Source organism: Trichomycterus rosablanca, chromosome 12 (genome assembly GCF_030014385.1).
Source record: "Trichomycterus rosablanca isolate fTriRos1 chromosome 12, fTriRos1.hap1, whole genome shotgun sequence".
NCBI lineage: Eukaryota > Metazoa > Chordata > Actinopteri > Siluriformes > Trichomycteridae > Trichomycterus > Trichomycterus rosablanca.
In genome coordinates this window covers 37,863,006-37,987,088 of record NC_085999.1, presented here as the reverse complement: position 1 = coordinate 37,987,088, position 124,083 = coordinate 37,863,006, and the positions used below count along the sequence as shown (strand labels likewise).

Here is a 124,083-nt window from a genome sequence, read left to right as displayed (position 1 = left end):
TCTATAAACGTTACGTGACCTTGATAAATATTCTGTTCAATGTGTAACGTTATATGAACGTTCTTTTAACGTTTTTGTTTAAACAAAAATTTAAATGAATATGTGTGTGTATATATATATATAAAGTATATATATATCATATATGATATATATGGGTATGTGGTCATAAGATGCACCACTGTAAGACTGAATTCATTGCTTCCTACTGAACAGTTTTGCTTGATATAATATTTGCTTTAATAATATATTTTAGATAAATCATTATTTCTCCAAAATGTCCTCATTGGATTTCATAAAAACTGCATTAAAAAACTGCGGTCATCAAAACCCATCCAAACAGGACAAATAATACATGACATATCATTCAGTTAAATGACTTTATAGCCTTTTATTATGTCTATTCTGCACAAAGCTCTCTTCTTTACACAGCACGTCAGTCTCCATCTGCGGACAGACACCTCGTTCTGCACATGCGCACTTGACTTGAGACCGTTATTTTAACCAACCGTCTCTGCCTCCACACAGAACTTTAGGCGAAATACAAATGTCGTGTTTTCAGTTCTTTATTTCTTTATTCATAACTTCATTAGCATTTAAAGTATTCGGCATATTATTAACCTATTATTAACCTATTATTAATATACAAGGCATATTATTAACAAGTTGTATTTTATCAAGTGTAACCCACATTACATACTACAACTCTTATACTGACACTTTTACCCTTTATTACATAATAAAAACAGATTTTTATTCATAACTTCAATAGCATTTAAAGTATTCAGCATACCAATAACTTCAATAGCTTTTAAAGTATTCAGCATATTAATAACCTCAATAGCTTTTAAAATATTCATGAAATTGCTCAAAAACAAGTTGTATTTTATCAAGTGTAACCTACATTACATACTACAACTCTTACACTGACACTTTTACCTGGTGGACCAAAAAGTTTTTTCACTAAATTAGTTTGTTTTTCCACCGTGTCAAATAATTTAGGTCTTTCACCATCTACTGTACATAATAGTGTTAAAAGATTCAAGGTATCTTGCAAGATTTCAGTCTGTGAAGGGCAAGACCAGAAAACCACCAAAAAAGTGACCTTCTAGCCCTCAGAGGGCACTGCATGAGAAATCGTCATGCTACTGACACATAGGTTGAGTATTTCAAAAAAACGTTGTCACTTAACACAGTCCATCACTATACCTAGAAATCCAAGCTAAAACTCAAAAAGACTTTGCCACCGAGATCTCTAGGCCCAAGCTCATTTTAGATGTGCAGATGAGCTGTGGTCAGTTTCGTCTATGTTTCAGCACATTTTGGTTAAATACATGAGTAGGACCAGCCAGACTGTTATCAGCAAAAGGTGCAAACGGCAACATCTGAAATGGTATGGGGAAATTTCCGAAACATGTGATTTTGATCATTACACAAACCTTCCTGTCTTGTTTCCCTGGTATGTTATACTGATATCAAATTAGGAACTTGCATATACTCACAAAAATGAATAAAGATAAAAATAAAATAAATACAGATTTCTGTTGTTATTTGCATTCATCTAGTGTCCAAACTTTTTCTGAATTGGGTTTTCTTTAACCAGTTAACATTGCTTACACCTTGTTTGCTGTAAAATAACACCTTTACTTACACAAATTACAGACCCACAATTTTAATGCACACAATTTTCTTCTTGTGTAAAATGGTCCACCAGGTACAACAGCCTTAAGAGAAAGTTGTAACCCATGAAATAAACTGGCATAATACCTAATGATCCATCATCTGGGTGGGGAAAAAAACCCAGTTTAAACCCAGAGTGTAACCAAAAGCTCAAGCCTAGTACCCAAACACACATATACGTTTAGCAGCACAGAAAAGACTGTTCCAGTGTAACAATAACCCCTCCTGCCTCTACCCTGACTCCTATCATTTTTTTTACATCAGATTTCAGACATGGTGTGCCTTTACAGGGACAAACGTTTATAAAAACAAAACAGATGTTTTTCACTGTACTTTTAGACATGCACTGTACTCTTGTGCCACGGATCATTAATAACAATGTCTTTTATATATTATACTGAATATACAGTGCTGCGATATGACCTTTCTGATTACAGGCACAGCAAGTGAAGCCCCTCAGCTGCAAGATTATAAGAAATTAACCCAACTGCAGGATACCGTTGATAAAGAGGCAAAAAACAAAAGCAAAAACAATAACTACAATAATAAGTGGCCAAACCAAAACAATTAAAACAAAAGAGAACCTAACCAAAATCCTTAGCCCAAAGATAAGATAGAATAGGGAATCGAGCATGTAAGTCGGAGTAGGGGACACCACACTCCACGCACTAACCCAGGAAGAACGTGGTCATGCACTTATCCCACAAGAGCATAATCAGCACAGCTTACCAACAATACCAGCTACTCAATCCACTCGCCAGTGGCAACCCAAGCGCCCAAGGAAGAACAAAGGCACAGAACCTTGATAAAACCGCTTTTGCCATTTACATTTTTCAATACAGAATACAGTGAAACTAGTAGTGTTATATCAGATTTATATTTTATATATACTGTATATATCACTAAATGGAATAGAAAAGAACACTTTTATTTGTCATATTTAAATATACACGTGTACAGTACAATTAAATTCTTTGTTTGGAAGCTCAGTTAAAGCTTGTTTGGAAGTAGGGGTCAGAGCGCAGGGTCAGACACCCCAGGAGCTGAGAGTTAAGGGGCGTTGCTCAAGGGCCCAACAATTCGGGATTCAGAATCGGAATCAGTTTTATTCACCAAGTATGTTCACACACAAAGTGACTTACAGTACTGTGACAGTATACTGTGTAAGCAGTTGAGAGTTAAGGGCCTTGATCAAGGGCCCAACAGTGACAACCGGGCAGTCATTTTGATTACTAGTCCAGTACCACTAGGCTAGAACTGCCCAACAGAAATAAACAAAGGTTATAGTGCCTCAGATTCAGATATCACACCATGGTTTGTTTGTGCTAACAGCCACTGGTATAGAGATACAGAAGTAAAGATAATACTGACAATGTGTATGAACCAACCAGCCAGAGTTTTATACACAGACGTAAATCGTCTATCTGTGCTGCATGTGTCCTAAATGTACCCAAGAGCAGAGCAATGAGTATCAAGAGGGAATCAGAAACGGGTGAGACGGTATATAAGGAAAGATAAAGAAAAGAACACAGACAGATTACTCGTTATATCAGGAAATTACAGGAACCTTTTAAGAAGGGTTGTGAATATGGCACGGTGGCTCACCCGGACACTACATGGGATTTTATGGAACTGATGCTGCTGTCATGTATTTACACATGATATTTGTGTGTTTACTCATGCTGATCTGTGTGAGGTGTGAAGATTCGGATACAGACGATGACCAAGCAAGCCGATTCTCGTGGCTGCTGTCAATGAAAGAATCGAAGCTGGAAGAAAAAGGTTCGATTAATTTCAATTAAACTGAAATATATATTGTTCCTCAGCACTTTTGATGATGTTAGTTGTCAGGGTCCGGACCAAGAGGTCAGAAAAACTGTAGATTAATCATTAAGGTTTCAAGTAATTAAACAACACCACAATTTCTTTGGCACCTTGTTAGAACAATAAAAAAAATAAATGCCTTACTTAAAAATAGACAATATTTGGCTACACATCAAGGAATTTAATGTTTATTTATTAGGATTTTACCGTCAATTTTGTATCTCCAGTTCACCTCACTTGCATGTTTTTTGGACTGTGGAAGGAAACCCACACAGTAGGGGGAGAACATGCAAACCCCACACAGAAAGGACCCGGGCCACCCCACCTGGGGATCGAACCCAGGACCTTCTTGCTGTGAGGCGATAGTGCTACCCACTTAGCTATCGTTTTCGAAGATGTAACCAGAGCTTTAATTTTCTGGTAAACAGTGAACCAATAAAGAACCAGACGTGGAATCTCAGTTCTGATAAACATTCAATGTTCTCAGCTTCTACAAAGCCAATAGCAGCAAAAATACCAGATAAATGGATAAAGATTACTGTCCTCTTTCTGATTGCTTCCGTTTTTGCATTTTGATCACAATCATTGATTTTAGCTCATAACAAAAAAACAAAATATAACAAAAAGAGAAATTGAGAAACAAAACTACAACACACTTTCATTTATTCACTGTCTGTTTGAAGACCACTTTGTCCTATTTGTCCAGGAAACATTAGATATGAGTATTGTGCACCACAGTGAAGGACTTTAGACCATCTTTTTTGTAAAACTAATTGAAATAAAACACACCTCTAGGTTTTTAGCCATATTCAGGTCCTACAACATCATATCTATTTAGTAGTTCTATTGTTTTGTAAGTAGGTGTCATGATTTCAGCCTTTATGTGCTTCTGGCAGTAGTGGAAAAATCTTTGGAGACTATTTTGAATTTTGATTTCCTGTGATTTGACTTTTCTATTGTATTGTCTTTTATTGTCATTAAATGTTTGTTTGAAATATCTCTGCATGTGTGTCTGCCCCCTCCTGTCTGTCATAGCCCATATAACGTTACAGTAAGATGGCATGTATATGACATTTTTGTCTAACTTTTAAGCATTTTGTCTTAAAAAATCAAGGATAAGTTCAAGGATAATATGGAACATATTTATCTTTTGCATACAAGGTGTTTGGAAAATGCAAACTTTCAGCTAGGGCAAGTGAAATATATAACACTATAATTCTCCTTTATATAAGAACAAAGTCTTTACATTTTTAATATTGCTTTCTCAACAGATGCACTACATGCTCATCTATTTAAAAAGGCCAGCGCCCACCAGCTTCTCTACTGTCCTGTTGGGATTGGTTACCATCTAGAGATCTTGAGCAATGGAAGTGTGCAGGGTGTGCACGAGCCAACCGAGCACAGTAAGTCTGAAAGAGTTCAAACAGTATGTGCAGGTTTATATGAAAGATAAACACTTAAATTTTAATTTTAATCTCTCTCAGGTCAGGTGAGAGTGTTTGCAATGAAGCCTGGCGTAGTGGGCATTCAAGGAGTAAAGAGCGGACTGTCTTTATGTATGAATAAAGAAGGAATTACACGAGGAATGGTGAGACATGTTCAGCTGTTTGCTTGCCACAGATCGCCTGTATATTAGTGTATTAGGCATAACATTATGACCACCTCCTTGTTTCTACACTCACTGTCCATTTTATTAGCTTCACTTACCATATAGAAGCACTTTGTAGTTCTACAATTACTGACTGTAGTCCATCTGTTTCTTTACATGCTTTGTTAACCCCTTTCACCCTGTTCTTCAATGGTCAGGACCACCACAGGACCCCCACAGAGCAGGTATTATTTAGGTGGTGGATCATTCTCAGCACTGCAGTGACACTGACATGGTGGTGGTGTGTTAGTGTGTGTTGTGCTGGTATGAGTGGATCAGACACAGCAGCGCTGCTGGAGTTTTAAAATACCGTGTCCACTCACTGTCCACTCTATTAGACACTTTTACCTAGTCGGTCCACCTTGTAGATGTAAAGTCAGAGACGATCGCTCATCTATTGATGCTGTTTGAGTCGGTCATCTTCTAGACCTTCATCAGTGGTCACAGGACGCTTCCCACGGGGCGCTGTTGGCTGGATATTTTTGGTTGGTGGACTATTCTCAAAAATCTCCAGCAGCGCTGCTGTGTCTGATCCACTCATACCAGCACAACACACACTAACACACCACCACCATGTCAGTGTCACTGCAGTGCTGAGAATGATCCACCACCTAAATAATACCTGCTCTGTGGTGGTCCTGTGAGGGTCCTGTGGGGGTCCTGACCATTGAAGAACAGCATGAAAGGAGGTAACAAAGCATGTAGAGAAACAGATGGACTACAGTCAGTAATTGTAGAACTACAAAGTGCTTCTATATGGTAAGTGGAGCTGATAAAATGGACAGTGAGTGTAGAAACAAGGAGGTGGTTTTAATGTTATACTGGCTGAATGATGTTTTGAAATAAGACAACGATAAAACGTTTGTTTTTTACACACAGAAGCAGTTTTCTCCGGACTGTCTGTTTAAAGAGAACCTGGAGGAGAACCACTACACAACATACTCGTCCGCAGATCATCCAGGCCTGTACCTGGCCCTTTCGCACCGAGGACAGCTTAAGAGAGGAAACACGACAGGACCGCATGATATCAGCACACACTTCTTACCTCGAAGCGTCTCAGGGAACTAAACAAAGACGAGGGGGGAAATGCAGTCTTTAATGGTTGGTGCCCTTTTTTAGGGCAGGGACACTTGGTGCACCTCTGTATGGTGTCTCGTTGTGTGATGTGTGTGTGACCAATGTACAAGAAACAATCCTGCTAGTCCTGCTCCTGAGTACCAGTAGATCCTGTTTGTGCACAAATAGACCAGAAACTTTAGCACTGGACCGTTTATGACTGGAATAAGCAGTTTAAAGTTTACGTTGTTAGGCAACATTTCCAATGTGCTGTGAAATAAGAGCCCATGTTTACTGATGGACAGCTGACGTCCTTGGTCTACACCACCATTTAAGGCTGTATCAGTATTTTGTACTTTATTTATTTGGAGATATTGTGCTTTATCACTGTGCATAGCAGTGCTATTTAACTTGAATATTTATGTATTTAACATTTATTTTTGTACATAATTAAAATTTGATAAATTTTATTGTACATATTTTTATATCAAATGTTTCAGGCTCCGTTTGTGGAATTACTCGAATACAGTAAATATTCTATAAATAAATGCACTCGTTTGACCTAAATGAGACGCGATAGCCAGACGGGGTGCAGACAGACATTTTAACCACCCACCATCTCTCCTGTGACTGGGGCTCAAATGACACGACCAATCAAATGATCTTCCCCAGTTAGCTACCAGTACCAGATATTCTATTATAACCTTCCTGGAAAAGTGGGCAGATTAACATTAAAACATCCAGGACGAGGTGTTGGTTTATCTCTGGACATTTTGTCTTTTGATTTTGCATCACATCAGAGTTGATAGTCTTCATCCTTCACTTAATATATTTTGGTCTGTCTGTCTATCTATCATAAGTCTGTCTGTCTGTCTGTCTATCTATCTATTTATCTATCTCTCTATCTGCCAGTCTGTCAGTCTGTCTATTTATCTATCTATAGCTATCTTTCTGTCTGTCATTCCGTCCGTCCGTCAATCCGTCTGTCTATCTTTCTATCCATCTATCAATTTGTCTGTCTGTCTGTCCTTTTGTCCGTCCGTCTATCTATCTGTTTATCTATCTGTCTGTCTGTCTGTCTATCTATCCATCTATATCTATCTTTCTGTCTGTCTGTCTGTCTGTCTGTCTGTCTATCCATCTATCTATATCTTCTTATCTATCTCTCTGTCTGTTTGTCTATCTGTTTGTCTGTCTGTCTGTCTGTCTATCTATCTATCTATCTATCTATCTGTCTATCTATCTGTCGGTCTGTCTGTCTATCAATCTGTCCATTTATCTGCCTGTCTGTCTGTCTGTCTGCCTGCCTGTCCATCTATATTTCTGTATGTATGTCTGTCTATCCATCCATCTATCCAGATTATTTCTAGTTTACATAGTCTGATGCTGTCTACACTATATTGCCAAAAGTATGTGGACACCTCTTCTAATGATTAAGTTGGGTGTTTCACACATATCGCTAACAGTAACAGTACAAAATAAAATATGTAACAATATTTCACGTTTCAACATGTCTGTGACAAAGCAAGATCTATAAAGACATGGGTTTAATTTTTTGGGATACACTTAAAGCCAGACCTCACAAGTTCCTGACCTTACAAGTCCTGTTTTACAGAAATGTGCACACATTTTTACAGACACGACCTGACATAGAAAGCCATGGAATTGGAGACTGTTATAGCTGAAAAGAAGGGCAGGGTAACACATACTGATGGTGCACACATATTTTTGTCCATATGGTCTGTAATCATTTTGTCTCAACACTTATCACAACTTTTTAGTGAGATAAATTAAGAGTATTCAGCTCCATCTGTAACTTGACCAGCGTCCAGGTAGATGATGAGGTCACCTGATCCTCTCTTAGCGTAACACACCTGCTCAGGTATCCCCCTACACCTCCGAGAGAGAAGCAAACATAGACATGTACACTTATTTCCAAAAATGAAAAATGGAGAACCTGTAGTCTCTGCATTTGTGGATAAACATGAGGATGCCGTGACACATCGGGGTAAGTAAGAAATCCAACACAGTCGGACGATCCTAATTTATTCTATTCATCATGTTTTATTTAAGTTAGTGCAATATAAAAGTGCCTGCTTAATACAAGCTTAGATTCACAATGAACATAGCAGTTTTAGGCATTATGAGTATGTATGTGATAACATCTGCTGTTATTTTAAGAGGAACAGTCACGTGACTCCCAGAGCTTAACCGTAACCAGACCAGTTTAAACCAGACCAGTAGGGTGAAAAGTATGACGTACAGCATCCTCGTCTCTGTTTGGTACTCTCTTAATGTTTTCACATGGTTTCCCTCTGGGTGATCTGAGTTCTCCCACCTCTTAAAACATACATAAAATGAACTGGCTACTCAACCGAATTTCAACCAGGATATCCAAACTACCTTTAAATATTCATACATTGCCTAGGGCATAACCTAATGCTAATGTTTATTCTGCGTGCTACATCATCTACTAAATAAGCAATTTGTTGAGAACCTAGTTACTGAAATGGATTTTTTTATACACAGTGCTGGCAAAAATGTGAATCTAAATTATTTTGGTAATGTATTAAAACATTTATTAATGGAATATTATGAACCTCAGCTTCAATTCATGGACAAATGATCTTATGTAAAACATTTTCTAATAGTAGGTGCTCGGGTGGCCCATCAGTGCTGAGATCTCGAGCTCTCAATAAATCAGAGACCTTTAATCTCAGCTTGGCTATCAGCCGACCAAGCACCTACACAGACACGAGAGTGGCTGTGAGTCCGTACTGGGCAGTTATGACCTCTACTGACCGATCAAGACGGCTGATCATGGATGGCAGCGTGTGGTAATACTGTGATCTGTAAGACCCCGCCCCTGGCAGGTGAATAGAAGTGATCTGTGCACATGTGACAGCCTCAGTTCTCCTCGATCGGGTTGGTTGGGGTGGCGCCAGCGACGAGAGAGATAAGGTCCAATTGGTCAATTACCTAACATTTCAATTTAGATTATTCTGTTGATAGAACTTTACCCCCAAAAGATTCGGCTATCTAGATATTTTATTCAACAAATGCCACGCCAGTGCTGAAGTTTCTGTTGGTTTGTAGTGGTTACTGTGTACTGTGGAGTCCCTTGGCCTTAGCTACAACTAGAAACATCTGTATTTTATTGTTTATCTAGCATCTTTGTGACTTTATTAGAGAAATATTAGCAGTGCAACCGTTTCTGGGTAGAGTCATTACTGTTCCAAGTTTTCTCCATTTGGAGACAGCGGTTCTCATTGTGGTTCACTGGAGTCCTGAAGCTAATGGAATTTCTTTGTAACCCTTCTCAGGGTAATGCAAGTATATTCCAAGAACTTCGATCCTAGCTACTCTAAATTGTCTTTACATTTTGGCATTGTGAACTTTAAAAATGTAGGGTAAGTACATGGGGTTAAAGAGGGTGAGATGTTTATTCTACTGGGCTGAATCCTAGCCTGACTGTGTTTAATTAGCTAAATTGTTTTACCAGTGACATTTGGTGAACTGGTTTACTAAATAACCAAGAAAGCAATTACTTGTTTTGAAAAGAGGTGTTAGAATTTTGTTTTATATCATGTTTTATATCCTCTGTAGAATCTATTCGGTCTTATATTGTGCAATAACAATCAAACAATAACAAATGCAATCGAATAGGGGTTAATTACCTCTTCCCAAACATGTAATTATTTATCTTCCTGCCTCTGTTTTAATTACAATTATATCTAATAACTCTATTCATTTAGTAAGCTCTAGGTAAATGCCCATTGGATCATACTGTATGTAATACATGGGACGCTCCTATGGCTGACCCAGAGGTGGATCCTGAAGCCAGTGCTGTGGAGGCTCCACTAGCAAACGGAGAAAATACAGTCCCACATGAAACGGTAAAAATAATTAATTATATATTAATGCTAGCTCAATTACATGTGCACACTATGGCCAAAAGTATGTGGACACCTAACCATAAGGTTGCTGAATAGTATAGAGCTTACACCCACTTTGCAGCTGTAATAGACTTCTGGAAAGGCTTTATGCATGATATTGGAGAGTGTATGTGGGAATTTGAGCCCATTCCATTTCAAACAAGCATATAAAACCATATGTTTTTATACAACTAACACAACAAATACAACATACAACACCAAAAGACAGTAGTTAAGAGAGGCGTCCACATACTTTTGGTCATGTAGTGTATATTCCACACAAGTATTTAACGTCATCATTTTCTTCCAATATTCTCCCATCAGGCTGAAGACGCTGAACAAACAGACAATGCAAAAATCGAGGAGCTTCCTTTCACAGATCAGAATCATTTATCATCCACTCCCAGCACCCTGGAGAACCATGAGGGCAGCATGTCTGTGGAAAACACCAATAAACCCGGGTGTACGAGCACTGACGGGATATCAGGTCAACCAGCACAACCATGTTCAGCAGTGCCCATCACTAAGGTCCAGCCTTTTCTGTCAGGTAGGACAAAGATTACGACATAATATACAAAGCACAGTGGTAAATCACACTAGCCCACTAGGTCGTGGTCAGTGATTGGCTTATCCTAATAAATCCTAATGAATCAAGAAATGAATAAACATCTAGGCCAACCATGGAAGGCGGAGGTCCCTGATGATTCTGGGTTCTCTCAAGGCATCTTCCTTATAATATGTAGGGAGTTTCATCTTGCCGCTATCGTCCTCGGCTTGTTCGATGGAGGATTTTGGTCCTGGAATCTGTAAATGTACTTTAAGACCATGTGTATTAGTCAAAGTCAAAAGTCAAAGACAAAGTGAACTTTAATGTCATTCAGACTATACAACTAGGAGCGCACAGCTGAATGAGATTGCGTTTCTCAAGCTCCAATGTGCAAATATAACAGTTTGTTTGTTTTGTTTATTAGGATTTTAACGTCATGTTTTACACTTTGGTTACATTCATGACAGGAACGGTAGTTACTCATTACACAAGATTCATCAGGTCACAAGGTCACATCGAACACAGTCATGGACAATTTAGTGTCTCCAATTCACCTCACTTGCACGTCTTTGGACTGTGGGAGGAAACCGTAGCAACTTCAGAAAACTCACGCAGACATGGGGAGAACATGCAAACTCCACACAGAAAGGACCCGGACCGCCCCACCTGGGGATTGAACCCAGGACCTTCTTGCTGTGAGGCAAATATAACAAGAGCATATACAAGACAACAGATAGACATACTAGACATCGTAGAAAGACATAAAATACACGTTAAATAAAAAATATATACACGTTGAGTAAAAAAAAAAGCTTTATTTGAAGATGGGACTGCTTAATGAAACCTATGCTAATGTTGTAACTGGGTAACTGGAAAATACCAGGGATCTTCAAAAAGTTTCCACACTTTTATATTGTGGTTGTAAGAGGTGAGGGTGGGAGGAGGAATCGGTCGTGTCTGAGAGACTGAGAGACGCTTATAGTCCGGATTTAGCTCCATCTGATTTCCACCTTTTTGGACGCTCAGAGTTGGCATTTAAAAGTTGATACAACGCTGGAAAAATGCATCAGAAGGGTGATTGTGTAGAAAAGTGATGGAGTTTGTTTTTGAAATTGTTAATAAATAGAGTTTTAAAAGTGCGAAAACTTTTTGAAGAACCCTCGTAGATGAAACCTACATTTTTGGAGATGACACCACAATTTGTGCTCACATTTAAGAACATTTTGTCATATCTACCACATGGTCAAAAGCAAAATAAAGAATTAAACGTGGACTGTGTGTGATTTTGCTTGATATTGCTTGATTTTGCTAATATAATTTGATGTCTAATCCAGCTTTGTGTTCCTAGTAAGTGAAATTGCTCAAAATAGTAAGTTTTTTTGTAAACTTTTTTTTGTTTGTTTGTTTGTTTGTTTGTTTGTTATATATTCCCCCGTTATAGGCGGTCTGGCCGATGAAAAGACACTCAGAGGATGTTTGTTTGCTCGGAGAATGGAAATATTAATCGGCGCCTGTGTGTTGCTCGCCATCATCTTCGTGCTGGCCGTCGGTCTGGGAGGTAAGTGGGTGACACGCTGACCGTAGTGAGCGGTGACCCGGTCCTGCAGCACCTACCGCCTGCAACCGCCTTAAATAATTAACGTCCGTGATTATATTGCACAGTGTGAGGATCAAAGAGCCAAAACTTGGAGATGTCTGTATTTTTATTCGTCAAGTCCCCTTATAGCTATGGATGACGATTAATGATTTTAATGATTGTGTTTAGTATACTTTGTGTATTAGACAAGTATTTTTAGACATAAAGACACACACTATATGGACAAAAGTATTGGGACACCCCATCTAACTATTAAATTCATGTGTTTCAGCCACAACAATCGCTAACAGGTGTAATAAATCATTTATATAAAGGAAAATACATGCTTCCAACTTTGTAGCAATAGTTTAGGATAGGCTGTTTCCTATTCCAGCATGACTGTGTCCCTGTGCACAATGCAAGCTCTATAAAGACATAACTCAACAGCTCTGGAATGAACTGGAACATCAACTGAAGCTTGCTTGACCATCAGAAGGTCCTGAGTTTGAATCCCAGGTGGGGTGGTCCGGGTCATTCCTGTGTGGAGTTTGCATGTTCTCCCCGTGTCTGTGTGGGTTTCCTTTTGGAGCTTTGGTTTCCTCCCACAGTCCAAAGACGTGCAAGTTAGGTGAACTGGAGATACAAAATTGTCCACAACTGAAAACTTGAATCCTAATAAGTGAATAAATATAAAATAAAAGTCAGTATTATTCTCCTGTGCTAGTGGGTCTGAGCTGCAGGGGGAAGTTCCGGTGCAGCTCATCAGTGTGTGTCAGCATCTCCGCACAGTGTGATGGACACGTGGACTGTGAACATGGTGAAGATGAGCTCAGCTGTGGTATGTTTCCTCTTACTGTCGCTGATTTAACCCTCATGTAGGCGCCCAGCCTGCCGGACAGCAGAATGCTATAACATTTTTAATTCATCCCCAGTTCAGTCATTTCCAATTTCACCCAACACATGCTTGCTGAGAAAGCACAGCTCACTACAGAGCAGCACTGATATTTTCATTTTCATGTTTTACCACCGCTCTGTCCTGGTCAGGTCTGGTTTTCCTGGCTGCAGTAATGCAATGCAGTAAAACTTTGAACAGGACGCCAATCCATTACAGATCTGTATATATGTATGTACACCTGACTGGCCAATAGCATTACAGGGGATTATAACCCTGGATCCCAGCAGTAGTGAATTTCCATTCCTTTTTAAATGGGAAACAATCATTCGGTCTTTTCAAACTAAAAAAAATGTAAGTGTATTTATAATATATATTTCATTCATAGTTTCTACACTGCTGACTGTCAAATTATTATTTTTATGTAAGATGTTCACTAATTTGTGAAAACAATTAAGATGAGCATGCAGTCAGGTCAACTAGAGCTACAAAAATCATGTGTGTGCCCTGTGATAGACTAGCGACCTCTCTGGGGTATTTCCTACCTTTCGCCCAGTGAATCAGACCCACCGTGACCCTAACCAGGACAAAACAGTGGTAAAACAGACAATGAATAAATGAATGAATGACAAGCTGGGCGGCACGGTGGCTAAGTGGGTGGCACTGGCACCTCATAGCAAGAAGGTCCTGGGTTCGATCCTCAGGTGGGTCGGTACGGGTCCTTTCTGTGTGGACGTTGCATGTTCTCCCATGTGTGGGTTTCCTCTGGGGGCTCCGGTTTCCTCCCACAGTCCAAAGACGTGCAAGTGAGGTGAATTGGAGATACTAAATTGTCCATGACTGTGTTCGATATAAACTTGTGAACTGATGTCCCTGTTATGAATGTAAACAAAGTGAAAAATATGATGTTAAAATCCTAATAAACAAACAAACAAACGAATGACAAGCTTGGCTTAACCTCTCTAACATTAAAGTGTTTTGTCTGTTCTGTAGTGCGTGTGAGTGGGAAGAGTTCAGTGCTGCAGATTCTGACTGGAGGGGTCTGGAGTACCGTGTGCTCTGACCTCTGGGACCCTGACCTGGGATTCTCTGCCTGCAAACAGCTGGGTTACTCCAGGTAAAAAAGCTCTACACACAGTTCTGGATAACGTCTCAGACAAGATTATGTAAGATTACATGTTGTAGTAACAGGTTTGTTTACATTATGTATGGTCAGGGTCGCGGTGTGTCTGTTTTATTGGGCAAAAGGTAGGAAACACTCCGGACAGGTTTCCAGTCCATTACAGGGCACACACACACACACACACACACTTAGGGCAGTTTCTTGTAGCTCCAGTTGGCCTGACTGCATGTTTGGACTGTGGAAGGAAACCGGAGCACCCGGAGGAAATCCACACAGACACAGGGACCCTTGTCTTGCTTTCTTTGAACATTTCTGATCTGCAGCTGTGAAATCCCCCATGTCCACCCGGAAGGTTCCACCTAGAAAGACTCGTCTGATCCCTGTTTTGTTTTTATTCCTTATAAAAATATTTTCAGAGCAGGCTAACACGCTGTGTCTTCCTGCGCTTTCCAGTCACGTGGAGTCCGGTTCCCTTCCTCTTTCCACAATCGAACAAGACCTTCGCATTAACCTGGTGTCCATTAACCTGAGCCTGTCGAGTCCACTACATGCCATCAAGATACACAATGCATCCAATCTGAGGTAAAAAACACCTCGGATACTCTAATTTACCTTGTTGTGTGATGCTAAATACAGTATAAAAATATATTTATTTGTATTTCCAGTCAAACTAAATGCAGTTCAGGAAGAATCGTAACTCTAAAGTGCATAAGTAAGTATATAAATAGAAAACTGCTATATTACTAATACAAAAATACAATAATTATTTTATTTTGTTTACATATTACATATACGTTGCTACCTAGATATTTAAATGTCAGTATCATATTGTGGCGAGCGGCTTACCATCATAGAAAGTCAGGGTTAAAGGACGTTCCCCAAACCTATGTCATCCCAGGATGCCGTGTGCCCACGGCCGAGACTTTAATAAGGGGTTAAAAGGATGGAGGGGGAGGGTGTCCATGTGGCACACCAGCTCCGATATTCTGAACTTCTCAGTTCGAAACTCATTTTGCCACCGGTCGGCTTGGCGCCATCTGGCGGGCATAATTGGCCACCTTTTCTTCTAGGGCGGGATGACCGGACTATGTGGGTGGGGTCTTCAAACGCTGTGCAAGGACCCTGATTAGCAGATAGAGGTGTCTGTGCAGAGCGCATGGGCAAAAAGAAGGGGTCAGCTAGGACTGCGCACGGGTCGGAAGAGGCGTGAGCAGCAATATACCCTCCTCGAATGCAGTCAATGCCTCCAGCAGCAGAAGACAGATTGACTACACTAAATCGGGAGAAATAATGGGAGAAAATGCATAAATGAATAGAAAAAATATATATGGGGGCAGGGTAAAGGTTTTAATTATTTTGGGAGCGTTTATGTAAATTGTTGTGTTTGTTATGATGTGACTTATGGTGCATTTTGTGTTCGTGTTTATGCTAAATTTGTTAGTTACCATTTTTCATAAGTGTGTCGTGTTCGGTGACTTGTTTGTTGTGTTCAATTCAGCATATTTTAAATCTGGTCTCTTTTCCATGCCCTTGTGAATTATAATTATATAATTAGTATATGTAAGCAGAAAATGTTTCCTTACACCTCACCGATGCCACAATATGAATTTATGCTCTAAAAGCCCTTTTCATTCCTTAGATGATTATTATTTGCTTTTACACCGAAATGATGCATATCTGCACAATGACCTTTAATACAAAGCGTTGCCAAATATTCTAGCTCACTGAACGCATCTTTGTTAAGATGTTCAAAAAGATTCTCCTATTTATGTAGTGTTAATGTTATTTCTGTTATTTTGTCCACCACATGGACATTACCAGGTAATACTCCGTGTGTGTGTGTGTGTGTGTGTAAGCAGAATGTGGATCCAGACCTCAGTACAGTGCACGTATAGTGGGGGGTAACCTCTCACGAGAGGGTCAGTTTCCCTGGCAGGTGAGTCTTCACTTTCAGAGAGAGCATCTATGTGGAGGCTCGATAGTAGAAGCACAGTGGATATTAACAGCCGCACACTGTGTTTATGGGTAAGTGCAATGTACAAGGACACAGATGTAGTATATAGTGTACAATATAGTGTAGTATATGATGTAGTATATAGTGTAGTACATAGTTTAGTATATAGTGTAGTATATAGTGTAGTATATGGTTTAGTGTATGGTTTGGTATATTGAGTAGTATATAGTGTAGTTCATTTTACATTTACATTTTCAGCATTTAGCAGACGCTTTTATCCAAAGCGACTTACACAATGAGCTGAACACGATGAGCAATTGAGGGTTAAGGGCCTTGCTCAGGGACCCAACAGTGGCAACTTGGTGGTGGTGAGGCTTGAACCGGCTTGCCTTGCCTTGCCTATAGTTTTCGTATATAGTGTAGTTTATGATGTAGAATTTATTGTAGTATATGGTGTAGTGTATAATGTAGCATATGCTGTAGTATATAATGTAGTATATGGTGTAGTATATAGTGTAGTGTATAATGTAGTATATAGTGTAGTGTATAATGTAGTATATGGTGTAGTATATAGTGTAGTGTATAATGTAGTATATGGTGTAGTATATAGTGTAGTGTATAATGTAGTATATGGTGTAGTATATAGTGTAGTGTATAATGTAGTATATGCTGTAGTATATGGTGTAGTATATGGTGTAGTGTATAATGTAGTATATGCTGTAGTATATGGTGTAGTGTATAATGTAGTGTATGGTGTAGTATATAATGTAGTATATGCTGTAGTATATAGTGTAGTATATGGTGTAGTATATAGTGTAGTATATGGTGTAGTGTATAATGTACTGTAGTATATAGTGTAGTATATGGTGTAGTGTATAATGTAGTATATGCTGTAGTATATAGTGTAGTATATGGTGTAGTATATAATGTAGTATATGGCATAGTATATAGTGTAGTATATGGTGTAGTGTATAATGTAGTATATGCTGTAGTATATAGTGTAGTATATGGTGTAGTATATAGTGTAGTATATGGTGTAGTGTATAATGTAGTGTATAATGTAGTATATGGTGTAGTATATAATGTAGTATATGGTGTAGTATATGGTGTAGTGTATAATGTAGTATATGCTGTAGTATATGGTGTAGTATATGGTGTAGTATATAGTGTAGTGTATAATGTAGTATATGGTGTAGTATATGGTGTAGTATGAAGTGTAGTATATAGTGTAGTATATAGTGTAGTATATAGTGTAGTATATGGTGTGGTATGAAGTGTAGTATATAGTGTAGTGTATAGTGTAGTATATGGTGTAGTATGAAGTGTAGTATATAGTGTAGTATATGGTGTGGTATATGATGTAGTTTGGTCTGTAGTGTAGTATATGATGTACTATATACTGTGGGCCCCACATTTTTGGGAGGTAGTTATAATGTGTTGGCTCATCAGTATAGTCTATCCTATACGTTACCGTGGCTCAGGTGTCGTCATGTGTGCATTTTTATCTGGATAAGCTCTATTCAGATATAATACTGATACAGATACATACTTATGTGATGTAATTATTAAATATAATGGTAACAGAAAACCCTGACACAGAAACACGGTACCACTGCGGTGCATACAAAACTCTCCCTGTGCTGTTTTAGCTTTGCGTACCCCCAGTTGTGGTCAGTGCTCGCTGGACTAACAGAGCAGCCGGTCAGCAGTGGCAGTTATCTCACAGTGGAGAAGATTATTTATCACAGACGTTACAGACCTAAAGGCCTGGACCACGACATCGCTCTGCTGAAACTCTCACAGCGGCTGAACTTCAACGGTAACGCTCACATCCTGCCGTACTACTCTGGAACTGTTTATTTAATTTTATAAATAAATGATCACTTTATTAACATTTTTTTCTCCCGCTCAGGTTTCATCGAGCCCATCTGCCTGCCAAGCTTTTTCGAGGAGTTTGAGGATGGGAAGATGTGCTGGATCTCAGGATGGGGAGCCACCGAGGACGGAGGTGAGTCTGTGAAGCCAGAAGAGTTTTTGTATTAGCCCAAAATTTATAAGAACAGACAGGGCCTGGTACCTGATGATGTGAACCTGTAATACAGAAGATATCTGTCCTTTCTCCAGGTGAAGCCAGCGTGTCTCTGCATTCTGCCAGGGTGCCGCTGATCTCCACGAAGGCCTGCAGCCAGCCTGAAGTCTACCAAGGCTACATCTCCCCCGGAATGATCTGTGCTGGATACCTGGACGGAGGAACGGACTCCTGTCAGGTACCGTCATCAGAAATTCAGACATGGTTTTATATTTGTACAAGATATAGTTTTATAGTAATATAAAATATACCAAATTTATCAAGTTAAAACCAAAGACTATTTAAAGACTCCCAAACATACACAATATTTAATGTGAAGCTCATCATAAATCCATTGTTCTACATTTAGTATATACAGTACATTCATTTCTTTTTAATTTGTAGGCAATACTTTTATTTATTCCTGTCTGATAAGGACTTTATCCTGTTTCGGATCACAAGCCTACCTGGAAACATTCCAGATCCCCAGATCTTTAACAGGCGCCCAGGTGGCGCGGCGGGATATTCCACTAGCACACCAACGCCGAGATATGAGTGAATCAGACACAGCAGCGCTGCTGGAGTTTTTAAGTACAGTGTCCACTCACTGTCCACTCTATTACACACTCCTACCTAGTTGCTCCACCTTGTAGATGTAAAGTCAGAGACGATCGCTCATCTATTGCTGCTGTTTGAGTCGGTCATCTTCTAGACCTTCATCAGTGGTCACAGGACGCTGCCCACGGGGCGCTGTTGGCTGGATATTTTTGGTTGGTGGACTATTCTCAGTCCAGCAGGGACAGTGAGGTTTTTAAAAACTCCAGAAGCGCTGCTGTGTCTGATCCACTCATACCAGTACAACACACACTAACACACCACCACCATGTCAGTGACACTGCAGTGCTGAGAATGATCCACCACCTAAATAATACCTGCTCTGTGGTGGTCCTGTGGGGGTCCTGACCATTGAAGAACAGGGTGAAAGGGGGGTAACAAAGCATGTAGAGAAACAGATGGACTACAGTCAGTAATTGTAGAACTACAAAGTGCTTCTATATGGTAAGTGGAGCTGATAAAATGGACAGTGAGTGTAGAAACAAGGAGGTGGTTATGGTTATATTATGGTTTCAGAGTATAAAAGAAAATATATTGTTTGATGAGGTACAGTATGTCTATAATATATTATAATTATAACAATATAATATAATAGAGTTAGTGCTTATTTAAAATAAGTATATAATTAAGATCAGTAGTTTTTAAAACTAAAAACCACAATTTTAAATAGTCAGTTGTTTACTAAGCTATTGTTTGATTGTTTGTTTTGCTAAATAGGGGGACAGTGGTGGTCCTCTGGCCTGTGAGGACTCTGTGTGGAAGCTGGTGGGGACGACAAGCTGGGGTCAGGGCTGTGCCGAGAGAAACAAACCTGGAGTTTATACACGGATCACACAAGCTCTCACCTGGATCCACCAGCAGATGGAGGTCAGAAACCATAAAGGACGTTAAATCAAGAAGGTGTTTAGGTGGTGAAGCGACGCAGAAAATAGAAGATGTTACAAACATTGCAGAACTTTATGGACTATCAGCTTTAAAGTGTAAACATCTCATGTACGACTTTAACCCAGGACCTTCTTGCTGTGAGGCGTCAGTGCTACCCACTTAGCCACCGTGCCGTCCAGGAAAAACATGTAAAACCTTTCACAGTGACTGGACAACCCGCTGACCCACCAGCGCTAAGATCTGGGGATTCAGGGTTCACATCTCAGTGGTACCGTTGGGCGTTGACAGGACTGGCCAAAGCCAATTGGAGGTGCACTTATCAGTGCGCTCATAGTGCCTGTCCTCAAGCTCAAATACAAATAGGAGGATTGTGTCAGGAAGGGCATCAGGCGTAAAAACTGTGCCAAGGTGGTGGCACAACAGTAAAAACATGCTAGCACACTAGAGCTGACAATTTAAACTCATCGGTTCGAAACTCAGATCTGCCATCCGGCTGGGCTGGGTGCCTACAAAAACAACGATTGGCTGTTGTTTATACAGGGTGGGAAGTGCCGGACATGGATCCTCAAAACTGAGCGAATCACGACCTCTGCTGGCTGATTGATGGCGTCTGCACAGAGTCGAGGAACGATGCTGATCAGAGTGTGTCACTCCTTACACAAAGCTGATCTGCATATGAACTCGCCTCGTGCAGGTGAAAAGACGCAGTCGGTACTGCTCACGTGTCGGAGGGGGCGTGTGTCAGTTCGCTCTCCTCAATCAGAAGCGGGGGTCAGCAACAGTAGGTAGTAAGCGAAACTCAATTGGCTAAAATTGGATGCACTAAAACAGGAGAAATGCATCTCATGTCCATGTGGGTTTTATATCACCTACCAAAACATGAATGCTTGGTAGCTTGACCCGACACCCTGTCCAAGATGTTTCAAGGTGGTGCCAAAACCACAGTGTTCCTTTTTAGCATAAAGTTGCTGTTAAAGATGAATTAAGTATAAGTGGATGCTAGTGCTCAGTTGTAAACATCATGTTATATTTGCAGTTATTTTAATGATGTATAAAACTCGTTCGTCTTCATTTTTCTGCAGAGAGAAGAAACACTGAACCCGTCGCCTATCAGTTCAGACAACTCAGACAGCAGCCAGCCAAATCTGACTCTTCCAAGATGAAATTGATCTGTCTAGATCTGCATCAGCTCTCTACTAAAATTAGTTTCAAAATAAAAACATTTTATTGCTCTTTGTTTTTAACATTCATTTAACACTTTTTTTTTTTTCTTTGAACTTTATTAAACTACAATTGTACAAAAATGGTTTGGTGTTTAACCTAGGTAACTTTTACGGTTGCAATATGTTCCACAATTGGGTAAAAAGGCCACTTCTTTTAAAAAATAACTAATAATCACTTGCAAACTCAAGGCACCAATTGATCCCATATTATAAGCAAAATATCCAAACTTTACATTGTGATGTGCCAGGTTTTAATAGGTGAAAGATCTGCTCATTGTTTTTTATTTATTCTGAGTGAAGAAAAGCTCTAAAGGAGCTTTATTGCACAATAAAGCACAAACCTATAGACAAACTATTGTAGATGATGAATGCTAGTGTACTGAATACTGACCGACTGCGGGAACGAGACTGAGAAAAGTAAAAATGTAAAGCCTAAAACCATGTACATAAAACATTCAAAATCCTTTTTTATTAGTAAATGTTAGCAAGCATTAAAACCCAGACCGTAATGCTACCATGAGTGTTTCTACATAAATATTCAATATAAAACAACGATAAAAACACTTCATTTTTTTAATATATATAAAAATAGTTCATCATTGTCGCTTGGACTTCTTCGAAATCTGATTGTGAGAAATGCAGAGACATGAGAGACAAAAATCACACATTATAGGAAAAAAAGCAAGTTCATACCAAAAAAGTGCACTCCTCTCCACTTCTATACATCAAAACAAGCACGTCTCAGGTTAAACACTGGGGTGTGTGAATAAAGGTGCATGATTTTATGCAGCAAAGTTTATCTGACGTCCTCCTTCAGCATCGTCTCTCACTAGTGCAGGGACGTCCACAATGGCATGAAACCCGACGCTAGTACTGGTATGAGTTCATCATAGTTTATCACGTGTGTATAATTGTGTGTGTGTGTGTGTGTGTGTGTGTCAGGTCCGGGCACTCAGGCCCAGCTCTGTGACGTCGTCTTCACTGTAGTCGGTTTCCTCCTCACTCTGATTACCCATCATGACCTGCTGCACAGCGAGCGTAGCGCCATCCGACGAGAGGGCGTTGAAGCCGTCTTCACCCATCCTGACTGTAACCGGGTTATAAGCGCACAGAGAAGCAGCCGTGTTACAAACACAGTCAGTTCCAATCCAGTTCAGCATTTAACCTTTTAATGGTTTCACTACGAACTTACATTTCTTAGTTTCAACCAATCAGTAGATACGGCCCAAACAAGAGTAACCCTAACCCTGTTTTATTTGTGCATTTTCTCCCAATTCAGTTTGTCTTCCGCTGCTGGTGGATCCCAGATTGCAGTCGAGGTGGGTATATTTCTACTCACACCTCCTCCGACCTGCGCACAGCCCTTTCTGCACAGACGCCTCTCTATCTGCCAATCAGGGTCCTTACACAGCGTTTTGAAGACCCCACCCACATAGTCCGGCCATCCCGCCCTAGCAGAAATGTCTGCTGCAGGCACTGCCAATTATGCCCCGCTAAATGGCGCCCAGCCGACCGGTGGCATCGCCGAGTTTCCAACCAGGGAGTTCAGAATCTCGGCGCTGGTGCGCTAGCGGAACATCCCGCTGCGCCACCTACAAAACCTGAGTCACTTTAATCATTCCTATTGCGTGCATGTATTAACCTGCTTTGCAATTTGTGCAACAGCTGCAATTAAAGCGTCATTAAGCAATTAAATTTGTTCACAGCCGGCCTTGTGCCTGGGTCATAACGTTACAGTTACAACTTTTACAGTTGTGATGTTCGTATTAGCATTGTAATGGTAGAAGATACTGGAACCGAAGACAAATAATGCTGGTGTGAATTGAGGAATGGAGAAACAGCTCCAGTTCCAGAGTGCAGTTCACCTCTTAGCCGGACAATGACCTGAAGCATACAGCTAAAACCACACAAAGTGGCTTTGGGAGCCGGTCTCAGATCGTCATTGAGTGGCCCAGCCTAGGCCCAGACATAAAACCCATCAAATCGGTGTTAAAACCAGGAGATACCAGTTTACAGGCGTGTGCCCTCCAATCTGACGTTGTTTGAGAGGATTTGCAATAAGGATAAGCTGCCAAAATCCAGGTAGAGATTGATAGGCTTCTAAAAAGAACCAAATAAAGGATCTGAATGTTTTTGTAAATAGGGGATTTCAGTTTTTGATGATTATGAGTAATTATGTGTAAATCGATGGCTAAAAATGGCAATTACACACAATATGGGCACTGAAGAAGGTCATGGGGTTTGAATACTTTCCAAATATACGGGATATTTAAATATTGTTATCAGGAAATATGTACAATGGACTAGAAATGTTAGTAAATCACAGGACTAACCATGTTATCAGGTACATCTAGCGTATAGTGAGAATTTCTAGTTATACAGTGGGTTTATTAAGACTGTATGTTGCTCTGCACATCTTGCCAGCTCCATTCTTCTATCACTCAAGCATAAAGGTGTAAAAGAGACCAATAATATAAAAGACTGACTACGGTGTTACTAGAATCCGATATTGATTTGGGACGGTACCATCCTCCATGACGAGCTGTTCCTGGGTCGCAGACGAGGCAGCCGGGTCGACCCAGAGGCGCTGTTGAGGGCGATCCGGTGGCATCTGTGGGGTTTTCTTCTTGGTTTTGTTCGTCTCCGTGTAGCTCAGCATGGGAAGAATCCGCCTCCGTGCGTTAATGAACCTGAGATCGGTGGGCAAAGAGGAATTTCAACCGATGAGATACGAGGAAGCAAACTGAATAAAAAAATGCAACAACGGGCTATTATACACCAGCTAGTATCCAGAGTAACACTGGCTGGGTGTGACTCAATAAGGTCCTGGTAGGTCGTCACAGGTCTCTGGAGCCGAGTCATGCTGTTTTTCAATGGTCAGGACCCCCACAGAGCAGGTATTATTTAGGTGGTGGATGATTCTCAGCACTGCAGTGACACTGACATGGTGGTGGTGCGTTAGTGTGTGCTGTGCTGGTATGAGTGGATCAGACACAGCAGCGCTCCTGGAGGTTTTAAACACCGCGTCCACTCACTGTCCACTCTATTAGACACTCCTACCTAGTCGGTCCACCTTGTAGATGTAAAGTCAGAGACGATCGCTCATCTATTGCTGCTGTTTGAGTCGCTCATCTTCTAGACCTTCATCAGTGGTCACAGGACGCCGCCCACGGGGCGCTGTTGGCTGGATATTTTTGGTTGGTGGACTATTCTCAGTCCAGCAGTGACAGTGAGTGGAATTTAAAAACTCCAGCAGAGCAGCAGAGTGTCACTGCAGTGCTGAGAATGATCCACCACCTAAATAATACCTGCTCTGTGGTGGTCCTGTGGGGGTCCTGACCATTGAAGAACAGCATGAAAGGGGGTAACAAAGCATTTAGAGAAACAGATGGACTACAGTCAGTAATTGTAGAACTACAAAGTGCTTCTATATGGTAAGTGGAGCTGATTAAATGGACAGTGAGTGTAGAAACAAGGAGGTGGTTTTAATGTTATGGCTGACCGGTGTATGTTCGTATTTGTCCGCATGTGTGGATTTTGTAGATTAATGTGACATCGTTCATAAGTGAGAGCGTACCAGTTATTGATCTGTAGCAGAGTTAGATTGGTTTGAGACGCGATCTGCTTCTTCTCGTCTTCAGTAGGATAAGGGTGCTGTGGGAAAAATAAATTCAGTTAATATAGAACTAAAAAGCATTAAACAATAAACACTGTATTGACAAAAGCATACATCTGTCCAAAATGTCTTGGTAAGGTTTTCCTTCAATGGAACTAAGGAGCCTAAACCAATCCTATAGCATTATGCCTCCTCCACCACACTTTACAGGTGGCACAATGCAGTCAGACAGGTATTGTTTTCCTGGCATTTGCCAAGCCCAGATTCGTCTATCAGAGAAGTGTGATTTCGCTGCTCCAGAGTCCAGCGGTGGTGTGCTTTACACCACTCCAGCCGCCGCTTGGCATTGTGCTTGCGATGTAAGACGTGCACGCAGCTGCTCGGTCATAGAAAACCCATTCCAAGACGTTTTTGTGCTGATGTTAATGCCAGAGATGGTTCGGAACTCTGTAGTTATTAAGTCAGAAGAGTGTTGCAGACTTTTACGCACTCAGCGACCCCGGCCTCTAACTTCACGTGGTTCATTTTATACACTTGTGGCAAAGGGACTAAATGGAACAACCTGAATTTATTAAGTCAGTGGTGTGTCCTAATACTTTTGACCGTACATGGTAGAATAAATTACATCAATGACTGAGAGAGTTTGTCTGATAAGTAGCCTCACCGTGATGTGCTGGAACAGCCAGGAACGCATGACTTTGGTGGCTTGCTTGGAAAAGACGCCGCGCTTTCTTTTAGAGCTTCTGTCTGTGCTGTCGTTCCTGCAAACCCCATTCAGCTGCAAATGCTTAAATAAAAAAAAAGCACTTTTAAGTCAGTGTTTGAGTTTGTTATGGTGTTTGTGTGCATATACAGCGAGCCGGTTCCACACCTGAGAGGGATGAACGTGCATTCCGCTGTTGGAGATGGCCAGAGTCACTTCATATCCATTAGATGGGACTTCTGTGACTGACTGATAATCTTGAGCACCTTGAGAATCACAAAACAAACACAAGAAATAACAAAGCTTAGCTAGAAAAAAAATCACGCACCAGAAATAAGAAAGCAAAATGCAACTCCAGTGCCAAAAACACTGGTACAGTAATCAATCGTGCTGCCTAACAAATGCCTAATGTGTTTATATCTCAGACAGCCGACATTTACAACATGTGGCGGATGCTTTTATCTGATTATATGTTTATCCAAAACACAGCATATGCAGCTGAATGATAAGAGTCCTGCTTATGGGCCCACATATCAACTTAATGGAGATGGGGCTTGAACCAGAAACCACCTGCTCAATAGTCTGGTGCTTTAACACTTCAGTGTGTTAAAAATGATGTAAAAATGTATACCATGTGTGTGTGGGTTAGAGTGAATTACCTGAAACAACCTGTGGCTGATTGGCCGTCGTTCTAGTGAAGCTGCCCTGCTGTAGGTCAGAGGTAGAAAAACTGCCCTCATCACCATGTGATTGTAGTGTCTGAGGAAAAAAAAAATGCATCTGGCTTTATTGAATCCTACAACACACCAGTGATATTAAAATACGTAGAATTGATATAATAAAACAGTATAATAAAATGCCTGGCTGAGTAATAGAAGAAGCAACAGACTATCCAGTACTAACCTGGTTCTGTAGGGGAGAGAAGGAATTGTCTGAATCATCACTCAGCAGAGTTTCATGGTTTATCTTGATGACACAGGAGATGTAGCGGTTGCAGAAGTCCTCACACAGGTCGCTAACCTTCTCCAGCTCGAGCAGGTGAATCCGCAGCACTTGGATAGCCTTTAACATCTAATCACATGGACATCACAGATTTACAGCTTTACTATCACTTTAGATTTCTTCACTGAGAGTACGTTCAGCTCTAAGAAAAAGAACACGTCTCCTTCCTGAACCGTGTAATGAATTTTTGGTCTTATGCTGTTTAAACTTGCACATTATTGTTCGAACAGATTACCATGGTACCTTTAGACATTTCGAAATTGCTCCCAAGGGTGTACCAAACTTGTGGAGGTCCACAAATCTCTTTTTGATAGCTTAATTCTTTTGATTTTCCTATAAAGGTAGGCCTTAAATACTGCCCCAAGAATACCTTACTGTATTTATACTAGAGAGATACCATCAGCCGGAACCAAATTCCTTGTGTGTATCCACATACTTGGCCACTAAATCTGATTCTGATTAAATGAAATACGATCAGACGCTTCTAAAAAGTCATGTTATTATTTTCTAGAATACTATTTATTTAAAGGCACAGTCAGCTTGGTGTATGTTAACTTCTGACCCACTGGAATTTTAATATAGTGAATTATAAATAAAAACGATTATAGCAGGACCACGCTTGAATGCTTGACAGCAGATTTTCTTCAAATAACATCTAAATTGCATCTAAAGTTTGTCACAGAAAAATGAGTAGTTGCTGGATTCATTCAAATCCAAAGACAGAAATGAAATGTCTGTGTTGTAGATGTACATGCATAAAATGTATGGAAATGTCTAGCTTTACCTAAAAATATATGTGAAAATATTAAACGTGAGCATGTTAAGTAGAATCATCCGGCAATATAATGAGAGCAGCACTTCTGGGAACTAACAGCTGTGGCATTATTACAGTTTCAACTTAAAGTATTTTAAACTATATTGTTTCTTACCAGATGGTCCAGCTCAGGGTCTTCACCCAGCAAAGCCTTGTCCTCTGTCTTGAAGTTCTTGACAAAGTTTGCGATATCGATGTCAAAGCTCCCGGCCGATACACATTTTGAGCTCTGAGTTGACTGCTCGCACTTCTCAAGCAGAGAGACTAGAAGTGGAAATAGCTGATGCCTGCATTTACATAAAAAGGTGTACATTAGTGTATATTAGTGATGGACAAATGCAGTAGAACTCATAGGCCACAGTCAGAAACGATGAATGAAATGACAGCGTAAACCAAATCCTGGTACATATTAAATCAATCAGAGAGATAAGTTACCTGTATATGGAGGCTTTGTACATTTCCATCTGATGCTCAGACAGAACAGTGTAGTAGATTTCTTCAATATATGGGTCTTCATATTTAAGGTCTGAATTTATGTTTATATCCATTACTTCCTCCATCTACAAAAAAAATAGACAAATGTGAAAACTAAACTATAGTTTAAAGATGTGAATTCAGTTCAAAATTCAAAATTATTACTTAATTAGAGCAAAACACACTACATGGCCACCACAGAGCAGGTATTATTTAGGTGGTGGATCATTCTCAGCACTGCAGTGACACTGACATGGTGGTGGTGTGTTATTAAATAGCAAGGAAATAACATAGAACAAGATATAAGTGATTATAGGGTATAGCTTCTAAATACTATTTAAGGCCTTTTAGCACCTTACAATTGTGAGAGAATACAATGCAAACAATTGTTGGTTAAGGGCCTTCCACAGGGGCCAAACAGTGGCAACAGTTGATAGTAGTGGGGCCTTTTATTTACTTATAATTTTATTTATTATATGTGAAACATATTATATTATATATTTGAAACACGTCATTCCTTTTTTACAGAAAATAAACAAGATCTGCTGTAAACGTTGGAGAAGCTTTAGCAATGTTGGTCTGAACAGGACACGATAGCATTTCTGTTTACACTCCAAATGCGTTATTAATAATATCGGTACTAATTTGACTACTTATAAGGTTCATTGTATCTGTTTATTGGGTTTAAACGCTGAACCAATGTACTATTATATCCCTAATAAAACACACAAGGCCTGAATCATACACCAACCCATATTCAACAAATACTGATGTTTACTTAATGTATAGGAACTCAGGTTTTGCTGAGTGCTCCCATAAACGATTACAAACTGTATTATGTTGGAACGAAACAATAAACTAGTTTCTTGTACTGTATTAACTCTTAATTTGAGTTAAATGCTAGCATTATCGGCGCACTATTTTTACAGTTTTGTGTGAGAGGTTCGGTTAGAAAGTGTTGTGGATTTGCATGATAAACCTTTTTTGTTGTTATTTTGGTGTCATTGTCGTGTTAACACTTCAAAAAAGTGAAATAATGGGTTTGAAGCTATAAAAAGCTTCCTCGTGTGTTACAAATAGCATGTGCTAAAGTTGCTAAGCTACACGGCTAACGTGCGTGCTAATGGGATGTCTGTTTTGAACGGGAGCGTGTGTGTTTTTTATGTTTATGACAAATAAACTGTACTAATACTAAAAAGTTAAAACAACACATAAAGAGTAAGATGTTTTAAAATCGAAATATGTGAATATTTGTGAAAATAAATAAAAACAATACAGTTCGTGTTCTCAAAATGAGTGTTTGTTATGCGGGGTCACGTCTCAATTCGCATACTACGCACTAAATAGGGCGCCTAAATAGACACCAGGGATTAGACTAATGTGACAATATTTAATAAGGCACAATGCGATTGCGATTTAAGACGCAGCCCCTGTATTAATGAATACATTACATGATTTATTAATAAATGTTAGATGTAATTTACTATAATTATGAATTATAATGTATATATGGTTATAATTCACACATATATATATATATATATATAATATAAACATTTATTTATACATTTTTTAGCGAAAACATTAAACTCTTCCATAAAGGTAGCCATAGCCTAACATAAGCCGTTAATGTAGTGAGTATAAGGCTGTAGTATGTTAGTATGCAATCCGGCTGCCCTAATTACAAGCTTTTAAATAAAACAGCGGAGTTTGAGTGACAGCTTACCTGAGTGCCAATCTTCATCACACTGACATGCGGCTGCAGCAATCCGGAGCCACTCTTGTCCCAGTGCGTCATCACGTAATTTTACGCAACATGTCACATGAATATTCATGAGGTGGGCGGGGACATGAGCGGGTTAAACTGAATAGACAATAGGTGTGTATCAGTGACGCAACGCGTAAATATGAATATTCATGAGGTGGGAGGAGCTTAGAGTGCCTGTCGTTTACCCTAGTAAACGTCCATTCCGAAAAAAACTGGGGTTTGTCATTAAGACCACACTTTTAAGACAAGACTTTATTGATCCCCCTTTGGGGAAATAACTATTGCTATTGAGCATATTGGGTATGGCCAGGTTGCAGCGCATTCATAAGGTAGGATAAGATTCCTGTATTGATCCCCATGTGGGAAATTCGAGTGTTACAGCAGCTCCAGTACAGTGTAAGTACAGTAAATGAAGTAAATAAAAAGGGTAGAATATATATATATATATATATATATATGTATATGGAATTACTATTAAAAAGCAGTGTGACAATTACAACTATATGATACAACACTATATATTCTGTATGTAAATATATACATATGTGTGTATATATTCATGGTACTTTAACATTTAAGGCATTTACATGGGATGCTCTTATCCAGAGCGGCCTACAATTGTGATCAAATGCAGTGTAAGCAATTGAGGGTTAAGTGTTTTAAACACGGGTAACTCGGTGGTGGTGAGGCTTGAACTAGCAACCTTCAGATTACAAGACCAGGATCACTGCCACTTTTAGCATTACATACTCCCTTTAACATACCCCATCATAGACTTATGGAGAAACAGTTTTATGCAGGTCTGGAACTCATTAAACCTAAAAGCACTTATTAATTAATTGGAACAATAAAAAAGCATTAATTTAAAACTTTAAGTTATAAAAAGTTCAAGACATTTCGGTTATAAATGTGTATTTAAAACAGAATGTGTTGTGTTTTAGTTAAAGACCTCTAAATACAGCTAGAAAACTTAAGTCTTGATTAAACCTAAAAGTACTTATTAATTAATTAAAACAATAAAAAAAGCATTAATCAAAACGTTAAGTTATTTAAAGTGCGGATTTGGTTATAAATGTGTATTTAAAACAGAATGTGTTGTGTGTGTGTTTCCTTTTAGTTAAAGACCTCTAAATACAGATAGAAAACTTGATTGTTAAATAAAAGCTATATAAGTCTCCTAATTTTTGCAGAAAACAGTAAATCACATTTTTCAGCTACTAGCAACTAAACTAACATAAGCAACCTTAAAGAACGACTCAGAATCTTTTTCTCCTTATGAATGAATATACTTTAATAATTGCAGACGTGTCTTACACATGAAAAGCCGCAGTGTGACCAACCATCCAATAAACCATCCAATAAACAAACCAGAGCCAAGCAAACGCGGCGGGACTTTGATCACTACGGAGCGCAGGGACGGATCCACGACCCCCGCCGAGGGAGAGCTCAGTCCCTGGGTGAGGCTCTTCCTGTGGAGGGCTGGGGCAGACGATGCTTGGCCATTTCCACGTCCATGTCTACGTAGGTGTAGGTGTGATAACTGTGGTGTTGCAGGTTCTGGTAGGAGCTGTTGTCGAAGGGTTCTGGTGCTGGTGCTGGTGCTGCTGCCACTGGTGCTGGAGCAGCTTCTGGAGAATAAAGACAGAAAAGGTTAAAACAACTCAAAAATCAAATCAATAGCTACAGGGGTTTAATAGTAAGCAGTAAAACAATGATTCAAACTGGTAGATTAATACATAATTAATGCAATACAAGGATATTCATCCATGTGCTAATTCCTTTAGTTTTTTAAAGATTAAAATGTACTTAAAAATGTAAGTTTTGTCCCTCTGTAGTTAAAATACACGAGTAATTATAGTGACACAATCCCTAACGTGGTCTAAACCTTGTGAGAAACGTTTTACATCCTTTTTTCTCCCATTTTAAGTTGAAAGGAGAGTGTGATGGGAATATTCACACGTCGGGGAGAAACACTTTACAGTATTTACTTCTTACCATAATCCCTGTGACTCCCCACTGTGGTCACACACGTGAAACTCAATGTGGTGTGAATAGCCCAGGGCCTTATGTCCTGACCACAGGCAGCTGCTGGTCTTTCTGTTGTTAGGCTTAATAAGATTTAAAAAGAGGATTCTTCAAAAAGTTTCAGCACTTATTCAACTCTATTTTTTAAGAATTTCATGTCGTCAGCACAACACGTCTTCGGTTGAGCGAGTAGCCACTGATGCGCCTCTGCTTTCACATCATCACATGAAAATCTTCTTCCCCTTAAAGCTTCTCTGAGCGTCCAAAAAGATGGAGCTAAATCCGGACTATAAGCGTCTCTCAGACACGACCGATTACTCCTCCTCCTCCTCCACCCTCACTGCTTATAACCACAATATAAAAGTGAGGAAACTTTTTGAAGATCCTTTGTATAAACCAGCATTTTAAAATTAACCAGGTATTTATCTCATGTGAAAATCTAGTTTAATTGCATATTTACAAATTTGAATTACTATCAAGCGTCTGGTATTATGTGGTTTAGGATGCAGCATGTCGGATTTTAGAAAACTTGAAATAAATGATATAATCTGATGGCAATTTAACACTAATTTACTTGTTTCTACACACACTGTCCATTTTATCAGCTCCACTTACCATATAGAAGCACTTTGTAGTTCTACAATTACTGACTGTAGTCCATCTGTTTCTCTACATGCTTTTTAACCTGTTTTCACCCTGTTCTTCAATGGTCAGGACCCCCACAGGACCACCACAGAGCAGGTATTATTGAGGTGGTGGATGATTCTCAGCACTGCAGTGACACTGACATGGTGGTGGTGTGTTAGTGTGTGTTGTGCTGGTATTAGTGGATCTGACACAGCAGCGCTGCTGGAGTTTTTAAACACCTCATTGTCACTGCTTGACTGAGAATAGTCCACCAACCAAGAACATCCAGCCAACAGCGCCCCGTGGGCAGCGTCCTGTGACCACTGATGAAGGTCTCAAAGATGAGCGACTCAAACAGCAGCAATAGATGAGCGATCGTCTCTGACTTTACATCTACAAGGTGGAGCAACTAGGTAGGAGTGTCTAATAGAGTGGACAGTGAGTGGACACTCATACCAGCACAACACACACTAACACACCACCACCATGTCAGTGTCACTGCAGTGCTGAGAATCATCCACCACCTAAATAATACCTGCTCTGTGGTGGTCCTGTGGGGGTCCTGACCATTGAAGAACAGGGTGAAAGCAGGTTAACAAAGCATGTAAAGAAACAGATGGACTACAGTCAGTAATTGTAGAATTACAAAGTGCTTCTATATGGTAAGTGGAGCTGATAAAATGGACAGTGAGTGTAGAAACAAGGAGGTGGTTTTAATGTCATGGCTGATCGGTGTATCTACTAATTGGTTTATTTACATTTTCAACATTTATCAGACGCTTTTATCCACAGTGACTTACAGTACAGTGACAGTATACAGTCTGAGCAGTTGAGGGTTAAGGACCTTGCTCAAGGGCCCAACAGTGGCAACCTGGCAGGGGTGAGGCTTGAACCAGCGACGTACTGATTACTAGTCCAGTACCTTAACCACTAGACTACAACTTTATTAAGGAATCACTTATATTAATATCAGCACATAACAGTGTATTTAATACAAACATAACTAATATAGCAGCTAACAAACAGCCTGTGTGAGGACAGAATGAAAGATTCATTAAGCTTGTGTGTAAAAAACAGTCCTTTAACATTTCAGGTGATTCCCACATGTATAAAGGTTCAGTATATAAATAATGTGTATATTCAGTGTGCTGTATAATATAAACTACAGCAGTTAAAGACGCTAGTATGAAATATGCAGGACTGCTGGTTTCCACAACACCTTTAACGTTAGGGACATTAAATTCAGGAATAAACTGAGAATGAAAAGGACTGTCGGATTTATTAAGCCTAGTGAACACTACATTTCAGTGTGACTACAGGGAAGCTCATATTATGCATTCAAACGGAGGTTTAGAAAGCTCAGGATATGCAGATATGTTATGATTAAGAATAGAACAGAATAGAACAGACACTTCAAATTCTGTACAAATAAAGCGTCTATTCTCATCTATTCTGTGTCGACTGAACCCCTATTTACCAACAAGAAACGAATAAAAGAGGTTGAAATCCACGATAAAGAGAATAAAAGAAGCAGTCATGCAAAGAAATGCGGACAGGCTGCACGTGTGCATCTAAATCCTTAAAAGCGAACATGCATCGCACCACTAAACAAAAGAGCTTGGCAGCAGATCTGTAGAATATCTCCTGGATATAGAGATAGCGATTTTGGTCGTCCGAAAGTATTGATTGAACAATTTAGCACATTTGGAAAATGCGTTTCTGTGGCGCTACAGGAAAAGAGAAGCATTTAAGGTGACGTGTACCCTGGTGTGCTGCAGCTACTCCGCTTTCAGTGGAGGCTTCTGCTGCATCAGAAATGACAGGGGCGGCGTCGACCAGCTCTTCAGCTCCAGAAACGTTCCTCTGTTCTTCTGTTCTAACTTCGGGTTCCTCCTCTTTGGCAAAGTCAGGGACGTTTTTTGGCGTATCTGTAGCTCCTGTCTCAGGAATCTCAGCGGCAGAATCTTTGGCTTGTGGAACTGCTTCTGAAGACGCCTGATCCAGAAGAACCTCAGATTCAGGTTGTGCTCCTGCTTGCTTTTCATGAGCGATCTCCTCCGCAGACGATGTAGATAAGGTTGGAGCAGGGTCAACGACCTCCTGGGTGTCTGAACTTGGAGCAGACACATCTTTAGACGCAGCAACATCATCTTTAGCAGTTTTAGGAGGAAGCTCTGGCTTCTTTGCTGGGTCGGACCCAGGAACCTCTGTGACAGATTCAGGTTGTGCTTCTGCTTGCTTTTCATGAGCGATCTCCTCAGCAGATGATGTAGATAAGGTTGGAGCAGGGTCAACGACCTCCTGGGTGTCTGCACTTGGAGCAGACACATCTTTAGACGCAGCAACATCATCTTTAGCTATTTTAGGGGGAAGTTCTGGCTTCTTTACTGGGTCGGACCCAACAGTCAAGTTATTTTTTTCAGCTCTGGATGAGACGTCATCTTTCTTCGCTCCAGGCTCGACTACGGTTTCAGTTTTATCAATCCTGTGTTTAGTTTTATCTTCCGTCTTTTTAGGCTCGTCTGGGTTTTCATCGTCTGAATCTGAATCAGAATCCGACTCCGAGTCACTCGAGGATGAAGATGAAGAAGATTCTTCATCTTTTGACTGACTGGTTTCTTTTACTGGGGATGCAGCGGCCTCACTGGATCGACTCGTTTCTGCTTCGGCTCCGCCAGAACCGCGATCGGCCGATTCTGGAGACGTGGCACCCAGTGCGACACCTTGACTGATTAATCCAGGAGCGGAAAGTCTAGTAGGAAAGGCAACAGGGGTCTTGTAGGCTAGCAGAGCCGCCCTCTCCTCAGGCGCCTCTACGACTGAGAAAACGGCAAACGGGACAAACATCATAAAATGTTGCATCCAGGAAGCAGCGCTCTTAACAAGTTCAGCGTTAAAAGAAATTAGGAAACAAAAGCTTCAATGTGGTGTTTGTAAAATAATGTATCGATTACAGTTGGTGGTGTAAAATAGTATTAATTATTAATAATGAATTTTAACACATGCAACTGCATTCTGATCGATAATATTTAATAATAAAACCCCTCTACTGAAATGCCTGCTTTTAAAAAAGATAAATAGTTAAAAACAACATTATAGCACAAATACAGAGGAAAAAAAACAGCAGTCGTTTAATGCTGACCCTGCACTCTGACCATAGCCTCCAAACACACTGGGATATGCAGTAAGAAGAAACATACATTACTTCTACTAGACATGTAAGTATGTATATATGACAAATAAAGACGTTCCACCTGCCCTAGATTATCATATGTGCTTCATACATACAAATAATGTAACATTATAAGACATGCAGCTCATTATCTCACACTACCTACTACTAAATGGAATCGATTTCACTTTTTCACTTTGATCCACAGACCACATCCTTATAAAATCAAACACACTGCATGTCACTACAAAACCCTCATGCACCTAGAGCTAAAGTATTGTGAAGCAAATGTAAAGAAACGCAAAGTGAAGCTGCAACGCATTAATGTAAGAACAAAAGCATGCCCTTACTCTTACTTGAAGCTTTCGCTTTCTTTGCTGGTTTCTTGGGCTCCGCGACTTTAGTGCAGAATGCAGCAGTGAACTGGGTCCTCAGAGCGCCCCAGCTTTCCTGCTGGAGACACTTCATAGAACGCAAGAAATACATTTAAACAATCTTGGAACAACATTGATTAGGCATTAATTAGACGGTGACGATGTTGATGAGTTTGGTAAGAAGAAAAATCAGTGGCCTGCATGAAGCCCTGACCTTTCTTCTCTGAACACTCTGGGATAAAATGGAACATTGACTATAAGAGTGGACATTATACTGTACTTACATTTACATGTATACATCTACTATATACGTGCATTGTGCATTTTATATGCAAGTATACAATTACCAATCAGATTAACCTGTAGTTAGTAGCTTATTTATTAGGATTTTATCATCATGTTTTACCCTCTTTGTTTACATCCATGACAGGACAGAGAGTGACTGGTAGTAATATCAAACACAGTCATGGACAAATTTGTATCTCCAATTCAAATCACCTTCACGTCTATGGATTGTGGGAGGAAACCCACACAGACGCCGGGAGAACATGCAAACTCCACACAGAAAGGACCCGGACCTCGCTTCCCAATTTCTCCTCATTAGAAAGCAGACATGCTGGTTGTGTCGTCCAGTCTGAGCTTGTTAATACGTAGTGACTTAATTCAGTATACGAGGTCAGAACTGATTCGGTGTGTAGCACTGCCGACTCACAGCAAGAAGGTCCTGGGTTCGATTCCCAGGGTCCTTTCTGTGTGTAGTTTGCATGTTCTCCTCGTATCTGTGTGGGTTTCCTCCCACAGTCCAAAGACGTGCAAGTGAGGTGAACTGGAGATACAAGATTGTCCATGACTGTGTTTGACATTGAACCTGAACTGATGAATCATGGGTAATCTGTAACTACCTGTCCTGTTATACATGGAACCAAAGTGGAAAACATCACCTTAAAATCCTAATAAACAAACAAATAAACAGTATAGGGATTTTCCCATCCGGTACTGAGTACTTATACTTATGGGGCTGTTACTGAGGTATGATGCTGGGTTGGGTTTGTTTCCCATGCAGGGACAGTTTTAGAGGATATAAAGCATTAAACAAAGAGCCTGTCATGTTTGTATTTGTAAATAGTGAAGATGTAATAGATTGTAATAAATTAAATGTCTAACGTCAATAATCACTGGAATGTCAACAAGCTTGCTTTTTACATGCTTTTGAGATGCTATTTTCTCACTTTTATAATAAAATGGCTTTGAGGAAATTGTTTTAACACTTTTAACAGATATTTTTAATGTATTTGCAATTAATAAATACAATTATAAGTTTATTTTGAAGCAAAATAAAACGATTAACACATGTGTAGCTTAACTATTACACCTATAATACTTTGGCCTGTGGTAAGAAACAATAATAAGACTATGTTTACCTTACACGGATCGAAAATTGAATAGTTATGCACATTTATTTTATAAACTGTGAATTATTTAATGCTAAACTTTTACTGATTATGTCGCGTCATTTTGAGGTTAACCAGGACAGACTGTATTACACCATTACAGATCTGATTAAGACACTGTAGGAAAACTGCGAGCTAAATACTTTACATTTACTATGTAAATATATAAATTAAATTATTTATTATATTCGTGTTTATTCATTTTACCTTGAGAGATCCGAGTCGTCCGAGTCTCAGTAATGAGGTCGCCATCGCTATCGTGTTGCTTTTATTATTGTACGTGCAGGAAAAAGAACTTCGCATCAAGTGTTCCGGGCGCTACATTTTCACAGGAATCTTGACCACTTGTCCATTACGGGCTCACTGTGGACAGTGTGGGGTTGGGAAATATTTTACAAATCATACACAACCTGTCTGAGTTACCCACGCAAATATGAAGATACAGGATCACTGAGGACTGACTGTGCAGTGCTGGAATATGTAAACATGTACAACCTCAAATCAGATGAAATTGTTTTTTGTTTGCTCAACTTCATTTCATTTATTAATAAACATCCATTCCTGCATTTCAGACCTGCAACACACTGGACGGTCCTTTTTATCTTTGGTCTGGAGCACAATGCGTCCATTTTTTTCCAAAAAAGACCTGGAATGCTGATTCATCTGACCACAATACACGTTTCCACTGTGTGATGGTCCATCCTAGATGCCTCCGAGCCCAGAGAAGTTGACGCTGCTTCTGGACATGGTTAACATAAGGCTTCTTTTTTTGCACACTAAAGTTTGAAGCTGCATTTGTGCAGTAACTCTGTATTGTAGAGCTGATAAAGGTTTGATAAACTAATCCCTCACACATGTGGTTATATCAGCTAGTGTTGAGTGGAGGTTCTTGATGCGGCGCCGTCTGAGGGATGGAAGATCACGAACGTTCAGATTAAGCTTGCACCCTTGGTCTTTAGGCACTGAAATTTCTCCTGATTACTTGAATGGTTTAATGATATTCTGCACTGTAGAAGGAGAACATGCAAATCCCTTCCAATCTTTCTTTGAGGTTCATTGTTTTTAAACATTTCAATCATTTGTGGACAAACTGGAGATCCTCTGATCATCTGAATGCTGCTTTTGTACCAAACCATGATTCCAATCACCTGTTGGAATTACATAATTATTTAGTTTTTTCACCTCATTACTAGCCCTAAATTGCCCCTGTCCCAACTTTTTTTGGAATGTGTTGCAGGCCTGAAATGCAGGAATGGATGTGAAGATGCAACAAATGAAATGAAGTTGAGCAGATAAAACATGAAATATCTCAGGTTCATCCTGTCTGACATCAAATAAAAGTCAAAGTAAATGTAAGGAGCACTGTGTTTTTATTTTATTTGCGTTTTCCATACTGTCCCAACTTTTTCTGATTTGAGGTTGTAAAAGTATGACAGGTAACACGATACTGAGGTGTTCTGCTGATTATTTCCATGTAAGTCAGTGTCAATAGCCATACAGCAAGAAGATCCTGAGTTCGATTCTCAGGTGGAGTGGTCTAGGTCCATGCTGTGTGGAGTCTGCACATTTAACCGTGTCTGTGTGGGTTTCCTGCGGGAGCTTCGGTTTACTCCCACAGACCAAAGACGTGCAACTGTGGTGAACTGGAGAGACAGAATCAACCGTGACTGTGTTTGACATTGAACTTGAACTGAGGAATTATGGGTAACCTTTTTCCAGCAGAGACTTGCGCCAACCGCCACCTTCGCAGCCTCTTTCCTCAGGCCATCACCAAAGTAAACAAGGACTATTCCAACATCCCTCCTCTTCAACAAAATGCACATGGATCTTATCATACATCCCACATTTTTACCTTATACAGTCAAAGCACATCTGCACCTTATTTACTGTACTGTGCTGTACATCTGTACTGTTGTATTGTTTATTCTATGTCTATATATTGTATACCTTTTTCTATTATTTAATTAGATGAACACCATCTAACAAATCAGATTTTACAAATCCAGAATGTCACTTTTACTTTTACCTGTAGGTCCCAAGAACGTCTATACAAACCACTGTGTGCAAGTACAACGTTTATGGTCCTGTATCAACAAGGTAGGTGTGTTTACTAAAGTGTACAGTATACACAAAGCTACCGGACATAATGGAACATTGTTCCCAGGCATAATGATTGAGCTGCTTTAGTATCTCATGACCACATTAAATGAACCACTGTGCAGAGGAAAAGACGTTTTGCAGGTTTGTTTAATATATATACAAAGTAAAATCTATTAAGTAACACAAGCAAGCGAGTGCAAACAGAAACAGAAATCTTTAATAAACATTGAATAGTTCTCCAGGCTTTACAGTTTAAAAAAAATTAAGGGTAAAAAAGGCGACACAGGAAGAAGACTCCATTATTGTCGTAGGCTTGGGTACATGATGGGGCAGTGTTGAGAATATGCTGTAGATGCTGTTAAATTGGTCGACGTTTACTCCAGTTTTGGCTCTGTGAAGAAAATAAGTGATTTCAGTTACAGCCCAGTTCTGCAACATTAAATACTCAATTGCTTAAAAACTGTATACTGAGGCGCCCAGGTGAAGAATCCTCGTAGTATAGCATACCCCAAAATGCATACAACGATCAACCATAACATTAAAACCACCTCCTTGTTTCTATACTCACTGTCCATTTTATCAGCTCCACTTACCATACAGAAGCACTTTGTAGTTCTACAATTACTGACTGTAGTCCATCTGTTTCTCTACATGCTTTGTTAGCCCCCTTTCATGCTGTTCTTCAATGGTCAGGACCCCCACAAAGCAGGTGTTATTTAGGTGGTGGATCAGCGTCCTGTGACCACTGATGAAGGTCTAGAAGATGACCATGTCAGTGTCACTGCAGTGCTGAGAATGATCCACCACCTAAATAATACCTGCTCTGTGGGGGTCCTGTGGGGGTCCTGACCATTAAAGAACAGCATGAAAGGGGGCTAACAAAGCATGCAGAGAAACAGATGGACTACAGTCAGTAATTGTAGAACTACAAAGTGCTTCTATATGGTAAGGTAAATAACCAACCTGGAAATTTGAACTCTGGGAATGACGTCATGTCACCGCCACCATATAACCTCTGTAGTTTGGCAGTTTCTTCAGCCAGGGCCTTGTGGTATTCAGGACCTGCATCAACCAGGCCACCAGTAAACCTGGAGGTACAGGAGAAAGCAGTTACTAAAAAAATGACCAGTATGTTTCGACTTTATAAAGGTAATGTCCGGAAAACTGTCTGTGTCCGGACAGATTTACCTGCTCTGTGAGGTGTACACTCGGATCGCATCCAGGAAGAGTTTCTGAATGGGGTCCAAACCAGCTGACAGTCAAAATATAATAAATAATAATTACTACACATATTTTTAATGCCGAGTTTTAAGTACCTATGTGCTAAATTTATACAAGTAAAGAATTAACACCTGATTCCACAAGGACCACACATATTTAAAACAAGACTGATATGTAGTGATTACTTACTGGTGATTGATGGTTGTAAATCCCACTAATCAGCACAAACAGCACTAACATTTAAGCCCCAGCACCATATAAGACTGGAATAACTGGACAGCCTCCATGCTGACCACTAATCGTGGCCCCTTATAAATACATTTACAGCATTTATTCATTCATTCATTTTCTTATCCGCTTATCCAGTTAGGGTTGCGGGGGGGTACTGGAGCCTATCCCAGCTTTTCAATGGGCGCAAGGCACACAGTAACACCCTGTACGCCATCGCAGGGCACACACACACACACATTCACTTATAGGGCAATTCAGTGTCACTTGTTAACCTGACTGCATGTTTTTGGACTGTGGGAGGAAACCGGAGCTCACGGGGAGAACATGCAAACCACACAGAAAGGACCCGGACCCAGGACCTTCTTGCTGTGAGGAGACAGTGCTACCCATTAAGCCACCGTGCCGCCCATTTTCGGCATTTAGCAGACGCTTTTATCCAAAGTGACTTACAGTACTGGGACAGTATACTGTCTCACCAATTGAGGGTTAAGGGCCTTGCTCAAGGGCCCAACAGTGACAATGATAAAGACAGCTGAAAACACGAATCTTGTAAGGTTCAGTAAGAAAACAAAGATGCAGTGATGGCTGAAACATAAGCGGATTGATGAGTTGGGGCAAGACAGTTTGGAAAAGTAACTATCAGAGAATCTCTGCGGATGTCTAGTGGTCAGTACAGATGTGTGAACAGCTGTCGGTATTTAATATGTATGGGTTAAGGGTTGTAGAGTAATATATACCCTCAGATGCTTCCACAACTTCAACAGGAGGTTCAGCGGCGTCTGTGATGGAAGAACCGGTGTCCACCAGCTCTTCTGCTTTCCTCAGCATCTCAGTAGCAGCTTCGACTGGAGCTGCCTCGGCAACAACCTCTGCTACCGCTTCAGCGATGGTCTCCACTGCTTCTACGACAGCCTTAACAGGAATCGTGTCTGCTACCACTTCAGCTACGACTTCAGCTACGACTTCAGCAGCAGCTTCTACAACTGCTTCAACAGCTTCTGCCACCAGATCATCAGCTGAAAGCTCTGCTACAGGTGGAACCTCCGGGGCGACTTCTGTTTTATCTTCTGCGTGGGTTTCTCCAGCCGTTACTCGCTGGCCGACCTCTGTGGATGTTGTTTCATCTGAAGCCTTTGTAGGGGCAACGTCTGGGGTGGCTTCAGCTGTTCGCTCTGGGGTAGGTTCTGCGTGGGCTGCTTCAACGGCTGGAGGAGCGGCTTCAGGGGCAGCAGGTTTAGGAACCTCTCCAACAGGTGCAGTATCTGTAACCAGCGGAGCTACTGCTGGTGCAGCTTCAACAACGGGCGTGGTTTCGACTCTTGATAAAGCTTCAGCTGGGGGAGCTGCACCCTCCGCTTGTGGAACAGTTGTATTGATTATTGATTCGGCAGCTGGAGCGGCTTCAGTAAGGCTTGTAGAAGGTGTCGAGACTTCTAAAGCTGGTACAGGTTCATTCTCAGAGGCCGTGGCAGTCTTGGCGTCAGCTTTTTTAGGTGCAGGAGCATCTACAGGCTGCTCAGCACTGGGGGTGGCAGTTGTTGCTGCCTTAATGGTCGCAGTGGCAGCGGCAGCAGCCGGTATTACAGCCTCCTTCTTGGGGACTTCAGGAACGGATTTGTGCTGGACGAGCTTTTCTATATCAAAGTATGTTTGTGATGTGGACTTTTCTGGTACTGAAAGGAAGATAAACAATTATTTCTAAACATTTTTATTCACTTTCCTTTAGTCTTTATGCAAAGACTGGATACAACAACCTAAAAACACAGTTATGTGGTACAGAGTCAAGGATTGTCATGCTTTCTTTTCAAGCCCTGTCAAGCAATTAATACCAAGTCTGACTAAAAACCACCATTATCACCCTCACTCAGAGTAGCACAGCAGTCTCATAATCTATCCCATCACTTTTCAGAGGTGGCACCGGCCTGGCCAAGCACTTACCACACACATTTGGGGTCTGTTCGAAAACCTAGCTCTCTCTCTACACAGACACATTTCACGTCGTCCTACACTCCCGTGAAGAGGGCGTGTCTAAATTCTTAGATACAATAAAAAGCTCCTACCGAGGCGCCTTAATTCTGAGCGATAATCTGACTGAATAACGAGGGAGCGTACGACGCCTCCTCAGCGCTGAAGGCAATCCCAGCATTCAGTGCGGCACGACTCTTCTCACAAAAAACAACAAACGTGGCGGACGAATAAAATGTGGAGCAACCAACGGAGTTCCTTTAAATGTAAATAAATTCTCATTGACGTTTAATTTATATAAAGGTGTAATTATACAAGTGTCGTTTATTTGTACATTCAGGCTCGTCAGGGACAGTTTAACCGCTTTCGGTACACAGAGGGAGACGTTAGCTGGCGTGCTAGCGGGTTGTGCCGCCTCAGCACAATGGTTTGAACTGTTTTGACGTAAGTCATGTGTCTAAATCATCTACCTTATGAGTCTGATGTCTTCTTAGAATCCTCTCTACCGAGGCAAGGCAGCTCACTAGGTTTTCGAACAGACCCTTAACAGTGTCTTAAAAAAAGACGACCAGATTGGGAGTCCCATCTTTACCACTGCAACCTGGACTTCTACTGTCTGGTTGATGTACCACAACAAACAATGAAAGAATACAGAGAGTTTAGCGTGATACTTTGTACATTTTAAGGCTCTCTGTGTGAATCCTCCTCACCAGAATACATAGGGAAATGAATATATACCAACTTATTAATACACCGACTAGGCATAACATTATAACCACTAAGAGGTGAAGTGAATAACACTGATTATCTCTTCATCACGGCACCTGTTAGTGGGGGGGATATATTACACAGCAAGTGAACATTTTATCTTCAAAGTTGATGTTAGAAGCAGAAAAAAGGGTGAGTTTGACGAGGGCCAGATTGTGATGGCTATCTCCAAAACTGCAGCTCTTGTGGAGTGTTTCTGGTCCGCAGTGGTCAGTATCTATCAAAAGTGGTAATCCGGCGACAGGGTCATGGGTGGCCAAGGCTCATCGATGCACGTGGGGAGCGAAGGCTGGCCCGTTTGTTCCGATCCAACAGACGAGCTATTGTAGCTCAAACTGCTGAAGAAGTTCATGCTGGTTCTGATAGAAAGGTGTCAGAATACACAGAGCATCACAGTCTGTTGTGTATGGGGCAGCAAAAGGGGGACCAACATAATATTAGGAAGGTGGTCATAATGTTATGCCTAATCAGTGTATATCAATTTGAAAAATGTAAATTAAATTGGAAATCAATCAAAAACAGCCATTTAGTTAGAATATTTCTAGTAACACTTGATGGAAACTAGATTAAAATGTTCAAATGAAATACACCATGAGTCAACGTTTTAAATATTTATAACATTTATTTTGCTTTTTATTTGTTTATCATTACTGCAGATATTTGCTAAGTGGAACAGCCAATCAGAACTCTCTGTTGCACAACTTGGCTTGAAATGCCTGTTTAAAATGTTCAGCCAAGCTGGATGACAAGAACGACAGCAGCCTGTGGGTAAATACAGACGATTAGCAACGGCTCAGTGGCCAACAGTCAGCTTGGAATGTCAGATCCTTTAACCCTGATCATTTGCTCTACTAACAAAGACGTTCGTCCTGGAATGTAAATGTCATGTTTGGTTTTGCAAATGCTGCCAGCTTAAGGATCATTAACACTCACTGTAAAGATTAAAGAGTTAAATGGTCATTACAAAACGTCTTTCCTGGTAATTAGTTGAAAATTTTCACTGAATATATATTTACATTTACATTTTTAGCATTTAGCAGACGCTTTTATCCAAAGCGACTTACAGTATTGTGACAGTATACAGTCTAAGCAATTGAGGGTTAAGGGTCTTGCTCAAGGGCCCAACAGTGGCAACCTGGCAGTGGTGGGGTTTGAACCGGCAACCTTTTGGTTACTAGTCCAGTACCTTAACCGCTAGGCTACAACTGCCCTGAGAAATCTTCACCTTAATCTTAATCTTTACCTTAACGAAAAGTAAATAACATTTTTTTCTAAATGGTTAAAAATAAGGTGACGATCCGTCCTATTTTTTTCGAGAATGTCCTCTTTTTTGGACCAGAAATCAGTGTTTTCACACTGTTTTCATCTTTCTCTTTGGGTCTTCTCGCACTTCTCCTAAAAATGTACGAGAGTAAATTATAGAAAAAAAAAAATGTTTTATCTCGGTCAGGATCCTTGGGAAGCGGAAAGCAGGACCTGCAAAGTGTCCAATAAAGGTGCCGGTTCAGCAGAACACAAAGGAGAGAGCTTGTCAGGTAAACGAACTAATAAACAGAAGATGCTGTTACTGCATTGATGCATTGATCTGACCAATAAATAAACATCCACTCTTTAACAAGCAATTGGTGGTTTAGGGCCTTGCTCATGGGTCCAACAGTGACAACCTGGCACTGGTGGAGCTTGAACCAGCGACCTTTAGATTACTAACCCAGTACCTTAACCACTAGGCTACAACTGCATGGTGCTACAAATACAGTACATGGTGCTCTCTACTGTACGTTGCTGCAACCAAGTTCTATGCTCAGATGTAATAAATATTCAGCTTTTTAGTAGAAAACACTGAGAGTGGGTTTGGCATAAAACAGGACGGTTATACCAACCCAATCACCACTGTTAATACAGTAAATAAAGGCAGCTTATAATAAATAAAAGGGGGTGAAGGTATTAATTAATAGAAAATTCTGTTCTCTTTAAAGTACACTTCAAAGCATTCTCTGCACTTAATCAAACACCTGAGGAAGGTCTTTATGAATGAATATGAGACTCAGCTCTGGACTGAGTCCTCTGGTTTCATGACTGGCTGAAATCCTTGGCTAAACGTTGCATAATATGCAGGCAAATGGAACGGGAGCAGCCGAAAGAAAGCATTCGTTCACACTATATAAGCGGCGCTTACCTTTGTTTGACTTTTTAGACTTCTTGCCTTCCCCAGATTTTGACTTGATGGTCACTGCTGGGGCTCTTCGTAATGCGCTTAAACTCTCCGTCTGCACAGCCTGACCAAATAAAGAAACACAGTGCAGAGCATAAATAAATTAGCCACTTCTTCTACAACCTCATCAGTGTGAGCTGGAATAAAACTTACAATCAACAAGTAATAAAGAAACTCTTTTTACCTTTAGACATCCGAGTCGACCAATTCTGAGCAGGGAAGCTGCCATGTTAGTCCTGTTTACGATTCAGTCCTAGAGAAAGATGTTAGGATCGTTAGTGCTGAATGTTTCACGCATTTTGCACACATTAGCACTATTACATAATAACATGTCATTTATGTAATGTCAGAACACAAAACAACAACAATGGGGTTACGTTTCAAGATTTAGAATCCAGATAGATCACACGTCTGAGGAAAAAATACTCATTTCTAATGAATTTTAGTCTATATTTGTCTATTTACAATATTATTGCATATGTTTGATATACAGTGAGTTGCATGGAATGCACACAGCGATTTAATTCCTACTGAATTATGAAACTGCATAAGGAAAAAGTGTAATATACGCCCATATGTGTGCAAACTATATATGAAACCTTTCATATATTGACATATACACCGATCAGCCATAACATTAAAACCACCTCCTTGTTTCTATACTCAACGTCAATTTTATCAGCTCCACTTACCATATAGAAGCACTTTGTAGTTCTACAATTACTGACTGTAGTCCATCTGTTTCTCTACATGCTTTGTTACCCCCTTTCATGCTGTAGAGCAGGTATTATTTAGGTGTTGGATCATTCTCAGCACTGCAGTGACACTGACATGGTGGTGGTGTGTTAGTGTGTGTTGTGCTGGTATGAGTGGATCAGACACAGCAGCGCTGACACCTCACTATCACTGCTGGACTGAGAGTAGTCCACCGACCAAAAATATCCGGCCAACAGCGCCCCGTGGGCGGCGTCCTGTGACCACTGATGAAGGTCTAGAAGATGACCGACTCAAACAGCAGCAATAGATGAGCAATCGTCTCTGACTTTACATCTACAAGGTGGACCGACTAGGTAGGAGTGTCTAATAGAGTGGACAGTGAGTGGACACGGTATTTAAAAACTCCAGCAGCGCTGCTGTGTCTGATCCACTCATACCAGCACAACACACTCTAACACACCAGCACCATGTCAGTGTCACTGCAGTGCTGAGAATCATCCACCACCTAAATAATACCTGCTCTGTGGGGGTCCTGACCATTGAAGAACAGGGTGAAAGCGGGTTAAGTAGAGAAACAGATGGACTACAGTCAGTAATTGTAGAACTACAAAGTGCTTCTATATGGTAAGTGAAGCTGATAAAATGGACAGTGAGTGTAGAAACAAGGAGGTGGTTTTAATGTTATGTCATATATTACATTTCCGTGTCGTATGCAAAAAGTGAATGAACCTACAAAATAAAGAAAACCCAATAGGGTAGTTGATGCTACTGATAGTGGAACCAGTACAGAACCAGTACACCAGTACAGAACTTAAATAATCCCAACATAAAAACTAAATGTGCAGAACTGAATAACTTACCTTTATAGCAGCACACGTTGCCACGCCCCCCTTGCACAAATTATACTTTAAAATCAGCTTTTTAAAACAAAGTACTCAGTAAAACGTATAATATTATCTACTAATTATCTGTGTTAATTATCTGACTCCAAATCAACATCTGAACCTGCTCTACAATCCGTAAAATCTACTATAAACTATTACATAACACACACCGCATGTGGGGACACAACAAAGTCTGCATTGTTTTTACCCACCGCTTCTCGGACATAGACACGCCCACTTGGCAGGTTCTCTGCTTTCTGATTGGTCAGCCGTTCCTGGGGGCGGATAAAGTGTCAAATGTTTGTGGACACCGAACACATAAACATCACCATGTGTATTATTATAAATATAGACAAACATTTGCTGATGTAAGAGCTTAGACGTTTCTAAAAGGCTTTCTTCTAGATTTGTTGCCTGGTGTGAACTAAATGTGCTTTTCATTAACACCAGTAAGACTAAAGAATTGGTGATCGATTATAGGAAAAGATTGCATCAAAGGTCTGAACATTGAGATGGTGAGGGAGTATAAATACCTGGGTGTTCAACTCAATAACAAACTGGACTGGTCTAGCAACTCAGATGTCCTATATAGAGAGGGCCAAGGTGGCCTCCACCTATTGAGGAGCTTGTTTGTTTGTTTGTTTATAAGGATTTTAACGTCATGTTTTACACTTTGGTGACATTCATGACAGGAACGGTAGTTACTCATTACACAAGATTCATCAGTTCACAAGTTTTATATAGAACACAGTCATGGACAATTTTGTATCTCCAATTCACCTCACTTGCACGTCTTTGAGCTGTGAAAGGAAACCAGAGCACCCGGTGGAAACCCACACGGACACGGGGAGAACATAAAAACTCCACACGGAAAGGACCCGGACCGTCCCAGCTGGGGATCAAACTCAGGACCTTCTTGCTGTGAGGCGACAGTGCTACCCATGGAAGCACTGTGCCGCCCTAAACACTGAAATATCACTAAGTTTATTATTATAAAGATAGACGCACAATCGCTGATGCAACAGCTAAGACTTTTCTGGAAAGTCTTTCTAATAGAATTTAGAACATGACTGAAGGAACATGAGTTCAGCCAGCAATGCTGGTCAATAAGATTGGACTCATACTGGGCATTCCATTTACATTTTCGGCATTTAGCAGACGATTCTATCCAAAGCGACTTACAGTACTGTGACAGTATACAGTCTAAGCAATTGAGGGTTAAGGGCCTTGCTTAAGGGCCCAACAGTGACGCCTTGCAGTGCTTTTTGATTACTAGTCCAGTACCTTAACTTCTGCGCCACCACTGTCCCAATGTATCCAAAAGCTGCAGGCCAGCATAATATTGTTAAAATGAAATAAATAAGACAAAATATATTAGCTTATATATCTCAAATTTTCATCTCTTGTAATATTAATTTTAATATTGCTGAAAGCAAGGTATAAAGCCAGACAAATAGGACCCCACATCTGTGCAAGTGCAACACCCACACCACCTGATCAGTTTATAATCATATTTAATGTTCTAATAATATTTTATGCCATTAATTGTTTAATAAGCTGTAGCATGGTACGTATTTGTTTACATCAAAATGTTCAAGTTGTTATTAGGTAAAAGTTACTGTTTATATAAATGCACCTTTTACTTGTAAATTATTACATTTTCATCTGGTGAAACATGTTTATGAAAGCAAACTTGTGTACAAAAACTGTAGCGATCACTGAGGCGTCCTTAACCGAGATGCGGTGGGATTCAAAATTGCACCGCTATTCGGGCTGCACGTTTTAATGACGTATTAAATAAGCGACCGAGTTTTCCCACTCGTGTGGTGGTGATCATGGCCGCGGTGTGCTGTGCTGGAGACTGGTTGGTGTTCACCAGCTCTCACAATCTAATAGCGGTGGATATTAAACACAGCAGGTCTGCAGTAAATCGTTTTGTTGTCGGTTTTTGTCTGTTGTTCCTAGTTTGTAGATTTTAAAGTAAATAGAGTCTGGAGCAAAACCGGTACTGAAGAAAACAGTAAAATACAGTAGATTCATATTAACAAAAGTGTTAATAAATGGTGATTAAAGAGTTCGTATAGAGACTGTTCGCCTATTTGTTTTGGGTTAATTTACTGAACTCAGATTTATTTGAATTGAATATGACAACTAGAGAATTATGGTTCTGATATTAACATTACAAAGGTCATTTTAAAACTGTTAAAGTTAATGCAAATACATGGAATTAATGAAAAGACATGCAGATATACACTGTTTAATCTATTTCAGGTATTTGTGTTAACTTTAAAGATTTAAAAATGATCTAATAGCATTTTATGCACATGTTTTTGGGTTCATACCATCTGACTGAAGTGAATTGAGTCAAACTAATGAATTTAAATGACTTTTATTATTATTTGTGGAAAGGTTACTGACCTGATCACTGCATTATAATGCACTGCACAACTAGCTGTGCTGTATTAAATATGTTTACATGAGCTTTATTGTAGTGTAATTTGATATATTATTTATTGTTGTCATTTTAATAGAAAAATACATACAATTAGACACAGAGTAGGTACATTACATTCAATTGTGTCAGTTATTAAACTTTATTTTGTTTTTGTGTTCTTTTAAACAGGGAACCATTTGTGTTCGACTGCAGCAAAGCCGAGCAGAAACCAAAAGAAACCGAAAGTGAGAATAAAAGGTAAAATGATCAGACTTGTGTGTAGAAATTTTGCCCCCTTGACTTGATATGTCGCTGACCCCCACGTTTACGTTCTTAATGGACAAACTTTGTTCCAGTGTTTTCCCCTTAACTTAAAGCCCTTGGACTTTGACAACCATTTGCTCTAGCCCTAATTACACCCTTGATCTTGCACCCACAGTGGTGCAGATCTGATAGTAAGTTTTAATATTGGTTTCACAGACTAATTGTTATTATATCAGATAAATTTTTTATCCATGATTGCTTCAAGCATTATTCAAGTGTGTTTTTTTTAGTGTAAATCATTTTTTCATGATTTTTACTGCTACTATTTTTCTCTACTGCTGCTACTACCTCTATTGGAGAGATGCCATACAAAATTTAATTGTACCTGTGTATAGTGACAGTAAAGATTCTATTATATTATATAGAATAGATAGAAAATAACTCCTTTATTTGTCATATATACATATACAGTACAACGAAATTCTTTCTTTGCATATTGCAGCTTGTTTTTTTTGGAAGCTGGGGTCACAGCGCAGGGTCAGTCGTTGTATGGCGCCCCTGGAGCAGAGAGGGTTAAGGGCCTTGCTCAAGGGCCCAACAGTGACAGCATGGCAGAGCCGGGATTCAAACTCAACCTTTTGGTTGATAGCCTAAAGCTCTACCTACTAGGCTACCACTGTCCCCCTGTTTCAATGGTATCACCTTTATACTTACACCTTTATATTTTGCATCACTAGCAGGTAGTCTTGAATAACTGTATGTTTATCCCATAATAGTTGCATACACAAGACACAGCCCACACTGTCTAAAAATTAACCTGAATCTGATGATAATACTTCATGTTTTCCCATTTTCAGTGATGGTGGGGAGTCTCAGCAGGAGGGGAGCGACCAGATCCTCGCCTTTGCCTCGTCTGCGTCAGGAAACTACGCCGCATTAACCGATGACAACAAACGTCTCGTTCTCTTTCGCACGCAGCCGTCATTGGAGTGCATCAGCACAAGGTATCGACCGCTGTTCCGTATCTGTATACTGACGATGACGATTTAATGTGAGCGTGAATGCTGATGTTTTTGGTGTTCACTCTGTAGGTGGGTGGTGCGCAGATGCACCTCCCTGGTGTTCAGTCAGGCCGAGGACGAGCTGTTTGGGGCTGATAAGTCCGGCGACGTGTATTCGTTCTCCGTTCTGGAGCCACAGAAACAGGGCGAGTTAAAGCTCGGACATCTGTCTATGCTACTCGGCATCGTAAGTTTTGTTTACAGATGATTAAAACATAGATCGCGATTAAACATGTGAACATTTGGTTACCTGCAAAGTTTAGGTTCAGTCAGGCTTAAGGTCTTTTAGGAGTGTAAAAATACGCACATACACCGATCAGCCATAACATTAAAACCACCTCCTTGTTTCTACATTCACTGTCCATTTAATCAGCTTTACTTTCCCTATAGAAGCACTTTGTAGTTCTACAATTACTGACTGTAGTCAATCTGTTTCTCTGCATGCTTTGTTACCCCCTTTTATGTTGTTCTTCAATGGTCAGGACCCCCACAGGACCACCACAGAGCAGGTATTATTTAGGTGGTGGATGATTCTCAGCACTGCAGTGACACTGACATGGTGGTGGTGTGTTAGTGTGTGTTGTGCTAGAATGAGTGGATCAGACACCGTGTCCACTCACTGTCCACTCTGTTAGACACTCCTACCTGGTTGGTCCACCTTGTAGATGTAAAGTCAGAGACGATCGCTCATCTATTGCTGCTGTTTGAGTCGGTCATCTTCTAGACCTTCATCAGTGGTCACAGGACGCTGCCCACGGGGCGCTGTTGACTGGATATTTGTGGTCGGTGGGCTATTCTCAGTCCAGCAGTGATGGTGAGGTGTCTGATCCACTCATACCAGCACAACACACACTAACACACCACCACCATGTCAGTGTCACTGCAGTGCTGAGAATGATCCACCACCTAAATAATACCTGCTCTGTGGTGGTCCTGTGGTGGTCCTGACCATTGAAGAGCAGCATGAAAGGGGCTAACAAAGCATGCAGAGAAACAGATGGACTACAGTCAGTAATTGTAGAACTACAAAGTGCTTCTATATGATAAGTGGAGCTGATAAAATGGACAGAGTGTAGTTTAATGTTATGGCTGATCGGTGTATATACAAACAGAAATAAATAAAGGTAATCATGTAAAACCAGTTGTTAAATACCTGTAAAAGAGAGTTCACAAGTCACTGCTTTCTGTTTATATTTGTGTTCTATTTACTGTCCCAACTTAGTTTGGTTACTGTAATGCATTATTTCTTCAGTCTCTTTCTCCAGATGATAAGTACATCATCACGGCAGACAGAGACGAGAAGATCAGAGTGAGCCATCGCACGTCCCCGTACAACATCCAGGCCTTCTGTCTTGGTCACACAGAGTAAGCACGATACACACCGCATCTTTCTATTATTGAACAATGTCATTTTATGTATAATATAACTGTATAATAGACACAGTAAGCAGCTGGAAGCTCACAGGTTAAGGTACTGGACCGGGAATTGGAAGAGTGCCTTGTACAGCCCCACTGCTGCTAGGTTGCCATAGTTGGAACTCTTAACTTGGAGTTCTTAACCCTCGATTACTTGCATTGCATTCAGTCACAATTGCACATAAAGCACCCACATCTATTTTTATGTGTATTTATGGGTTGTAATTCATTTCTGTTTATATTTAGATGAAGCAGCATTGTTTTATAGCCCTGTTTTTGTTGTCTGTTGCAGGTTTGTAAGTGCACTGTGTACTCCTGCTGGTCATACAGAGTGGCTCTTGTCGGGCTCAGGGGTAAATAAATATTAAAACTTTTCTGCTCAGTATAACTAAACATCTACCAAATGACACACAATTGTCATTGTGTTCTTCAAAAAGTTTCTGCACTTTTTAAACTCTGTTAAGAATTTCAAAAACTAATAGCATCACTTTTCTACATCGTCGCCTTCCGTACCAATTTTTTAATACCATCAGCAAAAAATGTGTTTGCTTGAGCTCGTAGCCACTGATGCGCCGCTGCTTTCACATCATCATCACATGAAAATCTTCTTCCCCTTAAAAGCTTCTCTGAGCGTCCAAAAAGGAAGAAATCAGATGGAGCTAAATCCGGACTGTAAGCGTCTCTCAGTCTCACAGACACGAGCGATTCCTCCTCCTCCCACCCTCACCGCTTATAACCACAATATAAAAGTGCAGAAACTTTTTGAAGATCGTAATACACTGAAGAGCCAAAACATTAGAACCACCCTTCTAAACAGCATTGACACGTTAATGGACTCTGCAAGACATTTGTGGTACCAGGGCACTACCAGCAGGTTCACGACTTCTGCTGGCTTATCGATGGCACCTGCACAGAGATTGGTGTGTGACTTTCTGTGTGCGATACGGATCTTCATGTGAACCCACCTGGTGCAGGGGAATAGAAGCGGTCCGATACCGCACATGTATTGGAAGGAGTGTGTTAGTCACAGCCTTCTTCTTGATCAAGAATGAAGGTCTGCAGCAGCTGAGGAAGAAATACAAATACAAAATGTGTGATGGGGGAGGGGGGGGATTTAAATTTGATTGAAACTGATGTTATGTGTAATGATGTGCTGATCTAGCTGCTCGTGGTAACACTTGGTATTTTTTGGCAGGACGGAACAATGAAAGTTTGGCAGTACGAGACCGGCCGACGGTTACAGAGTTTCGACCTGCAGCAGTTTGGGTTCTCAGAAGACTCGAATACAGAAACTGAAGAGGTAACCCTTACATTTATAAAGACACAAGTGATGTTAATGGCAGTGAACTAGAGCATTACTGTCTTCAGTGGAGTGGCTTATTTCAATTGAAATGATAACCATAGGCATTTCGATTTATTCATATGTAAGCATGGTCCCATCCTCCGATATTTAACAGAGTTAGTTACTACTTTTATTGTTAAGTCAAATGTATTTGTATAGAGCTTTTTACAGTAGTCAAGGACCGACAGACCAAAAAACCTCTGTTGAGCAAACCTAGGCCGACCGGGGCAGGAAAAACTCCCTTAAAATTACAGGAAGAACCTTGAGAGGAACCAGACTCAGCAGGGACCCCCATCCTCCCTACTAATAAAGTAAACAAGCAATTAGACTTTTTCATTATTCAGTCCAGTCTGTAATAATGTCCGTAGTGAGTTCTGGACATCATTGGTGCAAACAAGCCAGGTTTCCATCACATCCAGCAGGAGCAGCATTGTCGGAACCTCAAGTTTAAACCTCTTGATACCTTAGTAGAAGAGCTATTTTGACATGTTTACTCAATCTAGACATATACGATTCCCCAATCGGCTGCTGAAAAGCAACAGACGACAAACAGTTTGCTTGTAAATGATTGTATAAACAGTGCTGCTTTATCTAAATATAAACAACATTTAATGATTGGCTCATTTGAAGAGTGGGAATACTGGAGCAGCTGAATATAACTAGATTATTAGGACAATTGGGGGGTTTGTCAGAAGTGTTTCAGTATGGTTTTCCCCTTGAGTAAACATCATAACCTCTATTATGATTTCACCGTGATTTGACTAGGCACAGAGATTTGCTATAAGTCGGATCATCGGTTCTCCTGATGGAAGTCACGTTGCCGTGCAGTGTGAAAGGTCTGGATCGGTTTTCTAAACTGTATAAGCTAAAGTCAGAACAGTATTTGCTGCTTATGTTAAAGCTAACTGTTTATTTCATCAGTTTTCCTGCCGTTCAGCTGTTTGCGACGGACGGCGAGCGCTTGACCCCCACTGAAAAGCTCGTCCTGCCACATAAACCCTGTGGTGTGACCTTCGACTCTCGGAGCGGACTTTGGGTCTTACTGGAGAACGAGGACGCTAACGTGCTCCTGTACACGCATTCGGATGGACGCTGGCAGGTATGTGACCACGAGGGATCTTCAAAAAGTTTCCTCACTTTTATGTTGTGGTTATAAGCGGTGAGGGTGCAGTAGGAGGTCGGGTCTTTTCATGTGATGATGATGTGAAAGCAGCGGCGCATCAGTACCCTCATATCTGCACACACTCTCTCGAGCTTTATTTTTACTACATGCTGATGGTTTGGCTGTAACGTTCTTAACTTGTGGTTGTTTGTGTGGTGCAGAGAGAATCAGAGAGTGCTGATCTGCAGAGGGTATCAGAAACGCTCCACACCCGCCGGGAACTCTTGAAAGGTACGTCATGTGGTCCATTTTATTTAGAAACTTTAGTAGTATGAATCTTTTTGGTTAAAATGAAACACTTATCAAAAATGTAATGATAGTCACTGTTTGCAATACCATTTCCACGTGCACAGAATAAATGTACTAAGCTAAAACCTTTTATTCAGTGGTATGTCGAAGTATTTCTGAGCCCATGTGATATTATCCAGCTTTCCTAAACTGTTGGATAATTTGCTTTTGCCTTTACGGATCCTTGCTTATTAACAACGAGCCTTATTTAGTGTAGCCCAATTTAGCGTAGTCAATTTGTCTTATTTTGCAGTCGAGCTGGGTATATTGCTGCTCACGCCTCCTCCAACCCACACGCAACCCTCAGCGGAACCCTTTTCCACCCATGCACCCTGCACAGGCGCCTCTCTATCTGCTAATCAGGGTCCTTACACAGTGCTTGAAGACCCTAACACGTATTCTGGTCAGCCCTCCATGCAGGCAATGCCAATTATGCCTGCTAGATGGCGCCCAGCCGACCGGTGGCAACGTCGAGTTTCGAACCGAGGAGTTCAGAATCCCGGCAATTCCTTTGCACTACATGTTGTGATGTTTGTGAATTGCTGCTGTAACACTGCAATCCATCGTACCATCCACCTTATCTGGAATTGGGAATTGTACGTACGCTGATGTACGCCGAATATTTTTACACCTTTAATCAGTTTCTCTCCTGGTGTTCCTTTCAGACTCGGCGGCGACGGAGAGCCGTTTTCATCACCTGTACAAGGTGAACTTCGACAACATGGCGTCGTATTTACAGAAGAAACACGAGAGACTCCAGCAACAGAACCAGAAGGGGGTCAGAAAGAGGGCGGAAGGAGGGGGACCACAATCCAACGGGGCAACAAAGAAGAGCAAGAGCGGTGTTGAAGCGGAGGCTGAGCCCCAGAACTGCGACACGGAGAGCTAGAACCTGAGATTCTGCATCGAACGGACTGATAAATATTATAGTGATCGACCGGTGTGGGTGTGGGTGTGGGTGTGGGTGTGGGTGTGGGTGTGGGTGGGGGTGGGGGTGTGGGTGGGGGTGGGTGTGTGTGTGCGTGTGTGTGCGTGCGTGTGTGCGTGCGTGCGTGCGTGCGTGCGTGTGTGTGTGGAGCTTGGTTTAGTTTTCCATCCTGTACAAACATGCAAACATTTCATCTTTTATTTTACTTTAATGAACCTCTAAGGCAAAACTACTTTCTTATATTTTAAAATAAATGTTTCGTTTCCTTATAGTCAAACTGTGTGTGTGTGTGTGTGTGCTTGTACATTAAAATATACACCGATCAGCCATAACATTAAAACCACCTCCTTGTTTCTACACGCACTGTCCATTTTATCAGCTCCACTCCACTTCTACAATTACTGACTGTAGTCCATCTGTTTCTCTGCATGCTTTGTTACCCCCCTTTCATGCTGTTCTTCAATGGTCAGGACCCCCACAGGACCCCCACAGAGCAGGTATTATTTAGGTGGTGGATCATTCTCAGCACTGCAGTGACACTGACATGGTGGTGGTGTGTTAGTGTGTGTTGTGCTGGTATGAGTGGATCAGACACAGCAGCGCTGCTGGAGTTTTTAAACACCTCACTGTCACTGCTGGACTGAGAATAGTCCACCAACCAAAAACATCCAGCCAACAGCGCCCCGTGGGCAGCGTCCTATGACCACTGATGAAGGTCTAGAAGATGGTAGGAGTGTCTAATAGAGTGGACAGTGAGGTGTTTAAAAACTCCAGCAGCGCTGCTGTGTCTGATCCACTGCAGTGCTGAGAATCATCCACCACCTCAATAATACCTGCTCTGTGGGGGTCCTGACCATTGAAGAACAGGGTGAAAGCAGGTTAAAAAGTATGTAGAGAAACAGATGGACTACAGTCAGTAATTGTAGAACTACAAAGTGCTTCTATATGGTAAGTGGAGCTGATAAAATGGACAGTGAATGTAGAAACAAGGAGGTGGTTTGTATTGGTTAAATGTTTTGAAAATTTTAACGCCAAGCCACATGTCTTCATGTCTTCATGTCTTCATTTTATATTTAAAAGTTTATTTTTGTATTAAAGAACAAAGCGTGACTACAAATCTGTACAAACCTCAATAATATATATCATATAAAACCCAAATAAAAACAAGGCAGATATAGAATAATATCAAATAAAACACCGAGTGTGTTGAACACAGTTCACGTTCCCTGAAAGAGGCTTTGGATTGTCTGGAAAGTTCACCAGCACTTCCTTCTACATTCATCCACTCTTCAAACTACTACTGAACCTCCAGGAGAAGAATCGTCACACTGAAATTAAGCATATGTAAATATATCATCAGTTTAAGGTTAATATTGTGATATTTGCAGTAAAGTAATATTATAAATAGGGCAACTACAGAACAACTACATAAAAGTACTGAATTATTTGGTAGTCAAGCTTCTTCCGTGGCCTCTGATCATTAGCTTTGCATTGCGCTTGGTGATGTGAGGCTTGGATACAGCTGCTCGACCATGGAAACCCATTCCATGAAGCTCTACACACTGTTCTTGAGCTAATCTGAAGGCCAAATGAAGTTAGGAGGTCTGTAGCGATTGACTGCAGAAAGTTGGCGACCTCTGTGCATGATGTTCCTCAGCATCCGCTGACCCGCTTATTATTATTATTATTATTATTATTTTAAATGCTTACCTTATTTCTTCTTTCCTCCCATGGTGAGATTCTCACTTTTCTTTTTCTGGACCTGCAGCAGAGAAAACAAGGTGGGCAAAACACACTCATTGGAAAAAATAACGATTTGTCGAGTCAATGCGTCACTCCTGGTGTCTGACCTCATTCATGGCATCGTCGATCTGTTTGAGTTCTTCATATCGGTCCCGTGATTCTCTAAGTGGCTGAACCATGACCTCTTCAATCTGAGGGAACAGCTGTAACACACATGATTTGTTGAGCAAATGTGTTTGTTCAGCCAAAAGGAATCATAATTTATATATATAATTTCTATTGGTGAATATACATTATAGTGGAGAGTGTGTGTGAATAACAGGTAAGCTCCATTATACTAGCTTATATCATCATACGCTTACCTTCATCACCGTCTCAAACATGGGGATGAGGACGAACTTGATGAAGCCGATCTGAGCCGTGGGCTTAGTGACCTTTTCTCTGTCCATGAATGGAGCGATGGGTAATCCCTCTGCCTTCTCCCTGTCGCTCTGCATTCGGATTATTAAAGAAAAAAGAACACTGGTGTCTATTTTTGCCAAGTATAACGTCTTAATACATGGCACATACATGTGGTCACTGTCTGTGATATACTTTGCATGTTCTCCTTTATATGTGTGACGCTTTGTTATGGATTGTTGCCCTGTTCTTGCATAATTCGCTGAAAATTTATTAATGAATGGTAGATTTCATCTGTTTACGTTCCAGGTGGTAAATGTTAAGGTTTATTGAATATAAGTTCTTATCTGACCTGCATGAAGTACTCCTCCAGCAGACAGTCCACCCAGGGCTCGGCCACCTCCATGGGCCGGACCTCGTTCGAGATGTCACAGCACTTGATCAACACCATTTTTAACTAACAGAGAACGTTCACAAAACAAAACAATCACAAATCAGCCAACCAAAAAGGAGTGCTTTATAGCAATTTACTCTGCATCTACTCTGTATTAGGCCTTTTGTACTATATAAAATATAGTATCTATCTGTCTGTCTGTCTGTCTGTCTACCTATCTATGTCTGTCTGTCTATCTGTCTGTCTATCTAGCTGTCTGTCTATCTGTCAATTTATCTATGTCTGTATGTCTATCTATCCGTCTGCTTGTCTATCTATCTATCTATCTATCTATCTATCTGTCTGTCTGTCTGTCTGTCTGTCTGTCTGTCTGTCTGTCTGCCTGTCTGTCTGTCTGTCTGTCTGACTGTCTACCTATCTATGTCTGTCTGTCTGTCTGTCTATCTATCTGTCTGTCTATCTAGCTGTCTGTCTGTCTATCTGTCAATTTATCTATGTCTGTATGTCTATCTATCTATGTCTGCTTGTCTGTCTGTCTATCTATCTATCTATCTGTCTGTCTGTCTGTCTGTCTGTCTGCCTGACTGTCTACCTATCTGTCTGTCTGTCTGTCTATCTAGCTGTCTGTCTGTCTATCTGTCAATTTATCTATGTCTGTATGTCTATCTATCCATGTCTGCTTGTCTATCTGTCTGTCTGTCTGTCTGCCTGTCTGTCTGTCTGTCTGTCTGTCTGTCTCTCTCTGTCTATCTATCTATCTATCTATCTATCTATCTATCTATCTATCTATCTATCTATCTATCTATCTATGTCTGTATGTCTATCTGTCTGACTGTCAATCTATCTTTATGTCTGTCTATCTATCTGCCTGTCTATTTATCTATCTGTCTCTCTCTCTCTTTATATGTGTATGTATATGTCGTCACATTCAGTACTTACACAAGTGACGTGCTCCTCATTGGTGTAATCGAAGTTCTCCACCTTCTGTTTAAAGGAATCGAGGATCTCCCCATGTCGAGCCATGTCTGTAGCTAGTATCAGAGTGATAGTTCCCTGTAAATGTAATAAAGAATGTGTTAAAACTTATTATATAACGTACTTATAATAACGAGAATGAATTTGATTTAGTAAAACAATGAAGCACTGCTAACAACAAACAATGGAACAAAATACTCAGATTTTAAAACAGTAGATTAAAAAACGTTTATGGTGTGTACAAAATTAGGAATATCAAGAGTCTCAGTTCTTTAAATGTAGAAACAGTGGATGTTCATGTAGCAAAACTCGTGAGTTCAAATCTAGCTCTGCTACCAGCAGGGTGGGCGCCTACACGGACAATGATTGGCTCGTCCGCTGGGTTGGATGCTGGGGGGGATTCCTCATAACTGATGCAATTATGACCTCTGCTGGCTGATTGATGCCACTAGAGATGGGGGATAACGGGGATCAGTGCGTGACTCTCCATGCATGAGACTAAGCCCCATATGAACTCGCAGTCGGCTACTGCACACGTGTCGGAGGTCAACATCAGTAGAGAGGAAGTGTAATGCAATTGGGTAATTGGAAATGACAAGATTTAGAGGAAAAATGCAAAAAAATCACTTAGACTGAGATATTTTATCATGTCAGATTGCTTTAGATCAGATATAAAGTTGGTATTTGCAAAATAAGACTTTAAGAGGTCATCAGATTTTGTATATGTAAACTTTAGTTTAATAGCATCACATGAAACTTTACAGGTAGCTACGCCCGTGTCTGTGTGGGTTTCCTCCGGGTGCTCCGGTTTCCTCCCACAGTCCAAAGACATGCAAGTGAGGTGAACTGGAGACACTAAATTGTCCATGACTGTGTTCATTAAACTTGTGAACTGATGAACCTTGTGTAATAAGTAACTACCGTTTCTGTCATGAATGTAACCAAAGTGTAAAACATGACGTTAAAATCCTAATAAACAAACAAACTTACGAACAGGTAGCTACAGTATTTGCGATCATTTAATTTCATTGCAGCTATAAATGACTCAAAGAGCCACACACACACCTGACGTACACACTTAAACACACCTGCCGTATCTGTTTGAAGGCCTCAGAGTCGAAGTTGGCGAAGATATTACAGTCAGGCTGCGAGAAGATCTGGAAGGCTACGGCACAGTGGTGGTTCTCCAGAGGAGAAATATCGTTATACCTCACGGCCAGCTCCGTCCGGGCATTTATCTGATAGCTGAACACAGGGACACAACACGATTGTACATTTTAATACAGAATAAAAGCAATGATCTTTGTGTCTGTAATCTGGTGAAATGATATTACGTGTTATTGTATCCGGGATGATCGAGGTCGTGACACACAGCCGCCGTCATGAGGATCAGAATATCAACCTGTGTGAAATTTTCCTGAAGGAAAAACAAACACACTGAATCAGAAGTGTTCCTGTTTTTCCTCCTTATTTCTGCGTCTGCTTGATTATAGAATGAGTATTTTCAGATCATCAGTGTATAATTTATACACGTACACATTATACAACCACTATATTTCTATATAAGTTTTTGGCTTTTATCGCTGATTTCACTTAAGAAGAAATAAACCGGGTCTCAAATATTCCTCTGATTAAACTGATTAAATCATTTTATTCTGCTAGAATTACAAAATACGTCTGTAAGATCCTGGCGGGACTGATTGCTGTTAATTATACATGAATCCTTATGACATAACGCTTGGTTTTTTCCACAGAAGAAGTGTGTGTGTGTGTGTGTGTGTGTGAGTGTGTGTGTGTGTTTGAGGGTTATTGAGTGTCAGCAATCTCTGCACTCATTACAGACTGGGATAATTAGGAAGAAACCCTCCGAACGGATGCCCATGGCAACGGATGTGTAAAGAGGAGAACGAGGGGCTGAAGAGCTTCTCCAGACGACGAGATTCTGCCTTTCACCTTCTTATCTGTCCAACCCACCCTCCGCACCTTCTTAACATGCTTATTTATGTCTTTCTATGCGATTGCTAATTGTGTCACTGATGGTAATTGGGGTCTTAAAATAAAGCTGATGCATTATTTTATTGGTGGCAGTGTGGTGCAGTGGGTAGCACTGTCGCTTCACAGCAAAAAAGGCCTGGGTTCCATTCCCTGGCCAGACAGACAGGGTTGGAGTTTGCTTTCTGCGTGGAGTTTGCATGTTCTCCTTGTGTCCATGTGGGTTTCCTCTGGTTTCATTTACATTTACATTTTCTGCATTTACAGTAGTTACTGTATACAGCCTGAGCAACTGAGGGTTAAGAGCCTTGCTCAAGAGCCTAGCAGCAGCAACCTGGCAGTGGTGGGGTTTTGAACCAGCGACCTTCTGATTACAAGTCCAGTACCGTAACCACTAGGCTTATAACTTTCCTTCCACAAAGCCGATTAGAGCTACTAGGAATTGCCGTGAGTGCATAAGTAAGTGTGTATGTGTGTGCTATGATGGACTGGTGATCTGTACAGGGTGATTAGACCCACAGAGACCCTGACCAGGTTGAAGCAAGTAAAACAGCTGGTAAAACAGATAGTAAATTATAATAATAATAATAATACATTTTATTTATATAGCGCTTTTCAAGATACTCAAAGACGCTTTACATAAGACAAATAATCAAAACAAATACGTACATACACCATACAAATCATAGTACAAAATCAAAATAGTACATCAACATCAAGAATAATTAAGATAAAAACAAAGAGAGCAGCATAAGACAGTTCATTAAAAATTAGCTAAATTATGAGAGAGAACAACAAATATAGAACAATTTCTTAAAATTAGACAGAAACAGGACAGATTTACATGCAATCAGGAAACTGAAAACTTTACAAGTTTTAGGATCTAGGACTTCACATTTCTGTCGTGATCTAAGTATAAAAACTATTAAAAAGAATAGCAAAAATAAAAGCATTTATTTCGTGTTGTTACAAGTTAAATGCCATATTGAATAGATGAGTTTTGAGAAGTGACTTGAATTTGGACAGGTCAGGACAATCTCGTAGGTGTTTGGGGAGAGCATTCCATAAAGATGGAGCAGCTATGGAAAAGGCCCTGTCACCCCAGGTCCGGTGCTTGGTCCTAGAGGGTATGGACAGTAGGTTAGCCTCAGAAGAGCGAAGGCTACGGGAGGGAATGTGCTGATGGAGCAGGTCGGTGAGGTAGGATGGGGCCTGATTATGGAGAGCTTTGTGAGTGAATAGAAGAATTTTGAATTGAATGCGTTGAGCAACGGGAAGCCAATGAAGTTTTTGTAGAACAGGTGTAATATGATCACGGGAGCGAGTATGAGTAAGGAGGCGAGCAGCTGAATTCTGGATATACTGAAGTTTTTTTAGGATTTTGTTAGATGTACCATAAAGGATGCTATTGCAATAATCAATTCTGGATGTAATAAAAGCATGAATCAAGGTTTCGGCGGCAGAAAAGGAGAGTGATGGACGTAGACGTGCTATGTTTTTTAGATGAAAGAAAGCAGTTTTGGTGATGTGATTTACATGGAGGTCAAAAGAGAGGTTGCTATCAAAAATTACACCAAGATTTCGGATGTTAGAAGACGGAGACAAAGTGTCATTATCAATGGTAATTTGAAAATTTTTTGTGGTTTTTGCCAGGGTTGTAGGACCTACGATGATCATATCTGATTTTTCACAGTTTAATTTGAGGAAATTAGCTTTCATCCACAATTTCATTTCAGTGATGCAATTTGTCAGAGTGGAGTGAAGTTCAGTATTAATGGATTTGGAGGAGATGTAAAGCTGAATATCATCAGCATAGCAGTGGAAATGTAAACCATGCCGACGTATGATGTCACCAAGGGGGAGCATATAAAGAATAAACAAAAGGGGACCTAACACTGAGCCTTGGGGAACGCCTTGGGACAGTGGAGCAATGGCAGAACTACAATTGTTGATATTAACAAACTGTTGTCTGTTTACGAGATATGACCTTAACCACAAAAGGGCAGTACCAGTGATGTTGACAGAGGATTCAAGGCGGGACAGAAGAATGGAGTGATTAATGGTGTCAAAAGCTGCAGTAAGATCAAGGAGGACGAGAATATTAATTTGTCCAGAGTCTGAGGAAAGAAGAAGGTCATTTGTGACTTTGAGGAGGGCTGACTCAGTGCTGTGCTGGGGGCGGAAACCAGACTGAAATGATTCAAATAGATTATTGGAATTTAGGTGATCTTTGAGCTGTGAGGCAACAACACGTTCCAGTATTTTCGACAGAAATGGAAGATTGGAAATGGGCCGAAAGTTACTCATAATGTTAGAGTCAAGTCCAGGTTTTTTAAGTATGGGAGTAACAGCAGCCAATTTGAGTGATTGAGGGACTGAGCCAGAACTAAGAGAGGAATTGATTATCTCTGTGATAAGTGATGAGATAACTGGAAAACAACCCTTAACAAGTTTTGATGGAGCAGGATCCAAAACACAAGTGGAGCTTCGCATCCCTGTTAAGATCTCAGATAGGTCCAAATGAGACACAGGTGAGAACTGAGACAGAGGCTGGGTAATAAATTGAGATGAGATAGGCGGAGAAACAGAGATGACAGGGGAAACTGTCAGAAAATTGTGGATATTCTCAACTTTTGTTTGAAAAAATGAGAGGTAAGAGTTACACTTGTCAACTGTAAAGGAATTGGTAGTATTGTCAACTGGTTTGAGAAGTTTATTTATTGTGGAAAAGAGAGTCTTAGGATTTGTTGATCCAGCATGTATGAGTTCGGAATAGTAAGTGGATCGGGCTGCCGTAAGAGCGTCTTTGTAATGTTGAAGATAATCAGAATAAATCTGATAATGTACTGTTAGACCGGTTTTCTTATAAAGTCTTTCAAGCTGGCGTTTACGGGATTTCATTTGGTGAAGCTCAATTGTGTACCATGGTGCAGAATGACTAAATGAAACAAATTTGGTTCTCAAAGGAGCCAGCTCATCAAGACATGAGGCGAGTATGTCATTATAGTAATCGACAAGGTCAGATGAATTACTAGACAGTACAGGACAGACAGACATCTTTTTAACAAGAGAATCTGAGAAAGCAGAGGGAGAGATATATTGAAGATTCCTGAAGGATATTTTACGTTTAGCTCTAGTGATGGGCCTAGTGACCTCAATGTCCATGATGATTGTCAAATGATCAGAGACAGTAAGGTCATGGCTGGACGGCTGATTATTATTATATTATTATATTATTATTATAAATTAATGAATTTAAGCAACAGGTGTGGCTGATACACGGTCATGGACAATTTTGTATCTCCAATTCACCTCATTTGCATGTCTTTGAACCGTGGGAGGAAACCGGAGCTCCCGGAGAAAACCCACACAGACACAGGGAGAACATGCAAATTCCACACAGAAAGGACCCTGACCACTCCACCTAGGGGATCCAACCCAGGACCTTCTTGCTGTGAGGCAACAGTGCTACCCACTCAGCCACATCAAATCAAAATCAAGGTTTATTTGTCACATACATAGTCATACACAGTACAACTGGCATATATAATGTATACATACTGTATAATGCATATCTATAGTCAGTCTGTGTTTTTAATATAAAGTTTTATATAAAGGATTATTTTGGACCTGTTCTTGAGTCCAGTGACTGTAGTGGTGGCTCATTGGTTTAGATTTAAGATTATAGTCAAACCTTACAATCCACCACTGATCATCTAACGACTGATTTTAGTGATTTACGAACAACTTTAAGAACTAACAAACTACTTTAAGTACTACGTTAAATGTAGGAGAGTTCTTAAGTACGAGGGGACGAAGTACTTGGTGTTTTGGGAAACGCACCCCAGACCCTTAACCCCTGACCGCTCATGTTTTAGTATTATATTGCCTTAAGTGTAAAATAATCTGGATTAAAATGTTATCAAAATAAAACAATACAATACAGCACGTAGTTACCTGAAGGTTGCAGAGGTAGATCATGCTGTACATCATCTGTGTGACACAGAAGCAGTGACGGAAGTTGTGGAACGGATTGTTTCTGTAGTTGTCATGAATGCAGAGCTACGAGCAAAACAGATTAAACCAGGATGAGAAGGGAAACGGTCACAAAAATAATACTGGACAGTGTTTACATTCAGACAGGTTTAAAACAGGAACATACAATAACAAAATAAATTATATTATTAACTAAGATTTTAGTTTAAACCTGTAGTATGTAAACAGTGTCGAACAGTTAAATCATCAGTATTTTCTAAAAGTTTAACTACATTTAACAGGTTAAATTTTCTTCAGTAGTTTGTAAGAAGTTAAAATATTTAATGAACCCATTTGCACAATAAATGTATAATTTTCACATTTGCTAGGGTGACCATACGTCCTCTTTTTCCCGGACATGGACCAGGGATTTCTAAATCACCAAAAATGTCCAGGATTTGGCTTTAGTATTCTGTGTGCGCTATTATTTGCATGTTTTTGAACAGATTTCACCTTGTTAAAGTTATTAAAGTAGTCGTCTTCTTAAAAAGGACCTGTTTATTTATTTTAGTTCAATAACATAGTTGCTTGGTTATTTATACACATTGCCATGGTCCCACCAACACGTGACATTTTGATGTTGTATGTGGTTTCCATCTTTCCATCCATTCTCTCATCGATTTTCCTCTTTTCACCAGGTCATGGGAGTGGCACGGTGGGTAGCACTGGCGCCTCACAGCAAGAAAGTCCCGGGTTCGATCCCCAGGTGGGGTGGTCCGGGTCCTTTCTGTGTGGAGTTTACATGTTCTCCCTGTGTACTCCGGGTGCTCCAGTTTCCTCCCACAGTCCAAAAATGTGCAAGTGAGGTGAACTGGAGACACTAAATTGTCCATGACTGTGTTTGATATTAAACTTGTGAACTGATGAATCTTGTGTAATGAGTAACTACCGTTTCTGTCGTGAATGTAACCAAAGTGTAAAACATGACGACAAAATCCTAATAAACAAACAAACACCAGGTCATGAAAGCTCCTTGACTGTTCCATGAGTAGCAAACCACTAAGTAACTTTTAAACTGTTTAAGACAGACTGCTTGTGATTGGTGATAATAACGTTTCCGCTCTGTTCAGCAGCTCTCTCGTCTTTGCCATTGTGTACAAGGAACAGAGAATGAAACCTTTTGGAATAAGTAGTTTGCCATGCAGCTTGGCAGCAGGATAGTGCTGCTGCTCTAGAATGGGTGCCACATCGCAACATGTGCCCCAAGGACCTGAGTTTGATTCTCAACTCCATGTTCTCCCAACCTGTGTCTCCTACATACAAAACACAGCGTGCAGCTCCCTGTCCATGGAGTTTTCCTCTGTGCACCCAGTGTTTTCAGGAGGCACGAAACATACCATAACGTTCACCAGGATGGAAAAGTGAAGGAACATGGATGGAATAGATGGAACTAAGTACAATTAAATGCAAATGAACTAAATATTGACTGGAATCCAGTTGCAGATTTTGTGATGTTTGAATGTGTGTGTGTGTGTGTGTGTTAAAGAGAGAGAATTATCAGTCCACGCCTTACCAGCCATCTCTTCAGGGTGATGGGATTAATGTTGAAGTCTTTAACCAGACCCAAGTCATGGTACATGTGCTCCAGACAACTAAGCATCTGAAAAACAACAGAGTCAGATCAGCAGTTCATCTCATCTGTAGCAAAATCAACACAATTATACATAAAACCATGTTTCAGAAAAAGTCTGGACAACTAAAAATACAATAAAATACAATAAAAACAAGAACCTGTCAAGTGTTGATTCATTCTAACTTTTATTTAACTGACAAAAGTCCAAAGAAAAGGTGTCCAATGTTTCCACTGCTAAATTTAAATGTATTTTGTAAATATAAACAAATTCTCTCAAAAAAGTTGGGACATAGGAATTTTACCACTGTGTTACATCACCTTTCCTCTTATTTACACTTTTTTTTACACAAGTGGACCCTGGTCCATTCTTGTTGATATAAAACCTGAGCTGCCAAACAGTCACAATTGATGCACAATACATTTCCAACAGGAAACAGATCTGGACTGCAGGCAAGTCAGCCAAACACCTGCACCTTGTGTTTACTAAGCCACCCTTGTGTAGCGTGTCCAAAATGAGGCCTGGTATTGTCTCAGAGCAATAAAATATTATGTCTAAATTGCACAAAATGCAGTACGTAATGCAGCTAGGTAATGAGCTGTAAGTGATGTCTGCACACAGCAAGAGTAAAAATGATCAGATAACGTGCAGTTAGATAAGCGCAGACTGGAAATCACATTAAAGCATGTAAAAGTGAATAACACTTTGCTGGAGATTAAAACTGTGTTTCCACCCATTAGAAAGGATGCAAAAACACCTATAAGAGAACTTTATTATTTAATAAGTCTATGTGAAACTTTCACTTTTAAATCTTGGCTTGTTAATGTAAGTTTAAGATGTTTGTGTGAGTCTGAATTAAACTCTCTTGGTGTTAAAGTAGTTTTATTATAAATGGGGTTAAATTTTAGTGATGCCAGCAAATGTGTTTTAATTACTTTTCCAAGACGCAAATCTTGTTCTGCCCTAGCCAGATTAGTCAGTCAGCTATTAAATATTGACTATACACTACAAAATCAGTGTAGTCAGTGTATAATCACCACCTCCTTGTTTCTACACTCACTGTCCATTTTATCAGCTCCACTTACCATATAGAAACACTTTGTAGTTCTACAATTACTGACTGTAGTCCATCTGTTTCTCTACATACTTTTTAGCCTGTTTTCACCCTGTTCTTCAATGGTCAGGACCCCCACAGGACCACCACAGAGCAGGTATTATTTAGGTGGTGGATGATTCTCAGCACTGCAGTGACACTGACATGGTGGTGGTGTGTTAGTGTGTGTTGCGCTGGTATGAGTGGATCAGACACAGCAGCGCTGCTGGAGTTTCACTGTAGCTGCTGGACTGAGAATAGTCCACCAAACAAATATATCCAGCCAACAGCTCCCCGTGAGCAGCATCCTGTGACCACTGATGAAGGTCTAGAAGATGACCGACTCAAACAGCAGCAATAGATGAGCGATCGTCTCTAACCATCTACAAGGTGGACCAACTAGGTAGGAGTGTTTAATAGAGTGGACAGTGAGTGGACACGGTATTTAAAAACTCCAGCAGCACTGCTGTGTCTGATCCACTAATACCAGCACAACACACACTAACACACCACCACCATGTCAGTGTCACTGCAGTGCTGAGAATGATCCACCACCTAAATAATACCTGCTCTGTGGTGGTCCTGTGGGGGTCCTGACAATTGAAGAACAGAGTGAAAGGGGGTAACAAAGCATGTAGAGAAACAGATGGACTACAATCAGTAATTGTAGAACCACAAAGTGCTTCTATATGGTAAGTGGAGCTGATAAAATGGACAGTGAGTGTAGAAACAAGGAGGTGGTTTTAATGTTATGGCTGATCAGTGTATATCTATAGTGTAGAAGTGCTGGTAGCACTTGCAAGTTATTGTGACTTACTACCTGCTAACTCCCTAATCCAAAGAATATGAAACACAACTGCAGGCTCAAAGCACATATTTTACATTGAATGGCCTCTCTGGCCTCACCTCGTTGGATTCCCACTGCCACACGTCGAAGACCGGCTGTCTCAGAGCGTCTATCGTCTCCTTGGACAGGTGATACTACAATCCACACGGCCACGTACAAGCCACACAGAGGGAAGAGGGAATAAAGACAGGACAGCACAGCGTTAGAGTCTTACCTCGTTGGATTCCCACAGCCAGACGTCGAAGACGGGTTTTCTGAGGGCGTCTATGGTCTGCTGTGAGAGCATGTACTGCAGGCAGACAGAGCGCCCAGTTAACCCCCCAGCTCCTAACGCCTGGCTGGGGTCACCACACTACACAAGCTACAGACATCCTATATGGAGCAGGTTCTACATACTGTATAATCTGATGATTTAATGCTCATCATAATGACCATCAGTCCTACACCTGATTGTGATTGAACTAGTAATCAGAAGGGTGCTGGGTCAAGCCCCACCACCACCAAGTTGCCACTGTTTGGTCCTTAATTGTTTACAAAGAAAAAGTAAGAACACTGGGCAGTCGTAGCTTAACAGTTAAAGTACTGGACTAGTAATCACTGCTAGGTTGCTGCTGTTGGGCCCTTGAGCAAGGCCCCTAATCTTCAATTGCTCAGCCTGTATACCGTCACACTACTGTAAGTCGCTGTGGATAAATGCTGAAAATGTAAATATAATAAATAAGGGCTGGACAAATTACTAGCCATGGTACCTCCACACAGAAAGAACACGGACTGCTCCTTCTGGGATTCGAACCCAAGACCTATTTTGCTGAGACTAGACAGTGCTACCCACCAAGCCACCGTGCCACCAGATTTTGGAATCATCTCAAAATCTTAAGGCGAGCTGTAGTCTAGTGGTTTAGATACTGGACTAGTAATCTGAAGGTCACTGGTTCAAGCCCCACCACTGCCAGGTTTCAGCAGTTGGGCCCTTGAGCAAGGCCCTCAACCCTCAGTTGTCTAGACAGTATACTGTCACACTATTGTAAGTCACTTTGGATAAAGGCATCTGCTAAATGTGCTATCAAGGTCCTTAAGCTGGGCTGGACAAATTACTAGCCCTTGGACCTGGTACCTCCACACAGAAAGGACCTGGACTGCTCCATCTGGGATTCGAACCCAGGACCCCTTTGCTGTGAGACGACAGTGCTACCCACCAAGCCACCATGCCACCAGATTTTGGAATCATCTTAAAATCTTGAGGCAAGGCGTAGCCTAGTGGTTAAGGTACTGGACTAGTGATCAGAAGGTCGCTGGTTCAAGCCCCCCCCACTGTCAGGTTGCAGCAGTTGGGCCCTTAATTGCTCAGACTGTATACTGTCACTGTAATGTAAGTCGCTTTGGATAAAGGCGTCTGCTAAATGCCAAAAAGTGTAAATGTAAGGCCTTAAAAGTGCATTTTAACATCTAACTTCATTTGTATGTGACTCCAAAAGCAGGACCTGTTCAAAAAACTTGAAGCATAACTTGGAAATACCATGTTTTACCTTGGGGTACGAGGGCACATCTCGACGAGGCGTCTGCTTTTTGTTGTCATCCAGAAAACCACTGCAAAGATGAGATAGCAGATAATTACTGTCAAGAAAAGGAACCTTACGAGCTTTAATAATGCTGGCTAATGAAAGGAGGAGCACACCGAGCTGGTGTGGGACTCATCCGGATCTGATCTGTTCCTTATTAATGAGGAAGTACATGTGGGGAAAGTGATGAGCATGCACTTACACCGTTCAGGCATAACATTATGACCACATTCCTAATATTGTGTTGGTCTCTCTTTTGCTGCCAAAACAGCCCTGCAACTGTGATGCTCTGTGTATTCTGACACCTTTCTATCAGAACCAGCATGAACTTCTTCAGCAATCTGAGCTACAGTAGCTCGTCTGCTTATTTCGCTCCCCACGTGCATCAATGAGCCTTGGCCGCCCATGATCCTGTCACCGGTTTACCACTGTTCCTTCCTTGAAGCACTTTTGATAGATACTGACCACTGCAGACCGGGACACACCCCACAAGAGCTGCAGTTTTGGAGATGCTCTGACCCAGTCGCCTAGCCATCACAATTTGGACCTTAAATCCTCACGCTCGTCCATTTTTCCTGCTTCATCAACATCAACTCTGAGGATAAAATCTTCACTTGCTGTGTAATATATCACCCCCACTAACAGGTGCCGTGATGAAGAGATAATCAGTGTTATTCACGCCACCTGTCAGTGCTCATAATGTTATGCCTGATCTGTATGTTATAAGATCCTGAAGAGGTACAGCATATATAGAAAGAGGCATATCATTATCACACTGCAAATCATTACGAAGGGTGTCCACATACTTTTAACCATATAGTAGTATACATGCTTGTATGTATATAGGTTTGTTTATTTGTTTGTGTTTATTATCTGACCATAACTTGGTGCATCTGACTTTGCGTACAGGCTGATTTATTGGGGACAGACCTGTTGTTCCGACAAGCCATCTCCTCCCTCAGCTTCTTAATGTCACTACGACATTTCTCGATCTCCACCACCTTCATCCCCTCCACTAAGAGTAAAAAAGAGTGGGAATGTTAAAGGAGGAACAGAGGGGTGGAAGAAAGACAGAGCAAAGATGTGCTAAAATATGGGCACGAGAGTGTACGAGAATAAAAACTATACGAGGGATCTTTAAAAAGTTTCAGCACTTTTATATTGTGGTTATAAGCGGTGAGGGTGGAGGAGGAGGAATCGCTCGTGTCTGTGAGACTGAGAGACGCTTACAGTCCGGATTTAGCTCCATCTGATTTCCACCTTTTTGGACGCTCGAGGAAGCTTTAAGGGGAAGAAGATTTTCATGTGATGATGATGTGAAAGCGGCGCTACATCAGTTGCTACGAGCTCAACCGAAACATTTTTGCTGACGGCATTAAAAAGTCGGTACAACGCTGGAAAAATGCACCGGAAGGCGACGATGTAAAAAAGTGATACAATTTGTTTTTGAAATTCTTAATAAATAGAGTTTTAAAAAGTGTGGAAACTTTTTGAAGAACCCCCGTATATACAGAATGAAGCAAAAATGAGAAACTCTTACAGCAATATGTTCACAACTCTTTGTCATTTTGCACATTGTATCTCTATTCTCTACTAAATTGCTTCTATTTTTTATTTTTCTACTAATAATTAAAACCCTATTTCAATTTTTCTAATTGGCCTTTTTTTTGTATTAAAACATTTCTATTTGGAGTAATTTTTTTTAGTAGTACTGGGTATGACTTTGTCTGTAACAAATAAACTTTGATTTGATTTGCTAACAGGACGTGTTCCTAATAAAGAGGACAGCAAATTTAAACAGCCTTAAGAAATCCCCACAACACTGCTGCACCTGATACACTCATAACAGAACCACAGACACTACCATGACCATGCTTGTCTTATTGCAGTCACTGGGTGTCCTATTGACTAATACATGTGGTACAACTGGGTAACAAAGCGTCCAGAGCAACAGATGAGCTACAGTAAGTAATCGTATACCCGCATAGATCATCTGTATGAATGTACAGTGTATCACAAAAGTGAGTACACCCCTCACATTTCTGCAGATATTTAGGTATATCTTTTCATGGGACAACACTGACAAAATGACACTTTGACACAATGAAAAGTAGTCTGTGTGCAGCTTATATAACAGTGTAAATTTATTCTTCCCTCAAAATAACTCAATATACAGCCATTAATGTCTAAACCACCGGCAACAAAAGTGAGTACACCCCTAAGAGACTACACCCCTAAATGCCCAAATTGAGCACTGCTTGTCATTTTCCCTCCAAAATGTCATGTGACTCATTAGTGTTACTAGGTCTCAGGTGTGCATAGGGAGCAGGTGTGTTCAATTTAGTAGTACAGCTCTCACACTCTCTCATACTGGTCACTGAAAGCTCCAACATGGCACCTCATGGCAAAGAACTCTCTGAGGATCTTAAAAGACGAATTGTTGCACTACATGAAGATGGCCAAGGCTACAAGAAGATTGCCAACACCCTGAAACTGAGCTGCAGCACAGTGGCCAAGATCATCCAGCGTTTTAAAAGAGCAGGGTCCACTCAGAACAGACCTCGCGTTGGTCGTCCATAGAAGCTGAGTGCACGTGCTCAGCGTCACATCCAACTGCTGTCTTTGAAAGATAGGCGCAGGAGTGCTGTCAGCATTGCTGCAGAGATTGAAAAGGTGGGGGGTCCGCCTGTCAGTGCTCAGACCATACGCCGCACACTACATCAAATTGGTCTGCATGGCTGTCACCCCAGAAGGAAGCCTCTTCTGAAGTCTCTACACAAGAAAGCCCGCAAACAGTTTGCTGAAGACATGTCAACAAAGGACATGGATTACTGGAACCATGTCCTATGGTCTGATGAGACCAAGATTAATTTGTTTGGTTCAGATGGTCTCAAGCATGTGTGGCGGCAATCAGGTGAGGAGTACAAAGATAAGTGTGTCATGCCTACAGTCAAGCATGGTGGTGGGAATGCCATGGTCTGGGGCTGCATGAGTGCAGCAGGTGTTGGGGAGTTACATTTAATTGAGGGACACATGAACTCCAATATGTACTGTGAAATACTGAAGCAGAGCATGATCCCCTCCCTCCGGAAACTGGGTCGCAGGGCAGTGTTCCAGCATGATAATGACCCCAAACACACCTCTAAGACGACCACTGCTTTATTGAAGAGGCTGAGGGTAAAGGTGATGGACTGGCCAAGCATGTCTCCAGACCTAAACCCAATAGAACATCTTTGGGGCATCCTCAAGCGGAAGGTGGAGGAGCGCTAAGTCTCGAATATCCGCCAGCTCCGTGATGTCGTCATGGAGGAGTGGAAAAGCATTCCAGTGGCAACCTGTGAAGCTCTGGTAAACTCCATGCCCAGGAGAGTTAAGGCAGTTCTGGGAAATAATGGTGGCCACACAAAATTTTGACACTTCAGGAACTTTCACTAAGGGGTGTACTCACTTTTGTTGCCGGTGGTTTAGACATTAATGGCTGTATATTGAGTTATTTTGAGGGAAGAATAAATTTACACTGTTATATAAGCTGCACACAGACTACTTTTCATTGTGTCAAAGTGTCATTTTGTCAGTGTTGTCCCATGAAAAGATATACTTAAATATCTGCAGAAATGTGAGGGGTGTACTCACTTTTGTGATACACTGTATGTACCAGATGGGTGTACCTAATAAAGAGCCAGGTGAATGTATATGTGGCTTTGAGATTAACTGAGTAAAAAAGTGTAAGCACAGAGACAAAATAAAAGAACTACATTATAGCTGCTCAGTTGGCGCAGCGGTAAAGTACGCTAGCTCACCAGAGTTGGGGTCTCGAATACATCGTATCGAATCTCAGCTCTGCCTCTCCGACTGGGCTGGGCGGCTGTATGAACAACGATTGGCTGTTGTTTAGGGTTAGAGGGTAAGAAAGTCAGATCATAGGTCCTCATAACTGGTGCGACTGCGCCCCCTGCTGGCTGACTGATGGCGCCTGCACAGGGCTGAGGAATAATGCTGATGGGGGTGTGGCCCTCCGTGCACAGTAACCGTCAGTGTATGAACTCGACTCGTGCGGGTGAAAAATGCAGTCTGTACTGACTGTACGTGCCGGAGGGGGCACAAGTCAGTTGAGAGGCGTCCTCAGTCAACGGTGAAGGGTCGAATCAGTATAGATTCAATCACAAGCCAACCTAGCAGTCATCTGAAATCTTATCTTGCGATCTTGATCCAAAATACAGTCAACTGGGTCTTTTAAATTTTTTATTAATGTGCCACAGAGCGGAGCGGAATGATAACTACATTTTGATAACACACAATCGTACTGGTTCTCCTCATATCTATTTACGTTTTCCTTATAACTTGCTGTAGTGTAGACCACCGTCTTAAATAAGCAGCCGCCGTGACTATATTCTAATTGTTTTTGCAAACTCTGACCATCTGAGTGCAAAGTCTAATTTCTAATGAAGCCTCATGTCATAAAAAATTCAACAGCAAACATATAAAATCTAGTCCAATAAACACAAGCGAACAGCACTACAGAACTGGATCTATTTACACCGATCAGCCATAACATTAAAACCACCTACTTGTTTCTACTCTCACTGTCCATTTTATCAGCTCCACTTACCATATAGAAGCACTTTGTAGTTCTACAATTACTGACTGTAGACCACCACAAAGCATGTATTATTTAGGTGGTGGATCATTCTCAGCACTGCAGTGACACTGACATGGTGGTGGTGTGTTAGTGTGTGTTGTGCTGGTATGAGTGGATCAGATCAGATTTAAACACCTCACTGTCACTGCTGGACTGAGAATCGTCCACCAACCAAAAATATCCAGCCAAAAGCGCCCCGTGGGCAGCGTCCTGTGACCACTGATGAAGGTCTACAAGATGACCGACTCAAACAGCATCAATAGATGAGCGATCGTCTCTGACTTTACATCTACAAGGTGGACCATCTAGGTAGGAGTGTCTAATAGAGTGGACAGTGAGTGGACACGGTGTTTAAAAACTCCAGCAGCGCTGCTGTGTCTGATCCATTCATACTAGCACAACACACACTAACATACCACCACCATGTCAGTGTCACTGCAGTGCTGAGAATCATCCACCACCTAAATAATACCTGCTCTGTGGGGGTCCTGTGGTGGTCCTGACCATTGAAGAACAGCATAAAAGGGAGCTAACAAAGCATGTAGAGAAACAGATGGACTACAGTCAGTAATTGTAGAACTACAAAGTGCTTCTATAGGGAAAGTGGAGCTGATAAAGTGGACAGTGAGTGTAGAAACAAGGAGGTGGTTTTAATGTTATGACTTCTCCCAAACCATTGCCAGCCACATGTATCTGACCACAATGTGGTGCATCTGACCACAGCAAAGGGTTTTAATACTGTTGTGAGCTACAGTCAGTAGCTGTATACCCACAAAGCTCATCTGTATGACAATGTACCAGGTGAATGTATATCTGACAAAATACAGACATAAACATAAAACCCACGTTTTCTTTTTGTTTGCATTGCTGTACCTGCCAGGTACACAGTTGTACGTGGATGGTAATTAAAGCTCATGATGATGGCACCAAGTTTTGGATAAATCCAGCATCATTAATAAAACATAAAGCTTTTAATGACACGCAGTGAACTGTGGATATAAAACACACGCTGCCAAGAGTGCGGCTCTGATTAACTGGGATGATAAATCTGAGTTCTGAGTATACAGAACAGGGTAAGGAAGCTCTTATTAGCTCTGTGTTTGTATTTAATCAAGCTCAGTGTTTGTGCCATCATCTCATCACTGGCTCCGTTTCATAACCCAGTCACATGCAAACCAATGCCAACCTCTCACAAACCAGTGCCAGCTTCCTCTCCCAACATTCCTTATAGTACAAAATAACCAACTGGCTGTCGGTTAGTGTGACATAAGGAAAGCATTACGTTAATTAAACTGACAGTCGACTGTCAAAAGCGGTTCTGTCGAAGTTGGATGAGCCGCAGACAAACAGTGACTCTCCGAGTTAGTCACGCAAAGGTTAGCGGATGCAAATATTATGTGGCGTGATAATATAATGTGACAGGATCAAGTCAGTGCAGCCACAGTAAAATATCCATAAGCAAATATGGAACGCTGCGTATCAAAAACAGACGTGTGCATTACGCTATATGGACAAAAGTGTATGATGTCTCAGCCACCGTTATTGCTAACCTGCATACAATTTATAGAATTATATTCAATTAATTTATAAGCTTTCAGCTTCGTGGCAAAGGATTCCTCATGTTCCAGCTTGATTCCACAACATGAGCTCCATTATATCGTTATACGTTCATTATTACATTTAGATGCCACTTTTGTTAGCTAAGCAATTGCTTAAGGGTTAGTTGTTGGACTGTGGGACAGTAGCAGCCTGGCAGCAATGGGGCTGGAACTCAAACCTTCTGATTACTAGTCCATATAACCCATATAAAGACTTGGTTTGACTAGTTTGATTGTGATTTTAGTTGTGACCTGTATGAATGAGAACACTGATTGTGAGCCAGGCTTTCTCCTCCAACATCAATGCCTGATCTTACAAACTCTTCATTCATCGATTTGACACAATTTTCCACAGACATATTCCAAAATTTAATGCAAAAAGCAGTCCCAAAAGAGCTAAGGCTGTTACAGAAGCAAAGGCGTGGCCAATTCCAAAATAAAGCCGTGGTCTAAAGGGGTTCTAACCTGTAGACCATGACACGTGGAGGTGACCCATGTGCCCTACACTTCTAATGGACAGGTTAAACCACTTGTATTATTATACATTTTACAAAAGAAATAATGAATTTTACACATTTTATTTGTTGTCTTGTTGTCTTGTGACCTCACAAATTCTGCATTCATCGATTGGACACAAATTTCCACAGGCATAATATTAATTCCATTTTCCAGGCATATATAAGACATCAGATCAGACAGCTGGTGAGCTAAAAGCTCATCTCAAACCACAGAACGTAAACAAAACGACATGAGACTCACACTCCACTCTTTTTTCCAGCATGGCCAAGCGGTTCGTCACATCAATCTTCAGCTCATTTATCTTAAAAGCCCTTGAGGAAGTGAGGAGGGGGGTGAGAGAAGAACAAGAGACAGAAATGAGGACAAATTAAGGGATGATGAGGAAGCAAAATTCACTGATTTAGGTATGCACGCAATCAACTGCGGTACCAAGTAAAATCAACATGCAGTAATTACAGCTCTGGTTAAATGTTGGTTATGACTAAAAATAGTGTTTTACACGGTGTTTTATTACATGACGAAGGCACACGTTTAAAATGTTGCTTTCTTTCAGAGCTTTAGTGTTACAAATGAAACTTAATATGAAAAGTCATACATGACAAGCATATTTATTAACAAAAAAGCCGAATGTTAAGCTACAGTGTTTAACAAATGATAAGTGCAGGTATCAAAAAAACACATTTACATTGTTTAGTCCTGCACCTCTGTGCTACAGGTCCATCATACATTTATTTATTTATTAGGATTTTAACGTCATGTTTTACACTTTGGTTACATTCATGACAGGAACAACTCATTACACAAGATTCATCAGGTCACAAGGTTATATCGAACACAGTCATGGACAATTAAGTGTCTCCAGTTCCCCTCACTTGCACGTCTTTGTACTGTCGGAGAAAACCGGAGCTCCCGGAGGAAACCCACACGGACACGGGGAGAACATGCAAACTCCCCACAGAAAGTACCTGGACCGCCCCACCTGGGGATCGAAACCAGGACCTTCTTGCTGTGAGATGTCTGTTATACATAAACCTTATTGTTAAACTACTTAGTCTATTAAGTTTATGAACCTCATACAAGGGATCTTCAAAAAGTTTCCTCACTTTTATATTGTGGATATAAGCGGTGAGGGTGGGAGGAGGAGGAATCGGTCGTGTCTGAGAGTCTGAGAGACTGAGAGACGCTTATATTCCGGATTTAGCTCCATCTGATTTCCACCTTTTTGGACGCTCAGAGAAGCTTTAAGGGGAAGAAGATTTTCATGTGATGATGATGTGAAAGCAGCGCTGCATCAGTGGCTACGAGCTTAACCAAAAACATCGGAAGGTGACGATGTAGAAAAGTGAAATTCTTAATAAATAGAGTTAAATAAGTGGGAAACTTTATGAAGAACTCTCGTATTATGTCACATTTTACCAAAAGTATGAATTAACACATTTTATTTGCTTGTCTTGTTAGAAGAGTCTCTCTCTATACAAGTACTCAAGTATTTCTGTCAAGACAAACTAATGTTACATTACAATTTCTGCATTTAGGAGATGCTTTTATCCAAAGCGATTGAAAATTAAGGGCCTTGCAGCGGTGGTGCTTGAACCAGCAACTTTTCGATTACTAGTCCAGTACCTTAACCGCTAGGCTACAACTGCCCTTACTTTACTTCATAACATTAGAATTTTCCTTTCTGATTATTTTCTCTGGGCTAACACATGATGTGTACTAGAGAATGTAGTGAACTAAAGAAGGAATCTAGGCAGCAGTCGCTCAGCTCATATGGTACTCTCCTGTTGATCGGAGGGTCATCGGTTTAAACCCCACCACTGTCCAGCTACCAGTGACAGGATACTGTACAAAGTCCTTAATCTTCAACTGCTTGCACTGTACTCTGTCATAATTCACACAGCGGTGGCTCGGTGGGTAGCACTGTCGCATCACATCAAGAAGGTCCTGGGTTCGATTCCCAGGTGGAGCGGTCTGGGTCCTTTCTGTGTGGAGTTTGCATGTTCTCCCCGTGTCTGCGTGGGTTTCCTCTGGGAGCTCCGGTTTCCTTCCACGGTCCAAAGACATGCATCCATTAACTATCTGTTCCGTCATGAATGTAACCAAAGTGTAAAACATGACGTTAAAATCTTAATAAAATAAATAAAGTGAAACAGTGTTGTGAGGATCTTGGATTGATCCTTGCTTTGGATCAGTGTCTGAAAAGTTTTGGCAGGTTTGTTTACTATCTGTGCGAGTTTTTTATAATTTACTATTTAACAAAATGATCATTATTACCTCCTTGTTCATTTCTGCTCCTACAGAAGTAATATAATTTTACGTTCTGTGGTTCAGACTGTCTAAAATTAGTTATTGAAATACATTAGATAAATAAATAAATGAAAAGGCAAAGGTTATATACAGAGTTCAACATAATAAGTGCAAGTATCAAGCTAAAAAATATTCATCACATTTAAAATAATCCATATAGATAGTTTAACGTACGCGGTGATGAAACAGAGAGATGACTTACCTGGAGAACTGCTCCGCTACCTGAGTCAACACATTCTGAAAAAGTTCTTCTTTATCTACAAAAGGACAAACAGCAAACGGTCAGTGGCCGTCAGAGAGACCCAACGTGGCTCCTGGTAGATAAAAAATCATCACAGTCCTTCCTCAGAGTGTGTCTGAGGCCATCGGGGTAATAACACTCTCGTACCTCAGTTTTACAGGTATTACATCTGCTTATGTAGTAGCGACAGTCCTGGTGTCAGTTCCCACACACACACACACACACACATCTACAGTGTGATCAGTGCATTAAAAGAGTGGCCAAAGTTCACCAATAAAACACAGAGAGAGAGAAGCGGTCTGCAGTAAAGACGTCCCATTGGCTGGCGTCCAGAGCACAGCGTGTTTCTTCTCTACTCCCAGCGAGCACTGGGTCAGGGGTCACGCGGCCAGTTAAAGATCCGTGCCATATAATATCATAAAGTGTCCCCGCAGGACCGAAGATTTCCAGATCACACTGACACAAATCATTCAGTTTATACGCAACGTGACACACGGTTTTATATAAAATCTTTTTTAGGAGCAATAAGAAAAGGACATTTAGCATTTAAAGAGTTCCCACAGCTGGTTTGTGCTTCTAGGAACGTGTTTAGTTCACAGTGGCTCGGTGGGTAGCACTGTCACCTCACAGTGAGAAGGTCCTGGGTTCCATTCCTGGCTCCTTTCTGTATGGAGTTTGCATGTTCTCCTCGTTTCTGTGTAGGCTTCCTTCCACCCACCACGACCCTGATCAGGATGAAGTGGTAAATACCCTAAATGCCAGGCAGGACAGCACTCACACTTACACTCACCTTTAGCCAAATTAGAGCAACACCAATTTGGGAACAGTGCACCCCAAGGGAGCTTACACAGACCATGACCAGAGACAAGAATCAAACCCAGGAGCCATGGTGCTATGCAACACCCACTTCATAAGCTGCACCACCTTAATGATAGCAGCTTTATAGCATTTATATTTGGGTTTTAAGGTTACAGTGGTGCAATCCTCCCTGGGCACCACTGTTGCGTTGGCAAAAACGTGGCATCCCTTTCGGCCTCCCCTTCCTCAGACACAGCCAATTATGTCGTGGAGCACCTGACCATTCCGATCACTTGACAGGACGGGTAGTTACAGGTTACCCATGATTCATCAGTTTATGTTTAATGTCAAATCTCCAATTCACTTCACTTGTACGTCTTTGGACTGTGGGAGGAAACCGGAGCTACCGGAGGAAACCTACAGAGACATGGGGAGAACATGCAAACTCCACACAGAAAGGACTCGGACCGATCCACCTGGGAATCAAACCCAGTACCTTCTTGCTGTGAGGTGATAGTGCTACCCACCGAGCCACCGTGCCGGCACTAAACATAACTGACTGCAAAATTATGTGTGTGTGTGTGTGTGTGTGTGTGTGTGTGTGCGTGACCAGTTCAGACTGGATTTCCAGGCCCGGGTTACAGTTCTAAATGTTCATGTACTGGTGATAACAGCTTAATAAAATAAACATCCAGTCAAACACAGCTCGTAACCACGTTGGAGGAATGTTTACAGGATAATAAACGGCCTTCCTCTTCTGGCTGCACACACCTAACATCGTTTCTGGTAAGTTATCAGTCTGTCTGATAGTGCAACCAAATTAGAACAGCACCAGACTTCTACCACATTTATATGTGTTATTAATTAAATAGAATTAATGTACGATTTTAGATTCTATTTCTAATGGCATTTGAGTGCTACAGAGCTACAAAGATCATCATGTTAGATGAAGGGTATTTTTTTATTTCATCATTATATAGAACAGCACAGTAGTGCAGTTGTTGGAGTGGATGCTGCACAGCAACATGGGTTTGATTCTAGCATTTGGTCACTGCAAAGAGCGAGAAACAAACTGTAACCAGGGCAGCAACCTTCAGGACATTAAGGTTGGGACTGTGATAGCCTAGTGGGTCTGAGTTTGAATCCCAGCTCTGCCATGCAGTCACTGTTGGGCCCCTTAATCCTGTGTGCTCAAGGGTCGATGTTTGTTTTTTTGTTAGGATTGTAACGTCATGTTTTACACTTTGGTTACATTCATGACAGGAACGGTAGCTACTCATTACACAAGATCCATCAGGTCACAAGTTTATATCAAACACAGTCATGGACAATTTAGTGTCTCCAATTCACCTCACTTGCACGTCTTTGGACTGTGGGAGGAAACCGGAGCACCCGGAGGAAACCCACGCGGACACGGGGAGAACATGCAAACTCCACACAGAAAGGACCCAGACCGCCCCACCTGGGGATCGAACCCAGGACCTTCTTGCTGTGAGGCGACAGTGCTACCCCAAGGGTCGATGTACAGCGGCTGACCTTGTGTTCTGACCCCTGAATCCAAACAAGCTGAGATATCTGGAAAAATAATTTCACTGTACTGTACACATGTATCTGTAAATATGACAAATAACCACGTTCCAAGCCTAAGTTCCTTTTTCTGCATTTAATACAAAGTATTTGATTAAGTACAAAGTTTAATTAAAAAAAATGACAAGAATGTCAAAATTTATTTGCATTTGATAAAACTCTATAACAAGTGAACGATGGCTGCAAATGTTATGAACTTAAATAAGCTTCTGATCAGATCAAACGCTTTGAGTCAATTCAGCTTGGGCTTTAATTTAAAGGATATAAAACATAGGAAATTCTGACCTGTGACCTTTTGTGCAAATGTGTTTGTCATCAGAAAACATAGCAGAAACATCAGCTGCGCAGTGAATCCTTATGAATAGTTTGCAGTAATTAAGATTGTAATGTTTGGAGAAATAATAGTCTGTTGTGTATTTTGGGGATATAAATACAAAGTCAAAAGACATTATGGGCCATTCCACCGAATCTGTGCCGTATAAAAGTTTATGAAAATTAACTTTAAAATGCACTTTTAATTGAGCAAAGTGTCCTGCACATTGATCTAGCTTGTTTCTACACTCATTGTCCATTTTATCAGCTCCACTTACCATATAGAAGCACTTTGTAGTTCTACAATTACTGACTGTAGTCCATCTGTTTCTCTGCATGCTTTGTTAGCTCCTTTCACCCTGTTCTTCAATGGTCAGGACCCCCACAGGACCACCACAGAGCAGGTATTATTTAGGTGGTGGATGATTCTCAGCACTGCAGTGACACTGACATGGTGGTGGTGTGTTAGTGTGTGTTGTGCTGGTATGAGTGGATCAGACACAGCAGTGCTGCTGGAGTTTTTAATCACCTTACTGTCACTGCTGGACTGAGAATAGTCCACCAAGCAAAAATATCCAGCCAACAGCGCCCCGTGGCCAGCGTCCTGTGACCACTGATGAAGGTCTAGAAGATGACCGACTCAAACAGCAGCAATAGATGAGCGATCGTCTCTGACTTTACATCTACAAGGTGGACCAACTAGGTAGGAGTGTCTAATAGAGTGGACAGTGAGTGGACACTGTATTTAAAAACTCCAGCAGCGCTGCTGTGTCTGATCCACTCATACCAGCACAACACACACTAACGCACCACCACCATGTCAGTGTCACTGCAGTGCTGAGAATCATCCACCACCTAAATAATACCTGCTCTGTGGTGGTCCTGTGGGGGTCCTGACCATTGAAGAACAGGATGAAAGCAGGTTAAAAAAATATGCAGAGAAACAGATGGACTACAGTCAGTAATTGTAGAACTACAAAGTGCTTCTATCTGGTAAGTGGAGCTGATAAAATGGACAGTGAGTGTAGAAACAAGGAGGTGGTTTTAATGTTATGGCTGATCAGTGTATTTAATAACATAAAAATGATTGAATCTTTGTTTTCCTTCAGTGTAGCTAAAATTCAAAGCAGAGCCACACAACACTGTTCTGTCTGGTGTGTTCCTAAAGGGTTTAGGAGTGGGAGGAGTGGGAGGAACACACAGATGATTCCAGATGAATGCGAGTGATTAAAAGGAATGTTGAACCAGGAACATCGACTGTAAGAAACCACTTAGTACAATAATAAAAAAAGCTAAATAACTGTTCCTGTGCCTGTATGCTCGAGCGATCGTTTGTGCTGTATCATCTCAATAGAAACACATTTAATTGTATTAGTTTAGTGCTTTACAGACTTACCAGCCAGTTGTCCTCCAGTAAAAGAAACCACTTTGTATGGTGACCTTAAAAACAATAAAACACACAAGACAGTCACACAGTAGCTGCTGTCATGCCAGAAGATGGCCTTTAATCTTTATATTAGCGTGTAAAAAACCCTCTGCTAACTGCGGTACGACTTCCTCGATTGATTCTGGTTAAGCCGTCCCTTGATGACACATGGCTGCTCCTCTTCCTCATTCCGTTATTCAAACAGGGTGATATGATATAATATAATAATAAAGATTCGGGACGCATCTGCTTCAGCCCCACAATTGCTAACAATTAAACAAAGGAAATGATATGATTCCTGACTTGACTTTGCAGCAACAGTTTAGGGAAGGCCCTTTCCTGGTCTAGGATGACCACACCTCTGTGCACAAAGCAAAGCTCTCGGTTCAAAGTGTCCTGCCACTGTTCAGAGGGTAACGCCTTTGGTAACCTGTGGCCAGACGCGTCATTCTCCTGAGATGGAAGCTCCCTTCTCCACCTACCCATAACTGGTGGCTCCAGGAGCTTTTGGGCAACATCAAACTGGAAAAGCTACGCGCTTATAGATTGGGGTCTCTACGCACATTCTATAAAACTTGGTCACCTGTCCTTGATACTATTAAGGAATACTATATTACTGCAGAATAGGAGAGAGATGTCTGATTGTTCCCCCATTAACCCCCTTATTGAAAGGTCACTGGTTCAAGCCCCACCACTGCCAGGTTGCCAATGTTAACCCTCAATTGCTTAGACAATGTACTGTCCAGTGGCTGCTGCTGGTCTTTCAAAGAGGGGAAGCTCATTGTCCGCTTACATCATATAATTTGTCAATTTATTTATACATAAATTCTGCCCTCCGTTCCTTTTCAAGAAAATGGCCTGTGATCCTATCGTACCAAGTAGGCGTCTTTTTTTGAGTGTGTTTTATTTACACAATGAACAATGGAAATGTTCAAGTAATTTCACCAAGCAAATACCAAGAAATGGGTTGCAGCAGTTTGTATTTCGACTTCACTCGCAAAATCCGCGATGGGACTGAAGCTCCCAGTGATTAAGTGATGGTGTAGATCTCAAAATAGCTGTCAATCAAAACGGGATTCAGCCTTTCGACTGATCCTCCAATCACCTTGCAGAAGCTCAGTGTCCAGACCCGCCCACAGCTCCATTCACCCCAGAGATGCTCAGCAGTCCAATGACCAGTCTCATTGAAGTGAATAGACGCTCAGCTTCTACGGGCAAATGCATTGACGCTACGGGAAGGTATGAGAAGTTAACAAAATCGAGTCAGTGGATTTGTGATAAGTAGCTGATTCTGAACGAACTCGTCTTCGAGATGAACGTGTTCTAACGCATTTGTAGTCAATGAAATGTTAACACAACTGTACATATTTGACCATTTAACTTTTGACATTTTAGGGGAAGCTGAGCTTCCCTTGCAGTCTTATAGAAATCGCCACTGGTACTGTCCCAGTACTGCAAGTCGCTTTGGATAAAAGCATCTGCTAAATGCCGAAAATGTAAATGTAAACAATGCGAAGGTGCACGTTTAGATTTCAGACAGACGTACTGCTACGAATGCCGAGTGTTTACCTTTCTGAATTGCTCGGCATGGTAGGATCGATGGAGATCATCGCTCCTGTTGAGTCCAGCAAGGAAATGCTTGTATTCCTGTCAAAAGCAGACGTGCAGACTAAATATGGGAGCACTTCAGTTGAAGAGGATGCTTAGACAACACACACACACACACACACACACACACACAGAAATACGTTACCTGGGAAACCCCATGGCCGTGCAAAAGAGCTCCTTGATATCACAGGGGCTGCAGAAGCGGCTGAAGACCACCTACAGGAACAGAGACCATGGTCAGAGTCTTATTTGGCAAATTGAATTGGCTTATTGGGCTGGAATTTCTTCCCAATGATGCAAAAAACTAATAATTAATTCTAGAAAGAGGTGGAAGCAGTTATAAAGTTAGATAAATACTTATTCACAAGGCTCGTACTGGTGTTGGATTGATTTGAATAAATAATGTTTAATAAAATGTGTTTTGCAGACTAGAAGACACTCAGTGTGACAAACTTATATATCTTATTTCACTTAATATTAAAACTGCTCACACATATTAGTTATAATCATTCTGTCAGATCCAAGCAGTTTATATAACACCAGTCTAAGCAGCAGATGGTAAATAGTCTATTACATTTACATTTTCAGCATTTAGCAAACATTTTATCCAAAGTGACTTACAGTATACAGTTTTTAAACATTTAGAGGTCTTGCTCAAGGGCCCAACAGTGGCAATCTGGCAGTGTCAAGTCAAGTCAAGTCAAGTCAAATGTATTTATTTGTATAGCGCTTTTTACAATAGACATTGTCTCAAAGCAACTTTACAGAATCCAGGACCAACAGACCAAAAACCCCTGTTGAGCAAAACGAGGGCAACAGTGGCAAGGAAAAACTCCCTTAAAATTACAGGAAGAAAACTTGAGAGGAACCAGACTCAGCAGGAACCCCCGTCCTTCTTGGGTGGCCTGAAGGAAACTTTAAATAAATAGGATTTAAACAAATCATACAAACTGTGTTGGGGCTTGAACCAGCAACCTTATGATTACTAATCCAGTACCTTAACCACTCTAAACTGTCTACTGTTTACAAATAAATAAAATGAAACAGAAAACAGGTAAAGAGTATAAGTGTGTGTGTGTGTGTGTGTGTGTGTGTGTCAGAATCAAGAGCTCTCAATACAGCATGTGTGTCAGACACAAACTGCAATAACTGTCACATCCAGGTCCTACCAGCCTTCAGATCAAAAGCAACACAAACCGAATGAGGATTTTAATGTGTTAAACTGGGTGTTAAAATCTGAATATGAATAAAAATAAACAAATATGTAATTAATACTTAGAATCAGAATCAGGCTTTATTGGCCAAGTATGCTCATACAAGGAATTTGACTTACACATATTACACGGATGCTCACAGTAAAACAGTCTTATCACACACAACTCACTCTCTCTAACACACACATTCACACATTCATACCTGTAAACATTCACACTGTGGGTTAAAAAGCTGCAGTGTTGTGAAGTATTGTCTATTTTACCACTGCTTTATTTAATTCAGGGTGGCGGTGGGTACAATTCATTGGGCGAAATTCAGGAAACACCCTGGACAGGTCACCAGTCCATCACAGGGCAAACACACTCACACTCCAATTAACCTGACTGCATGTCCTTGGACTGTGGGTGGAAACCGGAGCACCCGGAGAAAACCCACACAGACACGGGGAGAACATGCAAACTCCACACAGAAAGGACCCGGACCGATCCATCTGTGAATCGAACCCAGACGACAGTGCTGCCCACCTAGCCACCGTGCCACCCTAAGTAAGAAACACTATATAGTATAGTACAATAAATTAAATGAGAAGACACAATCACACACATCACGCATGTTTCACTGACCAATTACATAAAAAACTGCATGACATATTAATGACTACATATCCCAGGATCCCTTGTGCTGCCTTATTTATTTACCATTGTAGTGTAAACTGGATTACTTGGAATACTATCTTTTAAAAATATAACCACCACCACCTAATGAAGGATTCGATATCAGGCTGTAGAGCTTTGAGAGCAAACATTCTACAGTCCAAGCTGATTGGCTACCTAGTCCACTGATCAGTAAAACAAGGGGAAGAAGGGGTTAGAGTTTTCGGATGTGTAGCCAACCAGCTACTTGATCCACCAATGAACTGACACATGTCACAGAAGTTCCAGTGCTTCTCTCCTTATATATGACCCAACAAAAAGGGGAAGGAAGAACGCAAGAGTAGAAAACAACTCCAAATTGGTTTGAAGAATCAAAACAGCTGGAGATTCAAAATAATGATTGGATAAAGATATGGATTCAAGTACAGCGGAAATGAATGCCAACATAAACAGATCGGCAAGTAGGTACATTTAAAAGGGAGATCACACACCGGCCGACTACCCTACTGACTGAAGTGAAGAAGGGCAGTTGTAGCCTACTGGTTAAGGTACTGGACTGGTAATCAAAACGTTGCCGGTTCAAGCCCCACCACTGCCAGGTTGCCACTGTTGGGCTCTTGAGCGAGGCCCTTAACCCTCAATTGCTTAGACAAATAACTATCTCAGTACTGTAAGTCGTTTTGGATAAAAAAGTCTACAAAATGCTGAAAATGTAAATGTAAGACTCAGCACCGCACTAATCTCCCGGCTTTCTTGAATCTTAAATAGCCCCAAAATCAGATGAGATGCATTAGCATGTGTTAGTGCTAAAGCTTCAGGGTTTTGTAGTTTGTTTAGGACTACAACTGGTCGTCTTACACTTCCTGCTGCGAGATGGAACGAACAAACGTTACAGACCCTTATAGAACAGTACAGTCACACTGGTACAGCCCTCGATACCCCTCCTTCAACACCAGTGTGTGTTTTATTTTATACACAAGCGTGACATGGTGCGAGTGTGTGCACCTGTGCATGATCACCCTGCCATCGAGTGTGTGCGTCACTCCTGAGTGCTATTGTTTTTAAACAATGGTGGGCTTTTATATTCTGATCGCTGTGTCAGGGTCTCTGAAGAGGAATCAAGGTGTAGGTGGATGGTGAACATACAAAAGCACGTTGTAGACACACTGATAATGCTGCATTAATGTAAAATAAATAAACTAAAAGACATTATAGGATCCTGCGTATCCTGCTTTACGATGCAGTGCTGTCGCATCTAACACTTCTTCTAACAGTTCTACAGGTTTTTATAAGTAACTGTATATACAATATATAATATTTGTTTGTTTGTTTATTAGGATTTTAACGTCATGTTTTACACTTTGGTTACATTCATGACAGGAACTAGTTAGGTAGTTACTCATTACACAAGATTCATCAGTTCACAAGTTTATATCAAACACAGTCATGGACAATTTAGTATCTCTAATTCACCTCACTTGCACGTCTTTGGACTATGGGAGGAAACCGGAGCACCCGGAGGAACATGCCAACTCCACACAGAAAGGACCCGGACCGCCCCACCTGGGGATCAAACCCAGGACCTTCTTGCTGTGAGGCGACAGTGCTACCCACCCCAGGGGAAACCAGGGGTACATGAAAAGTTTGGACACCCGAGTAAGTCAGTATTTAGTAACATGTCCTTGGCAGATAATCACAGCTTGTGATTTTTTTAAGCTGGCCTAAGGATTTTACATTGTTTTTACCTAGTCTTTCTTGTAGTATACTTTTAGATTTTAGATATAGATGCTTTAGGATTTTTACATTTTAGTGATGTTTAAATCAGGAGGCTATTAAGCTATTTCAAAAACCTCAGCTTGTATTTCCTGACGTACTTTATAGTGGCTTTTGAGACTTATGACTTGTTTTGGGTCACTGTCCTGTTGTAAAAGCCAGGCTGATTTATCCTTTAGGTTTCACTACGTGTTTTACTTATTTTTAAAATGGTATTTATAATATTTGGTTTTATAATAATAAATTATAATATATTATACAACTTAGCAGTTTTGCAGTAAATAAGCATTTCAACATTTGAGCTTTTTGGATTTTTTTCCCTTGTTTGCCAAATTGTTCATGTAATTAATCTTTTCTTAATTAATTTAAATAATTTAATCTTAACGTATTCTTTTTGTAATGCTTTGTAAAACAAACGAACAAGACAAAGCACTCACACATGTATTAGTTAAAGATTAAGGTGAAAACAACGTACTTATTTAATTATCTTGATCATCTTTTGGTGTTACAGTGAGTTTGGTATAGATTTGCATTTTCAGATAGACTCTGGAGCCACCGAGACCTTGTTCATGATTACAAGAAATGAACATAAAGTTTATTAAAAGTCAATCAGTTAAATATTAACTATGTTTCTATATCTGGTTGATTTTGATTACATGAAGTATTTACTTTAATCTAATGAGCCGTGGTAAAGTAAAGCAACCATTAAAAAAATACACAATCGACTGTAAAGCATGACGGCCTGGACGTTTATTTTATATCCAGGATATTACAATCACTAACAGCAGAGAGCTGCATTATTACTGTATATTTACTTTATTATAGAAGCAGGTGTGTGTGTGTGTGTGTGTGACTTGATTAGAATAGAAACAATATACACGAATGCATGAGGTGCGCTGGACACTTAAGAGCTCCGTTGAGAAGCTGTAGGTGTGTAATAATTATTTTCCTGATTAAACTGAACTGTGGGTGGACTTGTGGGCACCAGCTCTGACAGCAGGCTCTAATCTGCATTAGTTCTATCAGTTAACCATTACGTTTTTTGTCTCTTGTTTCTTGTCGTTACATATTTTTAAATGCAATTCCCCTGTGCTGACTGAGGAAAGCCCTAGACAAGACAACCTCCCACACTCAGGCACAGCCATTTGTGTCTGTTAGACGCACACTGTATTACCATGTCAATTCCTTCGGTCAAAGGGTCAAGTCTTTTCATTAAAGCACACGCACGGGCGACTCTGGTGGATTTGATCTTATCAGAAGGTAACTTAAATTATTAAGCTCACAGCCATTGCTCACCCCTTATACAGGGTGTCCCTCAAGTCTGGAAAATATCACTAACTATAACTGTTTGTTTGTTTATTAGGATTTTAACGTCATGGAAAACAGATTACATACAGTATGTTGTTGATTAATATTCTATAAATGAAATAAAATGTGTCCAGACTTAAGGGACAGTAGGTAGGTAGGTAGGTAGATAGACAGATACTTAATTAATCCCAAAGAAAATTAAGGATAAATACTGGAAAATTAAGATTAAATATCTTAAATACTGCTGAAAATATCCTAAAAATGTGTCCACATTTTTATTTAAAGATTAAATCTTTCATTTAAATTGTTATGCTGATTTTATGATCCATAATAGACCAAAAAATGTTGCATTAGATTTAATAAGAAAAGCAAAGTTTTCCACTAGTGGTCTGAGATTTTTGGCCCCCACTGTATGATGCAGATATGAAGGGTTGGGTTGAATTTACTCGATTGGACGGCACGGTGGCTCAGTGGGTATCACTGTCGCCTCACAGCAAGAAGGTCCTTTCTGTGTAGAGTTTGCATGTTCTCCCCGTGTCTGTGTGGGTTTCCTCCCGGTGACGTGCAAGTGAGGTGAACTGGAGATACAAAATTGTCCATGACTGTGTTTGACATTAAACTTGTGAACTGATGAATCTTGTGTAATGAGTAACTACCGTTTCTGTCATGAATGTAACCAAAGTGTAAAACATGACGATAAAATCCTAATAAATTAATAAATGTACTCGATTGAATTGTGTGTATCATTTCCACATATAGATGTTAACGTTTGGCATGTATTATGTTTATGTATTTTATACATGTGTAAGTTATCAACACATTCAAATATAGTAAATCTAGGGCAACTAAGTCATTAAAGGCAGTGAGACTTAAATTTAATGTCACATCAATTATTCTGAAATATATCATACACATGTATATTAACTTGATGCATATGACTTTCTAAATGTTCTAGAGTCTCTAATACATGAAAATACCTGTAAATACTAGAGATGTTCCTGCAGCAGGACCAGTTCAGTGTTGTGTAATGTGATGATGTGAGTGCAGTATTGTACAGTATTGTTACCTTCTGAATCCTGCTGTCCACATCCAGGTAGATGACCCTGTACGAGGAGGACGCTGAGCCCATATCTTTCGACGTGTCCTGCTGTGTCTTTCACACAATCTCAGTGTCCCTTTCCCTTCTTCTCTTTGTCTCAGTGTCCCTTGTTAGTGTCCCTGTCGGTGTCCACAGTGTCACTGAGCTGAACCGCTTTCCAGCATGTAGGATCAGTAATGTGTCGCATTGATGCTTGGCTATCAATCTCTCTCTCTCTCTCTCTCTCTCTATCTCTCTCTCTCACACACACACACACACACACACACACACACACACACACACACACACACACGAGTGTTAGTGATGGACTATCAGCTGTTTCCCGTGAATCGTCACATCAATTGACTCAGGAATCGATTCTTCCAGGCTTCCAAACGACTCCTCGTTCAGTAGCACTGTTGAGTCGTTCTATAATTTGGGGTACATTCCATGTCCAATGATAATAATTATATTTATTCTAACTATTTTCTTTAAAAATGTCATATTTTTGATTAGATGGGAGATATTGCCTTTGACTCTGACAGGAAGAATAGAAACGATTAGAATGAATGTCCTACCAAGGTTGCTGTTTTTATTTCAATCACTGCCTGTTCGGGTTCCTAGCTCTACTTTTAAAGTATTAAATAAATATATATTAAAATTTGTATGGCAAAATAAGAAAGCTAGAATTAAATATAGGACACTTCTTTGTCCAAAAGACAAAGGAGGATTAAATCTACCTAATTAAAAAAATTACTACTGGGCTGCACAATTGAGAGCGGTAATCATGTGGATAACTAAAGAGACAGATGCAATATGGGTGGGAATGGAGCAAAGGTCTTGCCAAGTGGTACCATTGGAGTCACTTCCATTTTTAACAGAAAGAACACAGAGAAAATTAAAAATAGGAAATGAATGGATCAGGGCAACAATGAAAATATGGACAGTGGTGCGAAAGAAGTTAAAATTATCCAATTCCATTTGTAGAGCCACTAAAATAGCAATAAACCCAGATTTTGTACCATCTACTATGGATGCAGGATACAAAATGTGGGCAAACAATGGGTTAATATACATTGCACAACTGTTCAGTGGGCAAAACATGAAGTCATATGAACAACTTGGACAAGAATTTGAACTACCAACTCACAACTTTTATAAATACCTCCAAGTAAGACATTACCTCCAGAAACATAGGGAATAGGAGAATATTTGCCAAGAATCATCAAAAATAGAGGAATTATTAATGACATGCAGAAGGAAGAGACTAAAAAAGGAATAATATCTAAACTGTATAAAGCATTACAAGCGGACTCTGAAGATAATAATATAGAGGTTAAAGAAAAATGGGAGTTAGAGGCAAATATTATAGTAACAGATGACGAATGCGAGGAAACATTCATAGCAGGCCATAAACTAACTAATAGTCCAACATGGAGGGAATTTGACTGGAAAATAAAAATGAGATACTTCAATACACCTTCTGTTACATCAAAATATAGTAATACATCTGAGCTATGTTGGAGGAACTGTGGGCAAGTGGGGGACTTGACTCATACATTTTGGGACTGCCCTAAATCATCGGAATTTTGGAAAAGAGTTCAAAAAGAGATTACTCAAATTTTAGGAATCAGATTTGCATTAGACCCTGCACTATATATACTAGGTATACCACCTGACAATGTGACTGACAGGGACATTATATATTTATTAAGAATTTTGCTTCTGGTGGCAAAGAAAGCGATTACAGTTTGTTGGTTAAAACCTCAACCACCCAGCATTGTACAGTGGAGAGATATGGTTAAAAAGGTTTTTATTATGGAGAGAATTACAGCAAGATTACAGCTAAGATCAGATTCGTTTAACAAAAAATGGTTACCAATAATGCTTGAAATGCAAGAACTGTAACTACCTCTTCTCTTAATTATTATTATTTATTTATTTTATTTATGTTTTTACCACTTTTGTTTTTTCTTCTTTGTGATTATGAATGCATCTCATACATGTTGGAAATTTGTATGTATTGTTCTGTGTGATGAATAATAAAAAAATCAGTTAAAAAAAAAAAAAAGTCATATTTTACCTATTAATGGAAAACATGTTGTAATATCACAAAAACATTATGTGCATCCTATGCTTCATTTAGCTTGAAATTTATCATGATGTTCCTAAATGAACAGTTTTTAGCTGTGTCCGTTTTTTAAGTTGAGGGTGCCTTGGTTTCAAAATAATGAATACAATTATTAAGGGCAACAACATATTGAGTTTCTCTTTTAAATAATTTAAATATATTTATTTATTATTGTCCGCAAAAATTCTGTCAACTATGTTACTAACAGAACTCCACTCAGCAACTCAAAAATAGTTTGTTCTAAAACTATGTGACCAGCATGACATGATATCATTTTTCTCTGTGGAGGGTATATTGGACAAACTGTGGTGAATGTTCTCTTATTTTTAAAAATATTTTATCTATAATAGAACATTGTCATTGAGTATATTAATTGACCGTCCACTATGTTACATACATTGTTATGGTAAAAATTTTTTTAATAATTTTAATTGAAATGTAAGTTCAAATTAGACATTACTCTGTTCAAGAAATGACATGTGGTCAGCCAGGCAAGGTCTACCACTGAAGTTATGGGTCAAAATAGGGAAATTGTCAACTATGTTACCTGTCAACTAAGTTACCTAGTAGTCTGCATCTACTTGCCCTTTTAAATAAAATAAAAAAATAATTATGTTTAAGCTTTGCAACTAGTGGATATGTTTCACTAAAGGAATATATTAACTTGAACCACTGATTGTTCTGTTGAGAAATAACATTGTTTTTGTACTTTTTGGTGATGTGAAATGTACCCCAAATTATAGAATGACCCGTATACAATCAAACTAAATAAATCATGTGTTTCATAGTTTGTGGTAGCACAAAGACACTTCCTTGTCCCTACTGTGACCCTGTACACAAAGTAAGGCCCTCTTAAATATGGTTTGTGTTCGTGACTTTAATTCTTTCCATTCTGGTCAGAGTACAGCGCCACCCAGAGACACAGGGTGCAAAGCAGGAATACATGTTTTATGTTGTTATGCTGTTATTAGTTTACTATAAACTGAATTAATACAGCTTTACAAATGGATTTGTAAGTGTTTACATATTTATTTAACATCATATTACCCCAAATGATCTGGAACATTTGGGCAAAAGTGTTCCTGTTAAAAGGCTTTTAACTTTATATTATATATTACTAGGATTTTAACATGTTTTACACACATTACATGACAGGACAGGTAGTTACTGGTTACACAAGATTCATTAGTTCAAGTTTAAATTCAAAACAGTCATGGACAATTTTGTATCTCCAGTTCACCTCACTTGCACGTCTTTGGACTGTGGGAGGAAACCGGAGGTCCTGGAGGAAACCCACACAGTAATACATAATTGAATTTAAACACCCAAACTCAATCATTAGGAGAAGCGTTTAAATACTTGGAGCCATAAACTAGATTCTGGATCAGTAGAACCAGTTCCCATTGTTGTGTGATGTGTGAGTGCAGTGTTTTATTGTTTCCTTGTGAATCCTGCTATCCACATTCAGGTAGATCCTGTCAAGCCACATATATTTCCTATTAACGTGTCCTGCTTTTCGAGTCCCTCTTTCAGTGTGCCCCTCTTAGTGTCACTGTGCCCTTTCCAGAATGTTTCCATCTGTGACTTTAATTGAATTAATTTCACGAACCGTTTCATCCTGATCAGAGTCCAGGATGACACCAAGAGCAAAGCAAGAACACACCCTGGAAACGATGTCAGGCGATCACTAAGCTGAAACTGACATAGACCTTTGGAAAACATGCTAAACCTTTGTGACTGAAGGTGAAAATTGAACCCAGGTACTCAGGGCCCATGTTGCTGAGCTGCATCATCTATACCAGCCGCACCATTCTTTCATAGTACTTATAAAATATACATGAAATAAAACGCTGCATATAACAAAAAGCCCTTTGATATGAAGAGCAGAATTCTTGCAATGGGATATTTTGGCAAATATATTTTCGTTTATATTTAGTAAATATCTAATTTGTTATTTGTGATAACACTAAAAAGTAAAGATCAGAATAGCTTAACAGAATAAACAGCTAAACTGAGACCCCCAAGTCCCAGAGAGCTCAGAGCCTCTTTAACAGCTCACAAGATCTCCTGAGCCTTTTTTTAATTTAATGGAAACTGCAAATAAACAGAACTTTTGTATTGGTATTGTGTTCCAAACACCCTCTAATTTATACACTTCTGTCTGGGGTATCACAGCTAAAGTACATAATTCAAGCCAACACGTTCGGTTGTTAAGGGTCACACAACACTTCACAAAATCTCCCACCATGATTGTATCCCAGGTGGTTTCTAAGCTGTTGCTAGGGTTTAGCTTTCGTATTCCATGTAGTTGGCTTGTGTTTTGCCTGACGGTGTCAGGTGGTTGCTAGAATGTTACTATATACAGTGTATCACACTGAGTATACAGTGAGTACACCCCTCACATTTCTGCAAATATTTCATTATATCTTTTCATGGGACAACACTAGAAATAAAACTTGGATATAACTTAGAGTAGTCAGTGTACAGCTTGTATAGCAGTGTAGATTTACTGTCTTCTGAAAATAACTCAACACACAGCCATTAATGTCTAAATAGCTGCAACATAAGTGAGTACACCCCACAGTGAACATGTCCAAATTGTGCCCAAATGTGTCGTTGTCCCTCCCTGGTGTCATGTGTCAAGGTCCCAGGTGTAAATGGGGAGCAGGGCTGTTAAATTTGGTGTTTTGGGTACAATTCTCTCATACTGGCCACTGGATATTCAACATGGCACCTCATGCCAAAGAACTCTCTGAGGATGTGAGAAATAGAATTGTTGCTCTCCACAAAGATGGCCTGGGCTATAAGAAGATTGCTAACACCCTGAAACTGAGCTACAGCATGGTGGCCAAGGTCATACAGCGGTTTTCCAGGACAGGTTCCACTCGGAACAGGCTTCGCCAGGGTCGACCAAAGAAGTTGAGTCCACGTGTTCGGCGTCATATCCAGAGGTTGGCTTTAAAAAATAGACACGAGTGCTGCCAGGATTGCTGCAGAGGTTGAAGACGTGGGAGGTCAGCCTGTCAGTGCTCAGACCATACGCCGCACACTGCATCAACTCGGTCTGCATGGTCGTCATCCCAGAAGGAAGCTGACGCACAAGAAAGCCAGCAAACAGTTTGCTGAAAACAAGCAGTCCAAGAACATGGATTACTGGAATGCCCTGTGGTCTGACGAGACCAAGATAAACTTGTTTGGCTCAGATGGTGTCCAGCATGTGTGGCGGCGCCCTGGTGAGAAGTACCAAGACAACTGTATCTTGCCTACAGTCAAGCATGGTGGTGGTAGCATCATGGTCTTGGGCTGCATGAGTGTTGCTGGCACTGGGGAGCTGCAGTTCATTGAGGGAAACATGAATTCCAACATGTACTGTGACATTCTGAAACAGAGCATGATCCCCTCCCTTCGAAAACTGGGCCTCATGGCAGTTTTCCAACAGGATAACGACCCCAAACACAACCTCCAAGATGACAACTGCCTTGCTGAGGAAGCTGAAGGTAAAGGTGATGGACTAAACCCAATTGAGCACCTGTGGCGCATCCTCAAGTGGAAGGTGGAGGAGTTCAAGGTGTCTAACATCCACCAGCTCCGTGATGTCATCATGGAGGAGTGGAAGAGGATTCCAGTAGCAACCTGTGCAGCTCTGGTGAATTCCATGCCCAGGAGGGTTAAGGCAGTGCTGGATAATAATGGTGGTCACACAAAATATTGACACTTTGGGCACAATTTGGACATGTTCACTGTGGGGTGTACTCACTTATGTTGCAGCTATTTAGACATTAATGGCTGTGTGTTGAGTTATTTTCAGAAGACAGTAAATCTACACTGCTATACAAGCTGTACACTGACTACTCTAAGTTATATCCAAGTTTTATTTCTATAGTGTTGTCCCATGAAAAGATATAATGAAATATTTGCAGAAATGTGAGGGGCGTACTCACTTTTGTGATACACTGTATCATATCTTAACATCTCACACAATTGATAAATTGCCACTTGCTATCTGCTGTTGTGTTTTTGGTAGGTGGTTGCTGTGGTATCCCAGGCAGTCACTAGGATTTATTTATTAGGATATTAACGTCGTGTTTTACACACTTTCATTGTCATGGGCAATTTTGTATCTCCAATTCACCTCACTTGCATGTTTTTGTACTGTGGGAGGAAACTGGAGCTTCCAGAGGAAACCCACACAGACACAGACCCGGATCGCTCCACCTGGGAATTGAACCCAGGACCTTCTTGCTGTGAGGCGACAGCGCTACCCACTGAGTGTTGGTAAATGGTTGCCTTTTGTATCTCAGGTGTTGCTAAGGTTTTGCTTGGCATTCTATGTAGTTGGCTTGTGTTTTGCCCAACGGTTTCAGGTTGCTAGAATGTTGCTATATAGCTGATATGATATTTATGGTGGTTGCTATCATTTCTTAACATCTCACACAATTTATAAGTTGTCACTTGCTAGCTGCTATAGCATCTTTGAGGGTTGTTCTGGTATCCCAGGCGGCTGCTAGGATGTTGCTAGTATATTATAGTATATAAACTTTAATTTTACACACAGCAATAGTCTGTCCAATTTAAACCTGTATAGCAGCACAACAAACAGACCGAACGTTGGGTGAGTGTCTACATCTTGAAAACTGTAGAACGAGCACAGAACAGCACTGTTAAGTTACTAATAATCACAAATATAAAACAATCACACAGGTTTTGTTCTTTATTTAGAATCTGATTGCTTCGCGGTCATTATTATAGTCTCTTATGTACAAACATCTTTACACAGTGATCTCTTCATTCAGCTACTGCTTGGGTTTCTACACGAGTCTGAAAACACCAGATGAAGCAAAACCCATTTCCAGAGCGATAAAAAGAAAAACAAGGCACAATGAAATTCTACTGGCAGTAAAGCATTCGATGCCAAGTTACTCACAGAGATACATTCATCCATCCATAGTGGGACGCCCCCCTACAGCCTAATGCACACGTCTATTAGTCAAAGCTAAATAAAAGCAATAACTACAGGTATAATGTGGTGATTCAGTGACACCTTTGTGCACAAGCTTTATCATTAAGACACTAGGAAGATATTTTAAAAGAACAGCACTGCTTCTGCGAAAAATACCACAAAAAACAAGGAAAAAAAACATAAAAAAACCAAAACCACAGTACGTGACACCATTAGCTACCTCAGTAAGGTGCATGTTCGCACTGCAATCATTAGACTAACAATAACACAATAGAAAGAAAAAGAAAACCCCAAAATAATAATCTCAACACAGATCCACCAAGAATCACCACAACATTTAAAACACAGTATTTAAATAATCAAAATATTCAAATATAAATAAGTAAGGTAAGGTTTGTACTTTGGTTTGTAAGGTGGACGGGAATGAATAACAAACAAAACAATACATCCAGTTCTATACACATGATCACATTGTGGTAGACGTGGAGAAACGATGCTACTACTTTACTTATAGACACATTAGATTTTACTGTGTGCGCAGGGGCGGATCTAGAAAAATATTTATGGGGTGGCAAGAGGGGGGCAGGAATTTTTGAGGGGTGGCAACATATGGCAGACGTATTTATACTGAATTTAATCACAGTTATCACAGTTTGATGAGAAATAGTATGTACACACTACAAAAGGGCACGGGCTGCCATTTACAAACTCATACAGACAAACTTAATCTCATGCAATCAATGTCTTGCATTTAAGGTTTCATGTGAAACAGTTCATATTAGGAATAAGTGACCATACAATGTAATCTCAATAATAGGAGATAAAAGTATGGTAACACTACTGTAGGTGGGGCATTATCAAAGGAAAGGCATTAAGGTAAAACACAGGTGATGAGTGGCAGATGTATGAGAGGGAAAGCAAACAGTTTTTGACTGTGTCAGAGTGGCAGCGTTGCAAATTGGCCATAACTTTTCTTTTAATTTGTTGCTGCCAACTGGGGTGGCAGCAGGGGTGGCAAGGCTTTCTTTTAGGGTGGCATTTGCCACCCTATGCCACCCCGGTAGATCCGCCCATGTGTGTGCGCATGTGTGTGGAATTACAGAGGACTAAAAAATAAGTTAGCACGTCCTCTACAAGAAACAATAATAAACAAAATGATTGTTCCACTGCATTTAACATTTTCTCCTTAATACGGCAGATTTAACAAATCTATTCGACCCTGAAAATCAACACAAGATAGAACTGGACGGTGAGATCTTGCGTTCGACTCTATATTATCGTCTGTGTATCTTCAAAATCTTCAGCTTATATTTATTTTGAAACTTTACAAAACTTTGGAAAGGGTGGGTTGTAAAATAAATGTAGTCTATAAGAGTTTTTGTGTCCAAACTGTGAAACGGAACACAGTGATTTCTGTTCTCTGTGTATCTGCATTAAACTAGACGGCAGTTTCATTTACATCATACATGTTTTTAGTGGTTTTATAAGCTGGTAAAAAGCATTTAACAAATCTAGTCACTTTTAAACTTTAGAAAGCTTTGAAAATAGTGGGTTGTAAAATAAATGTAACCTATAAGAGATTTTGCGTCATGTGGTTTGATACCAATTGAAACTGAACACAGTGACTTATGTTGTCTGTGTATCTGCATTATATATAATACGTTTTTCTCCCAATTTAGTGTAGTCAATTTGTCTTCTGCTGCTGGGGGATCCCCGATTATTTGCAGTCCAGGTGGGTAGATTGCTGCTCACGCCTCCTCCGACCCACGCACAGCCCTTAACGGAACCCTTTTCCACCCATGCACTCTATCCGCCAATCAGGGTCCTTACACAGCGTTTGAAGACCCCACCCCACATATTCTGGTCACCCCTCCCTGCAGGCACTAGCAATTATGCCTGCCAGATGGATTAAACTAGACGCAGTTTTCGATTACATCACTTGTTTTTAGTGGTTTTATAAGCTGGCTCACAGTCAGCAGCATCAGCGTTCGAATACAGTCGTGTAAAGCTATAATAGTACAAAAGTGGGAGCCACACTTCCATGTGTGGCTTAGTGGTTAGGGTACTAGACTATTCATGGGAAGTTAAGTGGTTGAAGCCTCGCCATTGCCAAGAAGCCACTGTTGGACCCCAAAACTCTTAAGTTTACTCTCTGTTGCTTTACTCTATTAAATGCATGAATGTAAAACTTGATCTACACGTCATTCTAAACTACCTTGGCAAGTCTCAAGTAAGTACTGTATATTCTAACAGTGCTCGAGTCTGTTCCAGGTGACCACATGTAGTTTATGGATACGTGGTCAGTGGTGGCTCAGCGCTTCCTCAACTACTGATCAGAAAGTCAAGCCCCATCCTGCCAAACTGCTTCTGTCGGGCCCTTAAACAAAACCCGTAACCCTGAGCTCACACACAGTTTCCGTCTGACAGAGCCTAGTGGGTGGAGCTTTGGGCTATCAATTGAAAGGTTGAGAGTTTGAATCCCAACTCTGCCATGCAGCCACCGTTGGGCCCTTGAGCAAGGCCCTTAACCCTCTCAGCTCCATGGTTGACCCTGCGCTCTGACCCGAGCTTCCAAACGAGCTGAGATATGTGAAGGACGAATTTCGTTGTACTGTACACGTGTATCTGTATATATGACAAATAAAGGCGTTCTATTGGCCAGCGGTAGCTCAGCGGTTAGAGTCTTTATCTTAAGAATCTTAAGGTTGCCAGTATTCAGTGATAATCGTAAGTGGCTTTGGATAAAAGCGTCCGTTAAATGCAGCAAATGTAAATGCACTGGGATAAAAGCTGAGGCTTAAACGTAAACGTGGCAAACAGACCCGAGTTACGGATCTGAATCTGTTCTGGGTCTCATCAGAGTCTGATTTAGTTCCTCATGTACTCCTGAATCCCTCAGCATCACACCACAGCTCCATCTTCTCAAACTTCTGCGTATCTGTGCTACAGAGAATCTGGACAGTGGAAGCTCAGTGGTTAAGGTACTGGACTAGTAATCAGAAGGTTGCCAGTTCAAGGCCCACTATTGCACAGTTGCCACTGTTGGGTCCCTGAGCAAGTCCCATAACCCTCGATTACTCAAAGCTGTATTCAGTCATAATTGTAAGTCGCTTCGGATAAAAGCGTCTGCTAAATGCCACAAATGTAAATATATTTTATACACCCTGATGTCACCCTGATCTGTTCCCTCCATAGAAAGAGCCACACTTATGTTTGTACGTTTCTATCTAATGGATGTTTGCAGCTACTTTCATTCATTTTACTAAAGGATTTGCTTCTTGTTTGAGTAAAACTAAAAATGACATAAAAAACTACTATTTTTAAATCTGTGGATTTTAAGAAGTTACAGTAACATAACCATGACAGCTACTCCCTCGATTATCTGATGCAGCTTAATGTAAATGTTAAACAAACCATTACTGAACCAGCAGTTGACGATAACAGGTTTGTAACAGCTGATGCTCACAGAATAAAAAGAAAATAAGTCAGGATGTGACAGTGAAGGTGATCAGGCTACTTCAGGGCAGTGCAGCTTCTGGAACTAGATTCAAGTTGTTGTCCAGTTTGGAAAGTGGTCAAATGGTCCTGCCGGTGGAGAGGCGAGCAGGTCCACGTTCTTCCCTCATTAGCTTTAATATCTGACTCTCGGATTTAGTGCAAAGTGCTCAGTGCTCCTTCAGTCTGCAAAACAGAACAATACAACAATCACTCGTAACACGATTATATCACAGACATTTAGATATAATCTAGTGTATAAGCTTTTCTAGTGGAGCTTGCCATGCTGAACCAAATATGAACTAATATACACCGATCAGCCATAACATTAAAACCACCTCTATGTTTCTACACTCACTGTCCATTTTATCAGCTCCACTTACCATATAGAAGCACTTTGTAGTTCTACAATTACTGACTGTAGTCCATCTGTTTCTCTACATGCTTTGTTAGCCCCCTTTCATGCTGTTCTTTAATGGTCAGGACCCCCACAGGACCACCACAGAGCCGGTATTATTTAGGTGGTGGATCATTCTCAGCACTGCAGTGACACTGACATGGTGGTGGTGTGTTAGTGTGTGTTGTGCTGATATGAGTGGATCAGACACAGCAGCGCTGTCACTGCTGGACTGAGAATAGTCCACCAACGACAAATATCCAGCCAACAGCGCCCCGTGGGCAGCGTCCTGTGACCACTGATGAAGGTCTAGAAGATGAGCGACTCAAACAGCAGCAATAGATGAGCGATCGTCTCTGACTTTACATCTACAAGGTGGACCAACTAGGTAGGAGTGTCTAATAGAGTGGACAGTGAGTGGACACGGTATTTAAAAACTCTTTCAGTGCTGCTGTGTCTGATCCACTCATACCAGCACAACACACACTAACACACCACCACCATGTCATTGTCATTGCAGAGCTGAGAATGATCCACCACCAAATAATACCTGCTCTGTAGTGGTCCTGTGGGGGTCCTGACCATTGAAGAACAGCATGAAAGGGAGCTAACAAAGCATACAGAGAAACAGATGGACTACAGTCAGTAATTGTAGAACTACAAAGTGCTTCTATATGGAAAGTGGAGCTGATAAAATGGACAGTGAGTGTAGAAACAAGGAGGTGGTTTTAATGTTATGGCTGATCAGTGTATATATAGGGGAAGCTTTTGCTTCTGTTGCCTCCTTAAACTATAATGTAAGGAATATAATTAATGTCTTTATATAAATGTAATAAAAGATGAAGATAAACTCACTCGACTGAAGTTCTTGGATGGTTCTTGTTTGACCTCATCTCCTTTAACACCAGTCGCAGCAGCAGCTGAAGACACACAGCACAAACACATTAAAAACAAGTACGGGAACAGGTACAGGGTGCCACCCTGGTCTAACATGCCAGCACGTCATCTCATATAAACACAATTGGCTGTGTTTTAAGGGACCTCCACGATCTCCCGGACTGGTTGAGGGATGAAATGGACCATAGCGTGGCTCTCCACAGGCTATTCGGCTTGTGTGGGAACCCAACACTGGTAGGTGATAAGAAGCGGCTGCAGATTGGACACGTGTGGTGATCTGGCTCTCCATGACCAGATTGGAGGTTTGCAGCAGGCAGCGGATTGCCCCTAGAAGGCACAATTGACAGTGCCACTGATGTCTGCTGTCTGGGAAAAGACGGGACTAAAAAGGGGCGGGGTCTTCGATGCTGTTTAAGGACCCTGGTTAGTAGCCTGAGGCGCCTGTACACAAGTGGAAATCAGCGCGTGTATCAGGCAAATATCCCCTTCTCTGATACGACCTGGATCAATTGTAACCTGGCAGTTAAGGTACTGGACTAATAATCAGAAAGGTCACTGGTTTAAGCCCCACCACTACCAGATTTCCAGTGTTTGGCCTTTGATCAAGGCCCTTAACTTTTATTGCTTGGACAGTACACTGTCACAGTATTGTAAGTCGCTTTGGATAAAAGCGTCTGCTAAATGTTGAAAAAAATAAAACAGAAAATAAAGAGGCAGCAGAGTCACAATCGGGAATTGGAAATGACTAAATTGAGAGATAAAGGGAGGAAAATCCAGGAAGTACAAAAGTTCAGCTCACCAGTAGTGCGAGGAAGTCTGCCATCATGAGCATGTAGAAGACCCGATCCCAGCCCTGTGCAGAGAGCAGCCCCGCCAGCAGGGGGCCTACCGCAGCACCTACATGGCAAGAGGCAAGGAGCAGAAAATCAGGGCCATGAGTATCCATGACTTTTATTCTACCTTTTAACCCTGTTATTCATCATAAATAATCATTACATATTTATTTAATCCACCCATGTGGACACTTGACCATCCGCTTATTGGACATCCAATTGCAAATCCATGGGCATTGATATTAAGCTGCCCACTTCTAATGTACCAGCCTTTACTCTTCTACAAAGAAGAGACTTAGAAGTGTCTCTGTGGGAATTTGTACCCATTCAGTCGAAAGGGCACGAAAACACCAGGCTCGCAATCGACTTTTCAATTCTGGCAAATCTAGAATGGGCACCGCACAACTACAAACAGTCCTGGTGACCTGGGTTCGATCCTCACCTCTGGTCAGTGTATGTAAGAAAGTCTCTGGTTTCAGCATGAGGGGAATCAGCTGCTATAAATATAAACTTGAGTAGTACTGACAAACCCATTTAGTCTGACTAGTTAATAGGTGTCTATTTTATCAGGACAGCGTTACAGGATTACAGCTGCTGGTCTCTATCCACAAAAGTGAGAATACACACGAAAACAGAGCATCACACACTCAACAACTTACTCACTCACAGGGAAAACAGGGTTTCTGGAGCTGTGTGGCAGCCACACTAGCTGTTGTGTCACCGTGTCCCCCTCAGTGTGTAATTGAAGCTTTCAGAGTAATTGGGAGGAGATGTGTGAAAAGAGGCTGCGCTATAAATTCAGGCTGCGCTGTAGGCAAGGATGTTTGGACGCTTTTCATTAAGGAGCCTCTTTATCCCGATCAGGGTTGCGGCGATTCTGATTTATTGGGTGGAAGGCAGGAAACACCCCGGACAGGTCGCAGTGTACCACAGAATGTGCGTATTTATTAGTAAGTATCGAAATTAAAATCATACCACTCGTTTTAAAAGAAGGTCTGACCCACTTACCAACGGAACCAGTCCCATCGATGATGGCTGTGACGGTGGACAGAGCCCTGGCATTGCCCTTTAAGCTTTTGTGGGTGCCCTGTGGTTAAAAAAAATCAGAGGTCAGCCTGTAAAATTAAACCGTAATAGAAATCACAGATTCTTGTTTTTCTTGCATTTTACAAACTGTCCCAACTTTCCCAGAAATGTGGTTTGTAAACTCACCAGATCAGCAGAGACGGCTGTTGTGATGAGAGCGTAAGGTCCATTAACTAACCCTCCACACACCAGCAGCATGCCTACACACACACAACAAGGGTCATCAGTTCAGTTTGAGCTCAAACTACACACTTCATCACATCTAACACGTTTATAGATCATATAAAGATTATATTACTGTAGATTATAAATCCGAGCACTGCTACGTATGTACACAGATGCTGCATTAGTAATAATGTAGTCTCACCTATAGTGGGTCCAAAACCGAACTGGCTAATCATGGAGAAGCCATAAAGCTGGAAAACACACACACACACATTAATTATTACAAAAAGTCTAGCAGGACATTTTACATGTGACAATGCTAGTCTGGCTAGTTTGTTATCAGACTACCATTGTTACAAAACCTGTTATCAGAAACTGACAGACGAGGTGAAGTCAGAGAACTTTATAACATTCCTCCACTAAGTCTGGTAATAGCTTACATAAAGCAACGGCTTACCACTATATTGCTAAAGGTATGTGGACACCTGACTATGAGCTTGTTGGATGATGCCCATTAATATGGAGTCCGCCCCTGCTTTTGTGAACAATATTTCGGAGTATGTCTGTAAAAATTTGTGCCCATTCAGTCACTCGTATTGTGTGAGAAGGCCTGACTCACAGTCAACAATCCAACTCATCCCGAAGATGTTCAACAGGCTTGGCATTGCATGTCTCTATGGATTTTACAAGGTTCCATGCTGGAACAGGATAGAACCTTCCCCAAACTGTTGCCATGCATATAATAAATCAGAAGCAACTATGCAGTTTATATAATAGATTTTATACACAGCAGTGATATCGACCGGTCTGGCGTGTACATGCAGACGTGATTGGCTGTGTCCGAGTTGGGAGCTGCCAAGACCCTGCGATGGATTGACGTCCTGTCCGAAGTGCGTTTCTGCATTTTGCCTAGTGATTCCTGGGGAAAACCAGACCCACAGTGACCTTGACCAGGATAAAGTGGTTGTAAATCAAGAAAATAGAATATTTTGAAGTAGAATATTTCAAAGAGACCGAAAGAGGTAATAATAATATTATTAGCCGATTAATCCCAGGCCTATTCTAAGAACACCGGGCCAAATCAAGAATGCACCCTGGTCAAATAAATGCGTAAATCCACATGCATAAATGATTTATTTATTATTGTAAATAAAAAAATATATATACTGATGTACTTTTTTAACTTCAACGAACCCCCTTCAAACCTAGTCACTAGTGTCTGCGTAGATGCACAATTGGCTGATAGCACTGCTGAGATTCAGTATCTTATGCTAGCGTGATTTACTGCTGCTCCACCCAAGCACACTTCTCACGCAATCTTAAGCAAGCAGCCTAAATGTCGCAGTTTTATTGAGGAAATTGATCAATCTAATACATAGAACATTTCTAATTTAGAACTGAGTAAAGATACGTACTGTCGGTGCAGCCAGGAGCAGCATCACGGCACACGTGGTGGCTCTTTTCCCCAGCCTATCTGAGACCACACCTGCCAGGACACCACCTACACACACACACACACACACACACACACGCATAAAACCAACATACATGACTTCCCCACCCCGGCGTGACCTAGAAACAGTATGACAGGACAGGGTATAATTCTCCATACCAACGATTCCTCCGACGTCAAACAGGGTGGAGAGATCGCCGGCTTTCTTCGCATTCAGATGAGCTGAGCCACACAAAAGAACAAAAGAACAAAAGAACAACAGCATTCAGACTGTGAAGGACGGACCTGTACCGCCGGTCTGAGCGGTTCCATAAATATCCCAAAAATGCAAACAGTATTCTATTTCTGGGAGTGTGTCTGGCGAGGGTTCATCCCGCTCACCTGCTTTAGTGATGTAGAGAGGCAGCCAGAACAGGAAGGTGTAGCTCACCAGCTTAGCAAACAGCAGACAGAGAGAGAACTCCACCACACCCTGCCATACACAGTTCATATAGGGTGTGAAACGTATATACGCCATACAACACACACCCACACACACCTAGTTCAGTAGTTGAATTAACAAGTAAATAAACGGCTGTATAGTGAGTAAATACCTGGAAGGAGTTTTACCTACTTTAAAGCACTTTTCGAACCCTGTTCTGTAACTCGTACCCTTCGAGGCACAACTCTGACATTTGATTAATCCCTCAGAGCTCAAGGAAGACGAGCATCAAGGCTTTTCGCTGTACTAGCACCCAAGTGGGGGAATAAACTTCCCATGTTTGGTATTTAGGGGTCGCCGGTTGCCCTTCCTGATGCAGCCCTCCTTTTTCTATTTGGGCTTGGGACCAGTTTGCACTGACAAGTGCACCTCCCAATGTTTTTGCCATCCTCTTGGGGCACTAGCCAATCTTGTCCATGCAGACGCCCGACCAGACGATAGCACCACCGAGATTCAAACTCTGTTATTTATCCCAAAGATAACTGTCCAACGTCCGTTGTAAAAAGCGCTATACACATAAAATTGACTTGACTTTCTATGGATGTCACTTTAATCCCGGGGCGCCACCATGCTAAAACAAGATAGAACCCTCCCCAAACTGTTGTCATGCATATAATATTTATTTATTAGGATTTTAATGTCATGTTTTACACACATTTGGTTACATTCATGACAGGACATGTAGTTACTGGTTACACAAGTTCAAGTTTAATATAAAACACAGTTTATCTCCAGTATCTCCAGTTCACCTCACTTGCACGTCTTTGTACTGTGCGAGGAAACCGGAGCACCCGGAGGAAACCCACGCAGACGCATGGAGAACATGCAAACTCCGCACAGAAAGGACCCAGAACGCCCCACCTGGAAATCGAACCCAGGATTGCTGTGAGGCGCAAGTGCTACCCCCCGAGCCACCGTGCCGTCCAACTGGATTAATAAACGGCTAGCTGGCTGGATGAGACGATTTATTTATGGACAGATGGTCACATTTACATGGATGAGTGGATGGTTGGATTAAAAGATTTAAAAAATGATGAAAGTGTCAGGTCACTTAGATAGATAGATAGATAGATAGATAGATAGATAGATAGATAGATAGATAGATAGATAGATAGATAGATAGATAGATAGATAGATAGATAGATAGATAGATAGATAGATAGATAGATAGATAGATAGATAGATAGATAGATAGATAGATAGATAGATAGATACTTTATTGATCCCGAAGGAAATTAAAGAAAATTTAATTACTGGTATGCGCAGAGCTCCCATGAAGCTGATGGCGCTCGGTTCAGCATCGCTCTTCACTACGACGACCTGCTGCACAGGAACACACATTCCTGCACTGTCCTGGCCCAACAGCAGCTCTGTGTCTGAGCTCTGACACACACACACACACACACACAGTTACATTCTGTAAAAGAAATAGGCTCAGGTAGGTAGATGGACGTGTATGTGACTCTCACCTGTGCTTTGGATCCTTGTTTGTACTGCAGGTACAGCTCTTTATGGCCGTTAACGCCGTTCCAGCTCTTGTGCAGTTTCTGCCATGAACACAAATAATTTAAAAATAAATAAATAAAAAAGTAAACAACTTTTCTGTGTAAGTGTGTATGTGACAATGCAGACATGAACAATAAAATGAGCTCTACAGTGGTAAACTGTATCTTAATTGCTACGTTTTATTGTTTAAAGGACAATAAAATCATCAGTGGCACATGTAACATAATTAACAATACAAATAATTATAAAATTTATAAAATTTATCCTACTTTATCCTGCTTTTGGGTCTCTGTGGATCTGGTATTTTTTTTATTCTCATATTCAGGGTGCCAATCAACTTCAGGGCTTTAATTACTCACCCATTCTGGATCACTTGCACCCCAGAGCAATTTGGAAATGTGGAAAAAAGAAGCCCATGTACCTACTCGTGTTTTTGGGAGGTATAAACCAGGACCCGTGTGTGGCACCCATGTTACCAGCAGTACAGACAGACTGAAAGATTTGTCTATCCAACCTTCTAAAAGTAAGCAAACACTCTCGCACATGTCATCACACACACACACACACACACACACTTGCCTGGTGACCGTTGACAGCGTTCTGGGCCGGAGCCGCCTTCAGATCATTCGGGTCTGTGAAATGTAATAAATAAATCCATTTTAGATACATTTTACTATCCAGACACATTTAACAAACAGCAGAATCAAAACACGTCCAGCGCTTACGCTCGATAAGGAAGAGGAAGCAGACGATGCCCATGACGGCGATGATGATTCCGGGCACGATGAAGGACAGCCCCCAGTTAGAGGACACAAAGTACGCAGCGATCAGAGAGCCCAGGATGTTCCCGACCGAAGTGTGAGAGTTCCACAGCCCCATGATCAGACCCCGCCTGAGTAAATACATGATATTATTATTGCAGAAGAACAATAAAAGAAAAATGTACCGTCTGTAATTATCACACTGACACAATAACACACTCCTGTGCTACATACCTGCCCTTTCCAAACCAGTTTCCTATGCAGGTAACCACACTGGGCCAGCCAGTCGTCTGAACTACACCATTGGCAATCTGTCATAAGAGAAAGAGAAAAAGACGTTACAAGACTGTGACCGCTCACGGTAGATATTGGGGCTATTCCAAACTGCCCCATGGGGTCAGTGAGTAAATGAATGTGTGGCGACCTGTCCAGGGTGTTTTTAAATGGTTTCGACTCATCACAACCCTCACTAAAATAAAAGGTTACTGTAAATAAATGAATAAAATAATCGTTTAGATGTGATTAAATGGTCTTATACATCCAAGCTAGCCATTTATTTAACACAAGATATTACAACTGACTGTATTTGACAGCAAAAATAGCTGTAAAATGAGAGTTGAACAAAAAACATTACATCGTAAACAATTCTATTGTTTCCCATAAACATAAACAAGAATCTTTTCAAGTCATTTTTAATTAACATAATAATTATATCTGTAGAACTGCATATTTCCATTTTCTGAATATCACAAAGGTTCAGGACATTCTAACCTCTGCAGATAGTGAGAAAGTCATGCATGTCTTCACTTCAAGGCTTGATTATTTTAATGCTCTGTTATCTGACCTTCCTAAAAGTTCTGTTAGACAACAGCGAGTCCTGACCCGAGAAATAAAGAGAGATCATCATACACCAGCACTTCAATCACTCCATTCGCATTTACATGAGAAGCGTAAACTGCTGCTCTGTTCGGTGCTCAGCTTGAGCGGTAAAACGTCATCAAGGTGTGAATATGAGCTGAATCTGCATTAGTGTGGAATAAGCATCAGATCCAGGGTTACAGCTCCACATGTATCTGTGTTTATCTGGATTCTCCTTCCTGTTTCACTTTTAAACTTGTGTTACAGCTCCAGCTTCTGAGAAACGGTGAGAATCAGAATCAGCTTCTCCCTGAGAGAGTCTAAAACGCTTCTGGTTGAAAATAAAGCTTAACGTGGTTTAATGTAGTAAAAGAAGGAGACAGGAGCACTAAACTTCTCTTCATTATTACTGCTCATAAGTTCCTCCACTAATCACATTCCTCACTCGCTGTTTTACTACAATAAGTCACGCTAAGTGTTGTTTGTATGGCCTGAGTCGCTTTTACCGCCTCATATCAAACAGTTCGTCTCATTGGAGGAGCTTTGAAAAGGTCAGCGGCAACCTGGGTCAAAGTTTAGTCAGGTGAGCTTTGAGAAGCGCAGCAAAAATTGGCCAACACGGCAAAGCAGCGGGCAGCTAAGCAGCACCGCTACACTCCATAGGAAACAACGGCACAGCCAGCGCAAAAGCAGTTTTGCCGCTTCTCATGTGAATGCGCCCTTGGAATTGATTTTAAGATCCTTTTATTGGTCCTACTTATCTATAACTTCCAATCAGGGCTATTAGATCATACAACAGCAGGAAATCTAAATTTAGCCACCAAGGCCTAAAGCTCTGGGATTCTCTCCTTAATGAGCTGAGATCAAAAAAGTGGATAAAAACAGACACGTTTTTATAATGCCGGTATCTTTTATTATTTCATCCTGTTTTAAACTAGCATTTTTGCTTTCAATTCGATTCCTGCCTTTCTATTCTTTTAGCCTCAATATTGTCCTTTTATCTGTTAAAATACATAACACAAATCTAGCTTTTTACTTTTGATTTGATATAATATGCGGTGTTTTACAGGTCACCAGAATAAAAGGTGTTTACTGTATTTAAAATCTGCAAAAATATGGGGAGCATTTCGCCAAAAATAATCTGGAAATACTTATAAAATACTGCTCATACTGCCAACATCTGCACTAGACACGTTCTCTCCTTCAGAACTCTCTATAGAACTTATTTCGTAGTATTGTTTAATGAACATCCATGTTTATAAATCTGTCATGCACCAACCAGCACACCAAGTCAGATTACTTGTATGTGAAAACTTACTTTCAATTCAATATCAGTAATAAAATTATATACGATAATCAAAAACGCTCTATTGTGTTAAAAAAAAAACACATGCTGGTATAAAGACTGTATTGCAAGTGTGTGTGTGTGTGTGTGTGTGTGTGTACACATGAATAAATAGCTTACCTGGACGAAGATGTAGAAGCCGAGGTTGTGAATGTCGTAGATGTATCCGAGGCCGAACAGGCAGGTGAAGAGGCCGCTGGTCAGCATGCCCACTGTTAGGTAGAGCCGGATTGGTAAACGCTCCCCGATAATCCCGCTGCAGGAGGAAACACACACTCAGTACAGCAAAAGAAAAGGCAAATGCAGACGAGTGGTCTTTACCCTTTACCCTACGGCACTACATGCCATCCTGGTGAGGGTCTAACAAATGTATTTAGCACAATGCACAACTGCTAGCTGTTTTCCCTACCTGATAGCTTCATTAGCCTTCAGCAAAAGAAAAAGTGAAGTTTAAATGAAGTATATTGAGGTAATGGGACAATATAATATAGTTATTTGCTGGCTAGACAATCAATTTATGAATGTCTGTGTGTTTACAGTGTATTCATCCATGTAAAAGTAAAAATCACTGTTCTATGTGGCATGTAATTACATCTAAAAGTAAAGAAGTAAAACAGGGACGTGTTTGTTGCGACACCCATAGGAAGGTAAATCTGTGAGGGTACAGTAATGAGATCTTACCTAAGATACATCCCTATAGCATAAGCAAACAGGAACGAGTAGTCCATCGCTCCCAGCAGCTGCTTATAGTTTCCTTTATCTGCAGACACACACACAATACGTTTACATAGACTACACACAACGTACACACATCCACCATGTATTACAATAGCTAGAATGGACACTACACAGCAGTGAGTGAGTGAGTGAGTGAGTGAGTGTGTGTGTGAGTGAGTGAATAAGTGAGTGAGTGAGTGAGAGTGAGTGTGTGGATGAATTCATGAGTGAGTGAATGTGTGAGTGTGTGTGTGAGTAAGTGTGTGTGAGTGAGTGTGAGTGAATAAATGAGCGAGTGAATGAGTGTGTGAGTGAGTGAGTGAATAAATGAGCGAGTGAGTGAATGAGTGAGTGCGTGAATGAGAGAGTGAGTGTATGTGAGTAAATGTGTGAGTGTGTGAATGAGTGAGGGAGTAAGTGAATGAATAACTGAGTGATTGAGTGAGTGAGTGAATAAGTGAGTGAATGAGTGAGTGTGTAAGTAAATGAGTGAATCAGTGAGTGTGGGTGAGTAAATGAGTGAGTGTATGAGTAAGTGAGTGAGTGAGTGTGTGTGAGTGAGTGAGTGAATAAGTGAGTGAGTGAGAGTAAGTGTGTGGATGAATTAATGAGTGAGTGAATGTGTGAGTGTGTGTGTGTGAGTGAGAGTGAGTGAATAAATGAGTGAGTGAGTGAATGAGTGAGTGCGTGAATGAGAGAGTGAGTGTATGTGAGTAAATGTGTGAGTGAGTGAATGAGTGAGTGTGTGAATGAGTGTGTGAGTGAGTGAATGAGTAAGTGAATAAATGAGTGGGTGAGTGTGTGAATGAGTGAGTGAATAAGTGTGTGAATGAGTGAGTGTGTAAGTAAATGAGTGAATGAGTGAATCAGTGAGTGTGGGTGAGTAAATGAGTGAGTGTATGAGTAAGTGAGTGAGTGAGTGAGTGTGTGTGTGAGTGAATGTGTGAGTAAGTGAGTGAGTGAGTGAATGAGTGAGTGAATAAATGAGTCAGTGAGTTAGTGTATGAGGGAGTGAGTGAATGGGTGAGTAAGTGAGTGAATGAGTGTGTGAGTGAATAAGTGAGTGAGTGAGTGTGAGTGAATAAGTGAGTGAATTAATGAATGAGTGAGTTAGTGTATGAGGGAGTGAGTGAGTGAATAAGTAAGTGAGTGAATGAGTGTGAGTGAGTGAATGAGTGAGTTAGTGTATAAGGGAGTGAGTGAATGAGTGAGTGAGTTAGTGTATAAGGGAGTGAGTGAGTGAATGAGTGAGTGAGTGAGTGAATGAATGAGTGATTTACCGAATGGTTTCCAGCTGCAGTCTGTCTCTAGATGAACAAGCTGCTGAGCATTACTGCTCTCAGTGGACCCAACATCTCTGATCTGAGAACAGTTCTTATGAAGTTCACTCTATACAACACAACACACACAACAGCACTCAGGTCAGTGCACATGCTCCCAGCATTCACTCATTCATTTACATGTTGAGCTCTGTAGCGGTCAAGGCCACAGTGCTGGGCTTTACAGAGAACCAGTTCCACTTACTGGCATCGATCTGGGATGTAACAGGAAACCACAGCGGCCAGTGAAAAACCAACATAGACAATGAAGGGTGTGGCAACCCCAGACAGACTGTAACTGAAGGCAGAGAGCAAACTTAGGCTGCTGAGGCTGTGCTGCACCTACACTACCAGCTGTACTATCACTGTTTATCATAAGAAATATTGCTCATCTGTTCTTATTGAACGAGAAGGTTCGAGTAGCTGCTCCAGTTACAGTCCACATACTGCCGGCCTCAGAACAGTCGATAACAGAAACAGCAGCACAATGACGTGACGTCTGATTTCTTTATTCAGGAAGTTACACCGACCGCTTTAATAGATTCAGACGGTGAAACCAGAGCGTCACTCAAACACCATTTACTTATCACAGAGACGTTTATAACCAAACACCGTCTCACACCGAGCAGCTCCGAACACTCGAGTTACACATGCAGAATAATTTTCTTTACCTAGAAACTCAGGACGTTTAGAGAACTGCAGTATGATCACCACTGTTTCCACAACACGTCAGATCGACAGACAGACAAACAAACAGGCAGATAGATAAATAGAGAGAGAGAGAGACAGACAGACAGACAGAGACCGATAGATAGATAGTAGACAGACCAACCAATCAAAAGATAGACAGACAGGCAGATATAGAGACAGACAGACAGACAGGCAGACAGATAGATAGATAGTAGACAGACAGACCAACCAATCAATAGATAGATAGATAGACAGACAGACAGACAGGCAGATAGATAGATAGATAGATAGATAGATAGATAGTAGACAGGTCAACCAATCAAAAGATAGACAGACAGGCAGATATAGAGACAGACAGAAAGACAGACAGACAGGCAGGTAAGCAGACAGACAGGCAGATATGCAGACAGATAGATAGATTACAGATAGATAGACAGACTGAAAGACAGACAGGCAGACAGACAGACAGATAGATAGATAGTAGACAGACAGACCAACCAATCAATAGATAGATAGATAGACAGACAGGCAGGCAGATAAATAGACAGACAGATGGACTGATAGATAGACAGACAGACAGAAAGACAGACAGGAAGGTAGACAGGCAGGCAGATATCCAGACAGATAGACAGACAAACATACAGATAGATAGATAGACAGAAAGAGAGACAAACAAAAAGGCAGACAGACAGGCAGATATACAGACAGACAGGCAGGTAGATAGATAGATGGATAGATAGATATATTGACAGACAGACAGACAGACTAGCAGATATACAGACAGACAGACAGACATACAGACAGATATATAGACAGACAGGCAGGCAGATAGATAGACAGACAGACAAATAGATAGTAGACAGACCAACCGATCAAAAGATAGACAGAGAGGCAGATATAGAGACAGACAGATAGACAGATATACACAATTAACACAACTACCATGAGCTGAATGTCTGTGTGTGTCTCTATATCACCCACAGAAACCACTGCTTATTCCAGTAAAACTAAAGGAGAGTACTTCCTCACTCCCCTGGTTAGTAAAGACTAATGAACAGCTGGTTAGTCTATACTTGGGGAGATTATGTCAAGTTGTGGAGCTCTGTATAATAGAGCGCTGCTCATTTCATAATTAACCGAGTGCTTATTTCATGATTGGGCTCTGTGAAATCTGGGATGTGGAGAACATGCAAAAAATTACAATGAACAGAATGTATCTAGTAGCCTGTGATGAGTGCTCGGATGGCTCAGCACTTTACACTAACCACCCACCACAAAGTCCCAAATCTGAGACCCTGCTGTGTCACTGTCTCTGACCTCTTTGCTACCGGCTCGTCATTGGCCAACACAGGTATCGTGGGAGGGGCATGGGTCGGCAGAATGCGCAGGGAAATTGATTCATTGTTTTCCAGCCGGGCGCTTCAGATCCAGGGTTCGGCTGAATGCATGTGCGTATGTAAATTGCAGGCGGGTAAAATTACCTTCACAATGCTGATGGGTTTTCTGGACAGGTGAAAGCTGGTGTAGAGCAGGAAGGTGAGAGCAAAGGTGAAGGCTCGATACCTACACACACACACACACACACACACACACACACACACACACACACACACACACACACACACACACACACACATTAAAACAAACAAACATATACAGTAACTTATTTTCACAATGTTAGAATGTGTTATGACAAACATAACAAAAGTATTTTGAACAGTAGTAACCTAGTAGGTAGAGCTTTAAGCTATCAATCAAAAGGTTAAGAGCTCGAATCCCTGCCCTGCAGTCACTGTTGGGCCCTTGGGCAAGGCCCTTAACCCTCCTAGCTCCAGGAACATTGTACGATGACTGACCCTGCGCTCTGACCATAGCTTCCAAACAAGCTGGGATAAAAAAAGTATTTAGACACCATTCCTAATTATTCAGTTCAGGAGTTTTACCCACACTCGCTTTATTCTGGTCAGGGTCGCAGTGGGTCCGGGATCCCGGGAATTAGTGGGCAAAATGCAGCAACTAACCCAGGAGAGAATGCCAATCCAGTACTAGGAGCCTTTACAGAAACCTGCTTTTCTCTTGAAACCATAATGCCAGGTTCAACCCATGTAGCATGCTCCATGTTTAGCTCAATGCCACGCTTATGCTGTATCTGTTGATAAACTGGGGTGGATTTATTGCATCTCCAGCTTGTTCTGTGTCCTTTCTTTACTCCTTTTCCGAGAACTTGGATGTCACAAGCGCTCTGAGCAGCTCGCCGTATTGTGATAACCAGTTTTCATTTCTGCGCTATCCCTTTTCCATCCCCTTTCTCCGTTGTGAGCTGTGGAGGTTTGTTTTTGTTATTTGGCCACTGCTTTTATTCTCCTGCTTCCCTTTTCTGTGGCTTTTTTTGTTTTTGGTTAAGCATCCTGCAGATAGGGTTCGTTTTCAATTCTGGCAGATACGGGGTTAAGTCTGGTGCTTCATCGGCGATACGACCCGCTTTGTTACGATGAGTTACGATCATGTTGTCATTTTAGTCATTTGAATGTCCTTCAAGCAAGTAAAAAAATTTGCCTTGAAGTCTCTGGGAAGCTTTCAAGCTCTGCAAACAGCAGACACGTCTCACACCTACTCCACAGCAAACAAATCTGCACTTGCTGAAGACTTTCAGCAATCTGAGAATCATCTGACCTAACCTTAGACTGCACTCAGGTCAGACTACGCTGGAAAAGCACGACTAAACGATACAGAGACTCGCCGCTACGACAGGCTGGAACCGCCAGAACGTTTCAAAAGCTTTTAGTGTTCATCAGAATAATGGGATGTTCTTAGCTGTCTATCATATAAGGAGAACGAGTAGGAACAAAATGTAACCAGCTGCCATATAACTACCATATAACACCATACTATCTATCTATCTATCTATCTATCTATCTATCTATCTATCTATCTATCTATCTATCTATCTATCTATCTATCTATCTATCTATCTATCTATCTATCTATCTATCTATCTATCTATCTATCTATCTATCTTCCATCCATCCATCCATCCATCCATCCTTCCATCCATCCATCCATCCATCAGTGCACATGGCTTTGGAATGGCAGGTCCAACAAGCTTGTGGGAGGTGTCCACATCATTTATTTTTGTTTTCAGATCACCCAGCAACTCTTTTAGAGAGACTGTTGACCGCTGTGGTAAAATTTTAGCAATCTGGCTGGGCAGCCAACCTACACAACTGGCGTTCCTTGGTTGCTTCTTAAACCACTTTTGATAGGAATTAACCACTACACCTGCCGTTTTGGAGACACTCTGACCCAGTCGTCTAGCCATCACGATCTGGCCCCTGGACTCTCGGCCCTGGCTCTCAGATCCTTAAACTTGCCCGTGTCTCCTGCTTTCAGAATCTTAACTTCTGTTTACTGACTGTTCACCTGCCGCCTAATATATTCCACCCTCGTACAGGTGCCGTCAATTATCACATCAGGTTGAAGCTGGGATTGTGCCACACCATTTAAACCATGGACGGGTGAAGTGGATAACACTGATTTAACACTTCTGCACCTGATACACTCAAACCAGAACAACACACACACACTGGCATGTCATTACCAGTATAAAACTGTGGCACTGCACTTTAGGAGCCCCTTCCAAAACAAATCACTTGTGTCTGTGTGTGAATGGTCTATTTGAAAATGTTCCTTTTATTTTACTAAATGTTTGTGCAATTCTAACATCGTGATTTTTTTAAGCTCTAGGTTATAATATCTGTATAATGTCAGAACATGACAACTCCTATACACACTGTAGCACAATAAAGCTTCTGTCATTAAAACACTAACACCAAAAGCCTCAAAATGATAAACTCGTTCATATTTTTCGTTGTAAATACTCTCCTTCACCAGGTTGCCAATAATTGTAAAGGGGAGTAATGGTTTTCACAAATACACAAGGTGCATGATGTTACATGAACCCAGTCATGACGGGACACACACCAGTGCACTCTTAGTGCTGGTCCCAAGGCCGGAAGCAGCTGAAAGGAATCGTTCATTGTAATTATCATGGAACTTTCTGTACTACTTATATTGACGGCACCTTTTATAGCTGAAGAGAAACTGCAGGTAAGAACAGACAGGAGAGCAGGACTCACCACTGATCACGATTAAAGTTGGTCAGGAATCGGATGCCAGGGGGCACAGGCGCCATGGCTGTTGTGGTTGGTGTGGTTGGTGTGGACTAGTAAAAAGCAGGCAGACCTCAGAGACAAGCGTGAACAGACACGTCATGGAACTCGTAATGTTAACAGTAGAGGAAGGGACATGATGCCCCAGCGATGTGTTCCATAAGAAAGCAGCCGGTGTTTCTGAAGAGAAGAAAAAGAGAAGAAAGAAAAGATCAAAGCTACTGCTATTATTAAACGTCTTCCAATTGAACTTTGGACCCTGGTGAGAGCATTTGAGTACACTGACGTCATACCGGTTCAAAACCAATGCCACGAGTAAAAATTAAATAAAAGAGTTCCGGTTTGGTGTTTGATTTGACCGGAGAAACCAGGCAACCGCAAACACACCATATAATATGTGTTTCTATATAATATATGATACATTTATACATTACCTACTGAACACAGTACAAGAACGTAGTGTATAATGTATTTATACCCTAGCCAGTGCATTTCTTTATAATGTATGATACGTTTATACCATACACGGTGTCCTTCTAAATAATATATGATATATTTATACCACATCTAGTGCCCTACTGTATAATAAATGATACGTTTATACCCTACCTACTGCACTTTTCAAGAACTTAATATATAATACATTTATACCCTACCTAGTGCCCTTATAAACAATATATACTACATTTATACCCTATCTTGTGTCCTTATTTATAAAATATGATACATGTATACCCTACCTAGTGCCCTAATGAATAATATATTTTACATCTATACCCTACCTAGTGTCCTTCTGTATAATATATAATATATTTATACCATATCTAGTACCCATCTATATAATATATGATACATTTATACCCCACCTAGTTCCCTGCTATATAATATGTAATGCATTATTATCATACCTAGTGCCCTACTATAGATGATATATTAATACCCAGTACCTTATATACCTAGTACCTTCATATATAATATATACTACATCCATACCCTATCTTGTGTCCTTCTATATAATATATGATACATTTATACTCTTCCTAGTACCCCACTACATAATACATTTATACCCTACCCAGTGCCCTACTGTATCATATATGATATATTTATACCCTACCCAGTGCCCTACTGTATCATATATGATATATTTATACCCTACCTAGTGCCCTACTGTATCATATATGATATATTTATACTTTTATACTGTATCATATATGATATATTTATACCCTACCTAGTGCCCTACTGTATCATATATGATATATTTATACCCTACCTAGTGCCCTACTGTATCATATATGATATATTTATACCCTACCTAGTGCCCTACTGTATCATATATGATATATTTATACCCTACCTAGTGCCCTACTGTATCATATATGATATATTTATACCCTACCTAGTGCCCTACTGTATCATATATGATATATTTATACCCTACATGGTAACCTCCTATATAGTATAATATATCTGTATACACTACATAGTGTACTTCTTTATAAAATATTATATATTTATACCACATCTAGTGGCTTTCTATATAATCTATGGTATATTTAATCATATCTAGTTCCCTTCTGTATCAGATGTGACACGTTTAGGTTCTCCAGCGTCTCTGTGACTCTGAACTGTTCAGTGACGTTTAACGTTTTATCAGATAAAAAATAACCCCAAATAACTCAGACATCACGCTGTTTATAAGCTACAATAAAACTGTATAATAAATTAGAATTAATTTGAATATTCTCACCGTTGAAAATGACAGAATGAAGTTTAAACGCCGCCTGTTTATCCGGAGCTTCGAGCTATTTTGCTTCACTTCCCGGTTCTCATTCGCTAAGAGAGGCGGGACTAACACAGGAAGCATCCAATCAGCGCCGAGCACAACTGCTTACGAAACCACTACAAAGACGCCGCCGCGTTTACTCAATCGATCGATTAAATCATTTAAATAAAATGCTTAACAAAAATGATCACCATCATAAAAGTATCATAAAAATATAAAGCACAATTAATTTATTTATTTAAACATTTTCGCTAACAGCTTAATCTTTGTCAGGGTCGTGGTGGGTCCGGCGCGGACTGAAACCACATCCTGGATGAAACCTAGTTCAGTCAACACCAAGGTGCCATTTAAAGTGTTTTAATCTACCCTTTGCATGCCATTTTGGGGGGGTGAAATAAATCCAAAGTGTTTGATAGAAACCTAAGAACATGCCAAACTCAGGCCTCATGATTCTATGAGGCAAATATTCTACCAGTTGCACCATCATGCCACATAAAACATGAAATAATTCATTTGCAGTGAGGGTGATGGACGACACAGAGCTGTTAAAACACTAAGATAAGCACATGGCACTGAACAGGGTGGCAGTACATCACATGATATTACACGCTCACCCACAACTTCCACTCTGACTACAGAGAGCTGCACAATATCATGCCAAGTGTGTGGCAGCAATGAGGAACCCCACTGACCTCCCCGATTCAGGCACAGCCAACTGTGTCTGTTGGACGCCTGGCTAGGTTGACAGCATAGCTGAGATTCAAACTTGAAACACTGAGCTATTAGCAGTGGTGGCCAGCAGATTAGAACACTGTGCCGATTAAGCAGCACACCCAGACACCATTTAGCCAGTCCACCTCCTGGCATGATTTTGAGTTAGTATGTATGAAAATACACTCAGCCCCCTTTATACAGGGCTGTGAGGAGGAGGGGGGGGGGGGAGGGGGAGGGTTTCACCATCCTGACGGATCCCCGGAAGCAATCTGATGCTACTGTTCTGAGAATGAGCTGCCGAATCTTTTTGTTACAACATAAATCTTATTAATGGAAAGATGTGGTTTATGCTTTTTTATTCTTTTGGATATTAAGCATAATTTACCTAAACTGGATTGATTTAGCTAATTATCACACACTAGATATGACGCAAAATAGCACACCTGTAGTGAGCGGCCCAGCCCTTAATTTGTTTTTCAGTATGTGGCCCTTAGTAAAAAAAAAAGGACATCCCATTAATAAAGAAAACTAATAGTAAAACATGAGAGAGAACATGCCAAAATAAACATATAATAATAATAATAATAATCTTTAATGTACACTGATCAGCCATAACATTAAAACCAGCTCCACTTACCATATAGAAGCACTTTGTAGTTCTACAATTACTGACTGTAGTCCATCTGTTTCATTACATACCTTTTTAGCCTGCTTTCAATACCGTGTCCACTCACTGTCCACTCTATTAGACACTCCTACCTAGTCGGTCCACCTTGTAGATGTAAAGTCAGAGACGATCGCTCATCTATTGCTGCTGTTTGAGTCGGTCATCTTCTAGACCTTCATCAGTGGTCACAGGACGCTGCCCACGGGGCGCTGTCGGCTGGATATATTTGGTTGGTGGACTATTCTCATTGGCTATTGGCTGCTGTGTGTGATCCACTCATACCAGCACAACACACACTAACACACCACCACCATGTCAGTGTCACTGCAGTGCTGAGAATCATCCACCACCTAAATAATACCTGCTCTGTGGGGGTCCTGATTATTGAAGAACAGCATAAAAGGGGGCTAACAAAGCATGTAGAGAAACAGATGGACTACAGTCAGTAATTGTAGAACTACAAAGTGCTTCTATATGGTAAGTGGAGCTGATAAAATGTTTTAATGTTATGACTGATCAGCGTAAAAGTAAAATATCCATTGCATTGATTTAATGTCTCTCGAAATGAAGTATTTGTGTCAGAACTGAATACAAATCAGCTTAAAATGCATTTTACTGTGTGGTGCTTTGAAAGAGCCAGAATACGGGAGTCTCTGTAAATCAGAGCTGTTATGATTGTTATTCATCACATTTTGTAATCTTGTCCTCTGCTTCAACCTACTCAGTGCAATGGCACATACATTTCAGTAGATGTCACTAAATGCTTTTACACTCGCAATATTTGTTCCAGCCATTCAGCAACATAAGTCTTGTGCAGGATCTAAATTTAATGTTATAATCCAGTCTGTCCTCACAAGGGTAAAGCTTTGCAATCTCTAAATCAACCAAATGTGCAGTGCTGTGACCTCAGGGTGTCGGAATACAAATCTAGAGTTTAACCCAGACAAAACGGCGTCTCAAAATTGTGTAAACAAGCCAAGTGCTTAGAATAAATGTTTAGGTGAACCACTTCATCTAGCTCTCCTGAAGCTGCATCAGCACTGGTGTACTTCTGCACATCTTTTGTTTCTTCTTGGTAGCTACACAGCACTAAATCCAATGCAAATCCTAGTGTTTGTATGTTCTAAACCTAACCTGTTTTCCTTTTTTAAATGGAACACAGTCTGCTTGAACAGTCTGTGCAGCAGGAGGTAATTTTTCACTGAATTTAATATAATCAGTAGTGCACTTATGTTGGAGTGAATGCACTCTGGTATAATTTTAATTACAGCTATTTATTTAAGACTCTAAAGGTTCGGTAAGCGAGTCAGTCAGCGTGAGATTCGGTGTGCGAGTGTGACGCACTGTGATGGACCAGAATTTCACTCTGAACTTGTTAATTAAAGATAAATAAGTAAATGAATATAAACACCGACTGTTTCTTTTCAACTCACACACACACACAAACTGATGCACTGTTAGCACTTTTCCACAAAACTAACTCTGGTTCTAGAACCGGTTCTGTTCAGGTTTCTTTCAACCTTGGTGTTTTTTTAGAGAACCGACCCGCGTTTCCACCAGTTTTTGGGAACCAAGCTGCGTCATTAACGGTGGGCGTTACATAAAGAAAGTAAAGATTAGTAACATGATGGTGGAGCGTGTGGATTATCTGTGAGCATTTGTGCTGCTGTTACAGATGTTCGTTTTTATGTAAAAAGCATCGATCAGCTGTTGGTGATAAGAAGACGTAGACGTGTTTGTCGTCGTTGTTTTCTTTAGTGCGTCACGTGAGAAGCGTTTTGTGCTTCGCTCTCATCGTGACCCTCGGAGCATTGCCCAGCGCTCGGTGAAACCTTACTAAAGTTCCACGTCAAGAACATGCAATTGTGTGAATTAACCATCAAACCCACTCGTATTTTTTGGGTCACTTTTTTTTAATATATATATATTTTCTTATGC

General features: G+C 40.8%; 8 protein-coding genes across 8 annotated transcripts; 3 read left to right on the top strand and 5 right to left on the bottom strand.

The window, feature by feature from the left end:
* The first annotated feature begins 3,141 nt into the window (after positions 1–3,141).
* fgf9 (fibroblast growth factor 9) lies at positions 3,142–6,228 on the top strand. The gene is made up of 4 exons (XM_063005721.1): positions 3,142–3,169; positions 4,773–4,904; positions 4,986–5,089; positions 6,029–6,228. The coding sequence occupies exons 1-4, from the start codon at positions 3,142–3,144 to the stop codon at positions 6,215–6,217; spliced, it is 453 nt and encodes a 150-aa protein (XP_062861791.1). The 3' UTR covers positions 6,218–6,228.
* A 3,789-nt stretch (positions 6,229–10,017) lies between these two features.
* tmprss3a (transmembrane serine protease 3a) lies at positions 10,018–21,031 on the top strand. Its single transcript, XM_063005720.1, has 13 exons — positions 10,018–10,101; positions 10,465–10,687; positions 12,129–12,245; positions 12,988–13,101; positions 14,149–14,272; positions 14,732–14,860; positions 14,944–14,990; positions 16,138–16,303; positions 17,882–18,051; positions 18,145–18,240; positions 18,357–18,499; positions 19,633–19,782; positions 20,883–21,031. Exons 1-13 carry the CDS (start codon positions 10,018–10,020, stop codon positions 20,961–20,963), a joined length of 1,644 nt encoding a protein of 547 aa, XP_062861790.1. The 3' UTR covers positions 20,964–21,031.
* Positions 21,032–21,116: 85 nt separating this feature from the next.
* pknox1.1 (pbx/knotted 1 homeobox 1.1) lies at positions 21,117–28,421 on the bottom strand. The gene is made up of 9 exons (XM_063005650.1): positions 27,594–28,421; positions 27,274–27,445; positions 26,246–26,413; positions 26,002–26,101; positions 25,511–25,608; positions 25,304–25,426; positions 24,601–24,677; positions 23,550–23,713; positions 21,117–22,110 (listed from the first exon to the last, which is right to left on the bottom strand). The coding sequence occupies exons 1-9, from the start codon at positions 27,716–27,718 to the stop codon at positions 21,962–21,964; spliced, it is 1,176 nt and encodes a 391-aa protein (XP_062861720.1). The 5' UTR covers positions 27,719–28,421; the 3' UTR covers positions 21,117–21,961.
* A 2,243-nt stretch (positions 28,422–30,664) lies between these two features.
* On the bottom strand, positions 30,665–37,301 carry ndufv3 (NADH:ubiquinone oxidoreductase subunit V3). Its single transcript, XM_063005719.1, has 4 exons — positions 37,257–37,301; positions 35,581–35,686; positions 33,816–34,871; positions 30,665–31,028 (listed from the first exon to the last, which is right to left on the bottom strand). The coding sequence occupies exons 1-4, from the start codon at positions 37,299–37,301 to the stop codon at positions 30,847–30,849; spliced, it is 1,389 nt and encodes a 462-aa protein (XP_062861789.1). The 3' UTR covers positions 30,665–30,846.
* A 2,043-nt stretch (positions 37,302–39,344) lies between these two features.
* On the bottom strand, positions 39,345–47,262 carry si:ch211-140m22.7 (uncharacterized protein LOC570370 homolog). Its single transcript, XM_063005847.1, has 7 exons — positions 47,124–47,262; positions 45,731–45,799; positions 45,511–45,610; positions 41,339–42,274; positions 40,338–40,401; positions 40,113–40,237; positions 39,345–39,540 (listed from the first exon to the last, which is right to left on the bottom strand). The coding sequence occupies exons 2-7, from the start codon at positions 45,773–45,775 to the stop codon at positions 39,524–39,526; spliced, it is 1,287 nt and encodes a 428-aa protein (XP_062861917.1). The 5' UTR covers positions 45,776–45,799; positions 47,124–47,262; the 3' UTR covers positions 39,345–39,523.
* Positions 47,263–48,982: 1,720 nt separating this feature from the next.
* wdr4 (WD repeat domain 4) lies at positions 48,983–56,071 on the top strand. Its single transcript, XM_063005792.1, has 11 exons — positions 48,983–49,065; positions 49,771–49,839; positions 50,703–50,849; positions 50,937–51,093; positions 52,159–52,271; positions 52,615–52,675; positions 53,518–53,622; positions 54,430–54,500; positions 54,586–54,763; positions 54,988–55,057; positions 55,780–56,071. The coding sequence occupies exons 1-11, from the start codon at positions 48,983–48,985 to the stop codon at positions 56,001–56,003; spliced, it is 1,278 nt and encodes a 425-aa protein (XP_062861862.1). The 3' UTR covers positions 56,004–56,071.
* A 1,032-nt stretch (positions 56,072–57,103) lies between these two features.
* Positions 57,104–91,763, bottom strand: pde9aa (phosphodiesterase 9aa). The gene is made up of 17 exons (XM_063005718.1): positions 91,701–91,763; positions 85,831–85,901; positions 79,916–79,996; positions 77,647–77,717; positions 71,581–71,665; positions 70,618–70,678; positions 69,151–69,225; positions 67,094–67,180; positions 65,503–65,607; positions 60,888–60,970; positions 60,642–60,798; positions 59,518–59,631; positions 58,537–58,641; positions 58,148–58,276; positions 57,893–57,988; positions 57,753–57,804; positions 57,104–57,370 (listed from the first exon to the last, which is right to left on the bottom strand). Exons 1-16 carry the CDS (start codon positions 91,761–91,763, stop codon positions 57,754–57,756), a joined length of 1,434 nt encoding a protein of 477 aa, XP_062861788.1. The 3' UTR covers positions 57,104–57,370; position 57,753.
* Positions 91,764–98,541: 6,778 nt separating this feature from the next.
* slc37a1 (solute carrier family 37 member 1) lies at positions 98,542–120,777 on the bottom strand. The gene is made up of 20 exons (XM_063006299.1): positions 120,729–120,777; positions 118,943–119,155; positions 116,288–116,369; positions 114,078–114,186; positions 112,762–112,840; positions 112,201–112,336; positions 110,112–110,188; positions 109,842–110,008; positions 109,696–109,748; positions 109,080–109,157; positions 108,865–108,993; positions 107,511–107,601; positions 107,289–107,351; positions 107,092–107,177; positions 105,879–105,927; positions 105,638–105,711; positions 105,434–105,512; positions 104,392–104,489; positions 103,551–103,615; positions 98,542–102,484 (listed from the first exon to the last, which is right to left on the bottom strand). Exons 2-20 carry the CDS (start codon positions 118,996–118,998, stop codon positions 102,469–102,471), a joined length of 1,587 nt encoding a protein of 528 aa, XP_062862369.1. The 5' UTR covers positions 118,999–119,155; positions 120,729–120,777; the 3' UTR covers positions 98,542–102,468.
* Positions 120,778–124,083: the final 3,306 nt, after the last annotated feature.

Bases quoted from the DNA above. Each gene is read 5' to 3' on its own strand.
- pde9aa (XM_063005718.1), bottom strand. From the start codon at position 91,763: ATGGGCTCAGCGTCCTCCTCGTACAGGGTCATCTACCTGGATGTGGAC. The intron at 58,277-58,536 runs GTCAGATAAGAA...ATCCGAATGCAG, and splicing joins TGGAGGAGTACTTCATGCAG to AGCGACAGGGAGAAGGCAGA. The intron at 57,989-58,147 runs GTAAGCGTATGA...TGTGTGTTACAG, and splicing joins TGTTTGAGACGGTGATGAAG to CTGTTCCCTCAGATTGAAGA.
- fgf9 (XM_063005721.1), top strand. From the start codon at position 3,142: ATGAGTATCAAGAGGGAATCAGAAACGG. The intron at 3,170-4,772 runs GTGAGACGGTAT...CTTTCTCAACAG, and splicing joins CAAGAGGGAATCAGAAACGG to ATGCACTACATGCTCATCTA. The intron at 5,090-6,028 runs GTGAGACATGTT...TTTTACACACAG, and splicing joins AAGGAATTACACGAGGAATG to AAGCAGTTTTCTCCGGACTG.
- si:ch211-140m22.7 (XM_063005847.1), bottom strand. From the start codon at position 45,775: ATGGCAGCTTCCCTGCTCAGAATTGGTCGACTCGGATGTCTAAAG. The intron at 42,275-45,510 runs GTAAGCGCCGCT...TCTTCCTTTCAG, and splicing joins GTCTAAAAAGTCAAACAAAG to TACCAGAAAAGTCCACATCA. The intron at 40,238-40,337 runs GTAAATCTGTCC...CTGTACCTCCAG, and splicing joins GTGTACACCTCACAGAGCAG to GTTTACTGGTGGCCTGGTTG.
- slc37a1 (XM_063006299.1), bottom strand. From the start codon at position 118,998: ATGGCGCCTGTGCCCCCTGGCATCCGATTCCTGACCAACTTTAATCGT. The intron at 112,337-112,761 runs GTAAGATCTCAT...TTCCTCCTGCAG, and splicing joins GCTATAGGGATGTATCTTAG to CGGGATTATCGGGGAGCGTT. The intron at 103,616-104,391 runs GTGAGCTGAACT...GTGTGTCTTCAG, and splicing joins CAGACTTCCTCGCACTACTG to CTGCTGCTGCGACTGGTGTT.
- ndufv3 (XM_063005719.1), bottom strand. From the start codon at position 37,301: ATGGCGACCTCATTACTGAGACTCGGACGACTCGGATCTCTCAAG. The intron at 35,687-37,256 runs GTAAAATGAATA...CGTTCTATGAAG, and splicing joins GACGACTCGGATCTCTCAAG to TGTCTCCAGCAGGAAAGCTG. The intron at 31,029-33,815 runs GTACACGTCACC...TTTATTCTCCAG, and splicing joins AGTAGCTGCAGCACACCAGG to AAGCTGCTCCAGCACCAGTG.
- tmprss3a (XM_063005720.1), top strand. From the start codon at position 10,018: ATGGCTGACCCAGAGGTGGATCCTGAAGCCAGTGCTGTGGAGGCTCCA. The intron at 10,102-10,464 runs GTAAAAATAATT...TTCTCCCATCAG, and splicing joins ATACAGTCCCACATGAAACG to GCTGAAGACGCTGAACAAAC. The intron at 18,500-19,632 runs GTACCGTCATCA...TTTGCTAAATAG, and splicing joins GAGGAACGGACTCCTGTCAG to GGGGACAGTGGTGGTCCTCT.
- pknox1.1 (XM_063005650.1), bottom strand. From the start codon at position 27,718: ATGGAGGAAGTAATGGATATAAACATAAATTCAGACCTTAAATATGAA. The intron at 24,678-25,303 runs GTGAGGCTACTT...TTTTTCCCACAG, and splicing joins GGCTGTTCCAGCACATCACG to CACCCTTATCCTACTGAAGA. The intron at 22,111-23,549 runs GTACCGTCCCAA...ACCCGGTTACAG, and splicing joins ACAGCTCGTCATGGAGGATG to TCAGGATGGGTGAAGACGGC.
- wdr4 (XM_063005792.1), top strand. From the start codon at position 48,983: ATGGCCGCGGTGTGCTGTGCTGGAGACTGGTTGGTGTTCACCAGCTCT. The intron at 49,840-50,702 runs GTAAAATGATCA...TCCCATTTTCAG, and splicing joins ACCGAAAGTGAGAATAAAAG to TGATGGTGGGGAGTCTCAGC. The intron at 55,058-55,779 runs GTACGTCATGTG...TGTTCCTTTCAG, and splicing joins CCGCCGGGAACTCTTGAAAG to ACTCGGCGGCGACGGAGAGC.